Below are 133,309 nucleotides of genomic sequence, written 5' to 3' on the forward strand. Positions count from 1 at the left end.
CGGCAGAGCTCAAGCTCTGCTCAGAGGCCTGATCTGGCATAGTTGCTTGCGCGAAGCTGCTCTGCCCTGGGCGAGCCTTGCCCAGACTTGCCTCGCTGCTAGGCTTCCTGCCCAGGAAGGAGCAGGCTGCGTGAGGCTGGGAGACGCCACTGGCGCCTTCCTGGCCTCAGCTCCGCTCCTGCCTTGCCTTTGAACCAAGGCGCAAGGCGTCCTTGGGGAGGCCTTAGGGGCCGTTGGCTTGCACACTGCCAAGGGCTCCAGCAGGAAGAGCTCTGTGCGAGGGAAGGGAAGGGCTAGTGCAGTGCTCCTCCAGCGGTTGCTTGGCCGCCCAGACTTAGCTCGGCACGGAGTGCACCAGGCTCCCATGGCCCCTGGCTGGGGTCTGCAGCCCCGCACACCCGGAGGCTGACTCCCTGGGCGCCCAGCAGCTGCCTCACACACGTAGCTTCCCTAGCGCTCTCCTCCCCAGCAGAGACGTGTGCAGCTGGTTAGGGCCTGCCCCTGCTTGCCTGGGCTCCCGCCCACAGCCCCAGCTCAGGGCAAGCAGCCCCTGAGCCAAGACCTGCAGGAGGCGCAGAGCGCCCCCACCTGGAAGCTGAGTGAACAGCTGGCGGAGAGGCGAGCCTCCTCGAGGGAAGAAGAGGAAGCCCAGCCTCGTTGGGCTCAAGCCCTACTTGGCTGGAGCCGTGTGCGCCTCCAGGACAGCAGAGCTCCAGCTCTGCTCAGAGGCCTGATCTGGCATAGTTGCTGGCGCGAAGCTGCTATGCCCTGGGCGAGCCTTGCCCAGACTTGCCTCGCTGCTAGCCTTCCTGCCCAGGAAGGAGCAGGCTGCGCGATGCTGGGAGACGCCACTGGCGCCTTCTTGGCCTCAGCTCCGCTCCTGCCTTGCCTTTGCACCTAGGCCCCAGGCGTCCTTGGGGAGGGCTTAGGGGCCGGTGGCTTGCACACTGCCAAGGGCTCCAGCAGGAAGAGCTCTGTGCGAGGGAAGGGAAGGGCTAGTGCAGGGTTCCTCCAGCGGTTGCTTGGCCGCCCAGACTTAGCTCGGCACGGAGTGCACCAGGCTCCCAGGGCCCTGGCTGGGGTCTGCAGCCCCGCACACCCGGAGGCTGACTCCCTGGGCGCCCAGCAGCTTCCTCACTCACGTAGCTTCCCTAGCGCTCTCCTCCGCAGCAGAGACGTGTGCAGCTGGTTGGGGCCTGCCCATGCGTGCCTGGGCTCCCGCCCACAGCCCCAGCTCAGGGCAAGCAGCCCCTGAGCCAAGACCTGCAAGAGGCGCAGAGCGCCCCCACCTGGAAGCCGAGTGAACAGCTGGCGGGGAGGCGAGCCTCCTCGAGGGAAGAAGAGGCAGCCCAGCCTCGTTTGGCTCAAGCCCTACTTGGCTGGAGCCGAGTGCGCCTCCAGGACGGCAGAGCTCCAGCTCTGCTCAGAGGCCCGTTCTGGCAGAGTTGCTGGCGCGAGGCTGCTCTGCCCTGGGCGAGCCTTGCCCAGACTTGCCTCGCTGCTAGGCTTCCTGCCCAGGAAGGAGCAGGCTGCGCGAGGCTGGAAGACGCCACTGGCGCCTTCCTGGCCTCAGCTCCGCTCCTGCCTTGCCTTTGCACCTAGGCCCCAGGCGTCCTTGGGGAGGGCTTAGGGGCCGGTGGCTTGCACACTACCAAGGGCTCCAGCAGGAAGAGCTCTGTGCGAGGGAAGGGAAGGGCCAGTGCAGGGCTCCTCCAGCGGTTGCTTGGCCGCCCAGGCTCAGCGCCGCACGGAGTGCACCAGGCTCCCAGGGCCCCTGGCTGGGGTCTGCAGCCCCGCACACCCGGAGGCTGACTCCCTGGGCGCCCAGCAGCTGCCTCACACACGTAGCTTCCCTAGCGCTCTCCTCCCCAGCAGAGACGTGTGCAGCTGGTTGGGGCCTACCCCTGCGTGCCTGGGCTCCCGCCCACAGCCCCAGCTCAGGGCAAGCAGCCCCTGAGCCAAGACCTGCAGGAGGCGCAGAGCGCCCCCACCTGGAAGCCGAGTGAACAGCTGGCGGGGAGGCGAGCCTCCTCGAGGGAAGAAGAGGCAGCCCAGCCTCGTTTGGCTCAAGCCCTACTTGGCTGGAGCCGAGTGCGCCTCCAGGACGGCAGAGCTCCAGCTCTGCTCAGAGGCCCGTTCTGGCAGAGTTGCTGGCGCGAGGCTGCTCTGCCCTGGGCGAGCCTTGCTCAGACTTGCCTCGCTGCTAGGCTTCCTGCCCAGGAAGGAGCAGGCTGCGCGAGGCTGGAAGACGCCACTGGCGCTTTCCTGGCCTCAGCTCCGCTCCTGCCTTGCCTTTGCACCTAGGCCCCAGGCGTCCTTGGGGAGGGCTTAGGGGCCGGTGGCTTGCACACTACCAAGGGCTCCAGCAGGAAGAGCTCTGTGCGAGGGAAGGGAAGGGCCAGTGCAGGGCTCCCCCAGCGGTTGCTTGGCCGCCCAGGCTCAGCGCCGCACGGAGTGCACCAGGCTCCCAGGGCCCCTGGCTGGGGTCTGCAGCCCCGCACACCCGGAGGCTGACTCCCTGGGCGCCCAGCAGCTGCCTCACACACGTAGCTTCCCTAGCGCTCTCCTCCCCAGCAGAGACGTGTGCAGCTGGTTGGGGCCTACCCCTGCGTGCCTGGGCTCCCGCCCACAGCCCCAGCTCAGGGCAAGCAGCCCCTGAGCCAAGACCTGCAGGAGGCGCAGAGCGCCCCCACCTGGAAGCCGAGTGAACAGCTGGCGGGGAGGCGAGCCTCCTCGAGGGAAGAAGAGGCAGCCCAGCCTCGTTTGGCTCAAGCCCTACTTGGCTGGAGCCGAGTGCGCCTCCAGGACGGCAGAGCTCCAGCTCTGCTCAGAGGCCCGTTCTGGCAGAGTTGCTGGCGCGAGGCTGCTCTGCCCTGGGCGAGCCTTGCCCAGACTTGCCTCGCTGCTAGGCTTCCTGCCCAGGAAGGAGCAGGCTGCGCGAGGCTGGAAGACGCCACTGGCGCCTTCCTGGCCTCAGCTCCGCTCCTGCCTTGCCTTTGCACCTAGGCCCCAGGCGTCCTTGGGGAGGGCTTAGGGGCCGGTGGCTTGCACACTACCATGGGCTCCAGCAGGAAGAGCTCTGTGCGAGGGAAGGGAAGGGCCAGTGCAGGGCTCCTCCAGCGGTTGCTTGGCCGCCCAGGCTCAGCGCCGCACGGAGTGCACCAGGCTCCCAGGGCCCCTGGCTGGGGTCTGCAGCCCCGCACACCCGGAGGCTGACTCCCTGGGCGCCCAGCAGCTGCCTCACACACGTAGCTTCCCTAGCGCTCTCCTCCCCAGCAGAGACGTGTGCAGCCGGTTGGGGCCTACCCCTGCGTGCCTGGGCTCCCGCCCACAGCCCCAGCTCAGGGCAAGCAGCCCCTGAGCCAAGACCTGCAGGAGGCGCAGAGCGCCCCCACCTGGAAGCCGAGTGAACAGCTGGCGGGGAGGCGAGCCTCCTCGAGGGAAGAAGAGGCAGCCCAGCCTCGTTTGGCTCAAGCCCTACTTGGCTGGAGCCTAGTGCGCCTCCAGGACGGCAGAGCTCCAGCTCTGCTCAGAGGCCTGATCTGGCATAGTTGCTGGCGCGAAGCTGCTATGCCCTGGGCGAGCCTTGCCCAGACTTGCCTCGCTGCTAGGCTTCCTGCCCAGGAAGGAGCAGGCTGCGCGATGCTGGGAGACGCCACTGGCGCCTTCTTGGCCTCAGCTCCGCTCCTGCCTTGCCTTTGCACCTAGGCCCCAGGCGTCCTTGGGGAGGGCTTAGGGGCCGGTGGCTTGCACACTGCCAAGGGCTCCAGCAGGAAGAGCTCTGTGCGAGGGAATGGAAGGGCTAGTGCAGGGCTCCACCAACGGTTGCTTGGCCGCCCAGACTTAGCTCGGCACGGAGTGCACCAGGCTCCCAGGGCCCTGGCTGGGGTCTGCAGCCCCGCACACCCGGAGGCTGACTCCCTGGGCGCCCAGCAGCTTCCTCACTCACGTAGCTTCCCTAGCGCTCTCCTCCGCAGCAGAGACGTGTGCAGCTGGTTGGGGCCTGCCCATGCGTGCCTGGGCTCCCGCCCACAGCCCCAGCTCAGGGCAAGCAGCCCCTGAGCCAAGACCTGCAAGAGGCGCAGAGCGCCACCACCTGGAAGCCGAGTGAACAGCTGGCGGGGAGGCGAGCCTCCTCGAGGGAAGAAGACGCAGCCCAGCCTCGTTTGGCTCAAGCCCTACTTGGCTGGAGCCGAGTGCGCCTCCAGGACGGCAGAGCTCCAGCTCTGCTCAGAGGCCCGTTCTGGCAGAGTTGCTGGCGCGAGGCTGCTCTGCCCTGGCCGAGCCTTGCTCATACTTGCCTCGCTGCTAGGCTTCCTGCCCAGGAAGGAGCAGGCTGCGCGAGGCTGGAAGACGCCACTGGCGCCTTCCTGGCCTCAGCTCCGCTCCTGCCTTGCCTTTGCACCTAGGCCCCAGGCGTCCTTGGGGAGGGCTTAGGGGCCGGTGGCTTGCACACTACCAAGGACTCCAGCAGGAAGAGCTCTGTGCGAGGGAAGGGAAGGGCCAGTGCAGGGCTCCTCCAGCGGTTGCTTGGCCGCCCAGGCTCAGCGCCGCACGGAGTGCACCAGGCTCCCAGGGCCCCTGGCTGGGGTCTGCAGCCCCGCACACCCGGAGGCTGACTCCCTGGGCGCCCACCAGCTGCCTCACACACGTAGCTTCCCTAGCGCTCTCCTCCCCAGCAGAGACGTGTGCAGCTGGTTGGGGCCTACCCCTGCGTGCCTGGGCTCCCGACCACAGCCCCAGCTCAGGGCAAGCAGCCCCTGAGCCAAGACCTGCAGGAGGCGCAGAGCGCCCCCACCTGGAAGCCGAGTGAACAGCTGGCGGGGAGGCGAGCCTCCTCGAGGGAAGAAGAGGCAGCCCAGCCTCGTTTGGCTCAAGCCCTACTTGGCTGGAGCCGAGTGCGCCTCCAGGACGGCAGAGCTCCAGCTCTGCTCAGAGGCCCGTTCTGGCAGAGTTGCTGGCGCGAGGCTGCTCTGCCCTGGGCGAGCCTTGCCCAGACTTGCCTCGCTGCTAGGCTTCCTGCCCAGGAAGGAGCAGGCTGCGCGATGCTGGGAGACGCCACTGGTGCCTTCCTGGCCTCAGCTCCGCTCCTGCCTTGCCTTTGACCTAGGCCCCAGGCGTCCTTGGGGAGGGCTTAGGGGCCGGTGGCTTGCACACTGCCAAGGGCTCCAGCGGAAGAGCTCTGTGCGAGGGAAGGAAAGGTCTAGTGCAGGGCTCCTCCAGAGGTTGCTTGGCCGCCCAGATTCAGCACCGCGCGGAGTGCACCAGGCTCCCAGGGCCCCTGGCTGGGGTCTGCAGCCCCGCACACCCGGAGGCTGACTCCCTGGGCGCCCAGCAGCTGCCTCACACACGTAGCTTCCCTAGCGCTCTCCTCCCCAGCAGAGACGTGTGCAGCTGGTTGGGGCCTGCCCCTGCGTGCCTGGGCTCCTGAGCACAGCCCCAGCTCAGGGCAAGCAGCCCCTGAGCCAAGACCTGCAGGAGGCGCAGAGCGCCCCCACCTGGAAGCCGAGTGAACAGCTGGCGGGGAGGCGAGCCTCCTCGAGGGAAGAAGAGGCAGCCCAGCCTCGTTTGGCTCAAGCCCTACTTGGCTGGAGCCTAGTGCGCCTGCAGGACGGCAGAGCTCCAGCTCTGCTCAGAGGCCTGATCTGGCATAGTTGCTGGCGCGAAGCTGCTATGCCCTGGGCGAGCCTTGCCCAGACTTGCCTCGCTGCTAGGCTTCCTGCCCAGGAAGGAGCAGGCTGCGCGATGCTGGGAGACGCCACTGGCGCCTTCTTGGCCTCAGCTCCGCTCCTGCCTTGCCTTTGCACCTAGGCCCCAGGCGTCCTTGGGGAGGGCTTAGGGGCCGGTGGCTTGCACACTGCCAAGGGCTCCAGCAGGAAGAGCTCTGTGCGAGGGAAGGGAAGGGCTAGTGCAGGGTTCCTCCAGCGGTTGCTTGGCCGCCCAGACTTAGCTCGGCACGGAGTGCACCAGGCTCCCAGGGCCCTGGCTGGGGTCTGCAGCCCCGCACACCCGGAGGCTGACTCCCTGGGCGCCCAGCAGCTTCCTCACTCACGTAGCTTCCCTAGCGCTCTCCTCCGCAGCAGAGACGTGTGCAGCTGGTTGGGGCCTGCCCATGCGTGCCTGGGCTCCCGCCCACAGCCCCAGCTCAGGGCAAGCAGCCCCTGAGCCAAGACCTGCAAGAGGCGCAGAGCGCCACCACCTGGAAGCCGAGTGAACAACTGGCGGGGAGGCGAGCCTCCTCGAGGGAAGAAGAGGCAGCCCAGCCTCGTTTGGCTCAAGCCCTACTTGGCTGGAGCCGAGTGCGCCTCCAGGACGGCAGAGCTCCAGCTCTGCTCAGAGGCCCGTTCTGGCAGAGTTGCTGGCGCGAGGCTGCTCTGCCCTGGGCGAGCCTTGCTCAGACTTGCCTCGCTGCTAGGCTTCCTGCCCAGGAAGGAGCAGGCTGCGCGAGGCTGGAAGACGCCACTGGCGCCTTTCTGGCCTCAGCTCCGCTCCTGCCTTGCCTTTGCACCTAGGCCCCAGACTTCCTTGGGGAGGGCTTAGGGGCCGGTGGCTTGCACACTGCCAAGGGCTCCAGCAGGAAGAGCTCTGTGCGAGGGAAGGGAAGGGCTAATGCAGGGCTCCTCCATCGGTTGCTTGGCCGCCCAGACTCAGCGCCGCACGGAGTGCACCAGGCTCCCAGGGCACCTGGCTGGGGTCTGCAGCCCCGCACACCTGGAGGCTGACTCCCTGGGCGCCCAGCAGCTGCCTCACTCATGTAGCTTTCCTAGCGCTCTCCTCCCCATCAGAGACGTGTGCAGCTGGTTGGGGCCTGCCCCTGCCTTCCTGGCTCCTGCGCACAGCCCCAGCTCAGGGCAAGCAGCCCCTGAGCCAAGACCTGCACGAGGCGAAGAGCGCCCCCACCTGGAAGCCGAGTGAACAGCTGGCGGGGAGGCGAGCCTCCTCGAGGGAAGAAGAGGCAGCCCAGCCTCGTTTGGCTCAAGCCCTATTTGGCTGGAGCCGAGTGCGCTTCCAGGACGGCAGAGCTCAAGCTCTGCTCAGAGGCCTGATCTGGCATAGTTGCTTGCGCGAAGCTGCTCTGCCCTGGGCGAGCCTTGCCCAGACTTGCCTCGCTGCTAGGCTTCCTGCCCAGGAAGGAGCAGGCTGCGTGAGGCTGGGAGACGCCACTGGCGCCTTCCTGGCCTCAGCTCCGCTCCTGCCTTGCCTTTGAACCAAGGCGCAAGGCGTCCTTGGGGAGGGCTTAGGGGCCGTTGGCTTGCACACTGCCAAGGGCTCCAGCAGGAAGAGCTCTGTGCGAGGGAAGGGAAGGGCTAGTGCAGTGCTCCTCCAGCGGTTGCTTGGCCGCCCAGACTTAGCTCGGCACGGAGTGCACCAGGCTCCCATGGCCCCTGGCTGGGGTCTGCAGCCCCGCACACCCGGAGGCTGACTCCCTGGTCGCCCAGCAGCTGCCTCACACACGTAGCTTCCCTAGCGCTCTCCTCCCCAGCAGAGACGTGTGCAGCTGGTTAGGGCCTGCCCCTGCTTGCCTGGGCTCCCGCCCACAGCCCCAGCTCAGGGCAAGCAGCCCCTGAGCCAAGACCTGCAGGAGGCGCAGAGCGCCCCCACCTGGAAGCTGAGTGAACAGCTGGCGGAGAGGCGAGCCTCCTCGAGGGAAGAAGAGGAAGCCCAGCCTCGTTGGGCTCAAGCCCTACTTGGCTGGAGCCGTGTGCGCCTCCAGGACAGCAGAGCTCCAGCTCTGCTCAGAGGCCTGATCTGGCATAGGTGCTGGCGCGAAGCTGCTATGCCCTGGGCGAGCCTTGCCCAGACTTGCCTCGCTGCTAGCCTTCCTGCCCAGGAAGGAGCAGGCTGCGCGATGCTGGGAGACGCCACTGGCGCCTTCTTGGCCTCAGCTCCGCTCCTGCCTTGCCTTTGCACCTAGGCCCCAGGCGTCCTTGGGGAGGGCTTAGGGGCCGGTGGCTTGCACACTGCCAAGGGCTCCAGCAGGAAGAGCTCTGTGCGAGGGAAGGGAAGGGCTAGTGCAGGGTTCCTCCAGCGGTTGCTTGGCCGCCCAGACTTAGCTCGGCACGGAGTGCACCAGGCTCCCAGGGCCCTGGCTGGGGTCTGCAGCCCCGCACACCCGGAGGCTGACTCCCTGGGCGCCCAGCAGCTTCCTCACTCACGTAGCTTCCCTAGCGCTCTCCTCCGCAGCAGAGACGTGTGCAGCTGGTTGGGGCCTGCCCATGCGTGCCTGGGCTCCCGCCCACAGCCCCAGCTCAGGGCAAGCAGCCCCTGAGCCAAGACCTGCAAGAGGCGCAGAGCGCCACCACCTGGAAGCCGAGTGAACAGCTGGCGGGGAGGCGAGCCTCCTCGAGGGAAGAAGAGGCAGCCCAGCCTCGTTTGGCTCAAGCCCTACTTGGCTGGAGCCGAGTGCGCCTCCAGGACGGCAGAGCTCCAGCTCTGCTCAGAGGCCCGTTCTGGCAGAGTTGCTGGCGCGAGGCTGCTCTGCCCTGGGCGAGCCTTGCCCAGACTTGCCTCGCTGCTAGGCTTCCTGCCCAGGAAGGAGCAGGCTGCGCGAGGCTGGAAGACGCCACTGGCGCCTTCCTGGCCTCAGCTCCGCTCCTGCCTTGCCTTTGCACCTAGGCCCCAGGCGTCCTTGGGGAGGGCTTAGGGGCCGGTGGCTTGCACACTACCAAGGGCTCCAGCAGGAAGAGCTCTGTGCGAGGGAAGGGAAGGGCCAGTGCAGGGCTCCTCCAGCGGTTGCTTGGCCGCCCAGGCTCAGCGCCGCACGGAGTGCACCAGGCTCCCAGGGCCCCTGGCTGGGGTCTGCAGCCCCGCACACCCGGAGGCTGACTCCCTGGGCGCCCAGCAGCTGCCTCACACACGTAGCTTCCCTAGCGCTCTCCTCCCCAGCAGAGACGTGTGCAGCTGGTTGGGGCCTACCCCTGCGTGCCTGGGCTCCCGCCCACAGCCCCAGCTCAGGGCAAGCAGCCCCTGAGCCAAGACCTGCAGGAGGCGCAGAGCGCCCCCACCTGGAAGCCGAGTGAACAGCTGGCGGGGAGGCGAGCCTCCTCGAGGGAAGAAGAGGCAGCCCAGCCTCGTTTGGCTCAAGCCCTACTTGGCTGGAGCCGAGTGCGCCTCCAGGACGGCAGAGCTCCAGCTCTGCTCAGAGGCCCGTTCTGGCAGAGTTGCTGGCGCGAGGCTGCTCTGCCCTGGGCGAGCCTTGCTCAGACTTGCCTCGCTGCTAGGCTTCCTGCCCAGGAAGGAGCAGGCTGCGCGAGGCTGGAAGACGCCACTGGCGCTTTCCTGGCCTCAGCTCCGCTCCTGCCTTGCCTTTGCACCTAGGCCCCAGGCGTCCTTGGGGAGGGCTTAGGGGCCGGTGGCTTGCACACTACCAAGGGCTCCAGCAGGAAGAGCTCTGTGCGAGGGAAGGGAAGGGCCAGTGCAGGGCTCCCCCAGCGGTTGCTTGGCCGCCCAGGCTCAGCGCCGCACGGAGTGCACCAGGCTCCCAGGGCCCCTGGCTGGGGTCTGCAGCCCCGCACACCCGGAGGCTGACTCCCTGGGCGCCCAGCAGCTGCCTCACACACGTAGCTTCCCTAGCGCTCTCCTCCCCAGCAGAGACGTGTGCAGCTGGTTGGGGCCTACCCCTGCGTGCCTGGGCTCCCGCCCACAGCCCCAGCTCAGGGCAAGCAGCCCCTGAGCCAAGACCTGCAGGAGGCGCAGAGCGCCCCCACCTGGAAGCCGAGTGAACAGCTGGCGGGGAGGCGAGCCTCCTCGAGGGAAGAAGAGGCAGCCCAGCCTCGTTTGGCTCAAGCCCTACTTGGCTGGAGCCGAGTGCGCCTCCAGGACGGCAGAGCTCCAGCTCTGCTCAGAGGCCCGTTCTGGCAGAGTTGCTGGCGCGAGGCTGCTCTGCCCTGGGCGAGCCTTGCCCAGACTTGCCTCGCTGCTAGGCTTCCTGCCCAGGAAGGAGCAGGCTGCGCGAGGCTGGAAGACGCCACTGGCGCCTTCCTGGCCTCAGCTCCGCTCCTGCCTTGCCTTTGCACCTAGGCCCCAGGCGTCCTTGGGGAGGGCTTAGGGGCCGGTGGCTTGCACACTACCATGGGCTCCAGCAGGAAGAGCTCTGTGCGAGGGAAGGGAAGGGCCAGTGCAGGGCTCCTCCAGCGGTTGCTTGGCCGCCCAGGCTCAGCGCCGCACGGAGTGCACCAGGCTCCCAGGGCCCCTGGCTGGGGTCTGCAGCCCCGCACACCCGGAGGCTGACTCCCTGGGCGCCCAGCAGCTGCCTCACACACGTAGCTTCCCTAGCGCTCTCCTCCCCAGCAGAGACGTGTGCAGCCGGTTGGGGCCTACCCCTGCGTGCCTGGGCTCCCGCCCACAGCCCCAGCTCAGGGCAAGCAGCCCCTGAGCCAAGACCTGCAGGAGGCGCAGAGCGCCCCCACCTGGAAGCCGAGTGAACAGCTGGCGGGGAGGCGAGCCTCCTCGAGGGAAGAAGAGGCAGCCCAGCCTCGTTTGGCTCAAGCCCTACTTGGCTGGAGCCTAGTGCGCCTCCAGGACGGCAGAGCTCCAGCTCTGCTCAGAGGCCTGATCTGGCATAGTTGCTGGCGCGAAGCTGCTATGCCCTGGGCGAGCCTTGCCCAGACTTGCCTCGCTGCTAGGCTTCCTGCCCAGGAAGGAGCAGGCTGCGCGATGCTGGGAGACGCCACTGGCGCCTTCTTGGCCTCAGCTCCGCTCCTGCCTTTCCTTTGCACCTAGGCCCCAGGCGTCCTTGGGGAGGGCTTAGGGGCCGGTGGCTTGCACACTGCCAAGGGCTCCAGCAGGAAGAGCTCTGTGCGAGGGAATGGAAGGGCTAGTGCAGGGCTCCACCAACGGTTGCTTGGCCGCCCAGACTTAGCTCGGCACGGAGTGCACCAGGCTCCCAGGGCCCTGGCTGGGGTCTGCAGCCCCGCACACCCGGAGGCTGACTCCCTGGGCGCCCAGCAGCTTCCTCACTCACGTAGCTTCCCTAGCGCTCTCCTCCGCAGCAGAGACGTGTGCAGCTGGTTGGGGCCTGCCCATGCGTGCCTGGGCTCCCGCCCACAGCCCCAGCTCAGGGCAAGCAGCCCCTGAGCCAAGACCTGCAAGAGGCGCAGAGCGCCACCACCTGGAAGCCGAGTGAACAGCTGGCGGGGAGGCGAGCCTCCTCGAGGGAAGAAGACGCAGCCCAGCCTCGTTTGGCTCAAGCCCTACTTGGCTGGAGCCGAGTGCGCCTCCAGGACGGCAGAGCTCCAGCTCTGCTCAGAGGCCCGTTCTGGCAGAGTTGCTGGCGCGAGGCTGCTCTGCCCTGGCCGAGCCTTGCCCAGACTTGCCTCGCTGCTAGGCTTCCTGCCCAGGAAGGAGCAGGCTGCGCGAGGCTGTGAGACGCCACTGGTGCCTTCCTGGCCTCAGCTCCGCTCCTGCCTTGCCTTTGACCTAGGCCCCAGGCGTCCTTGGGGAGGGCTTAGGGGCCGGTGGCTTGCACACTGCCAAGGGCTCCAGCGGAAGAGCTCTGTGCGAGGGAAGGAAAGGTCTAGTGCAGGGCTCCTCCAGAGGTTGCTTGGCCGCCCAGATTCAGCACCGCGCGGAGTGCACCAGGCTCCCAGGGCCCCTGGCTGGGGTCTGCAGCCCCGAACACCCGGAGGCTGACTCCCTGGGCGCCCAGCAGCTGCCTCACACACGTAGCTTCCCTAGCGCTCTCCTCCCCAGCAGAGACGTGTGCAGCTGGTTGGGGCCTGCCCCTGCGTGCCTGGGCTCCTGAGCACAGCCCCAGCTCAGGGCAAGCAGCCCCTGAGCCAAGACCTGCAGGAGGCGCAGAGCGCCCCCACCTGGAAGCCGAGTGAACAGCTGGCGGGGAGGCGAGCCTCCTCGAGGGAAGAAGAGGCAGCCCAGCCTCGTTTGGCTCAAGCCCTACTTGGCTGGAGCCTAGTGCGCCTGCAGGACGGCAGAGCTCCAGCTCTGCTCAGAGGCCTGATCTGGCATAGTTGCTGGCGCGAAGCTGCTATGCCCTGGGCGAGCCTTGCCCAGACTTGCCTCGCTGCTAGGCTTCCTGCCCAGGAAGGAGCAGGCTGCGCGATGCTGGGAGACGCCACTGGCGCCTTCTTGGCCTCAGCTCCGCTCCTGCCTTGCCTTTGCACCTAGGCCCCAGGCGTCCTTGGGGAGGGCTTAGGGGCCGGTGGCTTGCACACTGCCAAGGGCTCCAGCAGGAAGAGCTCTGTGCGAGGGAAGGGAAGGGCTAGTGCAGGGTTCCTCCAGCGGTTGCTTGGCCGCCCAGACTTAGCTCGGCACGGAGTGCACCAGGCTCCCAGGGCCCTGGCTGGGGTCTGCAGCCCCGCACACCCGGAGGCTGACTCCCTGGGCGCCCAGCAGCTTCCTCACTCACGTAGCTTCCCTAGCGCTCTCCTCCGCAGCAGAGACGTGTGCAGCTGGTTGGGGCCTGCCCATGCGTGCCTGGGCTCCCGCCCACAGCCCCAGCTCAGGGCAAGCAGCCCCTGAGCCAAGACCTGCAAGAGGCGCAGAGCGCCACCACCTGGAAGCCGAGTGAACAACTGGCGGGGAGGCGAGCCTCCTCGAGGGAAGAAGAGGCAGCCCAGCCTCGTTTGGCTCAAGCCCTACTTGGCTGGAGCCGAGTGCGCCTCCAGGACGGCAGAGCTCCAGCTCTGCTCAGAGGCCCGTTCTGGCAGAGTTGCTGGCGCGAGGCTGCTCTGCCCTGGGCGAGCCTTGCTCAGACTTGCCTCGCTGCTAGGCTTCCTGCCCAGGAAGGAGCAGGCTGCGCGAGGCTGGAAGACGCCACTGGCGCCGTTCTGGCCTCAGCTCCGCTCCTGCCTTGCCTTTGCACCTAGGCCCCAGACTTCCTTGGGGAGGGCTTAGGGGCCGGTGGCTTGCACACTGCCAAGGGCTCCAGCAGGAAGAGCTCTGTGCGAGGGAAGGGAAGGGCTAATGCAGGGCTCCTCCATCGGTTGCTTGGCCGCCCAGACTCAGCGCCGCACGGAGTGCACCAGGCTCCCAGGGCACCTGGCTGGGGTCTGCAGCCCCGCACACCTGGAGGCTGACTCCCTGGGCGCCCAGCAGCTGCCTCACACATGTAGCTTTCCTAGCGCTCTCCTCCCCATCAGAGACGTGTGCAGCTGGTTGGGGCCTGCCCCTGCCTTCCTGGCTCCTGCGCACAGCCCCAGCTCAGGGCAAGCAGCCCCTGAGCCAAGACCTGCACGAGGCGAAGAGCGCCCCCACCTGGAAGCCGAGTGAACAGCTGGCGGGGAGGCGAGCCTCCTCGAGGGAAGAAGAGGCAGCCCAGCCTCGTTTGGCTCAAGCCCTATTTGGCTGGAGCCGAGTGCGCTTCCAGGACGGCAGAGCTCAAGCTCTGCTCAGAGGCCTGATCTGGCATAGTTGCTTGCGCGAAGCTGCTCTGCCCTGGGCGAGCCTTGCCCAGACTTGCCTCGCTGCTAGGCTTCCTGCCCAGGAAGGAGCAGGCTGCGTGAGGCTGGGAGACGCCACTGGCGCCTTCCTGGCCTCAGCTCCGCTCCTGCCTTGCCTTTGAACCAAGGCGCAAGGCGTCCTTGGGGAGGGCTTAGGGGCCGTTGGCTTGCACACTGCCAAGGGCTCCAGCAGGAAGAGCTCTGTGCGAGGGAAGGGAAGGGCTAGTGCAGTGCTCCTCCAGCGGTTGCTTGGCCGCCCAGACTTAGCTCGGCACGGAGTGCACCAGGCTCCCATGGCCCCTGGCTGGGGTCTGCAGCCCCGCACACCCGGAGGCTGACTCCCTGGGCGCCCAGCAGCTGCCTCACACACGTAGCTTCCCTAGCGCTCTCCTCCCCAGCAGAGACGTGTGCAGCTGGTTAGGGCCTGCCCCTGCTTGCCTGGGCTCCCGCCCACAGCCCCAGCTCAGGGCAAGCAGCCCCTGAGCCAAGACCTGCAGGAGGCGCAGAGCGCCCCCACCTGGAAGCTGAGTGAACAGCTGGCGGAGAGGCGAGCCTCCTCGAGGGAAGAAGAGGAAGCCCAGCCTCGTTGGGCTCAAGCCCTACTTGGCTGGAGCCGTGTGCGCCTCCAGGACAGCAGAGCTCCAGCTCTGCTCAGAGGCCTGATCTGGCATAGTTGCTGGCGCGAAGCTGCTATGCCCTGGGCGAGCCTTGCCCAGACTTGCCTCGCTGCTAGCCTTCCTGCCCAGGAAGGAGCAGGCTGCGCGATGCTGGGAGACGCCACTGGCGCCTTCTTGGCCTCAGCTCCGCTCCTGCCTTGCCTTTGCACCTAGGCCCCAGGCGTCCTTGGGGAGGGCTTAGGGGCCGGTGGCTTGCACACTGCCAAGGGCTCCAGCAGGAAGAGCTCTGTGCGAGGGAAGGGAAGGGCTAGTGCAGGGTTCCTCCAGCGGTTGCTTGGCCGCCCAGACTTAGCTCGGCACGGAGTGCACCAGGCTCCCAGGGCCCTGGCTGGGGTCTGCAGCCCCGCACACCCGGAGGCTGACTCCCTGGGCGCCCAGCAGCTTCCTCACTCACGTAGCTTCCCTAGCGCTCTCCTCCGCAGCAGAGACGTGTGCAGCTGGTTGGGGCCTGCCCATGCGTGCCTGGGCTCCCGCCCACAGCCCCAGCTCAGGGCAAGCAGCCCCTGAGCCAAGACCTGCAAGAGGCGCAGAGCGCCACCACCTGGAAGCCGAGTGAACAGCTGGCGGGGAGGCGAGCCTCCTCGAGGGAAGAAGAGGCAGCCCAGCCTCGTTTGGCTCAAGCCCTACTTGGCTGGAGCCGAGTGCGCCTCCAGGACGGCAGAGCTCCAGCTCTGCTCAGAGGCCCGTTCTGGCAGAGTTGCTGGCGCGAGGCTGCTCTGCCCTGGGCGAGCCTTGCCCAGACTTGCCTCGCTGCTAGGCTTCCTGCCCAGGAAGGAGCAGGCTGCGCGAGGCTGGAAGACGCCACTGGCGCCTTCCTGGCCTCAGCTCCGCTCCTGCCTTGCCTTTGCACCTAGGCCCCAGGCGTCCTTGGGGAGGGCTTAGGGGCCGGTGGCTTGCACACTACCAAGGGCTCCAGCAGGAAGAGCTCTGTGCGAGGGAAGGGAAGGGCCAGTGCAGGGCTCCTCCAGCGGTTGCTTGGCCGCCCAGGCTCAGCGCCGCACGGAGTGCACCAGGCTCCCAGGGCCCCTGGCTGGGGTCTGCAGCCCCGCACACCCGGAGGCTGACTCCCTGGGCGCCCAGCAGCTGCCTCACACACGTAGCTTCCCTAGCGCTCTCCTCCCCAGCAGAGACGTGTGCAGCTGGTTGGGGCCTACCCCTGCGTGCATGGGCTCCCGCCCACAGCCCCAGCTCAGGGCAAGCAGCCCCTGAGCCAAGACCTGCACGAGGCGCAGAGCGCCCCCACCTGGAAGCCGAGTGAACAGCTGGCGGGGAGGCGAGCCTCCTCGAGGGAAGAAGAGGCAGCCCAGCCTCGTTTGGCTCAAGCCCTACTTGGCTGGAGCCGAGTGCGCCTCCAGGACGGCAGAGCTCCAGCTCTGCTCAGAGGCCCGTTCTGGCAGAGTTGCTGGCGCGAGGCTGCTCTGCCCTGGGCGAGCCTTGCTCAGACTTGCCTCGCTGCTAGGCTTCCTGCCCAGGAAGGAGCAGGCTGCGCGAGGCTGGAAGACGCCACTGGCGCTTTCCTGGCCTCAGCTCCGCTCCTGCCTTGCCTTTGCACCTAGGCCCCAGGCGTCCTTGGGGAGGGCTTAGGGGCCGGTGGCTTGCACACTACCAAGGGCTCCAGCAGGAAGAGCTCTGTGCGAGGGAAGGGAAGGGCCAGTGCAGGGCTCCCCCAGCGGTTGCTTGGCCGCCCAGGCTCAGCGCCGCACGGAGTGCACCAGGCTCCCAGGGCCCCTGGCTGGGGTCTGCAGCCCCGCACACCCGGAGGCTGACTCCCTGGGCGCCCAGCAGCTGCCTCACACACGTAGCTTCCCTAGCGCTCTCCTCCCCAGCAGAGACGTGTGCAGCTGGCTGGGGCCTACCCCTGCGTGCCTGGGCTCCCGCCCACAGCCCCAGCTCAGGGCAAGCAGCCCCTGAGCCAAGACCTGCAGGAGGCGCAGAGCGCCCCCACCTGGAAGCCGAGTGAACAGCTGGCGGCGAGGCGAGCCTCCTCGAGGGAAGAAGAGGCAGCCCAGCCTCGTTTGGCTCAAGCCCTACTTGGCTGGAGCCGAGTGCGCCTCCAGGACGGCAGAGCTCCAGCTCTGCTCAGAGGCCCGTTCTGGCAGAGTTGCTGGCGCGAGGCTGCTCTGCCCTGGGCGAGCCTTGCCCAGACTTGCCTCGCTGCTAGGCTTCCTGCCCAGGAAGGAGCAGGCTGCGCGAGGCTGGAAGACGCCACTGGCGCCTTCCTGGCCTCAGCTCCGCTCCTGCCTTGCCTTTGCACCTAGGCCCCAGGCGTCCTTGGGGAGGGCTTAGGGGCCGGTGGCTTGCACACTACCATGGGCTCCAGCAGGAAGAGCTCTGTGCGAGGGAAGGGAAGGGCCAGTGCAGGGCTCCTCCAGCGGTTGCTTGGCCGCCCAGGCTCAGCGCCGCACGGAGTGCACCAGGCTCCCAGGGCCCCTGGCTGGGGTCTGCAGCCCCGCACACCCGGAGGCTGACTCCCTGGGCGCCCAGCAGCTGCCTCACACACGTAGCTTCCCTAGCGCTCTCCTCCCCAGCAGAGACGTGTGCAGCTGGTTGGAGCCTGCCCCTGCGTGCCTGGGCTCCTGAGCACAGCCCCAGCTCAGGGCAAGCAGCCCCTGAGCCAAGACCTGCAGGAGGCGCAGAGCGCCCCCACCTGGAAGCCGAGTGAACAGCTGGCGGGGAGGCGAGCCTCCTCGAGGGAAGAAGAGGCAGCCCAGCCTCGTTTATCTCAAGCCCTACTTGGCTGGAGCCTAGTGCGCCTCCAGGACGGCAGAGCTCCAGCTCTGCTCAGAGGCCTGATCTGGCATAGTTGCTGGCGCGAAGCTCCTATGCCCTGGGCGAGCCTTGCCCGGACTTGCCTCGCTGCTAGGCTTCCTGCCCAGGAAGGAGCAGGCTGCGCGATGCTGGGAGACGCCACTGGCGCCTTCTTGGCCTCAGCTCCGCTCCTGCCTTGCCTTTGCACCTAGGCCCCAGGCGTCCTTGGGGAGGGCTTAGGGGCCGGTGGCTTGCACACTGCCAAGGGCTCCAGCAGGAAGAGCTCTGTGCGAGGGAAGGGAAGGGCTAGTGCAGGGCTCCTCCAGCGGTTGCTTGGCCGCCCAGACTTAGCTCGGCACGGAGTGCACCAGGCTCCCAGGGCCCTGGCTGGGGTCTGCAGCCCCGCACACCCGGAGGCTGACTCCCTGGGCGCCCAGCAGCTTCCTCACTCACGTAGCTTCCCTAGCGCTCTCCTCCGCAGCAGAGACGTGTGCAGCTGGTTGGGGCCTGCCCCTGCGTGCCTGGGCTCCCGCCCACAGCCCCAGCTCAGGGCAAGCAGCCCCTGAGCCAAGACCTGCAGGAGGCGCAGAGCGCCCCCACCTGGAAGCCGAGTGAACAGCTGGCGGGGAGGCGAGCCTCCTCGAGGGAAGAAGAGGCAGCCCAGCCTCGTTTGGCTCAAGCCCTCCTTGGCTGGAGCCAAGTGCGCCTCCAGGAGGGCAGAGCTCCAGCTCTGCTCAGAGGCCCGTTCTGGCAGAGTTGCTGGCGCGAGGCTGCTCTGCCCTGGGCGAGCCTTGCCCAGACTTGCCTCGCTGCTAGGCTTCCTGCCCAGGAAGGAGCAGGCTGCGCGAGGCTGTGAGACGCCACTGGTGCCTTCCTGGCCTCAGCTCCGCTCCTGCCTTGCCTTTGACCTAGGCCCCAGGCGTCCTTGGGGAGGGCTTAGGGGCCGTTGGCTTGCACACTGCCAAGGGCTCCAGCAGGAAGAGCTCTGTGCGAGGGAAGGAAAGGTCTAGTGCAGGGCTCCTCCAGAGGTTGCTTGGCCAACCAGACTCAGCACCGCGCGGAGTGCACCAGGCTCCCAGGGCCCCTGGCTTGGGTCTGCAGCCCCGCACACCCGGAGGCTGACTCCCTGGGCTCCCAGCAGCTGCCTCACACACGTAGCTTCCCTAGCGCTCTCCTCCCCAGCAGAGACGTGTGCAGCTGGTTGGGGCCTGCCCCTGCGTGCCTGGGCTCCCGCCCGCAGCCCCAGCTCAGGGCAAGCAGCCCCTGAGCCAAGACCTGCAGGAGGCGCAGAGCGCCCCCACCTGGAAGCCGAGTGAACAGCTGGCGGGGAGGCGAGCCTCCTCGAGGGAAGAAGAGGCAGCCCAGCCTCGTTTGGCTCAAGCCCTACTTGGCTGGAGCCGAGTGCGCCTCCAGGACGGCAGAGCTCCAGCTCTGCTCAGAGGCCCGTTCTGGCAGAGTTGCTGGCGCGAGGCTGCTCTGCCCTGGGCGAGCCTTGCCCAGACTTGCCTCGTTGCTAGGCTTCCTGCCCAGGAAGGAACAGGCTGCGCGAGGCTGGAAGACGCCACTGGCGCCTTCCTGGCCTCAGCTCCGCTCCTGCCTTGCCTTTGCACCTAGGCCCCAGGCGTCCTTGGGGAGGGCTAAGGGGCCGGTGGCTTGCACACTACCAAGGGCTCCATCAGGAAGAGCTCTGTGCGAGGGAAGGGAAGGGCCAGTGCAGGGCTCCTCCAGCGGTTGCTTGGCCGCCCAGGCTCAGCGCCGCACGGAGTGCACCAGGCTCCCAGGGCCCCTGGCTGGGGTCTGCAGCCCCGCACACCCGGAGGCTGACTCCCTGGGCGCCCAGCAGCTGCCTCACACACGTAGCTTCCCTAGCGCTCTCCTCCCCAGCAGAGACGTGTGCAGCTGGTTGGGGCCTGCCCCTGCGTGCCTGGGATCCCGCCCACAGCCCCAGCTCAGGGCAAGCAGCCCTTGAGCCAAGACCTGCAGGAGGCGCAGAGCGCCCCCACCTCGAAGCCGAGTGAACAGCTGGCGGGGAGGCGAGCCTCCTCGAGGGAAGAAGAGGCAGCCCAGCCTCGTTTGGCTCAAGCCCTACTTGGCTGGAACCGAGTGCGCCTCCAGGACGGCAGAGCTCCAGCTCTGCTCAGAGGCCCGTTCTGGCATAGTTGCTGGCGCGAGGCTGCTCTGCCCTGGGCGAGCCTTGCCCAGACTTGCCTCGCTGCTAGGCTTCCTGCCCAGGAAGGAGCAGGCTGCGCGAGGCTGGGAGACGCCACTGGTGCCTTCCTGGCCTCAGCTCCGCTCCTGCCTTGCCTTTGACCTAGGCCCCAGGCGTCCTTGGGGAGGGCTTAGGGGCCGGTGGCTTGCACACTGCCAAGGGCTCCAGCAGGAAGAGCTCTGTGCGAGGGAAGGAAAGGTCTAGTGCAGGGCTCCTCCAGAGGTTGCTTGGCCGCCCAGACTCAGCACCGCGCGGAGTGCACCAGGCTCCCAGGGCCCCTGGCTGGGGTCTGCAGCCCCGCACACCCGGAGGCTGACTCCCTGGGCGCCCAGCAGCTGCCTCACACACGTAGCTTCCCTAGCGCTCTCCTCCCCAGCAGAGACGTGTGCAGCTGGTTGGGGCCTGCCCCTGCGTGCCTGGGCTCCTGAGCACAGCCCCAGCTCAGGGCAAGCAGCCCCTGAGAGAAGACCTGCAGGAGGCGCAGAGCGCCCCCACCTGGAAGCCGAGTGAACAGCTGGCGGGGAGGCGAGCCTCCTCGAGGGAAGAAGAGGCAGCCCAGCCTCGTTTATCTCAAGCCCTACTTGGCTGGAGCCTAGTGCGCCTCCAGGACGGCAGAGCTCCAGCTCTGCTCAGAGGCCTGATCTGGCATAGTTGCTGGCGCGAAGCTCCTATGCCCTGGGCGAGCCTTGCCCAGACTTGCCTCGCTGCTAGGCTTCCTGCCCAGGAAGGAGCAGGCTGCGCGATGCTGGGAGACGCCACTGGCGCCTTCTTGGCCTCAGCTCCGCTCCTGCCTTGCCTTTGCACCTAGGCCCCAGGCTTCCTTGGGGAGGGCTTAGGGGCCGGTGGCTTGCACACTGCCAAGGGCTCCAGCAGGAAGAGCTCTGTGCGAGGGAAGGGAAGGGCTAGTGCAGGGCTCCTCCAGCGGTAGCTTGGCCGCCCAGACTTAGCTCGGCACGGAGTGCACCAGGCTCCCAGGGCCCTGGCTGGGGTCTGCAGCCCCGCACACCCGGAGGCTGACTCCCTGGGCGCCCAGCAGCTTCCTCACTCACGTAGCTTCCCTAGCGCTCTCCTCCGCAGCAGAGACGTGTGCAGCTGGTTGGGGCCTGCCCCTGCGTGCCTGGGCTCCCGCCCACAGCCCCAGCTCAGGGCAAGCAGCCCCTGAGCCAAGACCTGCAAGAGGCGCAGAGCGCCCCCATCTGGAAGCCGAGTGAACAGCTGGCGGGGAGGCGAGCCTCCTCGAGGGAAGAAGAGGCAGACCAGCCTCGTTTGGCTCAAGCCCTACTTGGCTGGAGCCGAGTGCGCCTCCAGGACGGCAGAGCTCCAGCTCTGCTCAGAGGCCCGTTCTGGCAGAGTTGCTGGCGCGAGGCTGCTCTGCCCTGGGCGAGCCTTGCCCAGACTTGCCTCGCTGCTAGGCTTCCTGCCCAGGAAGGAGCAGGCTGCGCGAGGCTGGGAGACGCCACTGGCGCCTTCCTGGCCTCAGCTCCGCTCCTGCCTTGCCTTTGCACCTAGGCCCCAGACGTCCTTGGGGAGGGCTTAGGGGCCGGTGGCTTGCACACTGCCAAGGGCTCCAGCAGGAAGAGCTCTGTGCGAGGGAAGGGAAGGGCTAATGCAGGGCTCCTCCATCGGTTGCTTGGCCGCCCAGACTCAGCGCCGCACGGAGTGCACCAGGCTCCCAGGGCCCCTGGCTGGGGTCTGCAGCCCCGCACACCTGGAGGCTGACTCCCTTGGCGCCCAGCAGCTGCCTCACACATGTAGCTTTCCTAGCGCTCTCCTCCCCATCAGAGACGTGTTCAGCTGGTTGGGGCCTGCCCCTGCCTTCCTGGCTCCTGCGCACAGCCCCAGCTCAGGGCAAGCAGCCCCTGAGCCAAGACCTGCACGAGGCGAAGAGCGCCCCCACCTGGAAGCCGAGTGAACAGCTGGCGGGGAGGCGAGCCTCCTCGAGGGAAGAAGAGGCAGCCCAGCCTCGTTTGGCTCAAGCCCTATTTGGCTGGAGCCGAGTGCGCCTCCAGGACGGCAGAGCTCAAGCTCTGCTCAGAGGCCTGATCTGGCATAGTTGCTTGCGCGAAGCTGCTCTGCCCTGGGCGAGCCTTGCCCAGACTTGCCTCGCTGCTAGGCTTCCTGCCCAGGAAGGAGCAGGCTGCGTGAGGCTGGGAGACGCCACTGGCGCCTTCCTGGCCTCAGCTCCGCTCCTGCCTTGCCTTTGAACCAAGGCGCAAGGCGTCCTTGGGGAGGGCTTAGGGGCCGTTGGCTTGCACACTGCCAAGGGCTCCAGCAGGAAGAGCTCTGTGCGAGGGAAGGGAAGGGCTAGTGCAGTGCTCCTCCAGCGGTTGCTTGGCCGCCCAGACTTAGCTCGGCACGGAGTGCACCAGGCTCCCATGGCCCCTGGCTGGGGTCTGCAGCCCCGCACACCCGGAGGCTGACTCCCTGGGCGCCCAGCAGCTGCCTCACACACGTAGCTTCCCTAGCGCTCTCCTCCCCAGCAGAGACGTGTGCAGCTGGTTAGGGCCTCCCCCTGCTTGCCTGGGCTCCCGCCCACAGCCCCAGCTCAGGGCAAGCAGCCCCTGAGCCAAGACCTGCAGGAGTCGAAGAGCGCCCCCACCTGGAAGCTGAGTGAACAGCTGGCGGAGAGGCGAGCCTCCTCGAGGGAAGAAGAGGAAGCCCAGCCTCGTTGGGCTCAAGCCCTACTTGGCTGGAGCCGTGTGCGCCTCCAGGACGGCAGAGCTCCAGCTCTGCTCAGAGGCCCGATCTGACAGAGTTGCTGGCGCGAGGCTGCTCTGCCCTGGGCGAGCCTTGCCCAGACTTGCCTCGCTGCTAGGCTTCCTGCCCAGGAAGGAGCAGGCTGCGCGAGGCTGGGAGACGCCACTGGCGCCTTCCTGGCCTCAGCTCCGCTCCTGCCTTGCCTTTGCACTTGGCCCCAGGCGTCCTTGGGGAGGGCTTAGGGGCCGGTGGCTTGCACACTGCCAAGGGCTCCAGCAAGAAGAGCTCTGTGCGAGGGAAGGGAAGGGCCAGTGCATGGCTCCTCCAGCGGTTGGTTGGCCGCCCAGGATCAGCGCCGCACGGAGTGCCCCAGGCTCCCAGGGCCCCTGGCTGGGGTCTGCAGCCCCGCACACCCGGAGGCTGACTCCCTGGGCGCCCAGCAGCTGCCTCACACACGTAGCTTCCCTAGCGCTCTCCTCCCCAGCAGAGACGTGTGCAGCTGGTTGGGGCCTGCCCCTGCGTGCCTGGGTTCCCGCCCACAGCCCCAGCTCAGGGCAAGCAGCCCCTGAGCCAAGACCTGCAGGAGGCGCAGAGCGCCCCCACCTGGAAGCCGAGTGAACAGCTGGCGGGGAGGCGAGCCTCCTCGAGGGAAGAAGAGGCAGCCCAGCCTCGTTTGGCTCAAGCCCTACTTGGCTGGAGCCGAGTGCGCCTCCAGGACGGCAGAGCTCCAGCTCTGCTCAGAGGCCCGTTCTGGCAGAGTTGCTGGCGCGAGGCTGCTCTGCCCTGGGCGAGCCTTGCCCAGACTTGCCTCGCTGCTAGGCTTCCTGCCCAGGAAGGAGCAGGCTGCGCGAGGCTGGAAGACGCCACTGGCGCCTTCCTGGCCTCAGCTCCGCTCCTTCCTTGCCTTTGCACCTAGGCCCCAGGCGTCCTTGGGGAGGGCTTAGGGGCAGGTGGCTTGCACACTGCCAAGGGCTCCAGCAGGAAGCGCTCTGTGCGAGGGAAGGGAAGGGCCAGTGCAGGGCTCCTCCAGCGGTTGCTTGGCCGCCCAGGCTCAGCGCCGCACGGAGTGCACCAGGCTCCCAGGGCCCCTGGCTGGGGTCTGCAGCCCCGCACACCCGGAGGCTGACTCCCTGGGCGCCCAGCAGCTGCCTCACACACGTAGCTTCCCTAGCGCTCTCCTCCCCAGCAGAGACGTGTGCAGCTGGTTGGGGCCTGCCCCTGCGTGCCTGGGCTCCTGCGCACAGCCCCAGCTCAGGAAAGGCAGCCCCTGAGCCAAGACCTGCAGGAGGCGCAGAGCGCCCCCACCTGGAAGCCGAGTGAACAGCTGGCGGGGAGGCGAGCGTCCTCGAGGGAAGAAGAGGCAGCCCAGCCTCGTTTGGCTCAAGACCTACTTGGCTGGAGCCGAGTGCGCTTCCAGGACGGCAGAGCTCCAGCTCTGCTCAGAGGCCCGTTCTGGCAGAGTTGCTGGCGCGAGGCTGCTCTGCCCTGGGCGAGCCTTGCCCAGACTTGCCTCGCTGCTAGGCTTCCTGCCCAGGAAGGACCAGGCTGCGCGATGCTGGGAGACGCCACTGGCGCCTTCTTGGCCTCAGCTCCGCTCCTGCCTTGCCTTTGCACCTAGGCCCCAGGCGTCCTTGGGGAGGGCTTAGGGGCCGGTGGCTTGCACACTGCCAAGGGCTCCAGCAGGAAGAGTTCTGTGCGAGGGAAGGGAAGGGCTAGTGCAGGGTTCCTCCAGCGGTTGCTTGGCCGCCCAGACTTAGCTCGGCACGGAGTGCACCAGGCTCCCAGGGCACCTGGCTGGGGTCTGCAGCCCCGCACACCTGGAGGCTGACTCCCTGGGCGCCCAGCAGCTGCCTCACACATGTAGCTTTCCTAGCGCTCTCCTCCCCATCAGAGACGTGTGCAGCTGGTTGGGGCCTGCCCCTGCCTTCCTGGCTCCTGCGCACAGCCCCAGCTCAGGGCAAGCAGCCCCTGAGCCAAGACCTGCACGAGGCGAAGAGCGCCCCCACCTGGAAGCCGAGTGAACAGCTGGCGGGGAGGCGAGCCTCCTCGAGGGAAGAAGAGGCAGCCCAGCCTCGTTTGGCTCAAGCCCTATATGGCTGGAGCCGAGTGCGCCTCCAGGACGGCAGAGCTCAAGCTCTACTCAGAGGCCTGATCTGGCATAGTTGCTTGCGCGAAGCTGCTCTGCCCTGGGCGAGCCTTGCCCAGACTTGCCTCGCTGCTAGGCTTCCTGCCCAGGAAGGAGCAGGCTGCGTGAGGCTGGGAGACGCCACTGGCGCCTTCCTGGCCTCAGCTCCGCTCCTGCCTTGCCTTTGAACCAAGGCGCAAGGCGTCCTTGGGGAGGGCTTAGGGGCCGTTGGCTTGCACACTGCCAAGGGCTCCAGCAGGAAGAGCTCTGTGCGAGGGAAGGGAAGGGCTAGTGCAGTGCTCCTCCAGCGGTTGCTTGGCCGCCCAGACTTAGCTCGGCACGGAGTGCACCAGGCTCCCATGGCCCCTGGCTGGGGTCTGCAGCCCCGCACACCCGGAGGCTGACTTCCTGGGCGCCCAGCAGCTGCCTCACACACGTAGCTTCCCTAGCGCTCTCCTCCCCAGCAGAGACGTGTGCAGCTGGTTAGGGCCTGCCCCTGCGTGCCTGGGCTCCCGCCCACAGCCCCAGCTCAGGGCAAGCAGCCCCTGAGCCAAGACCTGCAGGAGTCGAAGAGCGCCCCCACCTGGAAGCTGAGTGAACAGCTGGCGGAGAGGCGAGCCTCCTCGAGGGAAGAAGAGGAAGCCCAGCCTCGTTGGGCTCAAGCCCTACTTGGCTGGAGCCGTGTGCGCCTCCAGGACGGCAGAGCTCCAGCTCTGCTCAGAGGCCCGATCTGACAGAGTTGCTGGCGCGAGGCTGCTCTGCCCTGGGCGAGCCTTGCCCAGACTTGCCTCGCTGCTAGGCTTCCTGCCCAGGAAGGAGCAGGCTGCGCGAGGCTGGGAGACGCCACTGGCGCCTTCCTGGCCTCAGCTCCGCTCCTGCCTTGCCTTTGCACTTGGCCCCAGGCGTCCTTGGGGAGGGCTTAGGGGCCGGTGGCTTGCACACTGCCAAGGGCTCCAGCAAGAAGAGCTCTGTGCGAGGGAAGGGAAGGGCCAGTGCATGGCTCCTCCAGCGGTTGCTTGGCCGCCCAGGATCAGCGCCGCACGGAGTGCACCAGGCTCCCAGGGCCCCTGGCTGGGGTCTGCAGCCCCGCACACCCGGAGGCTGACTCCCTGGGCGCCCAGCAGCTGCCTCACACACGTAGCTTCCCTAGCGCTCTCCTCCCCAGCAGAGACGTGTGCAGCTGGTTGGGGCCTGCCCCTGCGTGCCTGGGCTCCCGCCCACAGCCCCAGCTCAGGGCAAGCAGCCCCTGAGCCAAGACCTGCAGGAGGCGCAGAGCGCCCCCACCTGGAAGCCGAGTGAACAGCTGGCGGGGAGGCGAGCCTCCTCGAGGGAAGAAGAGGCAGCCCAGCCTCGTTGGGCTCAAGCCCTACTTGGCTGGAGCCGTGTGCGCCTCCAGGACGGCAGAGCTCCAGCTCTGCTCAGAGGCCTGATCTGGCATAGTTGCTGGCGCGAAGCTGCTATGCCCTGGGCGAGCCTTGCCCAGACTTGCCTCGCTGCTAGGCTTCCTGCCCAGGAAGGAGCAGGCTGCGCGATGCTGGGAGACGCCACTGGCGCCTTCTTGGCCTCAGCTCCGCTCCTGCCTTGCCTTTGCACCTAGGCCCCAGGCGTCCTTGGGGAGGGCTTAGGGGCCGGTGGCTTGCACACTGCCAAGGGCTCCAGCAGGAAGAGCTCTGTGCAAGGGAAGGGAAGGGCTAGTGCAGGGTTCCTCCAGCGGTTGCTTGGCCGCCCAGACTTAGCTCGGCACGGAGTGCACCAGGCTCCCAGGGCCCTGGCTGGGGTCTGCAGCCCCGCACACCCGGAGGCTGACTCCCTGGGCGCCCAGCAGCTTCCTCACTCACGTAGCTTCCCTAGCGCTCTCCTCCGCAGCAGAGACGTGTGCAGCTGGTTGGGGCCTGCCCATGCGTGCCTGGGCTCCCGCCCACAGCCCCAGCTCAGGGCAAGCAGCCCCTGAGCCAAGACCTGCAGGAGGCGCAGAGCGCCACCACCTGGAAGCCGAGTGAACAGCTGGCGGGGAGGCGAGCCTCCTCGAGGGAAGAAGAGGCAGCCCAGCCTCGTTTGGCTCAAGCCCTACTTGGCTGGAGACGAGTGCGCCTCCAGGACGGCAGAGCTCCAGCTCTGCTCAGAGGCCCGTTCTGGCAGAGTTGCTGGCGCGAGGCTGCTCTGCCCTGGGCGAGCCTTGCTCAGACTTGCCTCGCTGCTAGGCTTCCTGCCCAGGAAGGAGCAGGCTGCGCGAGGCTGGAAGACGCCACTGGCGCCTTCCTGGCCTCAGCTCCGCTCCTGCCTTGCCTTTGCACCTAGGCCCCAGGGGTCCTTGGGGAGGGCTTAGGGGCCGGTGGCTTGCACACTACCAAGGGCTCCAGCAGGAAGAGCTCTGTGCGAGGGAAGGGAAGGGCCAGTGCAGGGCTCCTCCAGCGGTTGCTTGGCCGCCCAGGCTCAGCGCCGCACGGAGTGCACCAGGCTCCCAGGGCCCCTGGCTGGGGTCTGCAGCCCCGCACACCCGGAGGCTGACTCCCTGGGCGCCCAGTAGCTGCCTCACACACGTAGCTTCCCTAGCGCTCTCCTCCCCAGCAGAGACGTGTGCAGCTGGTTGGGGCCTACCCCTGCGTGCCTGGGCTCCCGCCCACAGCCCCAGCTCAGGGCAAGCAGCCCCTGAGCCAAGACCTGCAGGAGGCGCAGAGCGCCCCCACCTGGAAGCCGAGTGAACAGCTGGCGGGGAGGCGAGCCTCCTCGAGGGAAGAAGAGGCAGCCCAGCCTCGTTTGGCTCAAGCCCTACTTGGCTGGAGCCGAGTGCGCCTCCAGGACGGCAGAGCTCCAGCTCTGCTCAGAGGCCCGTTCTGGCAGAGTTGCTGGCGCGAGGCTGCTCTGCCCTGGGCGAGCCTTGCCCAGACTTGCCTCGCTGCTAGGCTTCCTGCCCAGGAAGGAGCAGGCTGCGTGAGGCTGGGAGACGCCACTGGTGCCTTCCTGGCCTCAGCTCCGCTCCTGCCTTGCCTTTGACCTAGGCCCCAGGCGTCCTTGGGGAGGGCTTAGGGGCCGGTGGCTTGCACACTGCCAAGGGCTCCAGCAGGAAGAGCTCTGTGCGAGGGAAGGAAAGGTCTAGTGCAGGGCTCCTCCAGAGGTTGCTTGGCCGCCCAGACTCAGCACCGCGCGGAGTGCACCAGGCTCCCAGGGCCCCTGGCTGGGGTCTGCAGCCCCGCACACCCGGAGGCTGACTCCCTGGGCGCCCAGCAGCTGCCTCACACACGTAGCTTCCCTAGCGCTCTCCTCCCCAGCAGAGACGTGTGCAGCTGGTTGGGGCCTGCCCCTGCGTGCCTGGGCTCCCGCCCACAGCCCCAGCTCAGGGCAAGCAGCCCCTGAGCCAAGACCTGCAGGAGGCGCAGAGCGCCCCCACCTGGAAGACGAGTGAACAGCTGGCGGGGAGGCGAGCCTCCTCGAGGGAAGAAGAGGCAGCCCAGCCTTGTTTGGCTCAAGCCCTACTTGGCTGGAGCCGAGTGCGCCTCCAGGACGGCAGAGCTCCAGCTCTGCTCAGAGGCCCGTTCTGGCAGAGTTGCTGGCGCGAGGCTGCTCTGCCCTGGGCGAGCCTTGCCCAGACTTGCCTCGTTGCTAGGCTTCCTGCCCAGGAAGGAGCAGGCTGCGCGAGGCTGGAAGACGCCACTGGCGCCTTCCTGGCCTCAGCTCCGCTCCTGCCTTGCCTTTGCACCTAGGCCCCAGGCGTCCTTGGGGAGGGCTTAGGGGCCGGTGGCTTGCACACTGCCAAGGGCTCCAGCAGGAAGAGCTCTGTGCGAGGGAAGGAAAGGGCTAGTGCAGGGCTCCTCCAGAGGTTGCTTGGCCCCCCAGACTCAGTGCCGCGCGGAGTGCACCAGGCTCCCAGGGCCCCTGGCTGGGGTCTGCAGCCCCGCACACCCGGAGGCTGACTCCCTGGGCGCCCAGCAGCTGCCTCACACACGTAGCTTCCCTAGCGCTCTCCTCCCCAGCAGAGACGTGTGCAGCTGGTTGGGGCCTGCCCCTGCGTGCCTGGGCTCCCGCCCACAGCCCCAGCTCAGGGCAAGCAGCCCCTGAGCCAAGACCTGCAGGAGGCGCAGAGCGCCCCCACCTGGAAGCCGAGTGAACAGCTGGCGGGGAGGCGAGTCTCCTCGAGGGAAGAAGAGGCAGCCCAGCCTCGTTTGGCTCAAGCCCTACTTGGCTGGAGCCGAGTGCGCCTCCAGGACGGCAGAGCTCCAGCTCTGCTCAGAGGCCCGTTCTGGCAGAGTTGCTGGCGCGAGGCTGCTCTGCCCTGGGCGAGCCTTGCCCAGACTTGCCTCGTTGCTAGGCTTCCTGCCCAGGAAGGAGCAGGCTGCGCGAGGCTGGAAGACGCCACTGGCGCCTTCCTGGCCTCAGCTCCGCTCCTGCCTTGCCTTTGCACCTAGGCCCCAGGCGTCCTTGGGGAGGGCTTAGGGGCCGGTGGCTTGCACACTGCCAAGGGCTCCAGCAGGAAGAGCTCTGTGCGAGGGAAGGAAAGGGCTAGTGCAGGGCTCCTCCAGAGGTTGCTTGGCCCCCCAGACTCAGTGCCGCGCGGAGTGCACCAGGCTCCCAGGGCCCCTGGCTGGGGTCTGCAGCCCCGCACACCCGGAGGCTGACTCCCTGGGCGCCCAGCAGCTGCCTCACACACGTAGCTTCCCTAGCGCTCTCCTCCCCAGCAGAGACGTGTGCAGCTGGTTGGGGCCTGCCCCTGCGTGCCTGGGATCCTGCGCACAGCCCCAGCTCAGGGCAGGCAGCCCCTGAGCCAAGACCTGCAGGAGGCGCAGAGCGCCCCCACCTGGAAGCCGAGTGAACAGCTGGCGGGGAGGCGAGCCTCCTCGAGGGAAGAAGAGGCAGCCCAGCCTCGTTTGGCTCAAGCCCTACTTGGCTGGAGACGAGTGCGCCTCCAGGACGGCAGAGCTCCAGCTCTGCTCAGAGGCCTGATCTGGCATAGTTGCTGGCGCGAAGCTGCTCTGCCCTGGGCGAGCCTTGCCCAGACTTGCCTCGCTGCTAGGCTTCCTGCCCAGGAAGGACCAGGCTGCGCGATGCTGGGAGACGCCACTGGCGCCTTCTTGGCCTCAGCTCCGCTCCTGCCTTGCCTTTGCACCTAGGCCCCAGGCGTCCTTGGGGAGGGCTTAGGGGCCGGTGGCTTGCACACTGCCAAGGGCTCCAGCAGGAAGAGCTCTGTGCGAGGGAAGGGAAGGGCTAGTGCAGGGTTCCTCCAGCGGTTGCTTGGCCGCCCAGACTTAGCTCGGCACGGAGTGCACCAGGCTCCCAGGGCACCTGGCTGGGGTCTGCAGCCCCGCACACCTGGAGGCTGACTCCCTGGGCGCCCAGCAGCTGCCTCACACATGTAGCTTTCCTAGCGCTCTCCTCCCCATCAGAGACGTGTGCAGCTGGTTGGGGCCTGCCCCTGCCTTCCTGGCTCCTGCGCACAGCCCCAGCTCAGGGCAAGCAGCCCCTGAGCCAAGACCTGCACGAGGCGAAGAGCGCCCCCACCTGGAAGCCGAGTGAACAGCTGGCGGGGAGGCGAGCCTCCTCGAGGGAAGAAGAGGCAGCCCAGCCTCGTTTGGCTCAAGCCCTATATGGCTGGAGCCGAGTGCGCCTCCAGGACGGCAGAGCTCAAGCTCTACTCAGAGGCCTGATCTGGCATAGTTGCTTGCGCGAAGCTGCTCTGCCCTGGGCGAGCCTTGCCCAGACTTGCCTCGCTGCTAGGCTTCCTGCCCAGGAAGGAGCAGGCTGCGTGAGGCTGGGAGACGCCACTGGCGCCTTCCTGGCCTCAGCTCCGCTCCTGCCTTGCCTTTGAACCAAGGCGCAAGGCGTCCTTGGGGAGGGCTTAGGGGCCGTTGGCTTGCACACTGCCAAGGGCTCCAGCAGGAAGAGCTCTGTGCGAGGGAAGGGAAGGGCTAGTGCAGTGCTCCTCCAGCGGTTGCTTGGCCGCCCAGACTTAGCTCGGCACGGAGTGCACCAGGCTCCCATGGCCCCTGGCTGGGGTCTGCAGCCCCGCACACCCGGAGGCTGACTTCCTGGGCGCCCAGCAGCTGCCTCACACACGTAGCTTCCCTAGCGCTCTCCTCCCCAGCAGAGACGTGTGCAGCTGGTTAGGGCCTGCCCCTGCTTGCCTGGGCTCCCGCCCACAGCCCCAGCTCAGGGCAAGCAGCCCCTGAGCCAAGACCTGCAGGAGTCGAAGAGCGCCCCCACCTGGAAGCTGAGTGAACAGCTGGCGGAGAGGCGAGCCTCCTCGAGGGAAGAAGAGGAAGCCCAGCCTCGTTGGGCTCAAGCCCTACTTGGCTGGAGCCGTGTGCGCCTCCAGGACGGCAGAGCTCCAGCTCTGCTCAGAGGCCCGATCTGACAGAGTTGCTGGCGCGAGGCTGCTCTGCCCTGGGCGAGCCTTGCCCAGACTTGCCTCGCTGCTAGGCTTCCTGCCCAGGAAGGAGCAGGCTGCGCGAGGCTGGGAGACGCCACTGGCGCCTTCCTGGCCTCAGCTCCGCTCCTGCCTTGCCTTTGCACTTGGCCCCAGGCGTCCTTGGGGAGGGCTTAGGGGCCGGTGGCTTGCACACTGCCAAGGGCTCCAGCAAGAAGAGCTCTGTGCGAGGGAAGGGAAGGGCCAGTGCATGGCTCCTCCAGCGGTTGCTTGGCCGCCCAGGATCAGCGCCGCACGGAGTGCACCAGGCTCCCAGGGCCCCTGGCTGGGGTCTGCAGCCCCGCACACCCGGAGGCTGACTCCCTGGGCGCCCAGCAGCTGCCTCACACACGTAGCTTCCCTAGCGCTCTCCTCCCCAGCAGAGACGTGTGCAGCTGGTTGGGGCCTGCCCCTGCGTGCCTGGGCTCCCGCCCACAGCCCCAGCTCAGGGCAAGCAGCCCCTGAGCCAAGACCTGCAGGAGGCGCAGAGCGCCCCCACCTGGAAGCCGAGTGAACAGCTGGCGGGGAGGCGAGCCTCCTCGAGGGAAGAAGAGGCAGCCCAGCCTCGTTGGGCTCAAGCCCTACTTGGCTGGAGCCGTGTGCGCCTCCAGGACGGCAGAGCTCCAGCTCTGCTCAGAGGCCTGATCTGGCATAGTTGCTGGCGCGAAGCTGCTATGCCCTGGGCGAGCCTTGCCCAGACTTGCCTCGCTGCTAGGCTTCCTGCCCAGGAAGGAGCAGGCTGCGCGATGCTGGGAGACGCCACTGGCGCCTTCTTGGCCTCAGCTCCGCTCCTGCCTTGCCTTTGCACCTAGGCCCCAGGCGTCCTTGGGGAGGGCTTAGGGGCCGGTGGCTTGCACACTGCCAAGGGCTCCAGCAGGAAGAGCTCTGTGCAAGGGAAGGGAAGGGCTAGTGCAGGGTTCCTCCAGCGGTTGCTTGGCCGCCCAGACTTAGCTCGGCACGGAGTGCACCAGGCTCCCAGGGCCCTGGCTGGGGTCTGCAGCCCCGCACACCCGGAGGCTGACTCCCTGGGCGCCCAGCAGCTTCCTCACTCACGTAGCTTCCCTAGCGCTCTCCTCCGCAGCAGAGACGTGTGCAGCTGGTTGGGGCCTGCCCATGCGTGCCTGGGCTCCCGCCCACAGCCCCAGCTCAGGGCAAGCAGCCCCTGAGCCAAGACCTGCAGGAGGCGCAGAGCGCCACCACCTGGAAGCCGAGTGAACAGCTGGCGGGGAGGCGAGCCTCCTCGAGGGAAGAAGAGGCAGCCCAGCCTCGTTTGGCTCAAGCCCTACTTGGCTGGAGACGAGTGCGCCTCCAGGACGGCAGAGCTCCAGCTCTGCTCAGAGGCCCGTTCTGGCAGAGTTGCTGGCGCGAGGCTGCTCTGCCCTGGGCGAGCCTTGCTCAGACTTGCCTCGCTGCTAGGCTTCCTGCCCAGGAAGGAGCAGGCTGCGCGAGGCTGGAAGACGCCACTGGCGCCTTCCTGGCCTCAGCTCCGCTCCTGCCTTGCCTTTGCACCTAGGCCCCAGGCGTCCTTGGGGAGGGCTTAGGGGCCGGTGGCTTGCACACTACCAAGGGCTCCAGCAGGAAGAGCTCTGTGCGAGGGAAGGGAAGGGCCAGTGCAGGGCTCCTCCAGCGGTTGCTTGGCCGCCCAGGCTCAGCGCCGCACGGAGTGCACCAGGCTCCCAGGGCCCCTGGCTGGGGTCTGCAGCCCCGCACACCCGGAGGCTGACTCCCTGGGCGCCCAGTAGCTGCCTCACACACGTAGCTTCCCTAGCGCTCTCCTCCCCAGCAGAGACGTGTGCAGCTGGTTGGGGCCTACCCCTGCGTGCCTGGGCTCCCGCCCACAGCCCCAGCTCAGGGCAAGCAGCCCCTGAGCCAAGACCTGCAGGAGGCGCAGAGCGCCCCCACCTGGAAGCCGAGTGAACAGCTGGCGGGGAGGCGAGCCTCCTCGAGGGAAGAAGAGGCAGCCCAGCCTCGTTTGGCTCAAGCCCTACTTGGCTGGAGCCGAGTGCGCCTCCAGGACGGCAGAGCTCCAGCTCTGCTCAGAGGCCCGTTCTGGCAGAGTTGCTGGCGCGAGGCTGCTCTGCCCTGGGCGAGCCTTGCCCAGACTTGCCTCGCTGCTAGGCTTCCTGCCCAGGAAGGAGCAGGCTGCGCGAGGCTGGGAGACGCCACTGGTGCCTTCCTGGCCTCAGCTCCGCTCCTGCCTTGCCTTTGACCTAGGCCCCAGGCGTCCTTGGGGAGGGCTTAGGGGCCGGTGGCTTGCACACTGCCAAGGGCTCCAGCAGGAAGAGCTCTGTGCGAGGGAAGGAAAGGTCTAGTGCAGGGCTCCTCCAGAGGTTGCTTGGCCGCCCAGACTCAGCACCGCGCGGAGTGCACCAGGCTCCCAGGGCCCCTGGCTGGGGTCTGCAGCCCCGCACACCCGGAGGCTGACTCCCTGGGCGCCCAGCAGCTGCCTCACACACGTAGCTTCCCTAGCGCTCTCCTCCCCAGCAGAGACGTGTGCAGCTGGTTGGGGCCTGCCCCTGCGTGCCTGGGCTCCCGCCCACAGCCCCAGCTCAGGGCAAGCAGCCCCTGAGCCAAGACCTGCAGGAGGCGCAGAGCGCCCCCACCTGGAAGACGAGTGAACAGCTGGCGGGGAGGCGAGCCTCCTCGAGGGAAGAAGAGGCAGCCCAGCCTTGTTTGGCTCAAGCCCTACTTGGCTGGAGCCGAGTGCGCCTCCAGGACGGCAGAGCTCCAGCTCTGCTCAGAGGCCCGTTCTGGCAGAGTTGCTGGCGCGAGGCTGCTCTGCCCTGGGCGAGCCTTGCCCAGACTTGCCTCGTTGCTAGGCTTCCTGCCCAGGAAGGAGCAGGCTGCGCGAGGCTGGAAGACGCCACTGGCGCCTTCCTGTCCTCAGCTCCGCTCCTGCCTTGCCTTTGCACCTAGGCCCCAGGCGTCCTTGGGGAGGGCTTAGGGGCCGGTGGCTTGCACACTGCCAAGGGCTCCAGCAGGAAGAGCTCTGTGCGAGGGAAGGAAAGGGCTAGTGCAGGGCTCCTCCAGAGGTTGCTTGGCCCCCCAGACTCAGTGCCGCGCGGAGTGCACCAGGCTCCCAGGGCCCCTGGCTGGGGTCTGCAGCCCCGCACACCCGGAGGCTGACTCCCTGGGCGCCCAGCAGCTGCCTCACACACGTAGCTTCCCTAGCGCTCTCCTCCCCAGCAGAGACGTGTGCAGCTGGTTGGGGCCTGCCCCTGCGTGCCTGGGCTCCCGCCCACAGCCCCAGCTCAGGGCAAGCAGCCCCTGAGCCAAGACCTGCAGGAGGCGCAGAGCGCCCCCACCTGGAAGCCGAGTGAACAGCTGGCGGGGAGGCGAGTCTCCTCGAGGGAAGAAGAGGCAGCCCAGCCTCGTTTGGCTCAAGCCCTACTTGGCTGGAGCCGAGTGCGCCTCCAGGACGGCAGAGCTCCAGCTCTGCTCAGAGGCCCGTTCTGGCAGAGTTGCTGGCGCGAGGCTGCTCTGCCCTGGGCGAGCCTTGCCCAGACTTGCCTCGTTGCTAGGCTTCCTGCCCAGGAAGGAGCAGGCTGCGCGAGGCTGGAAGACGCCACTGGCGCCTTCCTGGCCTCAGCTCCGCTCCTGCCTTGCCTTTGCACCTAGGCCCCAGGCGTCCTTGGGGAGGGCTTAGGGGCCGGTGGCTTGCACACTGCCAAGGGCTCCAGCAGGAAGAGCTCTGTGCGAGGGAAGGAAAGGGCTAGTGCAGGGCTCCTCCAGAGGTTGCTTGGCCCCCCAGACTCAGTGCCGCGCGGAGTGCACCAGGCTCCCAGGGCCCCTGGCTGGGGTCTGCAGCCCCGCACACCCGGAGGCTGACTCCCTGGGCGCCCAGCAGCTGCCTCACACACGTAGCTTCCCTAGCGCTCTCCTCCCCAGCAGAGACGTGTGCAGCTGGTTGGGGCCTGCCCCTGCGTGCCTGGGATCCTGCGCACAGCCCCAGCTCAGGGCAGGCAGCCCCTGAGCCAAGACCTGCAGGAGGCGCAGAGCGCCCCCACCTGGAAGCCGAGTGAACAGCTGGCGGGGAGGCGAGCCTCCTCGAGGGAAGAAGAGGCAGCCCAGCCTCGTTTGGCTCAAGCCCTACTTGGCTGGAGACGAGTGCGCCTCCAGGACGGCAGAGCTCCAGCTCTGCTCAGAGGCCTGATCTGGCATAGTTGCTGGCGCGAAGCTGCTATGCCCTGGGCGAGCCTTGCCCAGACTTGCCTCGCTGCTAGGCTTCCTGCCCAGGAAGGAGCAGGCTGCGCGAGGCTGGGAGACGCCACTGGCGCCTTCCTGGCCTCAGCTCCGCTCCTGCCTTGCCTTTGCACCTAGGCCCCAGGCGTCCTTGGGGAGGGCTTAGGGGCCGGTGGCTTGCACACTGCCAAGGGCTCCAGCAGGAAGAGCTCTGTGCGAGGGAAGGGAAGGGCTAGTGCAGGTCTCCTCAAGCGGTTGCTTGGCCGCCCAGACTTAGCTCGGCACGGAGTGCACCAGGCTCCCAGGGCCCTGGCTGGGGTCTGCAGCCCCGCACACCCGGAGGCTGACTCCCTGGGCGCCCAGCAGCTTCCTCACACACGTAGCTTCCCTTGCGCTCTCCTCCCCAGCAGAGACGTGTGCAGCTGGTTGGGGCCTGCCCCTGCGTGCCTGGGCTCCCGCGCACAGCCCCAGCTCAGGGCAAGCAGCCCCTGAGCCAAGACCTGCAGGAGGCGCAGAGCGCCCCCACCTGGAAGCCGAGTGAACAGCTGGCGGGGAGGCGAGCCTCCTCGAGGGAAGAAGAGGCAGCCCAGCCTCGTTTGGCTCAAGCCCCACTTGGCTGGAATGAGTGCACCTCCAGGACGGCAGAGCTCCAGCTCTGCTCAGATGGCCGATCTGGCAGAGTTGCTGGCGCGAGGCTGCTCTGCCCTGGGCGAACCTTGCCCAGACTTGCCTCGCTGCTAGGCTTCCTGCCCAGGAAGGAGTAGGCTGCGCGAGGCTGGGAGACGCCACTGGCGCCTTCCTAGCCTCAGCTCTGCTCCTGCCTTGCCTTTGCACCTAGGCCCCAGGCGTCCTTGGGGAGGGCTTAGGGGCCGGTGGCTTGCACACTGCCAAGGGCTCCAGCAGGAAGAGCTCTGTGCGAGGGAAGGGAAGGGCCAGTGCAGGGCTCCTACAGCGGTTGCTTGGCCGCCCAGGCTCAGCGCCGCACGGAGTGCACCAGGCTCCCAGGGCCCCTGGCTGGTGTCTGCAGCCCCGCACACCCGGAGGCTGACTCCCTGGGCTCCCAGTAGCTGCCTCACACACGTAGCTTCCCTAGCACTCTCCTCCCCAGCAGAGACGTGTGCAGCTGGTTGGGGCCTGCCCCTGCGTGCCTGGGCTCCCGCCCACAGCCCCAGCTCAGGGCAAGCAGCCCCTGAGCCAAGACCTGCAGGAGGCGCAGAGCGCCCCCACCTGGAAGCCGAGTGAACAGCTGTCGGGGAGTCGAGCCTCCTCGAGTTAAGAAGAGGCAGCCCAGCCTCGTTTGGCTCAAGCCCTACTTGGCTGGAGCCGAGTGCGCCTCCAGGACGGCAGAGCTCCAGCTCTGCTCAGAGGCCCGTTCTGGCAGAGTTGCTTGCGCGAGGCTGCTCTGCCCTGGGCGAGCCTTGCCCAGACTTGCCTCGCTGCTAGGCTTCCTGCCCAGGAAGGAGCAGGCTGCGCGAGGCTGGAAGACGCCACTGGCGCCTTCCTGGCCTCAGCTCCGCTCCTGCCTTGCCTTTGCACCTAGGCCCCAGGCGTCCTTGGGGAGGGCTTAGGGGCCGGTGGCTTGCACACTGCCAAGGGCTCCAGCAGGAAGAGCTCTGTGCGAGGGAAGGGAAGGGCCAGTGCAGGGCTCCTCCAGCGGTTGCTTGGCCGCCCAGGCTCAGCGCCGCACGGAGTGCACCAGGCTCCCAGGGCCCCTGGCTGGGGTCTGCAGCCCCGCACACCCGGAGGCTGACTCCCTGGGCGCCCAGCAGCTGCCTCACACACGTAGCTTCCCTAGCGCTCTCCTCCCCAGCAGAGACGTGTGCAGCTGGTTGGGGCCTGCCCCTGCGTGCCTGTGCTCCCGCCCACAGCCCCAGCTCAGAGCAAGCAGCCCCTGAGCCAAGACCTGCAGGAGGCGCAGAGCGCCCGCACCTGGAAGCCGAGTGAACAGCTGGCGGGGAGGCGAGCCTCCTCGAGAGAAGAAGAGGCAGCCCAGCCTCGTTTGGCTCAAGCCCTCCTTGGCTGGAGCCGAGTGCGCCTCCATGACGGCAGAGCTCCTGCTCAGCTCAGAGGCCCGTTCTGGCAGAGTTGCTGGCGCGAGGCTGCTCTGCCCTGGGCGAGCCTTGCCCAGACTTGCCTCGCTGCTAGTCTTCCTGCCCAGGAAGGAGCAGGCTGCGCGAGGCTGGGAGACGCCACTGGCGCCTTCCTGGCCTCAGCTCCGCTCCTGCCTTGCCTTTGCACCTAGGCCCCAGGCGTCCTTGGGGAGGGCTTAGGGGCCGGTGGCTTGCACACTGCCAAGGGCTCCAGCAGGAAGAGCTCTGTGCGAGGGAAGGAAAGGGCTAGTGCAGGGCTCCTTCAGAGGTTGCTTGGCCGCCCAGACTCAGCGCCGCGCGGAGTGCACCAGGCTCCTAGCGCCCCTGGCTGGTGTCTGCAGCCCCGCACACCCGGAGGCTGACTCCCTGGGCGCCCAGCAGCTGCCTCACACACGTAGCTTCCCTAGCGCTCTCCTCCCCAGCAGAGACGTGTGCAGCTGGTTAGGGCCTGCCCCTGCGTGCCTGGGCTCCTGCGCACAGCCCCAGCTCAGGGCAGGCAGCCCCTGAGCCAAGACCTGCAGGAGGCGCAGAGCGCCCCCACCTGGAAGCCGAGTGAACAGCTGGCGGGGAGTCGAGCCTCCTCGAGGGAAGAAGGGGCAGCCCAGCCTCGTTTGGCTCAAGCCCTACTTGGCTGGAGCCTAGTGTGCCTCCAGGATGGCAGAGCTCCAGCTCTGCTCAGAGGCCTGATCTGGCATAGTTGCTGGCGCGAAGCTGCTATGCCCTGGGCGAGCCTTGCCCAGACTTGCCTCGCTGCTAGGCTTCCTGCCCAGGAAGGAGCAGGCTGCGCGAGGCTGGGAGACGCCACTGGCGCCTTCCTGGCCTCAGCTCCGCTCCTGCCTTGCCTTTGCACCTAGGCCCCAGGCGTCCTTGGGGAGGGCTTAGGGGCCGGTGGCTTGCACACTGCCAAGGGCTCCAGCAGGAAGAGCTCTGTGCGAGGGAAGGGAAGGGCCAGTGCAGGGCTCCTCCAGCGGTTGCTTGGCCGCCCAGGCTCAGCGCCGCACGGAGTGCACCAGGCTCCCAGGGCCCCTGGCTGGGGTCTGCAGCCCCGCACACCCGGAGGCTGACTCCCTGGGCGCCCAGCAGCTGCCTCACACACGTAGCTTCCCTAGCGCTCTCCTCCCCAGCAGAGACGTGTGCAGCTGGTTGGGGCCTGCCCCTGCGTGCCTGTGCTCCCGCACACAGCCCCAGCTCAGAGCAAGCAGCCCCTGAGCCAAGACCTGCAGGAGGCGCAGAGCGCCCGCACCTGGAAGCTTAGTGAACAGCTGGCGGGGAGACGAGCCTCCTCGAGAGAAGAAGAGGCAGCCCAGCCTCGTTTGGCTCAAGCCCTCCTTGGCTGGAGCCGAGTGCGCCTCCATGACGGCAGAGCTCCTGCTCTGCTCAGAGGCCCGTTCTGGCAGAGTTGCTGGCGCGAGGCTGCTCTGCCCTGGGCGAGCCTTGCCCAGACTTGCCTCGCTGCTAGTCTTCCTGCCCAGGAAGGAGCAGGCTGCGCGAGGCTGGGAGACGCCACTGGCGCCTTCCTGGCCTCAGCTCCGCTCCTGCCTTGCCTTTGCACCTAGGCCCCAGGCGTCCTTGGGGAGGGCTTAGGGGCCGGTGGCTTGCACACTGCCAAGGGCTCCAGCAGGAAGAGTTCTGTGCGAGGGAAGGAAAGGGCTAGTGCAGGGCTCCTCCAGAGGTTGCTTGGCCGCCCAGACTCAGCGCCGCGCGGAGTGCACCAGGCTCCTAGGGCCCCTGGCTGGTGTCTGCAGCCCCGCACACCCGGAGGCTGACTCCCTGGGCGCCCAGCAGCTGCCTCACACACGTAGCTTCCCTAGCGCTCTCCTCCCCAGCAGAGACGTGTGCAGCTGGTTAGGGCCTGCCCCTGCGTGCCTGGGCTCCTGCGCACAGCCCCAGCTCAGGGCAGGCAGCCCCTGAGCCAAGACCTGCAGGAGGCGCAGAGCGCCCCCACCTGGAAGCCGAGTGAACAGCTGGCGGGGAGGCGAGCCTCCTCGAGGGAAGAAGGGGCAGCCCAGCCTCGTTTGGCTCAAGCCCTACTTGGCTGGAGCCGAGTGCGCCTCCAGGACGGCAGAGCTCCAGCTCTGCTCAGAGGCCCGTTCTGGCAGAGTTGCTGGCGCGAGGCTGCTCTGCCCTGGGCGAGCCTTGCCCAGACTTGCCTCGTTGCTAGGCTTCCTGCCCAGGAAGGAGCAGGCTGCGCGAGGCTGGAAGACGCCACTGGCGCCTTCCTGGCCTCAGCTCCGCTCCTGCCTTGCCTTTGCACCTAGGCCCCAGGCGTCCTTGGGGAGGGCTTAGGGGCTGGTGGCTTGCACACTGCCAAGGGCTCCAGCAGGAAGAGCTCTGTGCGAGGGAAGGAAAGGGCTAGTGCAGGGCTCCTCCAGAGGTTGCTTGGCCCCCCAGACTCAGTGCCGCGCGGAGTGCACCAGGCTTCCAGGGCCCCTGGCTGGGGTCTGCAGCCCCGCACACCCGGAGGCTGACTCCCTGGGCGCCCAGCAGCTGCCTCACACACGTAGCTTCCCTAGCGCTCTCCTCCCCAGCAGAGACGTGTGCAGCTGGTTGGGGCCTGCCCCTGCGTGCCTGGGCTCCCGCCCACAGCCCCAGCTCAGGGCAAGCAGCCCCTGAGCCAAGACCGGCAGGAGGCGCAGAGCGCCCCCACCTGGAAGCCGAGTGAACAGCTGGCGGGGAGGCGAGTCTCCTCGAGGGAAGAAGAGGCAGCCCAGCCTCGTTTGGCTCAAGCCCTACTTGGCTGGAGCCGAGTGCGCCTCCAGGACGGCAGAGCTCCAGCTCTGCTCAGAGGCCCGTTCTGGCAGAGTTGCTGGCGCGAGGCTGCTCTGCCCTGGGCGAGCCTTGCCCAGACTTGCCTCGTTGCTAGGCTTCCTGCCCAGGAAGGAGCAGGCTGCGCGAGGCTGGAAGACACCACTGGCGCCTTCCTGGCCTCAGCTCCGCTCCTGCCTTGCCTTTGCACCTAGGCCCCAGGCGTCCTTGGGGAGGGCTTAGGGGCCGGTGGCTTGCACACTGCCAAGGGCTCCAGCACTAAGAGCTCTGTGCGAGGGAAGGAAAGGGCTAGTGCAGGGCTCCTCCAGAGGTTGCTTGGCCCCCCAGACTCAGTGCCGCGCGGAGTGCACCAGGCTCCCAGGGCCCCTGGCTGGGGTCTGCAGCCCCGCACACCCGGAGGCTGACTCCCTGGGCGCCCAGCAGCTGCCTCACACACGTAGCTTCCCTAGCGCTCTCCTCCCCAGCAGAGACGTGTGCAGCTGGTTGGGGCCTGCCCCTGCGTGCCTGGGATCCTGCGCACAGCCCCAGCTCAGGGCAGGCAGCCCCTGAGCCAAGACCTGCAGGAGGCGCAGAGCGCCCCCACCTGGAAGCCGAGTGAACAGCTGGCGGGGAGGCGAGCCTCCTCGAGGGAAGAAGAGGCAGCCCAGCCTCGTTTGGCTCAAGCCCTACTTGGCTGGAGACGAGTGCGCCTCCAGGACGGCAGAGCTCCAGCTCTGCTCAGAGGCCTGATCTGGCATAGTTGCTGGCGCGAAGCTGCTATGCCCTGGGCGAGCCTTGCCCAGACTTGCCTCGCTGCTAGGCTTCCTGCCCAGGAAGGAGCAGGCTGCGCGAGGCTGGGAGACGCCACTGGCGCCTTCCTGGCCTCAGCTCCGCTCCTGCCTTGCCTTTGCACCTAGGCCCCAGGCGTCCTTGGGGAGGGCTTAGGGGCCGGTGGCTTGCACACTGCCAAGGGCTCCAGCAGGAAGAGCTCTGTGCGAGGGAAGGGAAGGGCTAGTGCAGGGCTCCTCAAGCGGTTGCTTGGCCGCCCAGACTTAGCTCGGCATGGAGTGCACCAGGCTCCCAGGGCCCTGGCTGGGGTCTGCAGCCCCGCACACCCGGAGGCTGACTCCCTGGGCGCCCAGCAGCTTCCTCACACACGTAGCTTCCCTTGCGCTCTCCTCCCCAGCAGAGACGTGTGCAGCTGGTTGGGGCCTGCCCCTGCGTGCCTGGGCTCCCGCGCACAGCCCCAGCTCAGGGCAAGCAGCCCCTGAGCCAAGACCTGCAGGAGGCGCAGAGCGCCCCCACCTGGAAGCCGAGTGAACAGCTGGCGGGGAGGCGAGCCTCCTCGAGGGAAGAAGAGGCAGCCCAGCCTCGTTTGGCTCAAGCCCCACTTGGCTGGAATGAGTGCACCTCCAGGACGGCAGAGCTCCAGCTCTGCTCAGATGGCCGATCTGGCAGAGTTGCTGGCGCGAGGCTGCTCTGCCCTGGGCGAACCTTGCCCAGACTTGCCTCGCTGCTAGGCTTCCTGCCCAGGAAGGAGTAGGCTGCGCGAGGCTGGGAGACGCCACTGGCGCCTTCCTAGCCTCAGCTCTGCTCCTGCCTTGCCTTTGCACCTAGGCCCCAGGCGTCCTTGGGGAGGGCTTAGGGGCCGGTGGCTTGCACACTGCCAAGGGCTCCAGCAGGAAGAGCTCTGTGCGAGGGAAGGGAAGGGCCAGTGCAGGGCTCCTACAGCGGTTGCTTGGCCGCCCAGGCTCAGCGCCGCACGGAGTGCACCAGGCTCCCAGGGCCCCTGGCTGGTGTCTGCAGCCCCGCACACCCGGAGGCTGACTCCCTGGGTTCCCAGTAGCTGCCTCACACACGTAGTTTCCCTAGCACTCTCCTCCCCAGCAGAGACGTGTGCAGCTGGTTGGGGCCTGCCCCTGCGTGCCTGGGCTCCCGCCCACAGCCCCAGCTCAGGGCAAGCAGCCCCTGAGCCAAGACCTGCAGGAGGCGCAGAGCGCCCCCACCTGGAAGCCGAGTGAACAGCTGTCGGGGAGTCGAGCCTCCTCGAGTTAAGAAGAGGCAGCCCAGCCTCGTTTGGCTCAAGCCCTACTTGGCTGGAGCCGAGTGCGCCTCCAGGACGGCAGAGCTCCAGCTCTGCTCAGAGGCCCGTTCTGGCAGAGTTGCTTGCGCGAGGCTGCTCTGCCCTGGGCGAGCCTTGCCCAGACTTGCCTCGCTGCTAGGCTTCCTGCCCAGGAAGGAGCAGGCTGCGCGAGGCTGGAAGACGCCACTGGCGCCTTCCTGGCCTCAGCTCCGCTCCTGCCTTGCCTTTGCACCTAGGCCCCAGGCGTCCTTGGGGAGGGCTTAGGGGCCGGTGGCTTGCACACTGCCAAGGGCTCCAGCAGGAAGAGCTCTGTGCGAGGGAAGGGAAGGGCCAGTGCAGGGCTCCTCCAGCGGTTGCTTGGCCGCCCAGGCTCAGCGCCGCACGGAGTGCACCAGGCTCCCAGGGCCCCTGGCTGGGGTCTGCAGCCCCGCACACCCGGAGGCTGACTCCCTGGGCGCCCAGCAGCTGCCTCACACACGTAGCTTCCCTAGCGCTCTCCTCCCCAGCAGAGACGTGTGCAGCTGGTTGGGGCCTGCCCCTGCGTGCCTGTGCTCCCGCCCACAGCCCCAGCTCAGAGCAAGCAGCCCCTGAGCCAAGACCTGCAGGAGGCGCAGAGCGCCCGCACCTGGAAGCTTAGTGAACAGCTGGCGGGGAGGCGAGCCTCCTCGAGAGAAGAAGAGGCAGCCCAGCCTCGTTTGGCTCAAGCCCTCCTTGGCTGGAGCCGAGTGCGCCTCCATGACGGCAGAGCTCCTGCTCTGCTCAGAGGCCCGTTCTGGCAGAGTTGCTGGCGCGAGGCTGCTCTGCCCTGGGCGAGCCTTGCCCAGACTTGCCTCGCTGCTAGTCTTCCTGCCCAGGAAGGAGCAGGCTGCGCGAGGCTGGGAGACGCCACTGGCGCCTTCCTGGCCTCAGCTCCGCTCCTGCCTTGCCTTTGCACCTAGGCCCCAGGCGTCCTTGGGGAGGGCTTAGGGGCCGGTGGCTTGCACACTGCCAAGGGCTCCAGCAGGAAGAGCTCTGTGCGAGGGAAGGAAAGGGCTAGTGCAGGGCTCCTCCAGAGGTTGCTTGGCCGCCCAGACTCAGCGCCGCGCGGAGTTCACCAGGCTCCTAGGGCCCCTGGCTGGTGTCTGCAGCCCCGCACACCCGGAGGCTGACTCCCTGGGCGCCCAGCAGCTGCCTCACACACGTAGCTTCCCTAGCGCTCTCCTCCCCAGCAGAGACGTGTGCAGCTGGTTAGGGCCTGCCCCTGCGTGCCTGGGCTCCTGCGCACAGCCCCAGCTCAGGGCAGGCAGCCCCTGAGCCAAGACCTGCAGGAGGCGCAGAGCACCCCCACCTGGAAGCCGAGTGAACAGCTGGCGGGGAGGCGAGCCTCCTCGAGGGAAGAAGGGGCAGCCCAGCCTCGTTTGGCTCAAGCCCTACTTGGCTGGAGCCTAGTGTGCCTCAAGAATGGCAGAGCTCCAGCTCTGCTCAGAGGCCTGATCTGGCATAGTTGCTGGCGCGAAGCTGCTCTGCCCTGGGCGAGCCTTGCCCAGACTTGCCTCGCTGCTAGGCTTCCTGCCCAGAAAGGAGCAGGCTGCGCGAGGCTGGGAGACGCCACTGGCGCCTTCCTGGCCTCAGCTCCGCTCCTGCCTTGCCTTTGCACCTAGGCCCCAGGCGTCCTTGGGGAGGGCTTAGGGGCCGGTGGCTTGCACACTGCCAAGGGCTCCAGCAGGAAGAGCTCTGTGCGAGGGAAGGGAAGGGCCAGTGCAGGGCTCCTCCAGCGGTTGCTTGGCCGCCCAGGCTCAGCGCCGCACGGAGTGCACCAGGCTCCCAGGGCCCCTGGCTGGGGTCTGCAGCCCCGCACACCCGGAGGCTGACTCCCTGGGCGCCCAGCAGCTGCCTCACACACGTAGCTTCCCTAGCGCTCTCCTCCCCAGCAGAGACGTGTGCAGCTGGTTGGGGCCTGCCCCTGCGTGCCTGTGCTCCCGCCCACAGCCCCAGCTCAGAGCAAGCAGCCCCTGAGCCAAGACCTGCAGGAGGCGCAGAGCGCCCGCACCTGGAAGCTTAGTGAACAGCTGGCGGGGAGACGAGCCTCCTCGAGAGAAGAAGAGGCAGCCCAGCCTCGTTTGGCTCAAGCCCTCCTTGGCTGGAGCCGAGTGCGCCTCCATGACGGCAGAGCTCCTGCTCTGCTCAGAGGCCCGTTCTGGCAGAGTTGCTGGCGCGAGGCTGCTCTGCCCTGGGCGAGCCTTGCCCAGACTTGCCTCGCTGCTAGTCTTCCTGCCCAGGAAGGAGCAGGCTGCGCGAGGCTGGGAGACGCCACTGGCGCCTTCCTGGCCTCAGCTCCGCTCCTGCCTTGCCTTTGCACCTAGGCCCCAGGCGTCCTTGGGCAGGGCTTAGGGGCCGGTGGCTTGCACACTGCCAAGGGCTCCAGCAGGAAGAGCTCTGTGCGTGGGAAGGGAAGGGCCAGTGCAGGGCTCCTCCAGCGGTTGCTTGGCCGCCCAGGCTCAGCGCCGCACGGAGTGCACCAGGCTCCCAGGGCCCCTGGCTGTGGTCTGCAGCCCCGCACACCCGGAGGCTGACTCCCTGGACGCCCAGCAGCTGCCTCACACACGTAGCTTCCCTAGCGCTCTCCTCCCCAGCAGAGACGTGTGCAGCTGGTTGGGGCCTGCCCCTGCGTGCCTGGGCTCCCGCCCACAGCCCCAGCTCAGAGCAAGCAGCCCATGAGCCAAGACCTGCAGGAGGCGCAGATCGCCCCCACCTGGAAGCCGAGTGAACAGCTGGCGGGGAGGCGAGCCTCCTCGAGGGAAGAAGAGGCATCCCAGCCTCGTTTGGCTCAAGCCCTACTTGGCTGGAGCCGAGTGCGCCTCCAGGACGGCAGAGCTCCAGCTCTGCTCAGAGGCCCGATCTGGCAGAGTTGCTGGCGCGAGGCTGCTCTGCCCTGGGCGAGCCTTGCCCAGACTTGCCTCGCTGCTAGGCTTCCTGCCCAGGAAGGAGCAGGTTGCGCGAGGCTGGGAGACGCCAATGGCGCCTTCCTGGCCTCAGCTCCTCTCCTGCCTTGCCTTTGCACCTAGGCCCCAGGCGTCCTTGGGGAGGGCTTAGGGGCCGGTGGCTTGCACACTGCCAAGGGCTCCAGCAAGAAGAGCTCTGTGCGAGGGAAGGGAAGGGCCAGTGCAGGGCTCCTCCACCGGTTGCTTGGCCGCCCAGGCTCAGCCCCGCACGGAGTGCCCCAGGCTCCCAGGGCCCCTGGCTGGGGTCTGCAGCCCCGCACACCCGGAGGCTGACTCCCTGTGCGCCCAGCAGCTGCCTCACACACGTAGCTTCCCTAGCGCTCTCCTCCCCAGCAGAGACGTGTGCAGCTGGTTAGGGCCTGCCCCTGCGTGCCTGGGCTCCTGCGCACAGACCCAGCTCAGGGCAGGCAGCCCCTGAGCCAAGACCTGCAGGAGGCGCAGAGCGTCCCCACCTGGAAGCCGAGTGAACAGCTGGCGGGGAGGCGAGCCTCCTCGAGGGAAGAAGGGGCAGCCCAGCCTCGTTTGGCTCAAGCCCTACTTGGCTGGAGCCTAGTGTGCCTCCAGGACGGCAGAGCTCCAGCTCTGCTCAGAGGCCTGATCTGGCATAGTTGCTGGCGCGAAGCTGCTATGCCCTGGGCGAGCCTTGCCCAGACTTGCCTCGCTGCTAGGCTTCCTGCCCAGGAAGGAGCAGGCTGCGCGAGGCTGGGAGACGCCACTGGCGCCTTCCTGGCCTCAGCTCCGCTCCTGCCTTGCCTTTGCACCTAGGCCCCAGGCGTCCTTGGGCAGGGCTTAGGGGCCGGTGGCTTGCACACTGCCAAGGGCTCCAGCAGGAAGAGCTCTGTGCGAGGGAAGGGAAGGGCCAGTGCAGGGCTCCTCCAGCGGTTGCTTGGCCGCCCAGGCTCAGCGCCGCACGGAGTGCACCAGGCTCCCAGGGCCCCTGGCTGTGGTCTGCAGCCCCGCACACCCGGAGGCTGACTCCCTGGACGCCCAGCAGCTGCCTCACACACGTAGCTTCCCTAGCGCTCTCCTTCCCAGCAGAGACGTGTGCAGCTGGTTGGGGCCTGCGCCTGCGTGCCTGGGCTCCCGCCCACACCCCAGCTCAGAGCAAGCAGCCCCTGAGCCAAGACCTGCAGGAGGCGCAGAGCGCCCCCACCTGGAAGCCGAGTGAACAGCTGGCGGGGAGGCGAGCCTCCTCGAGGGAAGAAGAGGCAGCCCAGCCTCGTTTGGCTCAAGCCCTACTTGGCTGGAGCCGAGTGTGCCTCCAGGACGGCAGAGCTCCAGCTCTGCTCAGAGGCCCGATCTGGCAGAGTTGCTGGCGCGAGGCTGCTCTGCCCTGGGCGAGCCTTGCCCAGACTTGCCTCGCTGCTAGGCTTCCTGCCCAGGAAGGAGCAGGCTGCGCGAGGCTGGGAGACGCCACTGGCGCCTTCCTGGCCTCAGCTCCGCTCCTGCCTTGCCTTTGCACCTAGGCCCCAGGCGTCCTTGGGGAGGGCTTAGGGGCCGGTGGCTTGCACACTGCCAAGGGCTCCAGCAGGAAGAGTTCTGTGCGAGGGAAGGAAAGGGCTTGTGCAGGGCTCCTCCAGAGGTTGCTTGGCCGCCCAGACTCAGCGCCGCGCCGAGTGCACCAGGCTCCTAGGGCCCCTGGCTGGTGTCTGCCGCATCGCACACCCGGAGGCTGACTCCCTGGGCGCCCAGCAGCTGCCTCACACACGTAGCTTCCCTAGCGCTCTCCTCCCCAGCAGAGACGTGTGCAGCTTGTTGGGGCCTGCCCCTGCGTGCCTGGGCTCCTGCGCACAGCCCCAGCTCAGGGCAGGCAGCCCCTGAGCCAAGACCTGCAGGAGGCGCAGAGCGCCCCCACCTGGAAGCCAAGTGAACAGCTGGCGGGGAGGGGAGCCTCCTCGAGGGAAGAAGAGGCAGCCCAGCCTCGTTTGGCTCAAGCCCTACTTGGCTGGAGCCTAGTGTGCCTCCAGGACGGCAGAGCTCCAGCTCTGCTCAGAGGCCTGATCTGGCATAGTTGCTGGCGCGAAGCTGCTATGCCCTGGGCGAGCCTTGCCCAGACTTGCCTCGCTGCTAGGCTTCCTGCCCAGGAAGGAGCAGGCTGCGCGAGGCTGGGAGACGCCACTGGCGCCTTCCTGGCCTCAGCTCCGCTCCTGCCTTGCCTTTGCACCTAGGCCCCAGGCGTCCTTGGGCAGGGCTTAGGGGCCGGTGGCTTGCACACTGCCAAGGGCTCCAGCAGGAAGAGCTCTGTGCGTGGGAAGGGAAGGGCCAGTGCAGGGCTCCTCCAGCGGTTGCTTGGCCGCCCAGGCTCAGCGCCGCACGGAGTGCACCAGGCTCCCAGGGCCCCTGGCTGTGGTCTGCAGCCCCGCACACCCGGAGGCTGACTCCCTGGACGCCCAGCAGCTGCCTCACACACGAAGCTTCCCTAGCGCTCTCCTCCCCAGCAGAGACGTGTGCAGCTGGTTGGGGCCAGCCCCTGCGTGCCTGGGCTCCCGCCCACAGCCCCAGCTCAGAGCAAGCAGCCCCTGAGCCAAGACCTGCAGGAGGCGCAGATCGCCCCCACCTGGAAGCCGAGTGAACAGCTGGCGGGGAGGCGAGCCTCCTCGAGGGAAGAAGAGGCAGCCCAGCCTCGTTTGGCTCAAGCCCTACTTGGCTGGAGCCGAGTGCGCCTCCAGGACGGCAGAGCTCCAGCTCTGCTCAGAGGCCCGATCTGGCAGAGTGGCTGGCGCGAGGCTGCTCTGCCCTGGGCGAGCCTTGCCCAGACTTGCCTCGCTGCTAGGCTTCCTGCCCAGGAAGGAGCAGGTTGCGCAAGGCTGGGAGACGCCACTGGCGCCTTCCTGGCCTCAGCTCCTCTCCTGCCTTGCCTTTGCACCTAGGCCCCAGGCGTCCTTGGGGAGGGCTTAGGGGCCGGTGGCTTGCACACTGCCAAGGGCTCCAGCAAGAAGAGCTCTGTGCGAGGGAAGGGAAGGGCCAGTGCAGGGCTCCTCCACCGGTTGCTTGGCCGCCCAGGCTCAGCCCCGCACGGAATGCCCCAGGCTCCCAGGGCCCCTGGCTGGGGTCTGCAGCCCTGCACACCCGGAGGCTGACTCCCTGGGCGCCCAGCAGCTGCCTCACACACGTAGCTTCCCTAGCGCTCTCCTCCCCAGCAGAGACGTGTGCAGCTGGTTGGGGCCTGCCCCTGCGTGCCTGGGATCCTGCGCACAGCCCCAGCTCAGGGCAGGCAGCCCCTGAGACAAGACCTGCAGGAGGCGCAGAGCGCCCCCACCTGGAAGCCGAGTGAACAGCTGGCGGGGAGGCGAGCCTCCTAGAGGGAAGAAGAGGCAGCCCAGCCTCGTTTGGCTCAAGCCCTACTTGGCTGGAGCCGAGTGCGCCTCCAGGACGGCAGAGCTCCTGCTCTGCTCAGAGGCCCGTTCTGGCAGAGTTGCTGGCGCGAGTCTGCTCTGCCCTGGGCGAGCCTTGCCCAGACTTGCCTCGCTGCTAGTCTTCCTGCCCAGGAAGGAGCAGGCTGCGCGAGGCTGGGAGACGCCACTGGCGCCTTCCTGGCCTCAGCTCCGCTCCTGCCTTGCCTTTGCACCTAGGCCCCAGGCGTCCTTGTGGAGGGGTTAGGGGCCGGTGGCTTGCACACTGCCAAGGGCTCCAGCAGGAAGAGCTCTGTGCGAGGGAAGGGAAGGGCTAGTGCAGGGCTCCTCCAGCGGTTGCTTGGCCGCCCAGACTTAGCTCGGCACGGAGTGCACCAGGCTCCCAGGGCCCTGGCTGGGGTCTGCAGCCCCGCACACCCGGAGGCTGACTCCCTGGGCGCCCAGCAGCTTCCTCACACACGTAGCTTCCCTTGCGCTCTCCTCCCCAGCAGAGACGTGTGCAGCTGGTTGGGGCCTGCCCCTGTGTGCCTGGGCTCCCGCGCACAGCCCCAGCTCAGGGCAAGCAGCCCCTGAGCCAAGACCTGCCGGAGGCGCAGAGCGCCCCCACTTGGAAGCCGAGTGAACAGCTGGCGGGGAGGCGAGCCTCCTCGAGGGAAGAAGAGGCAGCCCAGCCTCGTTTGGCTCAAGCCCCACTTGGCTGGAATGAGTGCACCTCCAGGACGGCAGAGCTCCAGCTCTGCTCAAAGGCCCGATCTGGCAGAGTTGCTGGCGCGAGGCTGCTCTGCCCTGGGCGAACCTTGCCCAGACTTGCCTCGCTGCTAGGCTTCCTGCCCAGGAAGGAGGAGGCTGCGCGAGGCTGGGAGACGCCACTGGCGCCTTCCTAGCCTCAGCTCTGCTCCTGCCTTGCCTTTGCACCTATGCCCCAGGCGTCCTTGGGGAGGGCTTAGGGGCCGGTGGCTTGCACACTGCCAAGGGCTCCAGCAGGAAGAGCTCTGTGCGAGGGAAGGGAAGGGCCAGTGCAGGGCTCCTCCAGCGGTTGCTTGGCCGCCTAGGCTCAGCGCCGCACGGAGTGCAACAGGCTCCCAGGGCCCCTGGCTGGTGTCTGCAGCCCCGCACACCCGGAGGCTGACTCCCTGGGCTCCCAGTAGCTGTCTCACACACGTAGCTTCCCTAGCACTCCCCTCCCCAGCAGAGACGTGTGCAGCTGGTTGGGGCCTGCCCCTGCGAGCCTGGGCTCCCGCGCACAGCCCCAGCTCAGGGCAAGCAGCCCCTGAGCCAAGACCTGCAGGAGGCGCAGAGCGCCCCCTCCTGGAAGCCGAGTGAACAGCTGGCGGGGAGTCGAGCCTCCTCGAGGGAAGAAGAGGCAGCCCAGCCTCGTTTGGCTCAAGCCCTACTTGGCTGGAGCCGAGTGCGCCTCCAGGACGGCAGAGCTCCAGCTCTGCTCAGAGGCCCGTTCTGGCAGAGTTGCTGGCGCGAGGCTGCTCTGCCCTGGGCGAGCCTTGCCCAGACTTGCCTCGCTGCTAGGCTTCCTGCCCAGGAAGGAGCAGGCTGCGCGAGGCTGGGAGACGCCACTGGCGCCTTCCTGGCCTCAGCTCCGCTCCTGCCTTGCCTTTGCACCTAGGCCCCAGGCGTCCTTGGGGAGGGCTTAGGGGCAGGTGGCTTGCACACTGCCAAGGGCTCCAGCAGGAAGAGCTCTGTGCGAGGGAAGGGAAGGGCCAGTGCATGGCTCCTCCAGCGGTTGCTTGGCCGCCCAGGCTCAGCGCCGCACGGAGTGCCCCAGGCTCCCAGGGCCCCTGGCTGGGGTCTGCAGCCCCGCACACCCGGAGGCTGACTCCCTGGGCGCCCAGCAGCTGCCTCACACACGTAGCTTCCCTTGCGCTCTCCTCCCCAGCAGAGACGTGTGCAGCTGGTTGGGGCCTGCCCCTGCGTGCCTGGGCTCCCGCGCACAGCCCCAGCTCAGGGCAAGCAGCCCCTGAGCCAAGACCTGCAGGAGGCGCAGAGCGCCCCCACCTGGAAGCCGAGTGAACAGGTGGCGGGGAGGCGAGCCTCCTCGAGGTAAGAAGAGGCAGCCCAGCCTGGTTTGGCTCAAGCCCTACTTGGCTGGAGCCGAGTGCGCCTCCAGGACGGCAGAGCTCCAGCTCTGCTCAGAGCCTTATCTGGCATAGTTGCTGGCGCGAAGCTGCTATGCCCTGGGCGAGCTTTGCCCAGACTTGCCTCGCTGCTAGGCTTCCTGCCCAGGAAGGAGCAGGCTGCGCGAGGCTGGGAGACGCCACTGGCGCCTTCCTGGCCTCAGCTCCGCTCCTGCCTTGCCTTTGCACCTAGGCCCCAGGCGTCCTTGGGGAGGGCTTAGGGGCCGGTGACTTGCACACTGCCAAGGGCTCCAGCAGGAAGAGCTCTGTGCGAGGGAAGGGAAGGGCTAGTGCAGGGCTCCTCCAGCGGTTGCTTGGCCGCCCAGACTTAGCTCGGCACGGAGTGCACCAGGCTCCCAGGGCCCTGGCTGGGGTCTGCAGCCCCGCACACCCGGAGGCTGACTCCCTGGGCGCCCAGCAGCTGCCTCACACACGTAGCTTCCCTAGCGCTCTCCTCCGCAGCAGAGACGTGTGCAGCTTGTTGGGGCCTGCCCCTGCGTGCCTGGGCTCCCGCGCACAGCCCCAGCTCAGGGCAAGCAGCCCCTGAGCCAAGACCTGCAGGAGGCGAAGAGCGCCCCCACCTGGAAGCCGAGTGTACAGCTGCCGGGGAGGCGAGCCTCCTCGAGGGAAGAAGAGGCAGCCCAGCCTCGTTTGGCTCAAGCCCTACTTGGCTGGAGCCGAGTGCGCCTCAAGGACGGCAGAGCTCCAGCTCTGCTCAGAGGCCGGTTCTGGCAGAGTTGCTGGCGCGAGGCTGCTCTGCCCTATGCGAGCCTTGCCCAGACTTGCCTCGCTGCTAGGCTTCCTGCCCAGGAAGGAGCAGGCTGCGCGAGGCTGGGAGACGCCACTGGCGCCTTCCTGGCCTCAGCTCCGCTCCTTCCTTGCCTTTGCACCTAGGCCCCAGGCGTCCTTGGGGAGGGCTTAGGGGCCGGTGGCTTGCACACTGCCAAGGGCTCCAGCAGGAAGAGCTCTGTGCGAGGGAAGGAAAGGTCTAGTGCAGGGCTCCTCCAGAGGTTGCTTGGCCGCCCAGACTCAGCACCACGCGGAGTGCACCAGGCTCCCAGGGCCCCTGGCTGGGGTCTGCAGCCCCGCACACCCGGAGGCTGACTCCATGGGCGCCCAGCAGCTGCCCCACACACGTAGCTTCCCTAGCGCTCTCCTCCCCAGCAGAGACGTGTGCAGCTGGTTGGGGCCTGCCCCTGCGTGCCTGGGCTCCTGCGCACAGCCCCAGCTCAGGGCAAGCAGCCCCTGAGCCAAGACCTGCAGGAGGCGCAGAGCGCCCCCACCTGGAAGCCGAGTGAACAGCTGGCGGGGAGGCGAGCCTCCTCGAGGGAAGAAGAGGCAGCCCAGCCTCGTTTGGTTCAAGCCCTACTTGGTGGAGCCGAGTGCGCCTCCAGGACGGCAGAGCTCCAGCTCTGCTCAGAGGCCTGATCTGGCATAGTTGCTGGCGCGAAGCTGCTATGCCCTGGGCGAGCCTTGCCCAGACTTGCCTCTCTGCTAGGCTTCCTGCCCAGGAAGGAGCAGGCTGCGCGAGGCTGGGAGACACCACTGGCGCCTTCCTGGCCTCAGCTCCTCTCCTGCCTTGCCTTTGCACCTAGGCCCCAGGCCTCCTTGGGGAGGGCTTAGGGGCCGGTGACTTGCACACTGCCAAGGGCTCCAGCAGGAAGAGCTCTGTGCGAGGGAAGGGAAGGGCTAGTGCAGGGCTCCTCCAGCGGTTGCTTGGCCGCCCAGACTTAGCTCGGCACGGAGTGCACCAGGCTCCCAGGGCCCTGGCTGGGGTCTGCAGCCCCGCACACCCGGAGGCTGACTCCCTTGGCGCCCAGCAGCTGCTTCACACACGTAGCTTCCCTAGCGCTCTCCTCCGCAGCAGAGACGTGTGCAGCTTGTTGGGGCCTGCCCCTGCGTGCCTGGGCTCCCGCGCACAGCCCCAGCTCAGGGCAAGCAGCCCCTGAGCCAAGACCTGCAGGAGGCGAAGAGCGCCCCCACCTGGAAGCCGAGTGAACAGCTGGCGGGGAGGCGAGCCTCCTCGAGGGAAGAAGAGGCAGCCCAGCCTCGTTTGGCTCAAGCCCTACTTGGCTGGAGCCGAGTGCGCCTCCAGGACGGCAGAGCTCCAGCTCTGCTCAGAGGCCCATTCTGGCAGAGTTGCTGGCGCGAGGCTGCTCTGCCCTGGGCGAGCCTTGCCCAGACTTGCCTCGCTGCTAGGCTTCCTGCCCAGGAAGGAGCAGGCTGCGCGAGGCTGGGAGACGCCACTGGCGCCTTCCTGGCCTCAGCTCCGCTCCTGCCTTGCCTTTGCACCTAGGCCCCAGGCGTCCTTGGGGAGGGCTTAGGGGCAGGTGGCTTGCACACTGCCAAGGGCTCCAGCAGGAAGAGCTCTGTGCGAGGGAAGGGAAAGGCCAGTGCATGGCTCCTCCAGCGGTTGCTTGGCCGAACAGGATCAGCGCCGCACGGAGTGCCCCAGGCTCCCAGGGCCCCTGGCTGGGGTCTGCAGCCCCGCACACCCGGAGGCTGACTCCCTGGGCGCCCAGCAGCTGCCTCACACACGTAGCTTCCCTAGCGCTCTCCTCCCCAGCAGAGACGTGTGCAGCTGGTTGGGGCCTGCCCCTGCGTGCCTGGGCTCCCGCGCACAGCCCCAGCTCAGGGCAAGCAGCCCCTGAGCCAAGACCTGCAGGAGGCGAAGAGCGCCCCCACCTGGAAGCCGAGTGAACAGCTGGCGGGGAGGCGAGCCTCCTCGAGGGAAGAAGAGGCAGCCCAGCCTCGTTTGGCTCAAGCCCTACTTGGCTGGAGCCGAGTGCGCCTCCAGGACGGCAGAGCTCCAGCTCTGCTCAGAGGCCCATTCTGGCAGAGTTGTTGGCGCGAGGCTGCTCTGCCCTGGGCGAGCCTTGCCCAGATTGCCTCGCTGCTAAGCTTCCTGCCCAGGAAGGAGCAGGCTGCGCGAGGCTGGGAGACACCACTGGCGCCTTCCTGGCCTCAGCGCCGCTCCTGCCTTGCCTTTGCACCTAGGCCCCAGGCGTCCTTGGGGAGGGCTTAGGGGCCGGTGACTTGCACACTGCCAAGGGCTCCAGCAGGAAGAGCTCTGTGCGAGGGAAGGGAAGGGCTAGTGCAGGGCTCCTCCAGCGGTTGCTTGGCCGCCCAGACTTAGCTCGGCACGGAGTGCACCAGGCTCCCAGGGCCCTGGCTGGGGTCTGCAGCCCCGCACACCCGGAGGCTGACTCCCTGGGCGCCCAGCAGCTGCCTCACACACGTAGCTTCCCTAGCGCTCTCCTCCGCAGCAGAGACGTGTGCAGCTTGTTGGGGCCTGCCCCTGCGTGCCTGGGCTCCCGCGCACAGCCCCAGCTCAGGGCAAGCAGCCCCTGATCCAAGACCTGCAGGAGGCGAAGAGCGCCCCCACCTGGAAGCCGAGTGAACAGCTGGCGGGGAGGCGAGCCTCCTCGAGGGAAGAAGAGGCAGCCCAGCCTCGTTTGGCTCAAGCCCTACTTGGCTGGAGCCGAGTGCGCCTCCAGGACGGCAGAGCTCCAGCTCTGCTCAGAGGCCCATTCTGGCAGAGTTGCTGGCGCGAGGCTGCTCTGCCCTGGGCGAGCCTTGCCCAGATTTGCCTCGCTGCTAGGCTTCCTGCCCAGGAAGGAGCAGGCTGCGCGAGGCTGGGAGACGCCACTGGCGCCTTCCTGGCCTCAGCTCCGCTCCTGCCTTGCCTTTGCACCTAGGCCCCAGGCGTCCTTGGGGAGGGCTTAGGGGCAGGTGGCTTGCACACTGCCAAGGGCTCCAGCAGGAAGAGCTCTGTGCGAGGGAAGGGAAGGGCCAGTGCATGGCTCCTCCAGCGGTTGCTTGGCCGAACAGGATCAGCGCCGCACGGAGTGCCCCAGGCTCCCAGGGCCCCTGGCTGGGGTCTGCAGCCCCGCACACCCGGAGGCTGACTCCCTGGGCGCCCAGCAGCTGCCTCACACAGGTAGCTTCCCTAGCGCTCTCCTCCCCAGCAGAGACGTGTGCAGCTGGTTGGGGCCTGCCCCTGCGTGCCTGGGCTCCCGCGCACAGCCCCAGCTCAGGGCAAGCAGCCCCTGAGCCAAGACCTGCAGGAGGCGCAGAGCGCCCCCACCTGGAAGCCGAGTGAACAGCTGGCGGGGAGGCGAGCCTCCTCGTGGGAAGAAGAGGCAGCCCAGCCTGGTTTGGCTCAAGCCCTACTTGGCTGGAGCCGAGTGCGCCTCCAGGACGGCAGAGCTCCAGCTCTGCTCAGAGGCCCGTTCTGGCAGAGTTGCTGGCGCGAGGCTGCTCTGCCCTGGGCGAGCCTTGCCCAGACTTGCCTCGCTGCTAGGCTTCCTGCCCAGGAAGGAGCAGGCTGCGCGAGGCTGGGAGACGCCACTGGCGCCTTCCTGGCCTCAGCTCCGCTCCTGCCTTGCCTTTGCACCTAGGCCCCAGGCGTCCTTGGGGAGGGCTTAGGGGCCGGTGGCTTGCACACTGCCAAGGGCTCCAGCAGGAAGAGCTCTGTGCGAGGGAAGGAAAGGTCTAGTGCAGGGCTCCTCCAGAGGTTGCTTGGCCGCCCAGACTCAGCACCGCGCGGAGTGCACCAGGCTCCCAGGGCCCCTGGCTGGGGTCTGCAGCGCCGCACACCCGGAGGCTGACTCCCTGGGCGCCCAGCAGCTGCCTCACACACGTAGCTTCCCTAGCGCTCTCCTCCGCAGCAGAGACGTGTGCAGCTGGTTGGGGCCTGCCCCTGCGTGCCTGGGCTCAAGCGCACAGCCCCAGCTCAGGGCAAGCAGCCCCTGAGCCAAGACCTGCAGGAGGCGAAGAGCGCCACCACCTGGAAGCCGAGTGAACAGCTGGCGGGGAGGCGAGCCTCCTCGAGGGAAGAAGAGGCAGCCCAGCCTCGTTTGGCTCAAGCCCTACTTGGCTGGAGCCGAGTGCGCCTCCAGGACGGCAGAGCTCCAGCTCTGCTCAGAGGCCCGTTCTGGCAGAGTTGCTGGCGCGAGGCTGCTCTGCCCTGGGCGAGCCTTGCCCAGACTTGCCTCGCTGCTAGGCTTCCTGCCCAGGAAGGAGCAGGGTGCGCGAGGCTGGGAGACGCCACTGGCGCCTTCCTGGCCTCAGCTCCGCTCCTGCCTTGCCTTTGCACCTAGGCCCCAGGCGTCCTTGGGGAGGGCTTAGGGGCCGGTGGCTTGCACACTGCCAAGGGCTCCAGCAGGAAGAGCTCTGTGCGAGGGAATGAAAGGTCTAGTGCAGGGCTCCTCCAGAGGTTGCTTGGCCGCCCAGACTCAGCACCGCGCGGAGTGCACCAGGCTCCCAGGGCCCCTGGCTGGGGTCTGCAGCCCCGCACACCCGGAGGCTGACTCCCTGGGCGCCCAGCAGCTGCCTCACACAGGTAGCTTCCCTAGCGCTCTCCTCCCCAGCAGAGACGTGTGCAGCTGGTTGGGGCCTGCTCCTGCGTGCCTGGGCTCCCGCCCACAGCCCCAGCTCAGGGCAAGCAGCCCCTGAGCCAAGACCTGCAGGAGGCGCAGAGCGCCCCCACCTGGAAGCCGAGTGAACAGCTGGCGGGGAGGCGAGCCTCCTCGAGGGAAGAAGAGGCAGCCCAGCCTCGTTTGGCTCAAGCCCTACTTGGCTGGAGCCGAGTGCGCCTCCAGGACGGCAGAGCTCCAGCTCTGCTCAGAGGCCCGTTCTGGCAGAGTTGCTGGCGCGAGGCTGCTCTGCCCTGGGCGAGCCTTGCCCAGACTTGCCTCGCTGCTAGGCTTCCTGCCCAGGAAGAAGCAGGCTGCGCGAGGCTGGGAGACGCCACTGGCGCCTTCCTGGCCTCAGCTCCGCTCCTGCCTTGCCTTTGCACCTAGGCCCCAGGCGTCCTTGGGGAGGGCTTAGGGGCCGGTGGCTTGCACACTGCCAAGGGCTCCAGCAGGAAGAGCTCTGTGCGAGGGAAGGAAAGGTCTAGTGCAGGGCTCCTCCAGAGGTTGCTTGGCCGCCCAGACTCAGCACCGCGCGGAGTGCACCAGGCTCCCAGGGCCCCTGGCTGGGGTCTACAGCCCCGCACACCCGGAGGCTGACTCCCTGGGCGCCCAGCAGCTGCCTCACACACGTAGCTTCCCTAGCGCTCTCCTCCCCAGCAGAGACGTGTGCAGCTGGTTGGGGCCTGCCCCTGCGTGCCTGGGCTCCTGCGCACAGCCCCAGCTCAGGGCAAGCAGCCCCTGAGCCAAGACCTGCAGGAGGCGCAGAGCGCCCCCACCTGGAAGCCGAGTGAAAAGCTGGCGGGGAGGCGAGCCTCCTCGAGGGAAGAAGAGGCAGCCCAGCCTCGTTTGGCTCAAGCCCTACTTGGCTGGAGCCAGGTGCGCCTCCAGGACGGGAGAGCTCCAGCTCTGCTCAGAGCCTGATCTGGCATAGTTGCTGGCGCGAAGCTGCTATGCCCTGAGCGAGCCTTGCCCAGACTTGCCTCGCTGCTAGGCTTCCTGCCCAGGAAGGAGTAGGCTGCGCGAGGCTGGGAGACGCCACTGGCGCCTTCCTGGCCTCAGCTCCGCTCCTGCCTTGCCTTTGCACCTAGGCCCCAGGCGTCCTTGGGCAGGGCTTAGGGGCCGGTGGCTTGCACACTGCCAAGGGCTCCAGCAGGAAGAGCTCTGTGCGAGGGAAGGGAAGGGCCAGTGCAGGGCTCCTCCAGCGGTTGCTTGGCCGCCCAGGCTCAGCGCCGCACGGAGTGCACCAGGCTCCCAGGGCCCCTGGCTGGGGTCTGCAGCGCCGCACACCCGGAGGCTGACTCCCTGGGCGCCCAGCAGCTGCCTCACACACGTAGCTTCCCTAGCGCTCTCCTCCCCAGCAGAGACGTGTGCAGCTGGTTGGGGCCTGCCCCTGCGTGCCTGGGCTCACGCGAACAGCCCCAGCTCAGGGCAAGCAGCCCCTGAGCCAAGACCTGCAGGAGGCGAAGAGCGCCCCCACCTGGAAGCCGAGTGAAAAGCTGGCGGGGAGGCGAGCCTCCTCGAGGGAAGAAGAGGCAGCCCAGCCTCGTTTGGCTCAAGCCCTACTTGGCTGGAACCGAGTGCGCCTCCAGGACGGCAGAGCTCCAGCTCTGCTCAGAGGCCCGATCTGGCAGAGTTGCTGGCGCGAGGCTGCTCTGCCCTGGGCGAGCCTTGCTCAGACTTGCCTCGCTGCTAGGCTTCCTGCCCAGGAAGGAGCAGGCTGCGCGAGGCTGGGAGACGCCACTGGCGCCTTCCTGGCCTCAGCTCTGCTCCTGGCTTGCGTTTGCACCTAGGCCCCATGCGTCCTTGGGGAGGGCTTAGGGGCCGGTGGCTTGCACACTGCCAAGGGCTCCAGCAGGAAGAGCTCTGTGCGAGGGAAGGGAAGGGCCAGTGCAGGGCTCCTCCAGCGGTTGCTTGGCCGCCCAGGCTCAGCGCCGCACGGAGTGCACCAGGCTCCCAGGGCCCCTGGCTGGGGTCTGCAGCCCCGCACACCCGGAGGCTGACTCCCTGGGCGCCCAGCAGCTGCCTCACACACGTAGCTTCCCTAGCGCTCTCCTCCCCAGCAGAGACGTGTGCAGCTGGTTGGGGCCTGCCCCTGCGTGCCTGTGCTCCTGCGAACAGCCCCAGCTCAGGGCAAGCAGCCCCTGAGCCAAGACCTGCAGGAGGCGCAGAGCGCCCCCACCTGGAAGCCGAGTGAACAGGTGGCGGGGAGGCGAGCCTCCTCGAGGGAAGAAGAGGCAGCCCAGCCTCGTTTGGCTCAAGCCCTACTTGGTGGAGCCGAGTGCGCCTCCAGAACGGCAGAGCTCCAGCTCTGCTCAGAGGCCTGATCTGGCATAGTTGCTGGCGCGAAGCTGCTATGCCCTGGGCGAGCCTTGCCCAGACTTGCCTCGCTGCTAGGCTTCCTGCCCAGGAAGGAGCAGGCTGCGCGAGGCTGGGAGACACCACTGGCGCCTTCCTGGCCTCAGCGCCGCTCCTGCCTTGCCTTTGCACCTAGGCCCCAGGCGTCCTTGGGGAGGGCTTAGGGGCCGGTGACTTGCACACTGCCAAGGGCTCCAGCAGGAAGAGCTCTGTGCGAGGGAAGGGTAGGGCTAGTGCAGGGCTCCTCCAGCGGTTGCTTGGCCGCCCAGACTTAGCTCGGCACGGAGTGCACCAGGCTCCCAGGGCCCTGGCTGGGGTCTGCAGCCCCGCACACCCGGAGGCTGACTCCCTTGGCGCCCAGCAGCTGCCTCACCCACGCAGCTTCCCTAGCGCTCTCCTCCGCAGCAGAGACGTGTGCACCTTGTTGGGGCCTGCCCCTGCGTGCCTGGGCTCCCGCGCACAGCCCCAGCTCAGGGCAAACAGCCCCTGAGCCAAGACCTGCAGGAGGCGCAGAGCGCCACCACCTGGAAGCCGAGTGAACAGCTGGCGGGGAGGCGAGCCTCCTCGAGGGAAGAAGAGGCAGCCCAGCCTCGTTTGGCTCCAGCCCTACTTGGCTGGAGCCGAGTGCGCCTCCAGGACTGCAGAGCTCCAGCTCTGCTCGGAGGCCTGATCTGGCATAGTTGCTGGCGCGAAGCTGCTCTGCCCTGGGCGAGCCTTGCCCAGACTTGCCTCGCTGCTAGGCTTCCTGCCCAGGAAGGAGCAGGCTGCGCGAGGCTGGGAGACGCCACTGGCGCCTTCCTGGCCTCAGCTCCGCTCCTGCCTTGCCTTTGCACCTAGGCCCCAGGCGTCCTTGGGCAGGGCTTAGGGGCCGGTGGCTTGCACACTGCCAAGGGCTCCAGCAGGAAGAGCTCTGTGCGAGGGAAGGGAAGGGCCAGTGCAGGGCTCCTCCAGCGGTTGCTTGGCCGCCCAGGCTCAGCGCCGCATGGAGTGCACCAGGCTCCCAGGGCCCCTGGCTGGGGTCTGCAGCGCCGCACACCCGAGGCTGACTCCCTGGGCGCCCAGCAGCTGCCTCACACACGTAGCTTCCCTAGCGCTCTCCTCCCCAGCAGAGACGTGTGCAGCTGGTTGGGGCCTGCCCCTGCGTGCCTGGGCTCCCGCCCACAGCCCCAGCTCAGGGCAAGCAGCCCCTGAGCCAAGACCTGCAGGAGGCGCAGAGCGCCCCCACCTGGAAGCCGAGTGAACAGCTGGCGGGGAGGCGAGCCTCCTCGAGGGAAGAAGAGGCAGCCCAGCCTCGTTTGGGTCAAGCCCTACTTGGCTGGAGCCGAGTGCGCCTCCAGGACGGCAGAGCTCCAGCTCTGCTGAGAGGCCCGTTCTGGCAGAGTAGCTGGCGCGAGGCTGCTCTGCCCTGGGCGAGCCTTGCCCAGACTTGCCTCGCTGCTATGCTTCCTGCCCAGGAAGGAGCAGGCTGCGCGAGGCTGCGAGACGCCACTGGCGCCTTCCTGGTCTCAGCTCCGCTCCTGCCTTGCCTTTGCACCTAGGCCCCAGGCGTCCTTGGGGAGGGCTTAGGGACCGGGGGCTTGCACACTGCAAAGGGCTCCAGCAGGAAGAGCTCTGTGCGAGGGAAGGGAAGGGCCAGTGCAGGGCTCCTCCAGCGGTTGCTTGGCCGCCCAGGCTCAGCGCCGCACGGAGTGCACCAGGCTCCCAGGGCCCCTGGCTGGGGTCTGCAGCCCCGCACACCCGGAGGCTGACTCCCTGGGCGCCCAGCAGCTGCCTCACACACGTAGCTTCCCTAGCGCTCTCCTCCCCAGCAGAGACGTGTGCAGCTGGTTGGGGCCTGCCCCTGCGTGCCTGGGCTCCCGCCCACAGTCCCAGCTCAGAGCAAGCAGCCCCTGAGCCAAGACCTGCAGGAGGCGCAGATCGCCCCCACCTGGAAGCCGAGTGAACAGCTGGCGGGGAGGCGAGCCTCCTCGAGGGAAGAAGAGGCAGCCCAGCCTCGTTTGGCTCAAGCCCTAATTGGCTGGAACCGAGTGCGCCTCCATGATGGCAGAGCTCCAGCTCTGCTGAGAGGCCCGTTCTGGCAGAGTTGCTTGCGCGAGGCTGCTCTGCCCTGGGCGAGCCTTGCCCAGACTTGCCTCGCTGCTACGCTTCCTGCCCAGGAAGGAGCAGGCTGCGCGAGGCTGGGAGACGCCACTGGCGCCTTCCTGGTCTCAGCTCTGCTCCTGCCTTGCCTTTGCACCTTGGCTCCAGGCGTCCTTGGGGAGGGCTTAGGGACCGGGGGCTTGCACACTGCCAAGGGCTCCAGCAGGAAGAGCTCTGTGCGAGGGAAGGGAAGGGCCAGTGCAGGGCTCCTCCAGCGGTTGCTTGGCCGCCGAGGCTCAGCGCCGCACGGAGTGCACCAGGCTCCCAGGGCCCCTGGCTGTGGTCTGCAGCCCCGCACACCCGGAGGCTGACTCCCTGGGCGCCCAGCAGCTGCCTCACTCACGTAGCTTCCCTAGTGCTCTCCTCCCCAGCAGAGACGTGTGCAGCTGGTTGGGGCCTGCCCCTGCGTGCCTGGGCTCCCGCCCACAGCCCCAGCTCAGGGCAAGCAGCCCCTGAGCCAAGACCAGCAGGAGGTGCAGAGCGCCCCCACCTGGAAGCCGAGTGAACAGCTGGCGGGGAGGCGAGCCTCCTCGAGGGAAGAAGAGGCAGCCCAGCCTCGTTTGGCTCAAGCCCTACTTGGCTGGAGCCGAGTTCGCCTCCAGGACGGCAGAGCTCCAGCTCTGCTCAGAGGCCCGATCTGGCAGAGTTGCTGGCGCGAGGCTGCTCTGCCCTGGGCGAGCCTTGCCCAGACTTGCCTCGCTGCTAGGCTTCCTGCCCAGGAAGGAGCAGGTTGCGCGAGGCTGGGAGACGCCACTGGCGCATTCCTGGCCTCAGCTCCGCTCCTGCCTTGCCTTTGCACCTAGGCCCCAGGCGTCCTTGGGGAGGGCTTAGGGGCCGGTGGCTTGCACACTGCCAAGGGCTCCAGAAGGAAGAGCTCTGTGCGAGGGAAGGGAAGGGCTAGTGCAGGGCTACTGCAGAGGTTGCTTGGCCGCCTAGACTCAGCGCCGCACGGAGTGCATCAGGCTCCCAGGGCCCCTGGCTGGGGTCTGCAGCCCCGCACACCCGGAGGCTGACTCCCTGGGAGCCCAGCAGCTGCCTCACGCACGTAGCTTCCCTAGCGCTCTCCTCCCCAGCAGAGACGTGTGCAGCTGGTTGGGGCCTGCCCCTGCGTGCCTGGGCTCCCGCCCACAGCCCCAGCTCAGAGCAAGCAGCCCCTGAGCCAAGAACAGCAGGAGGCGAAGAGCGCCCCCACCTGGAAGCCGAGTGAACAGCTGGCGGGGAGGCGAGCCTCCTCGAGGGAAGAAGAGGCAGCCCAGCCTCGTTTGGCTCAAGCCCTACTTGGCTGGAGCCTAGTGCGCCTCCAGGACGGCAGAGCTCCAGCTCTCCTCAGAGGCCTGATCTGGCATAGTTGCTGGCGCGAAGCTGCTATGCCCTGGGCGAGCCTTGCCCAGACTTGCCTCGCTGCTAGGCTTCCTGCCCAGGAAGGAGCAGGCTGCGCGATGCTGGGAGACGCCACTGGCGCCTTCTTGGCCTCAGCTCCGCTCCTGCCTTGCCTTTGCACCTAGGCCCCTGGCGTCCTTGGGGAGGGCTTAGGGGCCGGTGGCTTGCACACTGCCAAGGGCTCCAGCAGGAAGAGCTCTGTGCGAGGGAAGGGAAGGGCTAGTGCAGGGCTCCTCCAACGGTTGCTTGGCCGCCCAGACTTAGCTCGGCACGGAGTGCACCAGGCTCCCAGGGCCCTGGCTGGGGTCTGCAGCCCCGCACACCCGGAGGCTGACTCCCTGGGCGCCCAGCAGCTTCCTCACTCACGTAGCTTCCCTAGCGCTCTCCTCCGCAGCAGAGACGTGTGCAGCTGGTTGGGGACTGCCCCTGCGTGCCTGGGCTCCCGCCCACAGCCCCAGCTCAGGGCAAGCAGCCCCTGAGCCAAGACCTGCAAGAGGCGCAGAGCGCCACCACCTGGAAGCCGAGTGAACAGCTGGCGGGGAGGCGAGCCTCCTCGAGGGAAGAAGAGGCAGCCCAGCCTCGTTTGGCTCAAGCCCTACTTGGCTGGAGCCGAGTGCGCCTCCAGGACGGCAGAGCTCCAGCTCTGCTCAGAGGCCCGTTCTGGCAGAGTTGCTGGCGCGAGGCTGCTCTGCCCTGGGCGAGCCTTGCTCAGACTTGCCTCGCTGCTAGGCTTCCTGCCCAGGAAGGAGCAGGCTGCGCGAGGCTGTAAGACGCCACTGGCGCCTTCCTGGCCTCAGCTCCGCTCCTGCCTTGCCTTTGCACCTAGGCCCCAGGCGTCCTTGGGGAGGGCTTAGGGGCCGGTGGCTTGCACACTACAAAGGGCTCCAGCAGGAAGAGCTCTGTGCGAGGGAAGGGAAGGGCCAGTGCAGGGCTCCTCCAGCGGTTGCTTGGCCGCCCAGGCTCAGCGCCGCACGGAGTGCACCAGGCTCCCAGGGCCCCTGGCTGGGGTCTGCAGCCCCGCACACCCGGAGGCTGACTCCCTGGGCGCCCAGCAGCTGCCTCACACACGTAGCTTCCCTAGCGCTCTCCTCCCCAGCAGAGACGTGTGCAGCTGGTTGGGGCCTACCCCTGCGTGCCTGGGCTCCCGCCCACAGCCCCAGCTCAGGGCAAGCAGCCCCTGAGCCAAGACCTGCAGGAGGCGCAGAGCGCCCCCACCTGGAAGCCGAGTGAACAGCTGGCGGGGAGGCGAGCCTCCTCGAGGGAAGAAGAGGCAGCCCAGCCTCGTTTGGCTCAAGCCCTACTTGGCTGGAGCCGAGTGCGCCTCCAGGACGGCAGAGCTCCAGCTCTGCTCAGAGGCCCGTTCTGGCAGAGTTGCTGGCGCGAGGCTGCTCTGCCCTGGGCGAGCCTTGCTCAGACTTGCCTCGCTGCTAAGCTTCCTGCCCAGGAAGGAGCAGGCTGCGCGAGGCTGGGAGACACCACTGGCGCCTTCCTGGCCTCAGCGCCGCTCCTGCCTTGCCTTTGCACCTAGGCCCCAGGCGTCCTTGGGGAGGGCTTAGGGGCCGGTGACTTGCACACTGCCAAGGGCTCCAGCAGGAAGAGCTCTGTGCGAGGGAAGGGAAGGGCTAGTGCAGGGCTCCTCCAGCGGTTGCTTGGCCGCCCAGACTCAGCTCGGCACGGAGTGCACCAGGCTCCCAGGGCCCTGGCTGGGGTCTGCAGCCCCGCACACCCGGAGGCTGACTCCCTGGGCGCCCAGCAGCTGCCTCACACACGTAGCTTCCCTAGCGCTCTCCTCCGCAGCAGAGACGTGTGCAGCTTGTTGGGGCCTGCCCCTGCGTGCCTGGGCTCCCGCGCACAGCCCCAGCTCAGGGCAAGCAGCCCCTGAGCCAAGACCTGCAGGAGGCGAAGAGCGCCCCCACCTGGAAGCCGAGTGAACAGCTGGCGGGGAGGCGAGCCTCCTCAAGGGAAGAAGAGGCAGCCCAGCCTCGTTTGGCTCAAGCCCTACTTGGCTGGAGCCGAGTGCGCCTCCAGGACGGCAGAGCTCCAGCTCTGCTCAGAGGCCCATTCTGGCAGAGTTGCTGGCGCGAGGCTGCTCTGCCCTGGGCGAGCCTTGCCCAGATTTGCCTCGCTGCTAGGCTTCCTGCCCAGGAAGGAGCAGGCTGCGCGAGGCTGGGAGACGCCACTGGCGCCTTCCTGGCCTCAGCTCCGCTCCTGCCTTGCCTTTGCACCTAGGCCCCAGGCGTCCTTGGGGAGGGCTTAGGGGCAGGTGGCTTGCACACTGCCAAGGGCTCCAGCAGGAAGAGCTCTGTGCGAGGGAAGGGAAGGGCCAGTGCATGGCTCCTCCAGCGGTTGCTTGGCCGAACAGGATCAGCGCCGCACGGAGTGCCCCAGGCTCCCAGGGCCCCTGGCTGGGGTCTGCAGCCCCGCACACCCGGAGGCTGACTCCCTGGGCGCCCAGCAGCTGCCTCACACAGGTAGCTTCCCTAGCGCTCTCCTCCCCAGCAGAGACGTGTGCAGCTGGTTGGGGCCTGCCCCTGCGTGCCTGGGCTCCCGCGCACAGCCCCAGCTCAGGGCAAGCAGCCCCTGAGCCAAGACCTGCAGGAGGCGCAGAGCGCCCCCACCTGGAAGCCGAGTGAACAGCTGGCGGGGAGGCGAGCCTCCTCGTGGGAAGAAGAGGCAGCCCAGCCTGGTTTGGCTCAAGCCCTACTTGGCTGGAGCCGAGTGCGCCTCCAGGACGGCAGAGCTCCAGCTCTGCTCAGAGGCCCGTTCTGGCAGAGTTGCTGGCGCGAGGCTGCTCTGCCCTGGGCGAGCCTTGCCCAGACTTGCCTCGCTGCTAGGCTTCCTGCCCAGGAAGGAGCAGGCTGCGCGAGGCTGGGAGACACCACTGGCGCCTTCCTGGCCTCAGCTCCGCTCCTGCCTTGCCTTTGCACCTAGGCCCCAGGCGTCCTTGGGGAGGGCTTAGGGGCCGGTGGCTTGCACACTGCCAAGGGCTCCAGCAGGAAGAGCTCTGTGCGAGGGAAGGAAAGGTCTAGTGCAGGGCTCCTCCAGAGGTTGCTTGGCCGCCCAGACTCAGCACCGCGCGGAGTGCACCAGGCTCCCAGGGCCCCTGGCTGGGGTCTGCAGCGCCGCACACCCGGAGGCTGACTCCCTGGGCGCCCAGCAGCTGCCTCACACACGTAGCTTCCCTAGCGCTCTCCTCCGCAGCAGAGACGTGTGCAGCTGGTTGGGGCCTGCCCCTGCGTGCCTGGGCTCAAGCGCACAGCCCCAGCGCAGGGCAAGCAGCCCCTGAGCCAAGACCTGCAGGAGGCGAAGAGCGCCACCACCTGGAAGCCGAGTGAACAGCTGGCGGGGAGGCGAGCCTCCTCGAGGGAAGAAGAGGCAGCCCAGCCTCGTTTGGCTCAAGCCCTACTTGGCTGGAGCCGAGTGCGCCTCCAGGACGGCAGAGCTCCAGCTCTGCTCAGAGGCCCGTTCTGGCAGAGTTGCTGGCGCGAGGCTGCTCTGCCCTGGGCGAGCCTTGCCCAGACTTGCCTCGCTGCTAGGCTTCCTGCCCAGGAAGGAGCAGGGTGCGCGAGGCTGGGAGACGCCACTGGCGCCTTCCTGGCCTCAGCTCCGCTCCTGCCTTGCCTTTGCACCTAGGCCCCAGGCGTCCTTGGGGAGGGCTTAGGGGCCGGTGGCTTGCACACTGCCAAGGGCTCCAGCAGGAAGAGCTCTGTGCGAGGGAATGAAAGGTCTAGTGCAGGGCTCCTCCAGAGGTTGCTTGGCCGCCCAGACTCAGCACCGCGCGGAGTGCACCAGGCTCCCAGGGCCCCTGGCTGGGGTCTGCAGCCCCGCACACCCGGAGGCTGACTCCCTGGGCGCCCAGCAGCTGCCTCACACACGTAGCTTCCCTAGCGCTCTCCTCCCCAGCAGAGACGTGTGCAGCTGGTTGGGGCCTGCTCCTGCGTGCCTGGGCTCCCGCCCACAGCCCCAGCTCAGGGCAAGCAGCCCCTGAGCCAAGACCTGCAGGAGGCGCAGAGCGCCCCCACCTGGAAGCCGAGTGAACAGCTGGCGGGGAGGCGAGCCTCCTCGAGGGAAGAAGAGGCAGCCCAGCCTCGTTTGGCTCAAGCCCTACTTGGCTGGAGCCGAGTGCGCCTCCAGGACGGCAGAGCTCCAGCTCTGCTCAGAGGCCCGTTCTGGCAGAGTTGCTGGCGCGAGGCTGCTCTGCCCTGGGCGAGCCTTGCCCAGACTTGCCTCGCTGCTAGGCTTCCTGCCCAGGAAGAAGCAGGCTGCGCGAGGCTGGGAGACGCCACTGGCGCCTTCCTGGCCTCAGCTCCGCTCCTGCCTTGCCTTTGCACCTAGGCCCCAGGCGTCCTTGGGGAGGGCTTAGGGGCCGGTGGCTTGCACACTGCCAAGGGCTGCAGCAGGAAGAGCTCTGTGCGAGGGAAGGAAAGGTCTAGTGCAGGGCTCCTCCAGAGGTTGCTTGGCCGCCCAGACTCAGCACCGCGCGGAGTGCACCAGGCTCCCAGGGCCCCTGGCTGGGGTCTGCAGCCCCGCACACCCGGAGGCTGACTCCCTGGGCGCCCAGCAGCTGCCTCACACACGTAGCTTCCCTAGCGCTCTCCTCCCCAGCAGAGACGTGTGCAGCTGGTTGGGGCCTGCCCCTGCGTGCCTGGGCTCCTGCGCACAGCCCCAGCTCAGGGCAAGCAGCCCCTGAGCCAAGACCTGCAGGAGGCGCAGAGCGCCCCCACCTGGAAGCCGAGTGAAAAGCTGGCGGGGAGGCGAGCCTCCTCGAGGGAAGAAGAGGCAGCCCAGCCTCGTTTGGCTCAAGCCCTACTTGGCTGGAGCCAGGTGCGCCTCCAGGACGGGAGAGCTCCAGCTCTGCTCAGAGCCTGATCTGGCATAGTTGCTGGCGCGAAGCTGCTATGCCCTGAGCGAGCCTTGCCCAGACTTGCCTCGCTGCTAGGCTTCCTGCCCAGGAAGGAGTAGGCTGCGCGAGGCTGGGAGACGCCACTGGCGCCTTCCTGGCCTCAGCTCCGCTCCTGCCTTGCCTTTGCACCTAGGCCCCAGGCGTCCTTGGGCACGGCTTAGGGGCCGGTGGCTTGCACACTGCCAAGGGCTCCAGCAGGAAGAGCTCTGTGCGAGGGAAGGGAAGGGCCAGTGCAGGGCTCCTCCAGCGGTTGCTTGGCCGCCCAGGCTCAGCGCCGCACGGAGTGCACCAGGCTCCCAGGGCCCCTGGCTGGGGTCTGCAGCGCCGCACACCCGGAGGCTGACTCCCTGGGCGCCCAGCAGCTGCCTCACACACGTAGCTTCCCTAGCGCTCTCCTCCCCAGCAGAGACGTGTGCAGCTGGTTGGGGCCTGCCCCTGCGTGCCTGGGCTCACGCGAACAGCCCCAGCTCAGGGCAAGCAGCCCCTGAGCCAAGACCTGCAGGAGGCGAAGAGCGCCCCCACCTGGAAGCCGAGTGAAAAGCTGGCGGGGAGGCGAGCCTCCTCGAGGGAAGAAGAGGCAGCCCAGCCTCGTTTGGCTCAAGCCCTACTTGGCTGGAACCGAGTGTGCCTCCAGGACGGCAGAGCTCCAGCTCTGCTCAGAGGCCCGATCTGGCAGAGTTGCTGGCGCGAGGCTGCTCTGCCCTGGGCGAGCCTTGCTCAGACTTGCCTCGCTGCTAGGCTTCCTGCCCAGGAAGGAGCAGGCTGCGCGAGGCTGGGAGACGCCACTGGCGCCTTCCTGGCCTCAGCTCTGCTCCTGGCTTGCGTTTGCACCTAGGCCCCATGCGTCCTTGGGGAGGGCTTAGGGGCCGGTGGCTTGCACACTGCCAAGGGCTCCAGCAGGAAGAGCTCTGTGCGAGGGAAGGGAAGGGCCAGTGCAGGGCTCCTCCAGCGGTTGCTTGGCCGCCCAGGCTCAGCGCCGCACGGAGTGCACCAGGCTCCCAGGGCCCCTGGCTGGGGTCTGCAGCCCCGCACACCCGGAGGCTGACTCCCTGGGCGCCCAGCAGCTGCCTCACACACGTAGCTTCCCTAGCGCTCTCCTCCCCAGCAGAGACGTGTGCAGCTGGTTGGGGCCTGCCCCTGCGTGCCTGTGCTCCTGCGAACAGCCCCAGCTCAGGGCAAGCAGCCCCTGAGCCAAGACCTGCAGGAGGCGCAGAGCGCCCCCACCTGGAAGCCGAGTGAACAGCTGGCGGGGAGGCGAGCCTCCTCGAGGGAAGAAGAGGCAGCCCAGCCTCGTTTGGCTCAAGCCCTACTTGGTGGAGCCGAGTGCGCCTCCAGAACGGCAGAGCTCCAGCTCTGCTCAGAGGCCTGATCTGGCATAGTTGCTGGCGCGAAGCTGCTATGCCCTGGGCGAGCCTTGCCCAGACTTGCCTCGCTGCTAGGCTTCCTGCCCAGGAAGGAGCAGGCTGCGCGAGGCTGGGAGACACCACTGGCGCCTTCCTGGCCTCAGCGCCGCTCCTGCCTTGCCTTTGCACCTAGGCCCCAGGCGTCCTTGGGGAGGGCTTAGGGGCCGGTGACTTGCACACTGCCAAGGGCTCCAGCAGGAAGAGCTCTGTGCGAGGGAAGGGAAGGGCTAGTGCAGGGCTCCTCCAGCGGTTGCTTGGCCGCCCAGACTTAGCTCGGCACGGAGTGCACCAGGCTCCCAGGGCCCTGGCTGTGGTCTGCAGCCCCGCACACCCGGAGGCTGACTCCCTTGGCGCCCAGCAGCTGCCTCACACACGCAGCTTCCCTAGCGCTCTCCTCCGCAGCAGAGACGTGTGCACCTTGTTGGGGCCTGCCCCTGCGTGCCTGGGCTCCCGCGCACAGCCCCAGCTCAGGGCAAACAGCCCCTGAGCCAAGACCTGCAGGAGGCGCAGAGCGCCACCACCTGGAAGCCGAGTGAACAGCTGTCGGGGAGGCGAGCCTCCTCGAGGGAAGAAGAGGCAGCCCAGCCTCGTTTGGCTCCAGCCCTACTTGGCTGGAGCCGAGTGCGCCTCCAGGACTGCAGAGCTCCAGCTCTGCTCGGAGGCCTGATCTGGCATAGTTGCTGGCGCGAAGCTGCTCTGCCCTGGGCGAGCCTTGCCCAGACTTGCCTCGCTGCTAGGCTTCCTGCCCAGGAAGGAGCAGGCTGCGCGAGGCTGGGAGACGCCACTGGCGCCTTCCTGGCCTCAGCTCCGCTCCTGCCTTGCCTTTGCACCTAGGCCCCAGGCGTCCTTGGGCAGGGCTTAGGGGCCGGTGGCTTGCACACTGCCAAGGGCTCCAGCAGGAAGAGCTCTGTGCGAGGGAAGGGAAGGGCCAGTGCAGGGCTCCTCCAGCGGTTGCTTGGCCGCCCAGGCTCAGCGCCGCATGGAGTGCACCAGGCTCCCAGGGCCCCTGGCTGGGGTCTGCAGCGCCGCACACCCGAGGCTGACTCCCTGGGCGCCCAGCAGCTGCCTCACACACGTAGCTTCCCTAGCGCTCTCCTCCCCAGCAGAGACGTGTGCAGCTGGTTGGGGCCTGCCCCTGCGTGCCTGGGCTCCCGCCCACAGCCCCAGCTCAGGGCAAGCAGCCCCTGAGCCAAGACCTGCAGGAGGCGCAGAGCGCCCCCACCTGGAAGCCGAGTGAACAGCTGGCGGGGAGGCGAGCCTCCTCGAGGGAAGAAGAGGCAGCCCAGCCTCGTTTGGCTCAAGCCCTACTTGGCTGGAGCCGAGTGCGCCTCCAGGACGGCAGAGCTCCAGCTCTGCTCAGAGGCCCGTTCTGGCAGAGTTGCTGGCGCGAGGCTGCTCTGCCCTGGGCGAGCCTTGCCCAGACTTGCCTCGCTGCTAGGCTTCCTGCCCATGAAGGAGCAGGCTGCGCGAGGCTGGGAGACGCCACTGGCGCCTTCCTGGCCTCAGCTCTGCTCCTGGCTTGCGTTTGCACCTAGGCCCCATGCGTCCTTGGGGAGGGCTTAGGGGCCGGTGGCTTGCACACTGCCAAGGGCTCCAGCAGGAAGAGCTCTGTGCGAGGGAAGGGAAGGGCTAGTGCAGGGCTCCTCCAGCGGTTGCTTGGCCGACCAGACTCAGCGCCGCACGGAGTCCACCAGGCTCCCAGGGCCCCTGGCTGGGGTCTGCAGCCCCGCACACCCGGAGGCTGACTCCCTGGGCGCCCAGCAGCTGCCTCACACACGTAGCTTCCCTAGCGCTCTCCTCCCCAGCAGAGACGTGTGCAGCTGGTGTGGCCTGCCCCTCCGTGCCTGTGCTCCTGCGAACAGCCCCAGCTCAGGGAAAGCAGCCCCTGAGCCAAGACCTGCAGGAGGCGCAGAGCGCCCCCACCTGGAAGCCGAGTGAACAGCTGGCGGGGAGGCGAGCCTCCTCGAGGGAAGAAGAGGCAGCCCAGCCTCGTTTGGGTCAAGCCCTACTTGGCTGGAGCCGAGTGCGCCTCCAGGACGGCAGAGCTCCAGCTCTGCTGAGAGGCCCGTTCTGGCAGAGTTGCTGGCGCGAGGCTGCTCTGCCCTGGGCGAGCCTTGCCCAGACTTGCCTCGCTGCTATGCTTCCTGCCCAGGAAGGAGCAGGCTGCGCGAGGCTGCGAGACGCCACTGGCGCCTTCCTGGTCTCAGCTCCGCTCCTGCCTTGCCTTTGCACCTAGGCCCCAGGCGTCCTTGGGGAGGGCTTAGGGACCGGGGGCTTGCACACTGCAAAGGGCTCCAGCAGGAAGAGCTCTGTGCGAGGGAAGGGAAGGGCCAGTGCAGGGCTCCTCCAGCGGTTGCTTGGCCGCCCAGGCTCAGCGCCGCACGGAGTGCACCAGGCTCCCAGGGCCCCTGGCTGGGGTCTGCAGCCCCGCACACCCGGAGGCTGACTCCCTGGGCGCCCAGCAGCTGCCTCACACACGTAGCTTCCCTAGCGCTCTCCTCCCCAGCAGAGACGTGTGCAGCTGGTTGGGGCCTGCCCCTGCGTGCCTGGGCTCCCGCCCACAGTCCCAGCTCAGAGCAAGCAGCCCCTGAGCCAAGACCTGCAGGAGGCGCAGATCGCCCCCACCTGGAAGCCGAGTGAACAGCTGGCGGGGAGGCGAGCCTCCTCGAGGGAAGAAGAGGCAGCCCAGCCTCGTTTGGCTCAAGCCCTAATTGGCTGGAACCGAGTGCGCCTCCAGGATGGCAGAGCTCCAGCTCTGCTGAGAGGCCCGTTCTGGCAGAGTTGCTTGCGCGAGGCTGCTCTGCCCTGGGCGAGCCTTGCCCAGACTTGCCTCGCTGCTACGCTTCCTGCCCAGGAAGGAGCAGGCTGCGCGAGGCTGGGAGACGCCACTGGCGCCTTCCTGGTCTCAGCTCTGCTCCTGCCTTGCCTTTGCACCTTGGCTCCAGGCGTCCTTGGGGAGGGCTTAGGGACCGGGGGCTTGCACACTGCCAAGGGCTCCAGCAGGAAGAGCTCTGTGCGAGGGAAGGGAAGGGCCAGTGCAGGGCTCCTCCAGCGGTTGCTTGGCCGCCGAGGCTCAGAGCCGCACGGAGTGCACCAGGCTCCCAGGGCCCCTGGCTGTGGTCTGCAGCCCCGCACACCCGGAGGCTGACTCCCTGGGCGCCCAGCAGCTGCCTCACTCACGTAGCTTCCCTAGTGCTCTCCTCCCCAGCAGAGACGTGTGCAGCTGGTTGGGGCCTGCCCCTGCGTGCCTGGGCTCCCGCCCACAACCACAGCTCAGGGCAAGCAGCCCCTGAGCCAAGACCAGCAGGAGGTGCAGAGCGCCCCCACCTGGAAGCCGAGTGAACAGCTGGCGGGGAGGCGAGCCTCCTCGAGGGAAGAAGAGGCAGCCCAGCCTCGTTTGGCTCAAGCCCTACTTGGCTGGAGCCGAGTTCGCCTCCAGGACGGCAGAGCTCCAGCTCTGCTCAGAGGCCCGATCTGGCAGAGTTGCTGGCGCGAGGCTGCTCTGCCCTGGGCGAGCCTTGCCCAGACTTGCCTCGCTGCTAGGCTTCCTGCCCAGGAAGGAGCAGGTTGCGCGAGGCTGGGAGACGCCACTGGCGCATTCCTGGCCTCAGCTCCGCTCCTGCCTTGCCTTTGCACCTAGGCCCCAGGCGTCCTTGGGGAGGGCTTAGGGGCCGGTGGCTTGCACACTGCCAAGGGCTCCAGAAGGAAGAGCTCTGTGCGAGGGAAGGGAAGGGCTAGTGCAGGGCTACTGCAGAGGTTGCTTGGCCGCCTAGACTCAGCGCCGCACGGAGTGCATCAGGCTCCCAGGGCCCCTGGCTGGGGTCTGCAGCCCCGCACACCCGGAGGCTGACTCCCTGGGAGCCCAGCAGCTGCCTCACGCACGTAGCTTCCCTAGCGCTCTCCTCCCCAGCAGAGACGTGTGCAGCTGGTTGGGGCCTGCCCCTGCGTGCCTGGGCTCCCGCCCACAGCCCCAGCTCAGAGCAAGCAGCCCCTGAGCCAAGAACAGCAGGAGGCGAAGAGCGCCCCCACCTGGAAGCCGAGTGAACAGCTGGCGGGGAGGCGAGCCTCCTCGAGGGAAGAAGAGGCAGCCCAGCCTCGTTTGGCTCAAGCCCTACTTGGCTGGAGCCTAGTGCGCCTCCAGGACGGCAGAGCTCCAGCTCTGCTCAGAGGCCTGATCTGGCATAGTTGCTGGCGCGAAGCTGCTATGCCCTGGGCGAGCCTTGCCCAGACTTGCCTCGCTGCTAGGCTTCCTGACCAGGAAGGAGCAGGCTGCGCGATGCTGGGAGACGCCACTGGCGCCTTCTTGGCCTCAGCTCCGCTCCTGCCTTGCCTTTGCACCTAGGCCCCTGGCGTCCTTGGGGAGGGCTTAGGGGCCGGTGGCTTGCACACTGCCAAGGGCTCCAGCAGGAAGAGCTCTGTGCGAGGGAAGGGAAGGGCTAGTGCAGGGCTCCTCCAACGGTTGCTTGGCCGCCCAGACTTAGCTCGGCACGGAGTGCACCAGGCTCCCAGGGCCCTGGCTGGGGTCTGCAGCCCCGCACACCCGGAGGCTGACTCCCTGGGCGCCCAGCAGCTTCCTCACTCACGTAGCTTCCCTAGCGCTCTCCTCCGCAGCAGAGACGTGTGCAGCTGGTTGGGGACTGCCCCTGCGTGCCTGGGCTCCCGCCCACAGCCCCAGCTCAGGGCAAGCAGCCCCTGAGCCAAGACCTGCAAGAGGCGCAGAGCGCCACCACCTGGAAGCCGAGTGAACAGCTGGCGGGGAGGCGAGCCTCCTCGAGGGAAGAAGAGGCAGCCCAGCCTCGTTTGGCTCAAGCCCTACTTGGCTGGAGCCGAGTGCGCCTCCAGGACGGCAGAGCTCCAGCTCTGCTCAGAGGCCCGTTCTGGCAGAGTTGCTGGCGCGAGGCTGCTCTGCCCTGGGCGAGCCTTGCTCAGACTTGCCTCGCTGCTAGGCTTCCTGCCCAGGAAGGAGCAGGCTGCGCGAGGCTGTAAGACGCCACTGGCGCCTTCCTGGCCTCAGCTCCGCTCCTGCCTTGCCTTTGCACCTAGGCCCCAGGCGTCCTTGGGGAGGGCTTAGGGGCCGGTGGCTTGCACACTACAAAGGGCTCCAGCAGGAAGAGCTCTGTGCGAGGGAAGGGAAGGGCCAGTGCAGGGCTCCTCCAGCGGTTGCTTGGCCGCCCAGGCTCAGCGCCGCACGGAGTGCACCAGGCTCCCAGGGCCCCTGGCTGGGGTCTGCAGCCCCGCACACCCGGAGGCTGACTCCCTGGGCGCCCAGCAGCTGCCTCACACACGTAGCTTCCCTAGCGCTCTCCTCCCCAGCAGAGACGTGTGCAGCTGGTTGGGGCCTACCCCTGCGTGCCTGGGCTCCCGCCCACAGCCCCAGCTCAGGGCAAGCAGCCCCTGAGCCAAGACCTGCAGGAGGCGCAGAGCGCCCCCACCTGGAAGCCGAGTGAACAGCTGGCGGGGAGGCGAGCCTCCTCGAGGGAAGAAGAGGCAGCCCAGCCTCGTTTGGCTCAAGCCCTACTTGGCTGGAGCCGAGTGCGCCTCCAGGACGGCAGAGCTCCAGCTCTGCTCAGAGGCCCGTTCTGGCAGAGTTGCTGGCGCGAGGCTGCTCTGCCCTGGGCGAGCCTTGCTCAGACTTGCCTCGCTGCTAGGCTTCCTGCCCAGGAAGGAGCAGGCTGCGCGGGGCTGGAAGACGCCACTGGCGCCTTCCTGGCCTCAGCTCCGCTCCTGCGTTGCCTTTGCACCTAGGCCCCAGGCGTCCTTGGGGAGGGCTTAGGGGCCGGTGGCTTGCACACTACCAAGGGCTCCAGCAGGAAGAGCTCTGTGCGAGGGAAGGGAAGGGCCAGTGCAGGGCTCCTCCAGCGGTTGCTTGGCCGCCCAGGCTCAGCGCCGCACGGAGTGCACCAGGCTCCCAGGGCCCCTGGCTGGGGTCTGCAGCCCCGCACACCCGGAGGCTGACTCCCTGGGCGCCCAGCAGCTGCCTCACACACGTAGCTTCCCTAGCGCTCTCCTCCCCTGCAGAGACGTGTGCAGCTGGTTGGGGCCTACCCCTGCGTGCCTGGGCTCCCGCCCACAGCCCCAGCTCAGGGCAAGCAGCCCCTGAGCCAAGACCTGCAGGAGGCGCAGAGCGCCCCCACCTGGAGCCGAGTGAACAGCTGGCGGGGAGGCGAGCCTCCTCGAGGGAAGAAGAGGCAGCCCAGCCTCGTTTGGCTCAAGCCCTACTTGGCTGGAGCCGAGTGCGCCTCCAGGACGGCAGAGCTCCAGCTCTGCTCAGAGGCCCGTTCTGGCAGAGTTGCTGGCGCGAGGCTGCTCTGCCCTGGGCGAGCCTTGCCCAGACTTGCCTCGCTGCTAGGCTTCCTGCCCAGGAAGGAGCAGGCTACGCGAGGCTGTGAGACGCCACTGGTGCCTTCCTGGCCTCAGCTCCGCTCCTGCCTTGCCTTTGACCTAGGCGCCAGGCGTCCTTGGGGAGGGCTTAGGGGCCGGTGGCTTGCACACTGCCAAGGGCTCCAGCAGGAAGAGCTCTGTGCGAGGGACGGGAAGGGCTAGTGCAGGGTTCCTCCAGCGGTTGCTTGGCCGCCCAGACTTAGCTCGGCACGGAGTGCACCAGGCTCCCAGGGCCCTGGCTGGGGTCTGCAGCCCCGCACACCCGGAGGCTGACTCCCTTGGCGCCCAGCAGCTTCCTCACTCACGTAGCTTCCCTAGCGCTCTCCTCCCCAGCAGAGACGTGTGCAGCTGGTTGGGGCCTGCCCCTGCGTGCCTGGGCTCCCGCCCACAGCCCCAGCTCAGGGCAAGCAGCCCCTGAGCCAAGACCTGCAAGAGGCGCAGAGCGCCACCACCTGGAAGCCGAGTGAACAGCTGGCGGGGAGGCGAGCCTCCTCGAGGGAAGAAGAGGCAGCCCAGCCTCGTTTGGCTCAAGCCCTACTTGGCTGGAGCCGAGTGCGCCTCCAGGACGGCAGAGCTCCAGCTCTGCTCAGAGGCCCGTTCTGGCAGAGTTGCTGGCGCGAGGCTGCTCTGCCCTGGGCGAGCCTTGCCCAGACTTGCCTCGCTGCTAGGCTTCCTGCCCAGGAAGGAGCAGGCTGCGCGAGGCTGGAAGACGCCACTGGCGCCTTCCTGGCCTCAGCTCCGCTCCTGCCTTGCCTTTGCACCTAGGCCCCAGGCGTCCTGGGGGAGGGCTTAGGGGCCGGTGGCTTGCACACTACCAAGGGCTCCAGCAGGAAGAGCTCTGTGCGAGGGAAGGGAAGGGCCAGTGCAGGGCTCCTCCAGCGGTTGCTTGGCCGCCCAGGCTCAGCGCCGCACGGAGTGCACCAGGCTCCCAGGGCCCCTGGCTGGGGTCTGCAGCCCCGCACACCCGGAGGCTGACTCCCTGGGCGCCCAGCAGCTGCCTCACACACGTAGCTTCCCTAGCGCTCTCCTCCCCAGCAGAGACGTGTGCAGCTGGTTGGGGCCTGCCCATGCGTGCCTGGGCTCCCGCCCACAGCCCCAGCTCAGGGCAAGCAGCCCCTGAGCCAAGACCTGCAGGAGGCGCAGAGCGCCCCCACCTGGAAGCCGAGTGAACAGCTGGCGGGGAGGCGAGCCTCCTCGAGGGAAGAAGAGGCAGCCCAGCCTCGTTTGGCTCAAGCCCTACTTGGCTGGAGCCGAGTGCGCCTCCAGGACGGCAGAGCTCCAGCTCTGCTCAGAGGCCCGTTCTGGCAGAGTTGCTGGCGCGAGGCTGCTCTGCCCTGGGCGAGCCTTGCCCAGACTTGCCTCGTTGCTAGGCTTCCTGCCCAGGAAGGAGCAGGCTGCGCGAGGCTGGAAGACGCCACTGGCGCCTTCCTGGCCTCAGCTCCGCTCCTGCCTTGCCTTTGCACCTAGGCCCCAGGCGTCCTTGGGGAGGGCTTAGGGGCCGGTGGCTTGCACACTACCAAGGGCTCCAGCAGGAAGAGCTCTGTGCGAGGGAAGGGAAGGGCCAGTGCAGGGCTCCTCCAGCGGTTGCTTGGCCGCCCAGGCTCAGCGCCGCACGGAGTGCACCAGGCTCCCAGGGCCCCTGGCTTGGGTCTGCAGCCCCGCACACCCGGAGGCTGACTCCCTGGGCGCCCAGCAGCTGCCTCACACACGTAGCTTCCCTAGCGCTCTCCTCCCCAGCAGAGACGTGTGCAGCTGGTTGGGGCCTGCCCCTGCGTGCCTGGGATCCCGCCCACAGCCCCAGCTCAGGGCAAGCAGCCCCTGAGCCAAGACCTGCAGGAGGCGCAGAGCGCCCCCACCTCGAAGCCGAGTGAACAGCTGGCGGGGAGGCGAGCCTCCTCGAGGGAAGAAGAGGCAGCCCAGCCTCGTTTGGCTCAAGCCCTACTTGGCTGGAGCCGAGTGCGCCTCCAGGACGGCAGAGCTCCAGCTCTGCTCAGAGGCCCGTTCTGGCAGAGTTGCTGGCGCGAGGCTGCTCTGCCCTGGGCGAGCCTTGCCCAGACTTGCCTCGCTGCTAGGCTTCCTGCCCAGGAAGGAGCAGGTTGCGCGAGGCTGGGAGACGCCACTGGTGCCTTCCTGGCCTCAGCTCCGCTCCTGCCTTGCCTTTGACCTAGGCCCCAGGCGTCCTTGGGGAGGGCTTAGGGGCCGGTGGCTTGCACACTGCCAAGGGCTCCAGCAGGAAGAGCTCTGTGCGAGGGAAGGAAAGGTCTAGTGCAGGGCTCCTCCAGAGGTTGCTTGGCCGCCCAGACTCAGCACCGCGCGGAGTGCACCAGGCTCCCAGGGCCCCTGGCTGGGGTCTGCAGCCCCGCACACCCGGAGGCTGACTCCCTGGGCGCCCAGCAGCTGCCTCACACACGTAGCTTCCCTAGCGCTCTCCTCCCCAGCAGAGACGTGTGCAGCTGGTTGGGGCCTGCCCATGCGTGCCTGGGCTCCTGAGCACAGCCCCAGCTCAGGGCAAGCAGCCCCTGAGAGAAGACCTGCAGGAGGCGCAGAGCGCCCCCACCTGGAAGCCGAGTGAACAGCTGGCGGGGAGGCGAGCCTCCTCGAGGGAAGAAGAGGCAGCCCAGCCTCGTTTATCTCAAGCCCTACTTGGCTGGAGCCTAGTGCGCCTCCAGGACGGCAGAGCTCCAGCTCTGCTCAGAGGCCTGATCTGGCATAGTTGCTGGCGCGAAGCTCCTATGCCCTGGGCGAGCCTTGCCCAGACTTGCCTCGCTGCTAGGCTTCCTGCCCAGGAAGGAGCAGGCTGCGCGATGCTGGGAGACGCCACTGGCGCCTTCTTGGCCTCAGCTCCGCTCCTGCCTTGCCTTTGCACCTAGGCCCCAGGCGTCCTTGGGGAGGGCTTAGGGGCCGGTGGCTTGCACACTACCAAGGGCTCCAGCAGGAAGAGCTCTGTGCGAGGGAAGGGAAGGGCCAGTGCAGGGCTCCTCCAGCGGTTGCTTGGCCGCCCAGGCTCAGCGCCGCACGGAGTGCACCAGGCTCCCAGGGCCCCTGGCTGGGGTCTGCAGCCCCGCACACCCGGAGGCTGACTCCCTGGGCGCCCAACAGCTGCCTCACACACGTAGCTTCCCTAGCGCTCTCCTCCCCAGCAGAGACGTGTGCAGCTGGTTGGGGCCTACCCCTGCGTGCCTGGGCTCCCGCCCACAGCCCCAGCTCAGGGCAAGCAGCCCCTGAGCCAAGACCTGCAGGAGGCGCAGAGCGCCCCCACCTGGAAGCCGAGTGAACAGCTGGCGGGGAGGCGAGCCTCCTCGAGGGAAGAAGAGGCAGCCCAGCCTCGTTTGGCTCAAGCCCTACTTGGCTGGAGCCGAGTGCGCCTCCAGGACGGCAGAGCTCCAGCTCTGCTCAGAGGCCCGTTCTGGCAGAGTTGCTGGCGCGAGGCTGCTCTGCCCTGGGCGAGCCTTGCCCAGACTTGCCTCGCTGCTAGGCTTCCTGCCCAGGAAGGAGCAGGCTACGCGAGGCTGTGAGACGCCACTGGTGCCTTCCTGGCCTCAGCTCCGCTCCTGCCTTGCCTTTGACCTAGGCCCCAGGCGTCCTTGGGGAGGGCTTAGGGGCCGGTGGCTTGCACACTGCCAAGGGCTCCAGCAGGAAGAGCTCTGTGCGAGGGAAGGAAAGGTCTAGTGCAGGGCTCCTCCAGAGGTTGCTTGGCCGACCAGACTCAGCACCGCGCGGAGTGCACCAGGCTCCCAGGGCCCATGGCTGGGGTCTGCAGCCCCGCACACCCGGAGGCTGACTCCCTGGGCGCCCAGCAGCTGCCTCACACACGTAGCTTCCCTAGCGCTCTCCTCCCCAGCAGAGACGTGTGCAGCTGGTTGGGGCCTGCCCCTGCGTGCCTGGGCTCCCGCCCACAGCCCCAGCTCAGGGCAAGCAGCCCCTGAGCCAAGACCTGCAGGAGGCGCAGAGCGCCCCCACCTGGAAGCCGAGTGAACAGCTGGCGGGGAGGCGAGCCTCCTCGAGGGAAGAAGAGGCAGCCCAGCCTCGTTTGGCTCAAGCCCTACTTGGCTGGAGCCGAGTGCGCCTCCAGGACGGCAGAGCTCCAGCTCTGCTCAGAGGCCCGTTCTGGCAGAGTTGCTGGCGCGAGGCTGCTCTGCCCTGGGCGAGCCTTGCCCAGACTTGCCTCGTTGCTAGGCTTCCTGCCCAGGAAGGAGCAGGCTGCGCGAGGCTGGAAGACGCCACTGGCGCCTTCCTGGCCTCAGCTCCGCTCCTGCCTTGCCTTTGCACCTAGGCCCCAGGCGTCCTTGGGGAGGGCTTAGGGGCCGGTGGCTTGCACACTACCAAGGGCTCCAGCAGGAAGAGCTCTGTGCGAGGGAAGGGAAGGGCCAGTGCAGGGCTCCTCCAGCGGTTGCTTGGCCGCCCAGGCTCAGCGCCGCACGGAGTGCACCAGGCTCCCAGGGCCCCTGGCTGGGGTCTGCAGCCCCGCACACCCGGAGGCTGACTCCCTGGGCGCCCAGCAGCTGCCTCACACACGTAGCTTCCCTAGCGCTCTCCTCCCCAGCAGAGACGTGTGCAGCTGGTTGGGGCCTGCCCCTGCGTGCCTGGGATCCCGCCCACAGCCCCAGCTCAGGGCAAGCAGCCCCTGAGCCAAGACCTGCAGGAGGCGCAGAGCGCCCCCACCTCGAAGCCGAGTGAACAGCTGGCGGGGAGGCGAGCCTCCTCGAGGGAAGAAGAGGCAGCCCAGCCTCGTTTGGCTCAAGCCCTACTTGGCTGGAGCCGAGTGCGCCTCCAGGACGGCAGAGCTCCAGCTCTGCTCAGAGGCCCGTTCTGGCAGAGTTGCTGGCGCGAGGCTGCTCTGCCCTGGGCGAGCCTTGCCCAGACTTGCCTCGCTGCTAGGCTTCCTGCCCAGGAAGGAGCAGGCTGCGCGAGGCTGGGAGACGCCACTGGTGCCTTCCTGGCCTCAGCTCCGCTCCTGCCTTGCCTTTGACCTAGACCCCAGGCGTCCTTGGGGAGGGCTTAGGGGCCGGTGGCTTGCACACTGCCAAGGGCTCCAGCAGGAAGAGCTCTGTGCGAGGGAAGGAAAGGTCTAGTGCAGGGCTCCTCCAGAGGTTGCTTGGCCGCCCAGACTCAGCACCGCGCGGAGTGCACCAGGCTCCCAGGGCCCCTGGCTGGGGTCTGCAGCCCCGCACACCCGGAGGCTGACTCCCTGGGCGCCCAGCAGCTGCCTCACACACGTAGCTTCCCTAGCGCTCTCCTCCCCAGCAGAGACGTGTGCAGCTGGTTGGGGCCTGCCCCTGCGTGCCTGGGCTCCTGAGCACAGCCCCAGCTCAGGGCAAGCAGCCCCTGAGAGAAGACCTGCAGGAGGCGCAGAGCGCCCCCACCTGGAAGCCGAGTGAACAGCTGGCGGGGAGGCGAGCCTCCTCGAGGGAAGAAGAGGCAGCCCAGCCTCGTTTGGCTCAAGCCCTACTTGGCTGGAGCCTAGTGCGCCTCCAGGACGGCAGAGCTCCAGCTCTGCTCAGAGGCCTGATCTGGCATAGTTGCTGGCGCGAAGCTCCTATGCCCTGGGCGAGCCTTGCCCAGACTTGCCTCGCTGCTAGGCTTCCTGCCCAGGAAGGAGCAGGCTGCGGGATGCTGGGAGACGCCACTGGCGCCTTCTTGGCCTCAGCTCCGCTCCTGCCTTGCCTTTGCACCTAGGCCCCAGGCGTCCTTGGGGAGGGCTTAGGGGCCGGTGGCTTGCACACTGCCAAGGGCTCCAGCAGGAAGAGCTCTGTGCGAGGGAAGGGAAGGGCTAGTGCAGGGCTCCTCCAGCGGTTGCTTGGCCGCCCAGACTTAGCTCGGCACGGAGTGCACCAGGCTCCCAGGGCCCTGGCTGGGGTCTGCAGCCCCGCACACCCGGAGGCTGACTCCCTGGGCGCCCAGCAGCTGCCTCACAGACGTAGCTTCCCTAGCGCTCTCCTCCCCAGCAGAGACGTGTGCAGCTGGTTAGGGCCTGCCCCTGCTTGCCTGGGCTCCCGCCCACAGCCCCAGCTCAGGGCAAGCAGCCCCTGAGCCAAGACCTGCAGGAGTCGAAGAGCGCCCCCACCTGGAAGCTGAGTGAACAGCTGGCGGAGAGGCGAGCCTCCTCGAGGGAAGAAGAGGAAGCCCAGCCTCGTTGGGCTCAAGCCCTACTTGGCTGGAGCCGAGTGCGCCTCCAGGACGGCAGAGCTCCAGCTCTGCTCAGAGGCCCGATCTGGCAGAGTTGCTGGCGCGAGGCTGCTCTGCCCTGGGCGAGCCTTGCCCAGACTTGCCTCGCTGCTAGGCTTCCTGCCCAGGAAGGAGCAGGCTGCGCGAGGCTGGGAGACGCCACTGGCGCCTTCCTGGCCTCAGCTCCGCTCCTGCCTTGCCTTTGCACTTGGCCCCAGGCGTCCTTTGGGAGGGCTTAGGGGCCGGTGGCTTGCACACTGCCAAGGGCTCCAGCAAGAAGAGCTCTGTGCGAGGGAAGGGAAGGGCCAGTGCATGGCTCCTCCAGCGGTTGCTTGGCCGCCCAGGATCAGGGCCGCACGGAGTGCCCCAGGCTCCCAGGTCCCCTGGCTGGGGTCTGCAGCCCCGCACACCCGGAGGCTGACTCCCTGGGCGCCCAGCAGCTGCCTCACACACGTAGCTTCCCTAGCGCTCTCCTCCCCAGCAGAGACGTGTGCAGCTGGTTGGGGCCTGCCCCTGCGTGCCTGGGCTCCCGCCCACAGCCCCAGCTCAGGGCAAGCAGCCCCTGAGCCAAGACCTGCAGGAGGCGCAGAGCGCCCCCACCTGGAAGCCGAGTGAACAGCTGGCGGGGAGGCGAGCCTCCTCGAGGGAAGAAGAGGCAGCCCAGCCTCGTTTGGCTCAAGCCCTACTTGGCTGGAGCCGAGTGCGCCTCCAGGACGGCAGAGCTCCAGCTCTGCTCAGAGGCCCGTTCTGGCAGAGTTGCTGGCGCGAGGCTGCTCTGCCCTGGGCGAGCCTTGCCCAGACTTGCCTCGCTGCTAGGCTTCCTGCCCAGGAAGGAGCAGGCTGCGCGAGGCTGGAAGACGCCACTGGCGCCTTCCTGGCCGCAGCTCCGCTCCTGCCTTGCCTTTGCACCTAGGCCCCAGGCGTCCTTGGGGAGGGCTTAGGGGCCGGTGGCTTGCACACTGCCAAGGGCTCCAGCAGGAAGCGCTCTGTGCGAGGGAAGGGAAGGGCCAGTGCAGGGCTCCTCCAGCGGTTGCTTGGCCGCCCAGGCTCAGCGCCGCACGGAGTGCACCAGGCTCCCAGGGCCCCTGGCTGGGGTCTGCAGCCCCGCACACCCGGAGGCTGACTCCCTGGGCGCCCAGCAGCTGCCTCACACACGTAGCTTCCCTAGCGCTCTCCTCCCCAGCAGAGACGTGTGCAGCTGGTTGGGGCCTGCCCCTGCGTGCCTGGGCTCCTGCGCACAGCCCCAGCTCAGGGAAGGCAGCCCCTGAGCCAAGACCTGCAGGAGGCGCAGAGCGCCCCCACCTGGAAGCCGAGTGAACAGCTGGCGGGGAGGCGAGCGTCCTCGAGGGAAGAAGAGGCAGCCCAGCCTCGTTTGGCTCAAGCCCTACTTGGCTGGAGCCGAGTGCGCTTCCAGGACGGCAGAGCTCCAGCTCTGCTCAGAGGCCCGTTCTGGCAGAGTTGCTGGCGCGAGGCTGCTCTGCCCTGGGCGAGCCTTGCCCAGACTTGCCTCGCTGCTAGGCTTCCTGCCCAGGAAGGAGCAGGCTGCGCGAGGCTGTGAGACGCCACTGGTGCCTTCCTGGCCTCAGCTCCGCTCCTGCCTTGCCTTTGCACCTAGGCCCCAGGCGTCCTTGGGGAGGGCTTAAGGGCCGGTGGCTTGCACACTGCCAAGGGCTCCAGCAGGAAGAGCTCTGTGCGAGGGAAGGAAAGGTCTAGTGCAGGGCTCCTCCAGAGGTGGCTTGGCCGACCAGACTCAGCACCGCGCGGAGTGCCCCAGGCTCCCAGGGCCCCTGGCTGGGGTCTGCAGCCCCGCACACCCGGAGGCTGACTCCCTGGGCGCCCAGCAGCTGCCTCACACACGTAGGTTCCCTAGCGCTCTCCTCCCCAGCAGAGAGGTGTGCAGCTGGTTGGGGCCTGCCCCTGCGTGCCTGGGCTCCTGAGCACAGCCCCAGCTCAGGGCAAGCAGCCCCTGAGCCAAGACCTGCAGGAGGCGCAGAGCGCCCCCACCTGGAAGCCGAGTGAACAGCTGGCGGGGAGGCGAGCCTCCTCGAGGGAAGAAGAGGCAGCCCAGCCTCGTTTGGCTCAAGCCCTACTTGGCTGGAGCCTAGTGCGCCTCCAGGACGGCAGAGCTCCAGCTCTGCTCAGAGGCCTGATCTGGCATAGTTGCTGGCGCGAAGCTGCTATGCCCTGGGCGAGCCTTGCCCAGACTTGCCTCGCTGCTAGGCTTCCTGCCCAGGAAGGAGCAGGCTGCGCGAGGCTGGAAGACGCCACTGGCGCCTTCCTGGCCGCAGCTCCGCTCCTGCCTTGCCTTTGCACCTAGGCCCCAGGCGTCCTTGGGGAGGGCTTAGGGGCCGGTGGCTTGCACACTGCCAAGGGCTCCAGCAGGAAGCGCTCTGTGCGAGGGAAGGGAAGGGCCAGTGCAGGGCTCCTCCAGCGGTTGCTTGGCCGCCCAGGCTCAGCGCCGCACGGAGTGCACCAGGCTCCCAGGGCCCCTGGCTGGGGTCTGCAGCCCCGCACACCCGGAGGCTGACTCCCTGGGCGCCCAGCAGCTGCCTCACACACGTAGCTTCCCTAGCGCTCTCCTCCCCAGCAGAGACGTGTGCAGCTGGTTGGGGCCTGCCCCTGCGTGCCTGGGCTCCTGCGCACAGCCCCAGCTCAGGGAAGGCAGCCCCTGAGCCAAGACCTGCAGGAGGCGCAGAGCGCCCCCACCTGGAAGCCGAGTGAACAGCTGGCGGGGAGGCGAGCGTCCTCGAGGGATGAAGAGGCAGCCCAGCCTCGTTTGGCTCAAGCCCTACTTGGCTGGAGCCGAGTGCGCTTCCAGGACGGCAGAGCTCCAGCTCTGCTCAGAGGCCCGTTCTGGCAGAGTTGCTGGCGCGAGGCTGCTCTGCCCTGGGCGAGCCTTGCCCAGACTTGCCTCGCTGCTAGGCTTCCTGCCCAGGAAGGAGCAGGCTGCGCGAGGCTGTGAGACGCCACTGGTGCCTTCCTGGCCTCAGCTCCGCTCCTGCCTTGCCTTTGACCTAGGCCCCAGGCGTCCTTGGGGAGGGCTTAGGGGCCGGTGGCTTGCACACTGCCAAGGGCTCCAGCAGGAAGAGCTCTGTGCGAGGGAAGGAAAGGTCTAGTGCAGGGCTCCTCCAGAGGTTGCTTGGCCGACCAGACTCAGCACCGCGCGGAGTGCCCCAGGCTCCCAGGGCCCCTGGCTGGGGTCTGCAGCCCCGCACACCCGGAGGCTGACTCCCTGGGCGCCCAGCAGCTGCCTCACACACGTAGCTTCCCTAGCGCTCTCCTCCCCAGCAGAGACGTGTGCAGCTGGTTGGGGCCTGCCCCTGCGTGCCTGGGCTCCTGAGCACAGCCCCAGCTCAGGGCAAGCAGCCCCTGAGCCAAGACCTGCAGGAGGCGCAGAGCGCCCCCACCTGGAAGCCGAGTGAACAGCTGGCGGGGAGGCGAGCCTCCTCGAGGGAAGAAGAGGCAGCCCAGCCTCGTTTGGCTCAAGCCCTACTTGGCTGGAGCTTAGTGCGCCTCCAGGACGGCAGAGCTCCAGCTCTGCTCAGAGGCCTGATCTGGCATAGTTGCTGGCGCGAAGCTGCTATGCCCTGGGCGAGCCTTGCCCAGACTTGCCTCGCTGCTAGGCTTCCTGCCCAGGAAGGAGCAGGCTGCGCGATGCTGGGAGACGCCACTGGCGCCTTCTTGGCCTCAGCTCCGCTCCTGCCTTGCCTTTGTACCTAGGCCCCAGGCGTCCTTGGGGAGGGCTTAGGGGCCGGTGGCTTGCACACTGCCAAGGGCTCCAGCAGGAAGAGCTCTGTGCGAGGGAAGGGAAGGGCTAGTGCAGGGCTCCTCCAACGGTTGCTTGGCCGCCCAGACTTAGCTCGGCACGGAGTGCACCAGGCTCCCAGGGCCCTGGCTGGGGTCTGCAGCCCCGCACACCCGGAGGCTGACTCCCTGGGCGCCCAGCAGCTTCCTCACTCACGTAGCTTCCCTAGCACTCTCCTCCCCAGCAGAGACGTGTGCAGCTGGTTGGGGCCTGCCCATGCGTGCCTGGGCTCCCGCCCACAGCCCCAGCTCAGGGCAAGCAGCCCCTGAGCCAAGACCTGCAAGAGTCGCAGAGCGCCCCCACCTGGAAGCCGAGTGAACAGCTGGCGGGGAGGCGAGCCTCCTCGTGGGAAGAAGAGGCAGCCCAGCCTCGTTTGGCTCAAGCCCTACTTGGCTGGAGCCGAGTGCGCCTCCAGGACGGCAGAGCTCCAGCTCTGCTCAGAGGCCCGTTCTGGCAGAGTTGCTGGCGCGAGGCTGCTCTGCCCTGGGCGAGCCTTGCTCAGACTTGCCTCGCTGCTAGGCTTCCTGCCCAGGAAGGAGCAGGCTGCGCGAGGCTGGAAGACGCCACTGGCGCCTTCCTGGCCTCAGCTCCGCTCCTGCCTTGCCTTTGCACCTAGGCCCCAGGCGTCCTTGGGGAGGGCTTAGGGGCCGGTGGCTTACACACTGCCAAGGGCTCCAGCAGGAAGCGCTCTGTGCGAGGGAAGGGAAGGGCCAGTGCAGGGCTCCTCCAGCGGTTGCTTGGCCGCCCAGGCTCAGCGCCGCACGGAGTGCACCAGGCTCCCAGGGCCCCTGGCTGGGGTCTGCAGCCCCGCACACCCGGAGGCTGACTCCCTGGGCGCCCAGCAGCTGCCTCACACACGTAGCTTCCCTAGCGCTCTCCTCCCCAGCAGAGACGTGTGCAGCTGGTTGGGGCCTGCCCCTGCGTGCCTGGGCTCCTGCGCACAGCCCCAGCTCAGGGAAGGCAGCCCCTGAGCCAAGACCTGCAGGAGGCGCAGAGCGCCCCCACCTGGAAGCCGAGTGAACAGCTGGCGGGGAGGCGAGCGTCCTCGAGGGAAGAAGAGGCAGCCCAGCCTCGTTTGGCTCAAGCCCTACTTGGCTGGAGCCGAGTGCGCTTCCAGGACGGCAGAGCTCCAGCTCTGCTCAGAGGCCCGTTCTGGCAGAGTTGCTGGCGCGAGGCTGCTCTGCCCTGGGCGAGCCTTGCCCAGACTTGCCTCGCTGCTAGGCTTCCTGCCCAGGAAGGAGCAGGCTGCGCGAGGCTGTGAGACGCCACTGGTGCCTTCCTGGCCTCAGCTCCGCTCCTGCCTTGCCTTTGACCTAGGCCCCAGGCGTCCTTGGGGAGGGCTTAGGGGCCGGTGGCTTGCACACTGCCAAGGGCTCCAGCAGGAAGAGCTCTGTGCGAGGGAAGGAAAGGTCTAGTGCAGGGCTCCTCCAGAGGTTGCTTGGCCGCCCAGACTCAGCACCGCGCGGAGTGCACCAGGCTCCCAGGGCCCCTGGCTGGGGTCTGCAGCCCCGCACACCCGGAGGCTGACTCCCTGGGCGCCCAGCAGCTGCCTCACACACGTAGCTTCCCTAGCGCTCTCCTCCCCAGCAGAGACGTGTGCAGCTGGTTGGGGCCTGCCCCAGCGTGCCTGGGCTCCTGAGCACAGCCCCAGCTCAGGGCAAGCAGCCCCTGAGCCAAGACCTGCAGGAGGCGCAGAGCGCCCCCACCTGGAAGCCGAGTGAACAGCTGGCGGGGAGGCGAGCCTCCTCGAGGGAAGAAGAGGCAGCCCAGCCTCGTTTGGCTCAAGCCCTACTTGGCTGGAGCCTAGTGCGCCTCCAGGACGGCAGAGCTCCAGCTCTGCTCAGAGGCCTGATCTGGCATAGTTGCTGGCGCAAAGCTGCTCTGCCCTGGGCGAGCCTTGCCCAGACTTGCCTCGCTGCTAGGCTTCCTGCCCAGGAAGGAGCAGGCTGCGCGATGCTGGGAGACGCCACTGGTGCCTTCTTGGCCTCAGCTCCGCTCCTGCCTTGCCTTTGCACCTAGGCCCCAGGCGTCCTTGGGGAGGGCTTAGGGGCCGGTGGCTTGCACACTGCCAAGGGCTCCAGCAGGAAGAGCTCTGTGCGAGGGAAGGGAAGGGCTAGTGCAGGGCTCCTCCAACGGTTGCTTGGCCGCCCAGACTTAGCTCGGCACGGAGTGCACCAGGCTCCCAGGGCCCTGGCTGGGGTCTGCAGCCCCGCACACCCGGAGGCTGACTCCCTGGGCGCCCAGCAGCTTCCTCACTCACGTAGCTTCCCTAGCGCTCTCCTCCCCAGCAGAGACGTGTGCAGCTGGTTGGGGCCTGCCCATGCGTGCCTGGGCTCCCGCCCACAGCCCCAGCTCAGGGCAAGCAGCCCCTGAGCCAAGACCTGCAAGAGGCGCAGAGCGCCCCCACCTGGAAGCCGAGTGAACAGCTGGCGGGGAGGCGAGCCTCCTCGAGGGAAGAAGAGGCAGCCCAGCCTCGTTTGGCTCAAGCCCTACTTGGCTGGAGCCGAGTGCGCCTCCAGGACGGCAGAGCTCCAGCTCTGCTCAGAGGCCCGTTCTGGCAGAGTTGCTGGCGCGAGGCTGCTCTGCCCTGGGCGAGCCTTGCTCAGACTTGCCTCGCTGCTAGGCTTCCTGCCCAGGAAGGAGCAGGCTGCGCGAGGCTGGAAGACGCCACTGGCGCCTTCCTGGCCTCAGCTCCGCTCCTGCCTTGCCTTTGCACCTAGGCCCCAGGCGTCCTTGGGGAGGGCTTAGGGGCCGGTGGCTTGCACACTACCAAGGGCTCCAGCAGGAAGAGCTCTGTGCGAGGGAAGGGTAGGGCCAGTGCAGGGCTCCTCCAGCGGTTGCTTGGCCGCCCAGGCTCAGCGCCGCACGGAGTGCACCAGGCTCGAGGGCCCCTGGCTGGGGTCTGCAGCCCCGCACACCCGGAGGCTGACTCCCTGGGCGCCCAGCAGCTGCCTCACACACGTAGCTTCCCTAGCGCTCTCCTCCCCAGCAGAGACGTGTGCAGCTGGTTAGGGCCTGCCCCTGCTTGCCTGGGCTCCCGCCCACAGCCCCAGCTCAGGGCAAGCAGCCCCTGAGCCAAGACCTGCAGGAGGCGCAGAGCGCCCCCACCTGGAAGCTGAGTGAACAGCTGGCGGAGAGGCGAGCCTCCTCGAGGGAAGAAGAGGAAGCCCAGCCTCGTTGGGCTCAAGCCCTACTTGGCTGGAGCCGTGTGCGCCTCCAGGACGGCAGAGCTCCAGCTCTGCTCAGAGGCCCGATCTGGCAGAGTTGCTGGCGCGAGGCTGCTCTGCCCTGGGCGAGCCTTGCCCAGACTTGCCTCGCTGCTAGGCTTCCTGCCCAGGAAGGAGCAGGCTGCGCGAGGCTGGGAGACGCCACTGGCGCCTTCCTGGCCTCAGCTCCGCTCCTGTCTTGCCTTTGCACCTAGGCCCCAGGCGTCCTTGGGGAGGGCTTAGGGGCCGGTGACTTGCACACTGCCAAGGGCTCCAGCAGGAAGCGCTCTGTGCGAGGGAAGGGAAGGGCCAGTGCAGGGCTCCTCCAGCGGTTGCTTGGCCGCCCAGGCTCAGCGCCGCACGGAGTGCACCAGGCTCCCAGGGCCCCTGGCTGGGGTCTGCAGCCCCGCACACCCGGAGGCTGACTCCCTGGGCGCCCAGCAGCTGCCTCACACACGTAGCTTCCCTAGCGCTCTCCTCCCCAGCAGAGACGTGTGCAGCTGGTTGGGGCCTGCCCCTGCGTTCCTGGGCTCCTGCGCACAGCCCCAGCTCAGGGAAGGCAGCCCCTGAGCCAAGACCTGCAGGAGGCGCAGAGCGCCCCCACCTGGAAGCCGAGTGAACAGCTGGCGGGGAGGCGAGCCTCCTCGAGGGAAGAAGAGGCAGCCCAGCCTCGTTTGGCTCAAGCCCTACTTGGCTGGAGCCTAGTGCGCTTCCAGGACGGCAGAGCTCCAGCTCTGCTCAGAGGCCTGATCTGGCATAGTTGCTGGCGCGAAGCTGCTATGCCCTGGGCGAGCCTTGCCCAGACTTGCCTCGCTGCTAGGCTTCCTGCCCAGGAAGGAGCAGGCTGCGCGATGCTGGGAGACGCCACTGGCGCCTTCTTGGCCTCAGCTCCGCTCCTGCCTTGCCTTTGCACCTAGGCCCCAGGCGTCCTTGGGGAGGGCTTAGGGGCCGGTGGCTTGCACACTGCCAAGGGCTCCAGCAGGAAGAGCTCTGTGCGAGGGAAGGGAAGGGCTAGTGCAGGGCTCCTCCAACGGTTGCTTGGCCGCCCAGACTTAGCTCGGCACGGAGTGCACCAGGCTCCCAGGGCCCTGGCTGGGGTCTGCAGACCCGCACACCCGGAGGCTGACTCCCTGGGCGCCCAGCAGCTTCCTCACTCACGTAGCTTCCCTAGCGCTCTCCTCCGCAGCGGAGACGTGTGCAGCTGGTTGGGGCCTGCCCATGCGTGCCTGGGCTCCCGCCCACAGCCCCAGCTCAGGGCAAGCAGCCCCTGAGCCAAGACCTGCAAGAGGCGCAGAGCGCCCCCACCTGGAAGCCGAGTGAACAGCTGGCGGGGAGGCGAGCCTCCTCGAGGGAAGAAGAGGCAGCCCAGCCTCGTTTGGCTCAAGCCCTACTTGGCTGGAGCCGAGTGCGCCTCCAGGACGGCAGAGCTCCAGCTCTGCTCAGAGGCCCGTTCTGGCAGAGTTGCTGGCGCGAGGCTGCTCTGCCCTGGGCGAGCCTTGCCCAGACTTGCCTCGCTGCTAGGCTTCCTGCCCAGGAAGGAGCAGGCTGCGCGAGGCTGTGAGACGCCACTGGTGCCTTCCTGGCCTCAGCTCCGCTCCTGCCTTGCCTTTGACCTAGGCCCCAGGCGTCCTTGGGGAGTTCTTAGGGGCCGGTGGCTTGCACACTGCCAAGGGCTCCAGCAGGAAGAGCTCTGTGCGAGGGAAGGAAAGGTCTAGTGCAGGGCTCCTCCAGAGGTTGCTTGGCCGCCCAGACTCAGCACCGCGCGGAGTGCACCAGGCTCCCAGGGCCCCTGGCTGGGGTCTGCAGCCCCGCACACCCGGAGGCTGACTCCCTGGGCGCCCAGCAGCTGCCTCACACACGTAGCTTCCCTAGCGCTCTCCTCCCCAGCAGAGACGTGTGCAGCTTGTTGGGGCCTGCCCCTGCGTGCCTGGGCTCCTGAGCACAGCCCCAGCTCAGGGCAAGCAGCCCCTGAGAGAAGACCTGCAGGAGGCGCAGAGCGCCCCCACCTGGAAGCCGAGTGAACAGCTGGCGGGGAGGCGAGCCTCCTCGAGGGAAGAAGAGGCAGCCCAGCCTCGTTTGGCTCAAGCCCTACTTGGCTGGAGCCTAGTGCGCCTCCAGGACGGCAGAGCTCCAGCTCTGCTCAGAGGCCTGATCTGGCATAGTTGCTGGCGCGAAGCTGCTATGCCCTGGGCGAGCCTTGCCCAGACTTGCCTCGCTGCTAGGCTTCCTGCCCAGGAAGGAGCAGGCTGCGCGATGCTGGGAGACGCCACTGGCGCCTTCTTGGCCTCAGCTCCGCTCCTGCCTTGCCTTTGTACCTAGGCCCCAGGCGTCCTTGGGGAGGGCTTAGGGGCCGGTGGCTTGCACACTGCCAAGGGCTCCAGCAGGAAGAGCTCTGTGCGAGGGAAGGGAAGGGCTAGTGCAGGGCTCCTCCAGCGGTTGCTTGGCCGCCCAGACTTAGCTCGGCACGGAGTGCACCAGGCTCCCAGGGCCCTGGCTGGGGTCTGCAGCCCCGCACACCTGGAGGCTGACTCCCTGGGCGCCCAGCAGCTTCCTCACTCACGTAGCTTCCCTAGCGCTCTCCTCCGCAGCAGAGACGTGTGCAGCTGGTTGGGGCCTGCCCATGCGTGCCTGGGCTCCCGCCCACAGCCCCAGCTCAGGGCAAGCAGCCCCTGAGCCAAGACCTACAAGAGGCGCAGAGCGCCCCCACCTGGAAGCCGAGTGAACAGCTGGCGGGGAGGCGAGCCTCCTCGAGGGAAGAAGAGGCAGCCCAGCCTCGTTTGGCTCAAGCCCTACTTGGCTGGAGCCGAGTGCGCCTCCAGGACGGCAGAGCTCCAGCTCTGCTCAGAGGCCCGTTCTGGCAGAGTTGCTGGCGCGAGGCTGCTCTGCCCTGGGCGAGCCTTGCCCAGACTTGCCTCGCTGCTAGGCTTCCTGCCCAGGAAGGAGCAGGCTGCGCGAGGCTGGAAGACGCCACTGGCGCCTTCCTGGCCTCAGCTCCTCTCCTGCCTTGCCTTTGCACCTAGGCCCCAGGCGTCCTTGGGGAGGGCTTAGGGGCCGGTGGCTTGCACACTACCAAGGGCTCCAGCAGGAAGAGCTCTGTGCGAGGGAAGGGAAGGGCCAGTGCAGGGCTCCTCCAGCGGTTGCTTGGCCGCCCAGGCTCAGCGCCGCACGGAGTGCACCAGGCTCCCAGGGCCCCTGGCTGGGGTCTGCAGCCCCGCACACCCGGAGGCTGACTCCCTGGGCGCCCAGCAGCTGCCTCACACACGTAGCTTCCCTAGCGCTCTCCTCCCCAGCAGAGACGTGTGCAGCTGGTTGGGGCCTGCCCCTGCGTGCCTGGGATCCCGCCCACAGCCCCAGCTCAGGGCAAGCAGCCCCTGAGCCAAGACCTGCAGGAGGCGCAGAGCGCCCCCACCTGGAAGCCGAGTGAACAGCTGGCGGGGAGGCGAGCCTCCTCGAGGGAAGAAGAGGCAGCCCAGCCTCGTTTGGCTCAAGCCCTACTTGGCTGGAGCCGAGTGCGCCTCCAGGACGGCAGAGCTCCAGCTCTGCTCAGAGGCCCGTTCTGGCAGAGTTGCTGGCGCGAGGCTGCTCTGCCCTGGGCGAGCCTTGCCCAGACTTGCCTCGCTGCTAGGCTTCCTGCCCAGGAAGGAGCAGGCTGCGTGAGGCTGGGAGACGCCACTGGCGCCTTCCTGGCCTCAGCTCCGCTCCTGCCTTGCCTTTGAACCATGGCGCAAGGCGTCCTTGGGGAGGGCTTAGGGGCCGGTGGCTTGCACACTGCCAAGGGCTCCAGCAGGAAGAGCTCTGTGCGAGGGAAGGGAAGGGCTAGTGCAGGGCTCCTCCAGCGGTTGCTTGGCCGCCCAGACTTAGCTCGGCACGGAGTGCACCAGGCTCCCAGGGCCCTGGCTGGGGTCTGCAGCCCCGCACACCCGGAGGCTGACTCCCTGGGCGCCCAGCAGCTTCCTCACTCACGTAGCTTCCCTAGCGCTCTCCTCCGCAGCAGAGACGTGTGCAGCTGGTTGGGGCCTGCCCATGCGTGCCTGGGCTCCCGCCCACAGCCCCAGCTCAGGGCAAGCAGCCCCTGAGCCAAGACCTGCAAGAGGCGCAGAGCGCCACCACCTGGAAGCCGAGTGAACAGCTGGCGGGGAGGCGAGCCTCCTCGAGGGAAGAAGAGGCAGCCCAGCCTCGTTTGGCTCAAGCCCTACTTGGCTGGAGCCGAGTGCGCCTCCAGGACGGCAGAGCTCCAGCTCTGCTCAGAGGCCCGTTCTGGCAGAGTTGCTGGCGCGAGGCTGCTCTGCCCTGGGCGAGCCTTGCCCAGACTTGCCTCGCTGCTAGGCTTCCTGCCCAGGAAGGAGCAGGCTGCGCGAGGCTGGAAGACGCCACTGGCGCCTTCCTGGCCTCAGCTCCGCTCCTGCCTTGCCTTTGCACCTAGGCCCCAGGCGTCCTTGGGGAGGGCTTAGGGGCCGGTGGCTTGCACACTACCAAGGGCTCCAGCAGGAAGAGCTCTGTGCGAGGGAAGGGAAGGGCCAGTGCAGGGCTCCTCCAGCGGTTGCTTGGCCGCCCAGGCTCAGCGCCGCACGGAGTGCACCAGGCTCCCAGGGCCCCTGGCTGGGGTCTGCAGCCCCGCACACCCGGAGGCTGACTCCCAGGCGCCCAGCAGCTTCCTCACTCACGTAGCTTCCCTAGCGCTCTCCTCCGCAGCAGAGACGTGTGCAGCTGGTTGGGGCCTGCCCATTCGTGCCTGGGCTCCCGCCCACAGCCCCAGCTCAGGGCAAGCAGCCCCTGAGCCAAGACCTGCAAGAGGCGCAGAGCGCCCCCACCTGGAAGCCGAGTGAACAGCTGGCGGGGAGGCGAGCCTCCTCGAGGGAAGAAGAGGCAGCCCAGCCTCGTTTGGCTCAAGCCCTACTTGGCTGGAGCCGAGTGCGCCTCCAGGACGGCAGAGCTCCAGCTCTGCTCAGAGGCCCGTTCTGGCAGAGTTGCTGGCGCGAGGCTGCTCTGCCCTGGGCGAGCCTTGCTCAGACTTGCCTCGCTGCTAGGCTTCCTGCCCAGGAAGGAGCAGGCTGCGCGAGGCTGGAAGACGCCACTGGCGCCTTCCTGGCCTCAGCTCCGCTCCTGCCTTGCCTTTGCACCTAGGCCCCAGGCGTCCTTGGGGAGGGCTTAGGGGCCGGTGGCTTGCACACTACCAAGGGCTCCAGCAGGAAGAGCTCTGTGCGAGGGAAGGGAAGGGCCAGTGCAGGGCTCCTCCAGCGGTTGCTTGGCCGCCCAGGCTCAGCGCCGCACGGAGTGCACCAGGCTCCCAGGGCCCCTGGCTGTGGTCTGCAGCCCCGCACACCCGGAGGCTGACTCCCTGGGCGCCCAGCAGCTGCCTCACACACGTAGCTTCCCTAGCGCTCTCCTCCCCAGCAGAGACGTGTGCAGCTGGTTGGGGCCTGCCCCTGCGTGCCTGGGCTCCTGAGCACAGCCCCAGCTCAGGGCAAGCAGCCCCTGAGCCAAGACCTGCAGGAGGCGCAGAGCGCCCCCACCTGGAAGCCGAGTGAACAGCTGGCGGGGAGGCGAGCCTCCTCGAGGGAAGAAGAGGCAGCCCAGCCTCGTTTGGCTCAAGCCCTACTTGGCTGGAGCCGAGTGCGCCTCCAGGACGGCAGAGCTCCAGCTCTGCTCAGAGGCCTGATCTGGCATAGTTGCTGGCGCGAAGCTGCTATGCCCTGGGCGAGCCTTGCTCAGACTTGCCTCGCTGCTAGGCTTCCTGCCCAGGAAGGAGCAGGCTGCGCGAGGCTGGGAGACGCCACTGGCGCCTTCCTGGCCTCAGCTCCGCTCCTGCCTTGCCTTTGCACCTAGGCCCCAGGCTTCCTTGGGGAGGGCTTAGGGGCCGGTGACTTGCACACTGCCAAGGGCTCCAGCAGGAAGAGCTCTGTGCGAGGGAAGGGAAGGGCTAGTGCAGGGCTCCTCCAGCGGTTGCTTGGCCGCCCAGACTTAGCTCGGCACGGAGTGCACCAGGCTCCCAGGGCCCTGGCTGGGGTCTGCAGCCCCGCACACCCGGAGGCTGACTCCCTGGGCGCCCAGCAGCTGCCTCACACACGTAGCTTCCCTAGTGCTCTCCTCCGCAGCAGAGACGTGTGCAGCTTGTTGGGGCCTGCCCCTGCGTGCCTGGGCTCCCGCGCACAGCCCCAGCTCAGGGCAAGCAGCCCCTGAGCCAAGACCTGCAGGAGGCGAAGAGCGCCCCCACCTGGAAGCCGAGTGAACAGCTGGCGGGGATGCGAGCCTCCTCGAGGGAAGAAGAGGCAGCCCAGCCTCGTTTGGCTCAAGCCCTACTTGGCTGGAGCCGAGTGCGCCTCCAGGACGGCAGAGCTCCAGCTCTGCTCAGAGGCCTGATCTGGCATAGTTGCTGGCGCGAAGCTGCTATGCCCTGGGCGAGCCTTGCCCAGACTTGCCTCGCTGCTAGGCTTCCTGCCCAGGAAGGAGCAGGCTGCGCGAGGCTGGGAGACGCCACTGGCGCCTTCCTGGCCTCAGCTCCGCTCCTGCCTTGCCTTTGCACCTAGGCCCCAGGCGTCCTTGGGGAGGGCTTAGGGGCAGGTGGCTTGCACACTGCCAAGGGTTCCAGCAGGAAGAGCTCTGTGCGAGGGAAGGGAAGGGCCAGTGCAGGGCTCCTCCAGCGGTTGCTTGGCCGCCCAGGATCAGAGCCGCACGGAGTGCCCCAGGCTCCCAGGGCCCCTGGCTGGGGTCTGCAGCCCCGCACACCCGGAGGCTGACTCCCTGGGCGCCCAGCAGCTGCCTCACACACGTAGCTTCCCTAGCGCTCTCCTCCCCAGCAGAGACGTGTGCAGCTGGTTGGGGCCTGTCCCTGCGTGCCTGGGCTCCCGCCCACAGCCCCAGCTCAGGGCAAGCAGCCCCTGAGCCAAGACCTGCAGGAGGCGCAGAGCGCCCCCACCTGGAAGCCGAGTGAACAGCTGGCGGGGAGGCGAGCCTCCTCGAGGGAAGAAGAGGCAGCCCAGCCTCGTTTGGCTCAAGCCCTACTTGGCTGGAGCCGAGTGCGCCTCCAGGACGGCAGAGCTCCAGCTCTGCTCAGAGGCCCGTTCTGGCAGAGTTGCTGGCGCGAGGCTGCTCTGCCCTGGGCGAGCCTTGCCCAGACTTGCCTCGCTGCTAGGCTTCCTGCCCAGGAAGGAGCAGGCTGCGCGAGGCTGGGAGACGCCACTGGCGCCTTCCTGGCCTCAGCTCCGCTCCTGCCTTGCCTTTGCACCTAGGCCCCAGGCGTCCTTGGGGAGGGCTTAGGGGCCGGTGGCTTGCACAATGCCAAGGGCTCCAGCAGGAAGAGCTCTGTGCGAGGGAAGGAAAGGTCTAGTGCAGGGCTCCTCCAGAGGTTGCTTGGCCGCCCAGACTCAGCACCGCGCGGAGTGCACCAGGCTCCCAGGTCCCCTGGCTGGGGTCTGCAGCCCCGCACACCCGGAGGCTGATTCCCTGGGCGCCCAGCAGCTGCCTCACACACGTAGCTTCCCTAGCGCTCTCCTCCCCAGCAGTGACGTGTGCAGCTGGTTGGGGCCTGCCCCTGCGTGCCTGGGCTCCTGAGCACAGCCCCAGCTCAGGGCAAGCAGCCCCTGAGCCAAGACCTGCAGGAGGCGCAGAGCGCCCCCACCTGGAAGCCGAGTGAACAGCTGGCGGGAGGCGAGCCTCCTCGAGGGAAGAAGAGGCAGCCCAGCCTCGTTTGGCCCAAGCCCTACTTGGCTGGAGCCGAGTGCGCCTCCAGGACGGCAGAGCTCCAGCTCTGCTCAGAGGCCTGATCTGGCATAGTTGCTGGCGCGAAGCTGCTATGCCCTGGGCGAGCCTTGCCCAGACTTGCCTCGCTGCTAGGCTTCCTGCCCAGGAAGGAGCAGGCTGCGCGAGGCTGGGAGACGCCACTGGCGCCTTCCTGGCCTCAGCTCCGCTCCTGCCTTGCCTTTGCACCTAGGCCCCAGGCGTCCTTGGGGAGGGCTTAGGGGCCGGTGACTTGCACACTGCCAAGGGCTCCAGCAGGAAGAGCTCTGTGCGAGGGAAGGGAAGGGCTAGTGCAGGGCTCCTCCAGCGGTTGCTTGGCCGCCCAGACTTAGCTCGGCACGGAGTGCACCAGGCTCCCTGGGCCCTGGCTGGGGTCTGCAGCCCCGCACACCCGGAGGCTGACTCCCTGGGCGCCCAGCAGCTTCCTCACACACGTAGATTCCCTAGCGCTCTCCTCGCCAGCAGAGACGTGTGCAGCTGTTTGGGGCCTGCCCCTGCGTGCCTGGGCTCCCGCGCACAGCCCCAGCTCAGGGCAAGCAGCCTCTGAGCCAAGACCTGCAGGAGGCGAAGAGCGCCCCCACCTGGAAGCCGAGTGAACAGCTGGCGGGGAGGCGAGCCTCCTCGAGGGAAGAAGAGGCAGCCCAGCCTCGTTTGGCTCAAGCCCTACTTGGCTGGAACCGAGTGCGCCTCCAGGACGGCAGAGCTCCAGCTCTGCTCAGAGGCCCGATCTGGCAGAGTTGCTGGCGCGAGGCTGCTCTGCCCTGGGCGAGCCTTGCCCAGACTTGCCTCGCTGCTAGGCTTCCTGCCCAGGAGGGAGCAGGCTGCGCGAGGCTGGGAGACGCCACTGGCGCCTTCCTGGCCTCAGCTCTGCTCCTGCCTTGCGTTTGCACCTAGGCCCCATGCGTCCTTGGGGAGGGCTTAGGGGCCGGTGGCTTGCACACTGCCAAGGGCTCCAGCAGGAAGAGCTCTGTGCGAGGGAAGGGAAGGGCCAGTGCAGGGCTCCTCCAGCGGTTGCTTGGCCGCCCAGGCTCAGCGCCGCACGGAGTGCCCCAGGCTCCCAGGGCCCCTGGTTGGGGTCTGCAGCCCCGCACACCCGGAGGCTGACTCCCTGGGCGCCCAGCAGCTGCCTCACACACGTAGCTTCCCTAGCGCTCTCCTCCCCAGCAGAGACCTGTGCAGCTGGTTGGGGCCTGCCCCTGCGTGCCTGGGCTCCCGCCCACAGCCCCAGCTCAGGGCAAGCAGCCCCTGAGCCCAGACCTGCAGGAGGCGCAGAGCGCCCCCACCTGGAAGCCGAGTGAACAGCTGGCGGGGAGGCGAGCCTCCTCGAGGGAAGAAGAGGCAGCCCAGCCTCGTTTGGCTCAAGCCCTACTTGGCTGGAGCCGAGTGCGCCTCCAGGACGGCAGAGCTCCAGCTCTGCTCAGAGGCCAGTTCTGGCAGAGTTGCTGGAGCGAGGCTGCTCTGCCCCGGGCGAGCCTTGCCCAGACTTGCCTCGCTGCTAGGCTTCCTGCCCAGGAAGGAGCAGGCTGCGCGAGGCTGGGAGACGCCACTGGCGCCTTCCTGGCCTCAGCTCCGCTCCTGCCTTGCCTTTGCACCTAGGCCCCAGGCGTCCTTGGGGAGGGCTTAGGGGCCGGTGGCTTGCACACTGCCAAGGGCTCCAGCAGGAAGCGCTCTGTGCGAGGGAAGGAAAGGGCTAGTGCAGGGCTCCTCCAGAGGGTGCTTGGCCGCCCAGACTCGGCGCCGCGCGGAGTGCACCAGGCTCCCAGGGCCCCTGGCTGGGGTCTGCAGCCCCGCACACCCGGAGGCTGACTCCCTGGGCGCCCAGCAGCTGCCTCACACACGTAGCTTCCCTAGCGCTCTCCTCCCCAGCAGAGACGTGTGCAGCTGGTTGGGGCCTGCCCCTCCGTGCCTGTGCTCCTGCGAACAGCCCCAGCTCAGGGCAAGCAGCCCCTGTGCCAAGACCTGCAGGAGGCGCAGAGCGCCCCCACCTAGAAGCCGAGTGAACAGCTGGCGGGGAGGCGAGCCTCCTCGAGGGAAGAAGAGGCAGCCCAGCCTCGTTTGGCTCAAGCCCTACTTGGCTGGAGCCGAGTGCGCCTCCAGGACGGCAGAGCTCCAGCTCTGCTCAGAGGCCTGATCTGGCATAGTTGCTGGCGCGAAGCTGCTATGCCCTGGGCGAGCCTTGCCCAGACTTGCCTCGCTGCTAGGCTTCCTGCCCAGGAAGGAGCAGGCTGCGCGAGGCTGGGAGACGCCACTGGCGCCTTCCTGGCCACAGCTCTGCTACTGCCTTGCCTTTGCACCTAGGCCCCAGGCGTCCTTGGGGAGGGCTTAGGGGCCGGTGGCTTGCACACTGCCAAGGGCTCCAGCAGGAAGAGCTCTGTGCGAGGGAAGGGAAGGGCTAGTGCAGGGCTCCTCCAGCGGTTGCTTGGCCGCCCAGACTTAGCTCGGCAAGGAGTGCACCAGGCTCCCTGGGCCCTGGCTGGGGTCTGCAGCCCCGCACACCCAGAGGCTGACTCCCTGGGCGCCCAGCAGCTTCCTCACACACGTAGATTCCCTAGCGCTCTCCTCGCCAGCAGAGACGTGTGCAGCTGGTTGGGGCCTGCCCCTGCGTGCCTGGGCTCCCGCGCACAGCCCCAGCTCAGGGCAAGCAGCCCCTGAGCCAAGACCTGCAGGAGGCGAAGAGCGCCCCCACCTGGAAGCCGAGTGAACAGCTGGCGGGGAGGCGAGCCTCCTCGAGGGAAGAAGAGGCAGCCCAGCCTCGTTTGGCTCAAGCCCTACTTGGCTGGAACCGAGTGCGCCTCCAGGACGGCAGAGCTCCAGCTCTGCTCAGAGGCCCGATCTGGCAGAGTTGCTGGCGCGAGGCTGCTCTGCCCTGGGCGAGCCTTGCCCAGACTTGCCTCGCTGCTAGGCTTCCTGCCCAGGAAGGAGCAGGCTGCGCGAGGCTGGGAGACGCCACTGGCGCCTTCCTGGCCTCAGCTCCGCTCCTGCCTTGCCTTTGCACCTAGGCCCCAGGCGTCCTTGGGGAGGGCTTAGGGGCCGGTGGCTTGCACACTGCCAAGGGCTCCAGCAGGAAGCGCTCTGTGCGAGGGAAGGAAAGGGCTAGTGCAGGGCTCCTCCAGAGGGTGCTTGGCCGCCCAGACTCGGCGCCGCGCGGAGTGCACCAGGCTCCCAGGGCCCCTGGCTGGGGTCTGCAGCCCCGCACACCCGGAGGCTGACTCCCTGGGCGCCCAGCAGCTGCCTCACACACGTAGCTTCCCTAGCGCTCTCCTCCCCAGCAGAGACGTGTGCAGCTGGTTGGGGCCTGCCCCTCCGTGCCTGTGCTCCTGCGAACAGCCCCAGCTCAGGGCAAGCAGCCCCTGTGCCAAGACCTGCAGGAGGCGCAGAGCGCCCCCACCTAGAAGCCGAGTGAACAGCTGGCGGGGAGGCGAGCCTCCTCGAGGGAAGAAGAGGCAGCCCTGCCTCGTTTGGCTCAAGCCCTACTTGGCTGGAGCCGAGTGCGCCTCCAGGACGGCAGAGCTCCAGCTCTGCTGAGAGGCCCGTTCTGGCAGAGTTGCTGGCGCGAGGCTGCTCTGCCCTGGGCGAGCCTTGCCCAGACTTGCCTCGCTGTTACGCTTCCTGCCCAGGAAGGAGCAGGCTGCGCGAGGCTGGGAGACGCCACTGGCGCCTTCCTGGCCTCAGCTCCGCTCCTGCCTTGCCTTTGCACCTAGGCCCCAGGCGTCCTTGGGGAGGGCTTAGGGACCGGGGGCTTGCACACTGCCAAGGGCTCCAGCAGGAAGAGCTCTGTGCGAGGGAAGGGAAGGGCCAGTGCAGGGCTCATCCACCGGTTGCTTGGCCGCCCAGGCTCAGCCCCGCACGGAGTGCCCCAGGCTCCCAGGGCCCCTGGCTGGGGTCTGCATCCCCGCACACCCGGAGGCTGACTCCCTGGGCGCCCAGCAGCTGCCTCACACACGTAGCTTCCCTAGCGCTCTCCTCCCCAGCAGAGACCTGTGCAGCTGGTTGGGGCCTGCCCCTGCGTGCCTGGGCTCCCGCCCACAGCCCCAGCTGAGGGCAAGCAGCCCCTGGGCCCAGACCTGCAGGAGGCGCAGAGCGCCCCCACCTGGAAGCCGAGTGAACAGCTGGCGGGGAGGCGAGCCTCCTCGAGGGAAGAAGAGGCAGCCCAGCCTCGTTTGGCTCAAGCCCTACTTGGCTGGAGCCGAGTGCGCCTCCAGGACGGCAGAGCTCCAGCTCTGCTCAGAGGCCCGTTCTGGCAGAGTTGCTGGAGCGAGGCTGCTCTGCCCCGGGCGAGCCTTGCCCAGACTTGCCTCGCTGCTAGGCTTCCTGCCCAGGAAGGAGCAGGCTGCGCGAGGCTGGGAGACGCCACTGGCGCCTTCCTGGCCTCAGCTCCGCTCCTGCCTTGCCTTTGCACCTAGGCCCCAGGCGTCCTTGGGGAGGGCTTAGGGGCCGGTGGCTTGCACACTGCCAAGGGCTCCAGCAGGAAGAGCTCTGTGCGAGGGAAGGAAAGGGCTAGTGCAGGGCTCCTCCAGAGGGTGCTTGGCCGCCCAGACTCGGCGCCGCGCGGAGTGCACCAGGCTCCCAGGGCCCCTGGCTGGGGTCTGCAGCCCCGCACACCCGGAGGCTGACTCCCTGGGCGCCCAGCAGCTGCCTCACACACGTAGCTTCCCTAGCGCTCTCCTCCCCAGCAGAGACGTGTGCAGCTGGTTGGGGCCTGCCCCTGCGTGCCTGGGCTCCTGCGCACAGCCCCAGCTCAGGGCAGGCAGCCCCTGAGCCAAGACCTGCAAGAGGCGCAGAGCGCCCCCACCTGGAAGCCGAGTGAACAGCTGGCGGGGAGGCGAGCCTCCTCGAGGGAAGAAGAGGCAGCCCAGCCTCGTTTGGCTCAAGCCCTACTTGGCTGGAGCCGAGTGCGCCTCCAGGACGGCAGAGCTCCAGCTCTGCTCAGAGGCCTGATCTGGCATAGTTGCTGGCGCGAAGCTGCTATGCCCTGGGCGAGCCTTGCCCAGACTTGCCTCGCTGCTAGGCTTCCTGCCCAGGAAGGAGCAGGCTGCGCGAGGCTGGGAGACGCCACTGGCGCCTTCCTGGCCTCAGCTCCGCTCCTGCCTTGCCTTTGCACCTAGGCCCCAGGCGTCCTTGGGGAGGGCTTGGGGGCCGGGGGCTTGCACACTGCCAAGGGCTCCAGCAGGAAGAGCTCTGTGCGAGGGAAGGGAAGGGTTGGGCAGGGCTCCTCCAGCGGTTGCTTGGCCGCCCAGACTTAGCTAGGCACGGAGAGCACCAGGCTCCCAGGGCCCTGGCTGGGGTCTGCAGCCCCGCACACCCGGAGGCTGACTCCCTGGGCGCCCAGCAGCTTCCTCACACACGTAGCTTCCCTTGCGCTCTCCTCCCCAGCAGAGACGTGTGCAGCTGGTTGGGGCCTGCCCATGCGTGCCTGGGCTCCCGCCCACAGCCCCAGCGCAGGGCAAGCAGCCCCTGAGCCAAGACCTGCAAGAGGCGCAGAGCGCCCCCACCTGGAAGCCGAGTGAACAGCTGGCGGGGAGGCGAGCCTCCTCGAGGGAAGAAGAGGCAGCCCAGCCTCGTTTGGCTCAAGCCCTACTTGGCTGGAGCCGAGTGCGCCTCCAGGACGGCAGAGCTCCAGCTCTGCTCAGAGGCCCGTTCTGGCAGAGTTGCTGGCGCGAGGCTGCTCTGCCCTGGGCGAGCCTTGCCCAGACTTGCCTCGCTGCTAGGCTTCCTGCCCAGGAAAGAGCAGGCTGCGCGAGGCTGGAAGACGCCACTGGCGCCTTCCTGGCCTCAGCTCCGCTCCTGCCTTGCCTTTGCACCTAGGCCCCAGGCGTCCTTGGGGAGGGCTTAGGGGCCGGTGGCTTGCACACTACCAAGGGCTCCAGCAGGAAGAGCTCTGTGCGAGGGAAGGGAAGGGCTAGTGCAGGGCTCCTCCAGCGGTTGCTTGGACGCCCAGACTTAGCTCGGCACGGAGTGCACCAGGCTCCCAGGGCCCTGGCTGGGGTCTGCATCCCCGCACACCCGGAGGCTGACTCCCTGGGCGCCCAGCAGCTGCCTCACAGACGTAGCTTCCCTAGCGCTCTCCTCCCCAGCAGAGACGTGTGCAGCTGGTTAGGGCCTGCCCCTGCTTGCCTGGGCTCCCGCCCACAGCCCCAGCTCAGGGCAAGCAGCCCCTGAGCCAAGACCTGCAGGAGTCGAAGAGCGCCCCCACCTGGAAGCTGAGTGAACAGCTGGCGGAGAGGCGAGCCTCCTCGAGGGAAGAAGAGGAAGCCCAGCCTCGTTGGGCTCAAGCCCTACTTGGCTGGAGCCGAGTGCGCCTCCAGGACGGCAGAGCTCCAGCTCTGCTCAGAGGCCCGATCTGGCAGAGTTGCTGGCGCGAGGCTGCTCTGCCCTGGGCGAGCCTTGCCCAGACTTGCCTCGCTGCTAGGCTTCCTGCCCAGGAAGGAGCAGGCTGCGCGAGGCTGGGAGACGCCACTGGCGCCTTCCTGGCCTCAGCTCCGCTCCTGCCTTGCCTTTGCACTTGGCCCCAGGCGTCCTTTGGGAGGGCTTAGGGGCCGGTGGCTTGCACACTGCCAAGGGCTCCAGCAAGAAGAGCTCTGTGCGAGGGAAGGGAAGGGCCAGTGCATGGCTCCTCCAGCGGTTGCTTGGCCGCCCAGGATCAGCGCCGCACGGAGTGCCCCAGGCTCCCAGGGCCCCTGGCTGGGGTCTGCAGCCCCGCACACCCGGAGGCTGACTCCCTGGGCGCCCAGCAGCTGCCTCACACACGTAGCTTCCCTAGCGCTCTCCTCCCCAGCAGAGACGTGTGCAGCTGGTTGGGGCCTGCCCCTGCGTGCCTGGGCTCCCGCCCACAGCCCCAGCTCAGGGCAAGCAGCCCCTGAGCCAAGACCTGCAGGAGGCGCAGAGCGCCCCCACCTGGAAGCCGAGTGAACAGCTGGCGGGGAGGCGAGCCTCCTCGAGGGAAGAAGAGGCAGCCCAGCCTCGTTTGGCTCAAGCCCTACTTGGCTGGAGCCGAGTGCGCCTCCAGGACGGCAGAGCTCCAGCTCTGCTCAGAGGCCCGTTCTGGCAGAGTTGCTGGCGCGAGGCTGCTCTGCCCTGGGCGAGCCTTGCCCAGACTTGCCTCGCTGCTAGGCTTCCTGCCCAGGAAGGAGCAGGCTGCGCGAGGCTGTGAGACGCCACTGGTGCCTTCCTGGCCTCAGCTCCGCTCCTGCCTTGCCTTTGACCTAGGCCCCAGGCGTCCTTGGGGAGGGCTTAGGGGCCGGTGGCTTGCACACTGCCAAGGGCTCCAGCAGGAAGAGCTCTGTGCGAGGGAAGGAAAGGTCTAGTGCAGGGCTCCTCCAGAGGTTGCTTGGCCGCCCAGACTCAGCACCGCGCGGAGTGCCCCAGGCTCCCAGGGCCCCTGGCTGGGGTCTGCAGCCCCGCACACCCGGAGGCTGACTCCCTGGGCGCCCAGCAGCTGCCTCACACACGTAGCTTCCCTAGCGCTCTCCTCCCCAGCAGAGACGTGTGCAGCTGGTTGGGGCCTGCCCCTGCGTGCCTGGGCTCCTGAGCACAGCCCCAGCTCAGGGCAAGCAGCCCCTGAGCCAAGACCTGCAGGAGGCGCAGAGCGCCCCCACCTGGAAGCCGAGTGAACAGCTGGCGGGGAGGCGAGCCTCCTCGAGGGAAGAAGAGGCAGCCCAGCCTCGTTTGGCTCAAGCCCTACTTGGCTGGAGCCTAGTGCGCCTCCAGGACGGCAGAGCTCCAGCTCTGCTCAGAGGCCTGATCTGGCATAGTTGCTGGCGCGAAGCTGCTATGCCCTGGGCGAGCCTTGCCCAGACTTGCCTCGCTGCTAGGCTTCCTGCCCAGGAAGGAGCAGGCTGCGCGATGCTGGGAGACGCCACTGGCGCCTTCTTGGCCTCAGCTCCGCTCCTGCCTTGCCTTTGCACCTAGGCCCCCGGCGTCCTTGGGGAGGGCTTAGGGGCCGGTGGCTTGCACACTGCCAAGGGCTCCAGCAGGAAGAGCTCTGTGCGAGGGAAGGGAAGGGCTAGTGCAGGGCTCCTCCAACGGTTGCTTGGCCGCCCAGACTTAGCTCGGCACGGAGTGCACCAGGCTCCCAGGGCCCTGGCTGGGGTCTGCAGCCCCGCACACCCGGAGGCTGACTCCCTGGGCGCCCAGCAGCTTCCTCACTCACGTAGCTTCCCTAGCGCTCTCCTCCGCAGCAGAGACGTGTGCAGCTGGTTGGGGCCTGCCCATGCGTGCCTGGGCTCCCGCCCACAGCCCCAGCTCAGGGCAAGCAGCCCCTGAGCCAAGACCTGCAAGAGGCGCAGAGCGCCCCCACCTGGAAGCCGAGTGAACAGCTGGCGGGTAGGCGAGCCTCCTCGAGGGAAGAAGAGGCAGCCCAGCCTCGTTTGGCTCAAGCCCTACTTGGCTGGAGCCGAGTGCGCCTCCAGGACGGCAGAGCTCCAGCTCTGCTCAGAGGCCCGTTCTGGCAGAGTTGCTGGCGCGAGGCTGCTCTGCCCTGGGCGAGCCTTGCTCAGACTTGCCTCGCTGCTAGGCTTCCTGCCCAGGAAGGAGCAGGCTGCGCGAGGCTGGAAGACGCCACTGGCGCCTTCCTGGCCTCAGCTCCGCTCCTGCCTTGCCTTTGCACCTAGGCCCCAGGCGTCCTTGGGGAGGGCTTAGGGGCCGGTGGCTTGCACACTACCAAGGGCTCCAGCAGGAAGAGCTCTGTGCGAGGGAAGGGAAGGTCCAGTGCAGGGCTCCTCCAGCGGTTGCTTGGCCGCCCAGGCTCAGCGCCGCACGGAGTGCACCAGGCTCCCAGGGCCCCTGGCTGGGGTCTGCAGCCCCGCACACCCGGAGGCTGACTCCCTGGGCGCCCAGCAGCTGCCTCACAGACGTAGCTTCCCTAGCGCTCTCCTCCCCAGCAGAGACGTGTGCAGCTGGTTGGGGCCTGCCCCTGCGTGCCTGGGATCCCGCCCACAGCCCCAGCTCAGGGCAAGCAGCCCCTGAGCCAAGACCTGCAGGAGGCGCAGAGCGCCCCCACCTGGAAGCCGAGTGAACAGCTGGCGGGGAGGCGAGCCTCCTCGAGGGAAGAAGAGGCAGCCCAGCCTCGTTTGGCTCAAGCCCTACTTGGCTGGAGCCGAGTGCGCCTCCAGGACGGCAGAGCTCCAGCTCTGCTCAGAGGCCCGTTCTGGCAGAGTTGCTGGCGCGAGGCTGCTCTGCCCTGGGCGAGCCTTGCCCAGACTTGCCTCGCTGCTAGGCTTCCTGCCCAGGAAGGAGCAGGCTGCGCGAGGCTGTGAGACGCCACTGGTGCCTTCCTGGCCTCAGCTCCGCTCCTGCCTTGCCTTTGACCTAGGCCCCAGGCGTCCTTGGGGAGGGCTTAGGGGCCGGTGGCTTGCACACTGCCAAGGGCTCCAGCAGGAAGAGCTCTGTGCGAGGGAAGGAAAGGTCTAGTGCAGGGCTCCTCCAGAGGTTGCTTGGCCGCCCAGACTCAGCACCGCGCGGAGTGCCCCAGGCTCCCAGGGCCCCTGGCTGGGGTCTGCAGCCCCGCACACCCGGAGGCTGACTCCCTGGGCGCCCAGCAGCTGCCTCACACACGTAGCTTCCCTAGCGCTCTCCTCCCCAGCAGAGACGTGTGCAGCTGGTTGGGGCCTGCCCCTGCGTGCCTGGGCTCCTGAGCACAGCCCCAGCTCAGGGAAAGCAGCCCCTGAGCCAAGACCTGCAGGAGGCGCAGAGCGCCCCCACCTGGAAGCCGAGTGAACAGCTGGCGGGGAGGCGAGCCTCCTCGAGGGAAGAAGAGGCAGCCCAGCCTCGTTTGGCTCAAGCCCTACTTGGCTGGAGCCTAGTGCGCCTCCAGGACGGCAGAGCTCCAGCTCTGCTCAGAGGCCTGATCTGGCATAGTTGCTGGCGCGAAGCTGCTATGCCCTGGGCGAGCCTTGCCCAGACTTGCCTCGCTGCTAGGCTTCCTGCCCAGGAAGGAGCAGGCTGCGCGATGCTGGGAGACGCCACTGGCGCCTTCTTGGCCTCAGCTCCGCTCCTGCCTTGCCTTTGTACCTAGGCCCCAGGCGTCCTTGGGGAGGGCTTAGGGGCCGGTGGCTTGCACACTGCCAAGGGCTCCAGCAGGAAGAGCTCTGTGCGAGGGAAGGGAAGGGCTAGTGCAGGGCTCCTCCAACGGTTGCTTGGCCGCCCAGACTTAGCTCGGCACGGAGTGCACCAGGCTCCCAGGGCCCTGGCTGGGGTCTGCAGCCCCGCACACCCGGAGGCTGACTCCCTGGGCGCCCAGCAGCTTCCTCACTCACGTAGCTTCCCTAGCGCTCTCCTCCGCAGCAGAGACGTGTGCAGCTGGTTGGGGCCTGCCCATGCGTGCCTGGGCTCCCGCCCACAGCCCCAGCTCAGGGCAAGCAGCCCCTGAGCCAAGACCTGCAAGAGGCGCAGAGCGCCCCCACCTGGCAGCCGAGTGAACAGCTGGCGGGTAGGCGAGCCTCCTCGAGGGAAGAAGAGGCAGCCCAGCCTCGTTTGGCTCAAGCCCTACTTGGCTGGAGCCGAGTGCGCCTCCAGGACGGCAGAGCTCCAGCTCTGCTCAGAGGCCCGTTCTGGCAGAGTTGCTGGCGCGAGGCTGCTCTGCCCTGGGCGAGCCTTGCTCAGACTTGCCTCGCTGCTAGGCTTCCTGCCCAGGAAGGAGCAGGCTGCGCGAGGCTGGAAGACGCCACTGGCGCCTTCCTGGCCTCAGCTCCGCTCCTGCCTTGCCTTTGCACCTAGGCCCCAGGCGTCCTTGGGGAGGGCTTAGGGGCCGGTGGCTTGCACACTGCCAAGGGCTCCAGCAGGAAGAGCTCTGTGCGAGGGAAGGGAAGGTCCAGTGCAGGGCTCCTCCAGCGGTTGCTTGGCCGCCCAGGCTCAGCGCCGCACGGAGTGCACCAGGCTCCCAGGGCCCCTGGCTGGGGTCTGCAGCCCCGCACACCCGGAGGCTGACTCCCTGGGCGCCCAGCAGCTGCCTCACAGACGTAGCTTCCCTAGCGCTCTCCTCCCCAGCAGAGACGTGTGCAGCTGGTTGGGGCCTGCCCCTGCGTGCCTGGGATCCCGCCCACAGCCCCAGCTCAGGGCAAGCAGCCCCTGAGCCAAGACCTGCAGGAGGCGCAGAGCGCCCCCACCTGGAAGCCGAGTGAACAGCTGGCGGGGAGGCGAGCCTCCTCGAGGGAAGAAGAGGCAGCCCAGCCTCGTTTGGCTCAAGCCCTACTTGGCTGGAGCCGAGTGCGCCTCCAGGACGGCAGAGCTCCAGCTCTGCTCAGAGGCCCGTTCTGGCAGAGTTGCTGGCGCGAGGCTGCTCTGCCCTGGGCGAGCCTTGCCCAGACTTGCCTCGCTGCTAGGCTTCCTACCCAGGAAGGAGCAGGCTGCGCGAGGCTGTGAGACGCCACTGGTGCCTTCCTGGCCTCAGCTCCGCTCCTGCCTTGCCTTTGACCTAGGCCCCAGGCGTCCTTGGGGAGTTCTTAGGGGCCGGTGGCTTGCACACTGCCAAGGGCTCCAGCAGGAAGAGCTCTGTGCGAGGGAAGGAAAGGTCTAGTGCAGGGCTCCTCCAGAGGTTGCTTGGCCGCCCAGACTCAGCACCGCGCGGAGTGCACCAGGCTCCCAGGGCCCCTGGCTGGGGTCTGCAGCCCCGCACACCCGGAGGCTGACTCCCTGGGCGCCCAGCAGCTGCCTCACACACGTAGCTTCCCTAGCGCTCTCCTCCCCAGCAGAGACGTGTGCAGCTTGTTGGGGCCTGCCCCTGCGTGCCTGGGCTCCTGAGCACAGCCCCAGCTCAGGGCAAGCAGCCCCTGAGAGAAGACCTGCAGGAGGCGCAGAGCGCCCCCACCTGGAAGCCGAGTGACCAGCTGGCGGGGAGGCGAGCCTCCTCGAGGGAAGAAGAGGCAGCCCAGCCTCGTTTGGCTCAAGCCCTACTTGGCTGGAGCCGAGTGCGCCTCCAGGACGGCAGAGCTCCAGCTCTGCTCAGAGGCCCGTTCTGGCAGAGTTGCTGGCGCGAGGCTGCTCTGCCCTGGGCGAGCCTTGCCCAGACTTGCCTCGCTGCTAGGCTTCCTGCCCAGGAAGGAGCAGGCTGCGCGAGGCTGGAAGACGCCACTGGCGCCTTCCTGGCCTCAGCTCCGCTCCTGCCTTGCCTTTGCACCTAGGCCCCAGGCGTCCTTGGGGAGGGCTTAGGGGCCGGTGGCTTGCACACTGCCAAGGGCTCCAGCAGGAAGAGCTCTGTGCGAGGGAAGGGAAGGGCCAGTGCAGGGCTCCTCCAGCGGTTGCTTGGCCGCCCAGGCTCAGCGCCGCACGGAGTGCACCAGGCTCCCAGGGCCCCTGGCTGGGGTCTGCAGCCCCGCACACCCGGAGGCTGACTCCCTGGGCGCCCAGCAGCTGCCTCACACACGTAGCTTCCCTAGCGCTCTCCTCCCCAGCAGAGACGTGTGCAGCTGGTTGGGGCCTGCCTCTGCGTGCCTGGGCTCCTGAGCACAGCCCCAGCTCAGGGAAGGCAGCCCCTGAGCCAAGACCTGCAGGAGGCGCAGAGCGCCCCCACCTGGAAGCCGAGTGAACAGCTGGCGGGGAGGCGAGCGTCCTCGAGGGAAGAAGAGGCAGCCCAGCCTCGTTTGGCTCAAGCCCTACTTGGCTGGAGCCGAGTGCGCTTCCAAGACGGCAGAGCTCCAGCTCTGCTCAGAGGCCCGTTCTGGCAGAGTTGCTGGCGCGAGGCTGCTCTGCCCTGGGCGAGCCTTGCCCAGACTTGCCTCGCTGCTAGGCTTCCTGCCCAGGAAGGAGCAGGCTGCGCGAGGCTGTGAGACGCCACTGGTGCCTTCCTGGCCTCAGCTCCGCTCCTGCCTTGCCTTTGACCTAGGCCCCAGGCGTCCTTGGGGAGGGCTTAGGGGCCGGTGGCTTGCACACTGCCAAGGGCTCCAGCAGGAAGAGCTCTGTGCGAGGGAAGGAAAGGTCTAGTGCAGGGCTCCTCCAGAGGTTGCTTGGCCGCCCAGACTCAGCACCGCGCGGAGTGCCCCAGGCTCCCAGGGCCCCTGGCTGGGGTCTGCAGCCCCGCACACCCGGAGGCTGACTCCCTGGGCGCCCAGCAGCTGCCTCACACACGTAGCTTCCCTAGCGCTCTCCTCCCCAGCAGAGACGTGTGCAGCTGGTTGGGGCCTGCCCCTGCGTGCCTGGGCTCCCGCCCACAGCCCCAGCTCAGAGCAAGCAGCCCCTGAGCCAAGACCTGCAGGAGGCGCAGATCGCCCCCACCTGGAAGCCGAGTGAACAGCTGGCGGGGAGGCGAGCCTCCTCGAGGGAAGAAGAGGCAGCCCAGCCTCGTTTGGCTCAAGCCCTAATTGGGTGGAACCGAGTGCGCCTCCAGGATGGCAGAGCTCCAGCTCTGCTGAGAGGCCCGTTCTGGCAGAGTTGCTGGCGCGAGGCTGCTCTGCCCTGGGCGAGCCTTGCCCAGACTTGCCTCGCTGCTACGCTTCCTGCCCAGGAAGGAGCAGGCTGCGCGAGGCTGGGAGACGCCACTGGCGCCTTCCTGGTCTCAGCTCCGCTCCTGCCTTGCCTTTGCACCTTGGCCCCAGGCGTCCTTGGGGAGGGCTTAGGGACCGGGGGCTTGCACACTGCCAAGGGCTCCAGCAGGAAGAGCTCTGTGCGAGGGAAGGGAAGGGCCAGTGCAGGGCTCCTCCAGCGGTTGCTTGGCCGCCCAGGCTCAGAGCCGCACGGAGTGCACCAGGCTCCCAGGGCCCCTGGCTGTGGTCTGCAGCCCCGCACACCCGGAGGCTGACTCCCTGGGCGCCCAGCAGCTGCCTCACACACGTAGCTTCCCTAGTGCTCTCCTCCCCAGCAGAGACGTGTGCAGCTGGTTGGGGCCAGCCCCTGCGTGCCTGGGCTCCCGCCCACAGCCCCACCTCAGGGCAAGCAGCCCCTGAGCCAAGACCAGCAGGAGGTGCAGAGCGCCCCCACCTGGAACCCGAGTGAACAGCTGGCGGGGAGGCGAGCCTCCTCGAGGGAAGAAGAGGCAGCCCAGCCTCGTTTGGCTCAAGCCCTACTTGGCTGGAGCCGAGTGCGCCTCCAGGACGGCAGAGCTCCAGCTCTGCTCAGAGGCCCGTTCTGGCAGAGTTGCTGGCGCGAGGCTGCTCTGCCCTGGGCGAGCCTTGCCCAGACTTGCCTCACTGCTAGGCTTCCTGCCCAGGAAGGAGCAGGCTGCGCGAGGCTGGGAGACGCCACTGGCGCCTTCCTGGCCACAGCTCTGCTACTGCCTTGCCTTTGCACCTAGGCCCCAGGCGTCCTTGGGGAGGGCTTAGGGGCCGGTGGCTTGCACACTGCCAAGGGCTCCAGCAGGAAGAGCTCTGTGCGAGGGAAGGAAAGGGCTAGTGCAGGGCTCCTCCAGCGGTTGCTTGGCCGCCCAGACTTAGCTCGGCAAGGAGTGCACCAGGCTCCCTGGGCCCTGGTTGGGGTCTGCAGCCCCGCACACCCGGAGGCTGACTCCCTGGGCGCCCAGCAGCTGCCTCACACACGTAGCTTCCCTAGCGCTCTCCTCCCCAGCAGAGACGTGTGCAGCTGGTTGGGGCCTGCCCCTCCGTGCCTGTGCTCCTGCGAACAGCCCCAGCTCAGGGCAAGCAGCCCCTGAGCCAAGACCTGCAGGAGGCGCAGAGCGCCCCCACCTAGAAGCCGAGTGAACAGCTGGCGGGGAGGCGAGCCTCCTCGAATGAAGAAGAGGCAGCCCAGCCTCGTTTGGCTCAAGCCCTACTTGGCTGGAGCCGAGTGCGCCTCCAGGACGGCAGAGCTCCAGCTCTGCTGAGAGGCCCGTTCTGGCAGAGTTGCTGGCGCGAGGCTGCTCTGCCCTGGGCGAGCCTTGCCCAGACTTGCCTCGCTGTTACGCTTCCTGCCCAGGAAGGAGCAGGCTGCGCGAGGCTGGGAGACGCCACTGGCGCCTTCCTGGCCTCAGCTCCGCTCCTGCCTTGCCTTTGCACCTAGGCCCCAGGCGTCCTTGGGGAGGGCTTAGGGACCGGGGGCTTGCACACTGCCAAGGTCTCCAGCAGGAAGAGCTCTGTGCGAGGGAAGGGAAGGGCCAGTGCAGGGCTCATCCACCGTTTGCTTGGCCGCCCAGGCTCAGCCCCGCACGGAGTGCATCAGGCTCCCAGGGCCCCTGGCTGGGGTCTGCATCCCCGCACACCCGGAGGCTGACTCCCTGGGCGCCCAGCAGCTGCCTCACACACGTAGCTTCCCTAGCGCTCTCCTCCCCAGCAGAGACGTGTGCAGCTGGTTGGGGCCTGCCCCTGCGTGCCTGGGCTCCCGCCCACAGCCCCAGCTCAGGGCAAGCAGCCCCTGAGCCAAGACCTGCAGGAGGCGCAGAGCGCCCCCACCTGGAAGCCGAGTGAACAGCTGGCGGGGAGGCGAGCCTCCTCGAGGGAAGAAGAGGCAGCCCAGCCTCGTTTGGCTCAAGCCCTACTTGGCTGGAGCCGAGTGCGCCTCCAGGACGGCAGAGCTCCAGCTCTGCTCAGAGGCCCGTTCTGGCAGAGTTGCTGGCGCGAGGCTGCTCTGCCCCGGGCGAGCCTTGCCCAGACTTGCCTCGCTGCTAGGCTTCCTGCCCAGGAAGGAGCAGGCTGCGCGAGGCTGGGAGACGCCACTGGCGCCTTCCTGGCCTCAGCTCCGCTCCTGCCTTGCCTTTGCACCTAGGCCCCAGGCGTCCTTGGGGAGGGCTTAGGGGCCGGTGGCTTGCACACTGCCAAGGGCTCCAGCAGGAAGAGCTCTGTGCGAGGGAAGGAAAGGGCTAGTGCAGGGCTCCTCCAGAGGGTGCTTGGCCGCCCAGACTCGGCGCCGCGCGGAGTGCACCAGGCTCCCAGGGCCCCTGGCTGGGGTCTGCAGCCCCGCACACCCGGAGGCTGACTCCCTGGGCGCCCAGCAGCTGCCTCACACACGTAGCTTCCCTAGCGCTCTCCTCCCCAGCAGAGACGTGTGCAGCTGGTTGGGGCCTGCCCCTGCGTGCCTGGGCTCCTGCGCACAGCCCCAGCTCAGGGCAGGCAGCCCCTGAACCAAGACCTGCAAGAGGCGCAGAGCGCCCCCACCTGGAAGCCGAGTGAACAGCTGGCGGGGAGGCGAGCCTCCTCGAGGGAAGAAGAGGCAGCCCAGCCTCGTTTGGCTCAAGCCCTACTTGGCTGGAGCCGAGTGCGCCTCCAGGACGGCAGAGCTCCAGCTCTGCTCAGAGGCCTGATCTGGCATAGTTGCTGGCGCGAAGCTGCTATGCCCTGGGCGAGCCTTGCCCAGACTTGCCTCGCTGCTAGGCTTCCTGCCCAGGAAGGAGCAGGCTGCGCGAGGCTGGGAGACGCCACTGGCGCCTTCCTGGCCTCAGCTCCGCTCCTGCCTTGCCTTTGCACCTAGGCCCCAGGCGTCCTTGGGGAGGGCTTGGGGGCCGGTGGCTTGCACACTGCCAAGGGCTCCAGCAGGAAGAGCTCTGTGCGAGGGAAGGGAAGGGTTGGGCAGGTCTCCTCCAGCGGTTGCTTGGCCGCCCAGACTTAGCTAGGCACGGAGAGCACCAGGCTCCCAGGGCCCTGGCTGGGGTCTGCAGCCCCGCACACCCGGAGGCTGACTCCCTGGGCGCCCAGCAGCTTCCTCACACACGTAGCTTCCCTTGCGCTCTCCTCCCCAGCAGAGACGTGTGCAGCTGGTTGGGGCCTGCCCCTGCGTGCCTGGGCTCCCGCGCACAGCCCCAGCTCAGGGCAAGCAGCCCCTGAGCCATGACCTGCAGGAGGCGAACAGCGCCCCCACCTGGAAGCCGAGTGAACAGCTGGCGGGGAGGCGAGCCTCCTCGAGGGAAGAAGAGGCAGCCCAGCCTCGTTTGGCTCAAGCCCTACTTGGCTGGAATGAGTGCGCCTCCAGGACGGCAGAGCTCCAGCTCTGCTCAGAGGCCCGATCTGGCAGAGTTGCTGGCGCGAGGCTGCTCTGCCCTGGGCGAACCTTGCCCAGACTTGCCTCGCTGCTAGGCTTCCTGCCCAGGAAGGAGCAGGCTGCGCGAGGCTGGAGACGCCACTGGCGCCTTCCTAGCCTCAGCTCTGCTCCTGCCTTGCCTTTGCACCTAGGCCCCAGGCGTCCTTGGGGAGGGCTTAGGGGCCGGTGGCTTGCACACTGCCAAGGGCTCCAGCAGGAGGAGTTCTGTGCGAGGGAAGGGAAGGGCCAGTGCAGGGCTCCTCCAGCGGTTGCTTGGCCGCCCAGGCTCAGCCCCGCACGGAGTGCACCAGGCTCCCAGGGCCCCTGGCTGGTGTCTTCAGCCCCGCACACCCGGAGGCTGACTCCCTGGGCGCCCAGCAGCTCCCTCACACACGTAGCTTCCCTAGCGCTCTCCTCCCCAGCAGAGACGTGTGCAGCTGGTTGGGGCCTGCCCCTGCGTGCCTGGGCTCCCGCCCACAGCCCCAGCTCAGGGCAAGCAGCCCCTGAACCAAGACCTGCAGGAGGCGCAGAGCGCCCCCACCTGGAAGCCGAGTGAACAGCTGGCGGGGAGGCGAGCCTCCTCGAGGGAAGAAGAGGCAGCCCAGCCTCGTTTGGCTCAAGCCCTACTTGGCTGGAGCCGAGTGCGCCTCCAGGACGGCAGAGCTCCAGCTCTGCTCAGAGGCCCGTTCTGGCAGAGTTGCTGGCGCGAGGCTGCTCTGCCCTGGGCGAGCCTTGCCCAGACTTGCCTCGCTGCTAGGCTTCCTGCCCAGGAAGGAGCAGGCTGCGCGAGGCTGTGAGATGCCACTGGTGCCTTCCTGGCCTCAGCTCCGCTCCTGCCTTGCCTTTGACCTAGGCCCCAGGCGTCCTTGGGGAGGGCTTAGGGGCCGGTGGCTTGCACACTGCCAAGGGCTCCAGCAGGAAGAGCTCTGTGCGAGGGAAGGAAAGGTCTAGTGCAGGGCTCCTCCAGAGGTTGCTTGGCCGCTCAGACTCAGCACCGCGCGGAGTGCACCAGGCTCCCAGGGCCCCTGGCTGGGGTCTGCAGCCCCGCACACCCGGAGGCTGACTCCCTGGGCGCCCAGCAGCTGCCTCACACACGTAGCTTCCCTAGCGCTCTCCTCCCCAGCAGAGACGTGTGCAACTGGTTGGGGCCTGCCCCTGCGTGCCTGGGCTCCTGAGCACAGCCCCAGCTCAGGGCAAGCAGCCCCTGAGAGAAGACCTGCAGGAGGCGCAGAGCGCCCCCACCTGGAAGCCGAGTGAACAGCTGGCGGGGAGGCGAGCCTCCTCGAGGGAAGAAGAGGCAGCCCAGCCTCGTTTGGCTCAAGCCCTACTTGGCTGGAGCCTAGTGCGCCTCCAGGACGGCAGAGCTCCAGCTCTGCTCAGAGGCCTGATCTGGCATAGTTGCTGGCGCGAAGCTGCTATGCCCTGGGCGAGCCTTGCCCAGACTTGCCTCGCTGCTAGGCTTCCTGCCCAGGAAGGAGCAGGCTGCGCGATGCTGGGAGACGCCACTGGCGCCTTCTTGGCCTCAGCTCCGCTCCTGCCTTGCCTTTGCACCTAGGCCCCAGGCGTCCTTGGGGAGGGCTTAGGGGCCGGTGGCTTGCACACTGCCAAGGGCTCCAGCAGGAAGAGCTCTGTGCGAGGGAAGGGAAGGGCTAGTGCAGGGCTCCTCCAACGGTTGCTTGGCCGCCCAGACTTAGCTCGGCACGGAGTGCACCAGGCTCCCAGGGCCCTGGCTGGGGTCTGCAGCCCCGCACACCCGAAGGCTGACTCCCTGGGCGCCCAGCAGCTTCCTCACTCACGTAGCTTCCCTAGCACTCTCCTCCCCAGCAGAGACGTGTGCAGCTGGTTGGGGCCTGCCCATGCGTGCCTGGGCTCCCGCCCACAGCCCCAGCTCAGGGCAAGCAGCCCCTGAGCCAAGACCTGCAAGAGGCGCAAAGCGCCCCCACCTGGAAGCCGAGTGAACAGCTGGCGGGGAGGCGAGCCTCCTCGAGGGAAGAAGAGGCAGCCCAGCCTCGTTTGGCTCAAGCCCTACTTGGCTGGAATGAGTGCGCCTCCAGGACGGCAGAGCTCCAGCTCTGCTCAGAGGCCCGATCTGGCAGAGTTGCTGGCGCGAGGCTGCTCTGCCCTGGGCGAACCTTGCCCAGACTTGCCTCGCTGCTAGGCTTCCTGCCCAGGAAGGAGCAGGCTGCGCGAGGCTGGGAGACGCCACTGGCGCCTTCCTAGCCTCAGCTCTGCTCCTGCCTTGCCTTTGCACCTAGGCCCCAGGCGTCCTTGGGGAGGGCTTAGGGGCCGGTGGCTTGCACACTGCCAAGGGCTCCAGCAGGAGGAGTTCTGTGCGAGGGAAGGGAAGGGCCAGTGCAGGGCTCCTCCAGCGGTTGCTTGGCCGCCCAGGCTCAGCCCCGCACGGAGTGCACCAGGCTCCCAGGGCCCCTGGCTGGTGTCTGCAGCCCCGCACACCCGGAGGCTGACTCCCTGGGCGCCCAGCAGCTCCCTCACACACGTAGCTTCCCTAGCGCTCTCCTCCCCAGCAGAGACGTGTGCAGCTGGTTGGGGCCTGCCCCTGCGTGCCTGGGCTCCCGCCCACAGCCCCAGCTCAGGGCAAGCAGCCCCTGAACCAAGACCTGCAGGAGGCGCAGAGCGCCCCCACCTGGAAGCCGAGTGAACAGCTGGCGGGGAGGCGAGCCTCCTCGAGGGAAGAAGAGGCAGCCCAGCCTCGTTTGGCTCAAGCCCTACTTGGCTGGAGCCGAGTGCGCCTCCAGGACGGCAGAGCTCCAGCTCTGCTCAGAGGCCCGATCTGGCAGAGTTGCTGGCGCGAGGCTGCTCTGCCCTGGGCGAGCCTTGCCCAGACTTGCCTCGCTGCTAGGCTTCCTGCCCAGGAAGGAGCAGGCTGCGCGAGGCTGGGAGACGCCACTGGCGCCTTCCTGGCCTCAGCTCTGCTCCTGCCTTGCGTTTGCACCTAGGCCCCATGCGTCCTTGGGGAGGGCTTAGGGGCCGGTGGCTTGCACACTGCCAAGGGCTCCAGCAGGAAGAGCTCTGTGCGAGGGAAGGGAAGGGCCAGTGCATGGCTCCTCCAGCGGTTGCTTGGCCGCCCAGGCTCAGCGCCGCACGGAGTGCCCCAGGCTCCCAGGGCCCCTGGTTGGGGTCTGCAGCCCCGCACACCCGGAGGCTGACTCCCTGGGCGCCCAGCAGCTGCCTCACACACGTAGCTTCCCTAGCGCTCTCCTCCCCAGCAGAGACGTGTGCAGCTGGTTGGGGCCTGCCCCTCCATGCCTGTGCTCCTGCGAACAGCCCCAGCTCAGGGCAAGCAGCCCCTGAGCCAAGACCTGCAAGAGGCGCAGAGCGCCCCCACCTAGAAGCCGAGTGAACAGCTGGCGGGGAGGCGAGCCTCCTCGAATGAAGAAGAGGCAGCCCAGCCTCGTTTGGCTCAAGCCCTACTTGGCTGGAGCCGAGTGCGCCTCCAGGACGGCAGAGCTCCAGCTCTGCTGAGAGGCCCGTTCTGGCAGAGTTGCTGGCGCGAGGCTGCTCTGCCCTGGGCGAGCCTTGCCCAGACTTGCCTCGCTGTTACGCTTCCTGCCCAGGAAGGAGCAGGCTGCGCGAGGCTGGGAGACGCCACTGGCGCCGTCCTGGCCTCAGCTCCGCTCCTGCCTTGCCTTTGCACCTAGGCCCCAGGCGTCCTTGGGGAGGGCTTAGGGACCGGGGGCTTGCACACTGCCAAGGTCTCCAGCAGGAAGAGCTCTGTGCGAGGGAAGGGAAGGGCCAGTGCAGGGCTCATCCACCGGTTGCTTGGCCGCCCAGGCTCAGCCCCGCACGGAGTGCCCCAGGCTCCCAGGGCCCCTGGCTGGGGTCTGCATCCCCGCACACCCGGAGGCTGACTCCCTGGGCGCCCAGCAGCTGCCTCACACACGTAGCTTCCCTAGCGCTCTAATCCCCAGCAGAGACGTGTGCAGCTGGTTGGGGCCTGCCCCTGCGTGCCTGGGCTCCCGCCCACAGCCCCAGCTCAGGGCAAGCAGCCCCTGAGCCAAGACCTGCAGGAGGCGCAGAGCGCCCCCACCTGGAAGCCGAGTGAACAGCTGGCGGGGAGGCGAGCCTCCTCGAGGGAAGAAGAGGCAGCCCAGCCTCGTTTGGCTCAAGCCCTACTTGGCTGGAGCCGAGTGCGCCTCCAGGACGGCAGAGCTCCAGCTCTGCTCAGAGGCCCGTTCTGGCAGAGTTGCTGGCGCGAGGCTGCTCTGCCCCGGGCGAGCCTTGCCCAGACTTGCCTCGCTGCTAGGCTTCCTGCCCAGGAAGGAGCAGGCTGCGCGAGGCTGGGAGACGCCACTGGCGCCTTCCTGGCCTCAGCTCCGCTCCTGCCTTGCCTTTGCACCTAGGCCCCAGGCGTCCTTGGGGAGGGCTTAGGGGCCGGTGGCTTGCACACTGCCAAGGGCTCCAGCAGGAAGAGCTCTGTGCGAGGGAAGGAAAGGGCTAGTGCAGGGCTCCTCCAGAGGGTGCTTGGCCGCCCAGACTCGGCGCCGCGCGGAGTGCACCAGGCTCCCAGGGCCCCTGGCTGGGGTCTGCAGCCCCGCACACCCGGAGGCTGACTCCCTGGGCGCCCAGCAGCTGCCTCACACACGTAGCTTCCCTAGCGCTCTCCTCCCCAGCAGAGACGTGTGCAGCTGGTTGGGGCCTGCCCCTGCGTGCCTGGGCTCCTGCGCACAGCCCCAGCTCAGGGCAGGCAGCCCCTGAGCCAAGACCTGCAAGAGGCGCAAAGCGCCCCCACCTGGAAGCCGAGTGAACAGCTGGCGGGGAGGCGAGCCTCCTCGAGGGAAGAAGAGGCAGCCCAGCCTCGTTTGGCTCAAGCCCTACTTGGCTGGAGCCGAGTGCGCCTCCAGGACGGCAGAGCTCCAGCTCTGCTCAGAGGCCTGATCTGGCATAGTTGCTGGCGCGAAGCTGCTATGCCCTGGGCGAGCCTTGCCCAGACTTGCCTCGCTGCTAGGCTTCCTGCCCAGGAAGGAGCAGGCTGCGCGAGGCTGGGAGACGCCACTGGCGCCTTCCTGGCCTCAGCTCCGCTCCTGCCTTGCCTTTGCACCTAGGCCCCAGGCGTCCTTGGGGAGGGCTTGGGGGCCGGTGGCTTGCACACTGCCAAGGGCTCCAGCAGGAAGAGCTCTGTGCGAGGGAAGGGAAGGGTTGGGCAGGTCTCCTCCAGCGGTTGCTTGGCCGCCCAGACTTAGCTAGGCACGGAGAGCACCAGGCTCCCAGGGCCCTGGCTGGGGTCTGCAGCCCCGCACACCCGGAGGCTGACTCCCTGGGCGCCCAGCAGCTTCCTCACACACGTAGCTTCCCCTGCGCTCTCCTCCCCAGCAGAGACGTGTGCAGCTGGTTGGGGCCTGCCCCTGCGTGCCTGGGCTCCCGCGCACAGCCCCAGCTCAGGGCAAGCAGCCCCTGAGCCATGACCTGCAGGAGGCGAACAGCGCCCCCACCTGGAAGCCGAGTGAACAGCTGGCGGGGAGGCGAGCCTCCTCGAGGGAAGAAGAGGCAGCCCAGCCTCGTTTGGCTCAAGCCCTACTTGGCTGGAGCCTAGTGCGCCTCCAGGACGGCAGAGCTCCAGCTCTGCTCAGAGGCCTGATCTGGCATAGTTGCTGGCGCGAAGCTGCTATGCCCTGGGCGAGCCTTGCCCAGACTTGCCTCGCTGCTAGGCTTCCTGCCCAGGAAGGAGCAGGCTGCGCGATGCTGGGAGACGCCACTGGCGCCTTCTTGGCCTCAGCTCCGCTCCTGCCTTGCCTTTGCACCTAGGCCCCAGGCGTCCTTGGGGAGGGCTTAGGGGCCGGTGGCTTGCACACTGCCAAGGGCTCCAGCAGGAAGAGCTCTGTGCGAGGGAAGGGAAGGGCTAGTGCAGGGCTCCTCCAACGGTTGCTTGGCCGCCCAGACTTAGCTCGGCACGGAGTGCACCAGGCTCCCAGGGCCCTGGCTGGGGTCTGCAGCCCCGCACACCCGAAGGCTGACTCCCTGGGCGCCCAGCAGCTTCCTCACTCACGTAGCTTCCCTAGCACTCTCCTCCCCAGCAGAGACGTGTGCAGCTGGTTGGGGCCTGCCCATGCGTGCCTGGGCTCCCGCCCACAGCCCCAGCTCAGGGCAAGCAGCCCCTGAGCCAAGACCTGCAAGAGGCGCAAAGCGCCCCCACCTGGAAGCCGAGTGAACAGCTGGCGGGGAGGCGAGCCTCCTCGAGGGAAGAAGAGGCAGCCCAGCCTCGTTTGGCTCAAGCCCTACTTGGCTGGAATGAGTGCGCCTCCAGGACGGCAGAGCTCCAGCTCTGCTCAGAGGCCCGATCTGGCAGAGTTGCTGGCGCGAGGCTGCTCTGCCCTGGGCGAACCTTGCCCAGACTTGCCTCGCTGCTAGGCTTCCTGCCCAGGAAGGAGCAGGCTGCGCGAGGCTGGGAGACGCCACTGGCGCCTTCCTAGCCTCAGCTCTGCTCCTGCCTTGCCTTTGCACCTAGGCCCCAGGCGTCCTTGGGGAGGGCTTAGGGGCCGGTGGCTTGCACACTGCCAAGGGCTCCAGCAGGAGGAGTTCTGTGCGAGGGAAGGGAAGGGCCAGTGCAGGGCTCCTCCAGCGGTTGCTTGGCCGCCCAGGCTCAGCCCCGCACGGAGTGCACCAGGCTCCCAGGGCCCCTGGCTGGTGTCTGCAGCCCCGCACACCCGGAGGCTGACTCCCTGGGCGCCCAGCAGCTCCCTCACACACGTAGCTTCCCTAGCGCTCTCCTCCCCAGCAGAGACGTGTGCAGCTGGTTGGGGCCTGCCCCTGCGTGCCTGGGCTCCCGCCCACAGCCCCAGCTCAGGGCAAGCAGCCCCTGAACCAAGACCTGCAAGAGGCGCAGAGCGCCCCCACCTGGAAGCCGAGTGAACAGCTGGCGGGGAGGCGAGCCTCCTCGAGGGAAGAAGAGTCAGCCCAGCCTCGTTTGGCTCAAGCCCTACTTGGCTGGAGCCGAGTGCGCCTCCAGGACGGCAGAGCTCCAGCTCTGCTCAGAGGCCCGTTCTGGCAGAGTTGCTGGCGCGAGGCTGCTCTGCCCTGGGCGAGCCTTGCCCAGACTTGCCTCGCTGCTAGGCTTCCTGCCCAGGAAGGAGCAGGCTGCGCGAGGCTGTGAGACGCCACTGGTGCCTTCCTGGCCTCAGCTCCGCTCCTGCCTTGCCTTTGACCTAGGCCCCAGGCGTCCTTGGGGAGGGCTTAGGGGCCGGTGGCTTGCACACTGCCAAGGGCTCCAGCAGGAAGAGCTCTGTGCGAGGGAAGGAAAGGTCTAGTGCAGGGCTCCTCCAGAGGTTGCTTGGCCGCTCAGACTCAGCACCGCGCGGAGTGCACCAGGCTCCCAGGGCCCCTGGCTGGGGTCTGCAGCCCCGCACACCCGGAGGCTGACTCCCTGGGCGCCCAGCAGCTGCCTCACACACGTAGCTTCCCTAGCGCTCTCCTCCCCAGCAGAGACGTGTGCAGCTGGTTGGGGCCTGCCCCTGCGTGCCTGGGCTTCTGAGCACAGCCCCAGCTCAGGGCAAGCAGCCCCTGAGAGAAGACCTGCAGGAGGCGCAGAGCGCCCCCACCTGGAAGCCGAGTGAACAGCTGGCGGGGAGGCGAGCCTCCTCGAGGGAAGAAGAGGCAGCCCAGCCTCGTTTGGCTCAAGCCCTACTTGGCTGGAGCCGAGTGCGCCTCCAGGACGGCAGAGCTCCAGCTCTGCTCAGAGGCCTGATCTGGCATAGTTGCTGGCGCGAAGCTGCTATGCCCTGGGCGAGCCTTGCCCAGACTTGCCTCGCTGCTAGGCTTCCTGCCCAGGAAGGAGCAGGCTGCGCGATGCTGGGAGACGCCACTGGCGCCTTCTTGGCCTCAGCTCCGCTCCTGCCTTGCCTTTGCACCTAGGCCCCAGGCGTCCTTTGGGAGGGCTTAGGGGCCGGTGGCTTGCTCACTGCCAAGGGCTCCAGCAGGAAGAGCTCTGTGCGAGGGAAGGGAAGGGCTAGTGCAGGGCTCCTCCAACGGTTGCTTGGCCGCCCAGACTTAGCTCGGCACGGAGTGCACCAGGCTCCCAGGGCCCTGGCTGGGGTCTGCAGCCCCGCACACCCGAAGGCTGACTCCCTGGGCGCCCAGCAGCTTCCTCACTCACGTAGCTTCCCTAGCACTCTCCTCCCCAGCAGAGACGTGTGCAGCTGGTTGGGGCCTGCCCATGCGTGCCTGGGCTCCCGCCCACAGCCCCAGCTCAGGGCAAGCAGCCCCTGAGCCAAGACCTGCAAGAGGCGCAAAGCGCCCCCACCTGGAAGCCGAGTGAACAGCTGGCGGGGAGGCGAGCCTCCTCGAGGGAAGAAGAGGCAGCCCAGCCTCGTTTGGCTCAAGCCCTACTTGGCTGGAATGAGTGCGCCTCCAGGACGGCAGAGCTCCAGCTCTGCTCAGAGGCCCGATCTGGCAGAGTTGCTGGCGCGAGGCTGCTCTGCCCTGGGCGAACCTTGCCCAGACTTGCCTCGCTGCTAGGCTTCCTGCCCAGGAAGGAGCAGGCTGCGCGAGGCTGGGAGACGCCACTGGCGCCTTCCTAGCCTCAGCTCTGCTCCTGCCTTGCCTTTGCACCTAGGCCCCAGGCGTCCTTGGGGAGGGCTTAGGGGCCGGTGGCTTGCACACTGCCAAGGGCTCCAGCAGGAAGAGCTCTGTGCGAGGGAAGGAAAGGTCTAGTGCAGGGCTCCTCCAGAGGTTGCTTGGCCGCCCAGACTCAGCACCGCGCGGAGTGCACCAGGCTCCCAGGTCCCCTGGCTGGGGTCTGCAGCCCCGCACACCCGGAGGCTGATTCCCTGGGCGCCCAGCAGCTGCCTCACACACGTAGCTTCCCTAGCGCTCTCCTCCCCAGCAGAGACGTGTGCAGCTGGTTGGGGCCTGCCCCTGCGTGCCTGGGCTCCTGCGCACAACCCCAGCTCAGGGCAAGCAGCCCCTGAGCCAAGACCTGCAGGAGGCGCAGAGCGCCCCCACCTGGAAGCCGAGTGAACAGCTGGCGGGGAGGCGAGCCTCCTCGAGGGAAGAAGAGGCAGCCCAGCCTCGTTTGGCTCAAGCCCTACTTGGCTGGAGCCGAGTGCGCCTCCAGGACGGCAGAGCTCCAGCTCTGCTCAGAGGCCTGATCTGGCATAGTTGCTGGCGCGAAGCTGCTATGCCCTGGGCGAGCCTTGCCCAGACTTGCCTCGCTGCTAGGCTTCCTGCCCAGGAAGGAGCAGGCTGCGCGAGGCTGGGAGACGCCACTGGCGCCTTCCTGGCCTCAGCTCCGCTCCTGCCTTGCCTTTGCACCTAGGCCCCAGGCGTCCTTGGGGAGGGCTTAGGGGCCGGTGACTTGCACACTGCCAAGGGCTCCAGCAGGAAGAGCTCTGTGCGAGGGAAGGGAAGGGCTAGTGCAGGGCTCCTCCAGCGGTTGCTTGGCCGCCCAGACTTAGCTCGGCACGGAGTGCACCAGGCTCCCAGGGCCCTGGCTGGGGTCTGCAGCCCCGCACACCCGGTGGCTGACTCCCTGGGCGCCCAGCAGCTTCCTCACACACGTAGCTTCCCTAGCGCTCTCCTCCCCAGCAGAGACGTGTGCAGCTGGTTGGGGCCTGCCCCTGCGTGCCTGGGCTCCCGCGCACAGCCCCAGCTCAGGGCAAGCAGCCCCTGAGCCAAGACCTGCAGGAGGCGCAGAGCGCCCCCACCTGGAAGCCGAGTGAACAGCTGGCGGGGAGGCGAGCCTCCTCGAGGGAAGAAGAGGCAGCCCAGCCTCGTTTGGCTCAAGCCCTACTTGGCTGGAGCCGAGTGCGCCTCCAGGACGGCAGAGCTCCAGCTCTGCTCAGAGGCCCGTTCTGGCAGAGTTGCTGGCGCGAGGCTGCTCTGCCCTGGGCGAGCCTTGCCCAGACTTGCCTCGCTGCTAGGCTTCCTGCCCAGGAAGGAGCAGGCTGCGCGAGGCTGGGAGACGCCACTGGCGCCTTCATGGCCTCAGCTCCGCTCCTGACTTGCCTTTGCACCTAGGCCCCAGGCGTCCTTGGGGAGGGCTTAGGGGCCGGTGGCTTGCACACTGCCAAGGGCTCCAGCAGGAAGAGCTCTGTGCGAGGGAAGGAAAGGGCTAGTGCAGGGCTCCTCCAGAGGTTGCTTGGCCGCCCAGACTCAGCGCCGCACGGAGTGCACCAGGCTCCCAGGGCCCCTGGCTGGGGTCTGCAGCCCCGCACACCCGGAGGCTGACTCCCTGGGCGCCCAGCAGCTGCCTCACACACGTAGTTCCCTAGCGCTCTCCTCCCCAGCAGAGACGTGTGCAGCTGGTTGGGGCCTGCCCCTGCGTGCCTGGGCTCCCGCCCACAGCCCCAGCTCAGAGCAAGCAGCCCCTGAGCCAAGACCTGCAGGAGGCGCAGATCGCCCCCACCTGGAAGCCGAGTGAACAGCTGGCGGGGAGGCGAGCCTCCTCGAGGGAAGAAGAGGCAGCCCAGCCTCGTTTGGCTCAAGCCCTAATTGGGTGGAACCGAGTGCGCCTCCAGGATGGCAGAGCTCCAGCTCTGCTGAGAGGCCCGTTCTGGCAGAGTTGCTGGCGCGAGGCTGCTCTGCCCTGGGCGAGCCTTGCCCAGACTTGCCTCGCTGCTACGCTTCCTGCCCAGGAAGGAGCAGGCTGCGCGAGGCTGGGAGACGCCACTGGCGCCTTCCTGGTCTCAGCTCCGCTCCTGCCTTGCCTTTGCACCTTGGCCCCAGGCGTCCTTGGGGAGGGCTTAGGGACCGGGGGCTTGCACACTGCCAAGGGCTCCAGCAGGAAGAGCTCTGTGCGAGGGAAGGGAAGGGCCAGTGCAGGGCTCCTCCAGCGGTTGCTTGGCCGCCCAGGCTCAGAGCCGCACGGAGTGCACCAGGCTCCCAGGGCCCCTGGCTGTGGTCTGCAGCCCCGCACACCCGGAGGCTGACTCCCTGGGCGCCCAGCAGCTGCCTCACACACGTAGCTTCCCTAGCGCTCTCCTCCCCAGCAGAGATGTGTGCAGCTGGTTGGGGCCTGCCCCTGCGTGCCTGGGCTCCCGCCCACAGCCCCAGCTCAGGGCAAGCAGCCCCTGAGCCAAGACCAGCAGGAGGTGCAGAGCGCCCCCACCTGGAACCCGAGTGAACAGCTGGCGGGGAGGCGAGCCTCCTCGAGGGAAGAAGAGGCAGCCCAGCCTCGTTTGGCTCAAGCCCTACTTGGCTGGAATGAGTGCGCCTCCAGGACGGCAGAGCTCCAGCTCTGCTCAGAGGCCCGATCTGGCAGAGTTGCTGGCGCGAGGCTGCTCTGCCCTGGGCGAGCCTTGCCCAGACTTGCCTCGCTGCTAGGCTTCCTGCCCAGGAAGGAGCAGGCTGCACGAGGCTGGGAGACGCCACTGGCGCCTTCCTAGCCTCAGCTCTGCCCCTGCCTTGCCTTTGCACCTAGGCCCCAGGCGTCCTTGGGGAGGGCTTAGGGGCCGGTGGCTTGCACACTGCCAAGGGCTCCAGCAGGAGGAGTTCTGTGCGAGGGAAGGGAAGGGCCAGTGCAGGGCTCCTCCACCGGTTGCTTGGCCGCCCAGGCTCAGCCCCGCACGGAGTGCACCAGGCTCCCAGGGCCCCTGGCTGGTGTCTGCAGCCCCGCACACCCGGAGGCTGACTCCCTGGGCGCCCAGCAGCTCCCTCACACACGTAGCTTCCCTAGCGCTCTCCTCCCCAGCAGAGACGTGTGCAGCTAGTTGGGGCCTGCCCCTGAGTGCCTGGGCTCCCGCCCACAGCCCCAGCTCAGGGCAAGCAGCCCCTGAACCAAGACCTGCAGGAGGCGCAGAGCGCCCCCACCTGGAAGCCGAGTGAACAGCTGGCGGGGAGGCGAGCCTCCTCGAGGGAAGAAGAGGCAGCCCAGCCTCGTTTGGCTCAAGCCCTACTTGGCTGGAGCCGAGTGCGCCTCCAGGACGGCAGAGCTCCAGCTCTGCTCAGAGGCCTGATCTGGCATAGTTGCTGGCGCGAAGCTGCTATGCCCTGGGCGAGCCTTGCTCAGACTTGCCTCGCTGCTAGGCTTCCTGCCCAGGAAGGAGCAGGCTGCGCGAGGCTGGAAGACGCCACTGGCGCCTTCCTGGCCTCAGCTCCGCTCCTGCCTTGCCTTTGCACCTAGGCCCCAGGCGTCCTTGCGGACGGCTTAGGGGCCGGTGGCTTGCACACTGCCAAGGGCTCCAGCAGGAAGCGCTCTGTGCGAGGGAAGGGAAGGGCCAGTGCAGGGCTCCTCCAGCGGTTGCTTGGCCGCCCAGGCTCAGCGCCGCACGGAGTGCACCAGGCTCCCAGGGCCCCTGGCTGGGGTCTGCAGCCCCGCACACCCGGAGGCTGACTCCCTGGGCGCCCAGCAGCTACCTCACACACGTAGCTTCCCTAGCGCTCTCCTCCCCAGCAGAGACGTGTGCAGCTGGTTGGGGCCTGCCCCTGCATGCCTGGGCTCCCGCCCACAGCCCCAGCTCAGAGCAAGCAGCCCCTGAGCCAAGACCTGCAGGAGGCGCAGATCGCCCCCACCTGGAAGCCGAGTGAACAGCTGGCGGGGAGGCGAGCCTCCTCGAGGGAAGAAGAGGCAGCCCAGCCTCGTTTGGCTCACGCCCTACTTGGCTGGAGCCGAGTGCGCCTCCAGGACGGCAGAGCTCCAGCTCTGCTCAGAGGCCCGTTCTGGCAGAGTTGCTGGCGCGAGGCTGCTCTGCCCTGGGCGAGCCTTGCCCAGACTTGCCTCGCTGCTAGGCTTCCTGCCCAGGAAGGAGCAGGCTGCGCGAGGCTGTGAGACGCCACTGGTGCCTTCCTGGCCTCAGCTCCGCTCCTGCCTTGCCTTTGACCTAGGCCCCAGGCGTCCTTGGGGAGGGCTTAGGGGCCGGTGGCTTGCACACTGCCAAGGGCTCCAGCAGGAAGAGCTCTGTGCGAGGGAAGGAAAGGTCTAGTGCAGGGCTCCTCCAGAGGTGGCTTGGCCGCTCAGACTCAGCACCGCGCGGAGTGCACCAGGCTCCCAGGGCCCCTGGCTGGGGTCTGCAGCCCCGCACACCCGGAGGCTGACTCCCTGGGCGCCCAGCAGCTGCCTCACACACGTAGCTTCCCTAGCGCTCTCCTCCCCAGCAGAGACGTGTGCAGCTGGTTGGGGCCTGCCCCTGCGTGCCTGGGCTCCCGCCCACAGCCCCAGCTCAGGGCAAGCAGCCCCTGAGCCAAGACCAGCAGGAGGTGCAGAGCGCCCCCACCTGGAACCCGAGTGAACAGCTGGCGGGGAGGCGAGCCTCCTCGAGGGAAGAAGAGGCAGCCCAGCCTCGTTTGGCTCAAGCCCTACTTGGCTGGAATGAGTGCGCCTCCAGGACGGCAGAGCTCCAGCTCTGCTCAGAGGCCCGATCTGGCAGAGTTGCTGGCGCGAGGCTGCTCTGCCCTGGGCGAGCCTTGCCCAGACTTGCCTCGCTGCTAGGCTTCCTGCCCAGGAAGGAGCAGGCTGCACGAGGCTGGGAGACGCCACTGGCGCCTTCCTAGCCTCAGCTCTGCTCCTGCCTTGCCTTTGCACCTAGGCCCCAGGCGTCCTTGGGGAGGGCTTAGGGGCCGGTGGCTTGCACACTGCCAAGGGCTCCAGCAGGAGGAGTTCTGTGCGAGGGAAGGGAAGGGCCAGTGCAGGGCTCCTCCACCGGTTGCTTGGCCGCCCAGGCTCAGCCCCGCACGGAGTGCACCAGGCTCCCATGGCCCCTGGCTGGTGTCTGCAGCCCCGCACACCCGGAGGCTGACTCCCTGGGCGCCCAGCAGCTCCCTCACACACGTAGCTTCCCTAGCGCTCTCCTCCCCAGCAGAGACGTGTGCAGCTAGTTGGGGCCTGCCCCTGAGTGCCTGGGCTCCCGCCCACAGCCCCAGCTCAGGGCAAGCAGCCCCTGAACCAAGACCTGCAGGAGGCGCAGAGCGCCCCCACCTGGAAGCCGAGTGAACAGCTGGCGGGGAGGCGAGCCTCCTCGAGGGAAGAAGAGGCAGCCCAGCCTCGTTTGGCTCAAGCCCTACTTGGCTGGAGCCGAGTGCGCCTCCAGGACGGCAGAGCTCCAGCTCTGCTCAGAGGCCTGATCTGGCATAGTTGCTGGCGCGAAGCTGCTATGCCCTGGGCGAGCCTTGCCCAGACTTGCCTCGCTGCTAGGCTTCCTGCCCAGGAAGGAGCAGGCTGCCCGATGCTGGAAGACGCCACTGGCGCCTTCCTGGCCTCAGCTCCGCTGCTGCCTTGCCTTTGCACCTAGGCCCCAGGCGTCCTTGCGGACGGCTTAGGGGCCGGTGGCTTGCACACTGCCAAGGGCTCCAGCAGGAAGCGCTCTGTGCGAGGGAAGGGAAGGGCCAGTGCAGGGCTCCTCCAGCGGTTGCTTGGCCGCCCAGGCTCAGCGCCGCACGGAGTGCACCAGGCTCCCAGGGCCCCTGGCTGGGGTCTGCAGCCCCGCACACCCGGAGGCTGACTCCCTGGGCGCCCAGCAGCTACCTCACACACGTAGCTTCCCTAGCGCTCTCCTCCCCAGAAGAGACGTGTGCAGCTGGTTGGGGCCTGCCCCTGCATGCCTGGGCTCCCGCCCACAGCCCCAGCTCAGAGCAAGCAGCCCCTGAGCCAAGACCTGCAGGAGGCGCAGATCGCCCCCACCTGGAAGCCGAGTGAACAGCTGGCGGGGAGGCGAGCCTCCTCGAGGGAAGAAGAGGCAGCCCAGCCTCGTTTGGCTCACGCCCTACTTGGCTGGAGCCGAGTGCGCCTCCAGGACGGCAGAGCTCCAGCTCTGCTCAGAGGCCCGTTCTGGCAGAGTTGCTGGCGCGAGGCTGCTCTGCCCTGGGCGAGCCTTGCCCAGACTTGCCTCGCTGCTAGGCTTCCTGCCCAGGAAGGAGCAGGCTGCGCGATGCTGGGAGACGACACTGGCGCCTTCTTGGCCTCAGCTCCGCTCCTGCCTTGCCTTTGCACCTAGGCCCCAGGCGTCCTTGGGGAGGGCTTAGGGGCCGGTGGCTTGCACACTGCCAAGGGCTCCAGCAGGAAGAGCTCTGTGCGAGGGAAGGGAAGGGCTAGTGCAGGGCTCCTCCAACGGTTGCTTGGCCGCCCAGACTTAGCTCGGCACGGAGTGCACCAGGCTCCCAGGGCCCTCGCTGGGGTCTGCAGCCCCGCACACCCGGAGGCTGACTCCCTGGGCACCCAGCAGCTTCCTCACTCACGTAGCTTCCCTAGCACTCTCCTCCCCAGCAGAGACGTGTGCAGCTGGTTGGGGCCTGCCCATGCGTGCCTGGGCTCCCGCCCACAGCCCCAGCTCAGGGCAAGCAGCCCCTGAGCCAAGACCTGCAAGAGGCGCAAAGCGCCACCACCTGGAAGCCGAGTGAACAGCTGGCCGGGAGGCGAGCCTCCTCGAGGGAAGAAGAGGCAGCCCAGCCTCGTTTGGCTCAAGCCCTACTTGGCTGGAGCCGAGTGCGCCTCCAGGACGGCAGAGCTCCAGCTCTGCTCAGAGGCCCGTTCTGGCAGAGTTGCTGGCGCGAGGCTGCTCTGCCCTGGGCGAGCCTTGCCCAGACTTGCCTCGCTGCTAGGCTTCCTGCCCAGGAAGGAGCAGGCTGCGCGAGGCTGGAAGACGCCACTGGTGCCTTCCTGGCCTCAGCTCCGCTCCTGCCTTGCCTTTGACCTAGGCCCCAGGCGTCCTTGGGGAGGGCTTAGGGGCCGGTGGCTTGCACACTGCCAAGGGCTCCAGCAGGAAGAGCTCTGTGCGAGGGAAGGAAAGGTCTAGTGCAGGGCTCCTCCAGAGGTTGCTTGGCCGCCCAGACTCAGCACCGCGCGGAGTGCACCAGGCTCCCAGGGCCCCTGGCTGGGGTCTGCAGCCCCGCACACCCGGAGGCTGACTCCCTGGGCGCCCAGCAGCTGCCTCACACACGTAGCTTCCCTAGCGCTCTCCTCCCCAGCAGAGACGTGTGCAGCTGGTTGGGGCCTGCCACTGCGTGCCTGGGCTCCTGAGCACAGCCCCAGCTCAGGGCAAGCAGCCCCTGAGAGAAGACCTGCAGGATTCGCAGAGCGCCCCCACCTGGAAGCCGAGTGAACAGCTGGCGGGGAGGCGAGCCTCCTCGAGGGAAGAAGAGGCAGCCCAGCCTCGTTTGGCTCAAGCCCTACTTGGCTGGAGCCTAGTGCGCCTCCAGGACGGCAGAGCTCCAGCTCTGCTCAGAGGCCTGATCTGGCATAGTTGCTGGCGCGAAGCTGCTATGCCCTGGGCGAGCCTTGCCCAGACTTGCCTCGCTGCTAGGCTTCCTGCCCAGGAAGGAGCAGGCTGCGCGATGCTGGGAGACGCCACTGGCGCCTTCTTGGCCTCAGCTCCGCTCCTGCCTTGCCTTTGCACCTAGGCCCCAGGCGTCCTTGGGGAGGGCTTTGGGGCCGGTGGCTTGCACACTGCCAAGGGCTCCAGCAGGAAGAGCTCAGTGCGAGGGAAGGGAAGGGCTAGTGCAGGGCTCCTCCAGCGGTTGCTTGGCCGCCCAGACTTAGCTCGGCACGGAGTGCACCAGGCTCCCAGGGCCCTGGCTGGGGTCTGCAGCCCCGCACACCCGGAGGCAGACTCCCTGGGCGCCCAGCAGCTTCCTCACTCACGTAGCTTCCCTAGCGCTCTCCTCCGCAGCAGAGACGTGTGCAGCTGGTTGGGGCCTGCCCATGCGTGCCTGGGCTCCCGCCCACAGCCCCAGCTCAGGGCAAGCAGCCCCTGAGCCAAGACCTGCAAGAGGCGCAGAGCGCCCCCACCTGGAAGCCGAGTGAACAGCTGGCGGGGAGGCGAGCCTCCTCGAGGGAAGAAGAGGCAGCCCAGCCTCGTTTGGCTCAAGCCCTACTTGGCTGGAGCCGAGTGCGCCTCCAGGACGGCAGAGCTCCAGCTCTGCTCAGAGGCCCGTTCTGGCAGAGTTGCTGGCGCGAGGCTGCTCTGCCCTGGGCGAGCCTTGCCCAGACTTGCCTCGCTGCTAGGCTTCCTGCCCAGGAAGGAGCAGGCTGCGTGAGGCTGGGAGACGCCACTGGCGCCTTCCTGGCCTCAGCTCCGCTCCTGCCTTGCCTTTGAACCAAGGCGCAAGGCGTCCTTGGGGAGGGCTTAGGGGCCGGTGGCTTGCACACTGCCAAGGGCTCCAGCAGGAAGAGCTCTGTGCGAGGGAAGGGAAGGGCTAGTGCAGTGCTCCTCCAGCGGTTGCTTGGCCGCCCAGACTTAGCTCGGCACGGAGTGCACCAGGTTCCCAGGGCCCCTGGCTGGGGTCTGCAGCCCCGCACACCCGGAGGCTGACTCCCTGGGCGCCCAGCAGCTCCCTCACACACGTAGCTTCCCTAGCGCTCTCCTCCCCAGCAGAGACGTGTGCAGCTGGTTAGGGCCTGCCCCTGCTTGCCTGGGCTCCCGCCCACAGCCCCAGCTCAGGGCAAGCAGCCCCTGAGCCAAGACCTGCAGGAGTCGAAGAGCGCCCCCACCTGGAAGCTGAGTGAACAGCTGGCGGAGAGGCGAGCCTCCTCGAGGGAAGAAGAGGAAGCCCAGCCTCGTTGGGCTCAAGCCCTACTTGGCTGGAGCCGAGTGCGCCTCCAGGACGGCAGAGCTCCAGCTCTGCTCAGAGGCCCGATCTGGCAGAGTTGCTGGCGCGAGGCTGCTCTGCCCTGGGCGAGCCTTGCCCAGACTTGCCTCGCTGCTAGGCTTCCTGCCCAGGAAGGAGCAGGCTGCGCGAGGCTGGGAGACGCCACTGGCGCCTTCCTGGCCTCAGCTCCGCTCCTGCCTTGCCTTTGCACTTGGCCCCAGGCGTCCTTGGGGAGGGCTTAGGGGCCGGTGGCTTGCACACTGCCAAGGGCTCCAGCAAGAAGAGCTCTGTGCGAGGGAAGGGAAGGGCCAGTGCATGGCTCCTCCAGCGGTTGCTTGGCCGCCCAGGATCAGCGCCGCACGGAGTGCCCCAGGCTCCCAGGGCCCCTGGCTGGGGTCTGCAGCCCCGCACACCCGGAGGCTGACTCCCTGGGCGCCCAGCAGCTGCCTCACACACGTAGCTTCCCTAGCGCTCTCCTCCCCAGCAGAGACGTGTGCAGCTGGTTGGGGCCTGCCCCTGCGTGCCTGGGATCCCGCCCACAGCCCCAGCTCAGGGAAAGCAGCCCCTGAGCCAAGACCTGCAGGAGGCGCAGAGCGCCCCCACCTGGAAGCCGAGTGAACAGCTGGCGGGGAGGCGAGCCTCCTCGAGGGAAGAAGAGGCAGCCCAGCCTCGTTTGGCTCAAGCCCTACTTGGCTGGAGCCGAGTGCGCCTCCAGGACGGCAGAGCTCCAGCTCTGCTCAGAGGCCCGTTCTGGCAGAGTTGCTGGCGCGAGGCTGCTCTGCCCTGGGCGAGCCTTGCCCAGACTTGCCTCGCTGCTAGGCTTCCTGCCCAGGAAGGAGCAGGCTGCGCGAGGCTGTGAGACGCCACTGGTGCCTTCCTGGCCTCAGCTCCGCTCCTGCCTTGCCTTTGACCTAGGCCCCAGGCGTCCTTGGGGAGGGCTTAGGGGCCGGTGGCTTGCACACTGCCAAGGGCTCCAGCAGGAAGAGCTCTGTGTGAGGGAAGGAAAGGTCTAGTGCAGGGCTCCTCCAGAGGTTGCTTGGCCGCCCAGACTCAGCACCGCGCGGAGTGCACCAGGCTCCCAGGGCCCCTGGCTGGGGTCTGCAGCCCCGCACACCCGGAGGCTGACTCCCTGGGCGCCCAGCAGCTGCCTCACACACGTAGCTTCCCTAGCGCTCTCCTCCCCAGCAGAGACGTGTGCAGCTTGTTGGGGCCTGCCCCTGCGTGCCTGGGCTCCTGAGCACAGCCCCAGCTCAGGGCAAGCAGCCCCTGAGAGAAGACCTGCAGGAGGCGCAGAGCGCCCCCACCTGGAAGCCGAGTGAACAGCTGGCGGGGAGGCGAGCCTCCTCGAGGGAAGAAGAGGCAGCCCAGCCTCGTTTGGCTCAAGCCCTACTTGGCTGGAGCCTAGTGCGCCTCCAGGACGGCAGAGCTCCAGCTCTGCTCAGAGGCCTGATCTGGCATAGTTGCTGGCGCGAAGCTGCTATGCCCTGGGCGAGCCTTGCCCAGACTTGCCTCGCTGCTAGGCTTCCTGCCCAGGAAGGAGCAGGCTGCGCGATGCTGGGAGACGCCACTGGCGCCTTCTTGGCCTCAGCTCCGCTCCTGCCTTGCCTTTGCACCTAGGCCCCAGGCGTCCTTGGGGAGGGCTTAGGGGCCGGTGGCTTGCACACTGCCAAGGGCTCCATCAGGAAGAGCTCTGTGCGAGGGAAGGGAAGGGCCAGTGCAGGGCTCCTCCAGCGGTTGCTTGGCCGCCCAGACTTAGCTCGGCACGGAGTGCACCAGGCTCCCAGGGCCCTGGCTGGGGTCTGCAGCCCCGCACACCCGGAGGCTGACTCCCTGGGCGCCCAGCAGCTTCCTCACTCACGTAGCTTCCCTAGCGCTCTCCTCCGCAGCAGAACGTGTGCAGCTGGTTGGGGCCTGCCCATGCGTGCCTGGGCTCCCGCCCACAGCCCAGGCTCAGGGCAAGCAGCCCCTGAGCCAAGACCTGCAAGAGGCGCAGAGCGCCCCCACCTGGAAGACGAGTGAACAGCTGGCGGGGAGGCGAGCCTCCTCGAGGGAAGAAGAGGCAGCCCAGCCTCGTTTGGCTCAAGCCCTACTTGGCTGGAGCCGAGTGCGCCTCCAGGACGGCAGAGCTCCAGCTCTGCTCAGAGGCCCGTTCTGGCAGAGTTGCTGGCGCGAGGCTGCTCTGCCCTGGGCGAGCCTTGCCCAGACTTGCCTCGCTGCTAGGCTTCCTGCCCAGGAAGGAGCAGGCTGCGCGAGGCTGGGAGACGCCACTGGCCCTTTCCTGGCCTCAGCTCCGCTCCTGCCTTGCCTTTGCACCTAGGCCCCAGGCGTCCTTGGGGAGGGCTTAGGGGCCGGTGACTTGCACACTGCCAAGGGCTCCAGCAGGAAGCGCTCTGTGCGAGGGAAGGGAAGGGCCAGTGCAGGGCTCCTCCAGCGGTTGCTTGGCCGCCCAGGCTCAGCGCCGCACGGAGTGCACCAGGCTCCCAGGGCCCCTGGCTGGGGTCTGCAGCCCCGCACACCCGGAGGCTGACTCCCTGGGCGCCCAGCAGCTGCCTCACACACGTAGCTTCCCTAGCGCTCTCCTCCCCAGCAGAGACGTGTGCAGCTGGTTGGGGCCTGCCCCTGCGTGCCTGGGCTCCTGCGCACAGCCCCAGCTCAGGGAAGGCAGCCCCTGAGCCAAGACCTGCAGGAGGCGCAGAGCGCCCCCACCTGGAAGCCGAGTGAACAGCTGGCGGGGAGGCGAGCGTCCTCGAGGGAAGAAGAGGCAGCCCAGCCTCGTTTGGCTCAAGCCCTACTTGGCTGGAGCCGAGTGCGCTTCCAGGACGGCAGAGCTCCAGCTCTGCTCAGACGCCCGTTCTGGCAGAGTTGCTGGCGCGAGGCTGCTCTGCCCTGGGCGAGCCTTGCCCAGACTTGCCTCGCTGCTAGGCTTCCTGCCCAGGAAGGAGCAGGTTGCGCGAGGCTGGGAGACGCCACTGGTGCCTTCCTGGCCTCAGCTCCGCTCCTGCCTTGCCTTTGACCTAGGCCCCAGGCGTCCTTGGGGAGGGCTTAGGGGCCGGTGGCTTGCACACTGCCAAGGGCTCCAGCAGGAAGAGCTCTGTGCGAGGGAAGGAAAGGTCTAGTGCAGGGCTCCTCCAGAGGTTGCTTGGCCGCCCAGACTCAGCACCGCGCGGAGTGCACCAGGCTCCCAGGGCCCCTGGCTGGGGTCTGCAGCCCCGCACAGCCGGAGGCTGACTCCCTGGGCGCCCATCAGCTGCCTCACACACGTAGCTTCCCTAGCGCTCTCCTCCCCATTAGAGACGTGTGCAGCTGGTTGGGGCCTGCCCCTGCGTGCCTGGGCTCCCGCCCACAGCCCCAGCTCAGGGCAAGCAGCCCCTGAGCCAAGACCTGCAGGAGGCGCAGAGCGCCCCCACCTGGAAGCCGAGTGAACAGCTGGCGGGGAGGCGAGCCTCCTCGAGGGAAGAAGAGGCAGCCCAGCCTCGTTTGGCTCAAGCCCTACTTGGCTGGAGCCTAGTGCGCCTCCAGGACGGCAGAGCTCCAGCTCTGCTCAGAGGCCTGATCTGGCATAGTTGCTGGCGCGAAGCTGCTATGCCCTGGGCGAGCCTTGCCCAGACTTGCCTCGCTGCTAGGCTTCCTGCCCAGGAAGGAGCAGGCTGCGCGATGCTGGGAGACGCCACTGGCGCCTTCTTGGCCTCAGCTCCGCTCCTGCCTTGCCTTTGCACCTAGGCCCCTGGCGTCCTTGGGGAGGGCTTAGGGGCCGGTGACTTGCACACTGCCAAGGGCTCCAGCAGGAAGAGCTCTGTGCGAGGGAAGGGAAGGGCTAGTGCAGGGCTCCTCCAACGGTTGCTTGGCCGCCCAGACTTAGCTCGGCACGGAGTGCACCAGGCTCCCAGGGCCCTGGCTGGGGTCTGCAGCCCCGCACACCCGGAGGCTGACTCCCTGGGCGCCCAGCAGCTTCCTCACTCACGTAGCTTCCCTAGCGCTCTCCTCCGCAGCAGAGACGTGTGCAGCTGGTTGGGGCCTGCCCATGCGTGCCTGGGCTCCCGCCCACAGCCCCAGCTCAGGGCAAGCAGCCCCTGAGCCAAGACCTGCAGGAGGCGCAGAGCGCCCCCACCTGGAAGCCGAGTGAACAGCTGGCGGGGAGGCGAGCCTCCTCGAGGGAAGAAGAGGCAGCCCAGCCTCGTTTGGCTCAAGCCCTACTTGGCTGGAGCCGAGTGCGCCTCCAGGACGGCAGAGCTCCAGCTCTGCTCAGAGGCCCGTTCTGGCAGAG

The sequence above is a fragment of the Ovis canadensis genome, chromosome 25 (assembly GCF_042477335.2).
Source record: "Ovis canadensis isolate MfBH-ARS-UI-01 breed Bighorn chromosome 25, ARS-UI_OviCan_v2, whole genome shotgun sequence".
Taxonomy (NCBI): Eukaryota; Metazoa; Chordata; class Mammalia; order Artiodactyla; family Bovidae; genus Ovis; species Ovis canadensis.